Consider the following 144,179-nt stretch of genomic DNA (forward strand, 5'->3'; position numbering starts at 1 on the left):
GTAGGGTAAGTCACCATAACTTTGATAGAATAGGTGCTTGGTCTCATTATCCCAACGAGCCCATATATCTCTCAATTCCTAGAACTCGTTTTGGGTCCCATTGATGCGAGTGAAGCCTGACAACCCCGATGTATACCCCTCAACTAGGCTATCCCCTTTCTCAAGTTGCATCTTCTCTGACCACATACGGACAACCGCATTATCCTCTACTTTATCAAGGAATTCGCTCTCCATAACAAGCTTTCTAATTTAGCAACCAAACAGAAATTGACACCTCTTTAATATGAAATGACATGCAAAACATAATCACAACAAAACACAGTAAGTTAGTATCGAAAAATAAAAATTTAAGCAAATAGAAAATAATTAAACACCTAACTAGGTAATAACTAAAGTTCAACATAGCTCTACCTAGGGCGAGCTCCTAGAGTTCACTATATGTAGCTCAGTTCTAAGAAAAGGGTACCTGAACCAGCAGATTCCTCAACCCTCACCCATTATAGGCTCATGTGGATCGATTTCAGTTCAGGGGAATATATTTCCCTATGGCCATGTGGAGGTGAAAATCTCACGAAGACATAGGTACGGATGTATCCTGGAAGCAGTCCACTAGCCCATGCGGAGGTGAAAACCTCACGAAGGCGTAGTTTCTCACTCCCACTTAAAAAGGTGCGACCACAACGGTCATACAAGATGATGCGAAGGGATATAAAAAACTCAAAAAATGCAAAACATGAATAAAATGACAAAAACAATAAAACCCATGAAATGCAATAAAAGGATCGTATGTTAAAATCCAAATTTTAAATTTTCGACAAAAGGATAGAAAATAATCAATTTTATGGCTTGACTGTCTTATTAGTCCCCAGTGGAGTCGCCAAGCTGTCGAAACCATTTTTAAAGGTTTGAAAAAATTGAGAATCAACTTTTAAAACGAAAGTTTGGAGTCGCCACTGACCTTTTTTGAGGTGTAATCGGATTACCTTAAAATTGATCATTTTAATAAAACATTTAATTTATTAAAACAATAATTTTAAGTCTACGAAAATTGAGAAAATGGTTTTGGAAGTCGGTTATGCCCGAGGAAGGGTTAGCACCCTCGTAACGCCCAAAATTGGTACTAATTGATTATTTAATGTCCTATCGTTGAAAATTTCGAAAAAATCCAAAATACGATTCCTTTAAAAATGTATGAACAATTCGAAAAGGATTTTAAGGTTCTCTCGCATTTTATAATTGCTCGTGTGACTCACATGGCCTGGGTACATGCTCGTGTCCCTGCCGTATGGTTTTTATACCACAAACAGTGGGTTACACGGCCTGGGCGCACGCTCGTGTCCCTGGCTGTGTGGTCTTATCTCACAAATAGTGAGTTACACGGCCTGGGCACACTTCCATGTCCCTGGCCCGTGTGAACCCTGTACTAACATAGCCACACATGCCTGTGTGGGTCCAATTCAGTAAATAGTGAGTTACAGGGCTAATCACAGGGATAGCCACACACCTGTGTGTTCCACACGACCTAGACACACACTCGTGTGCCTGGCAGTGTGGCGTTGACAGTCACCATTTTCAGCGATCCAAAACTTGTAAAATTTATGTTTTCGGTACGCACCTAATTTTGTTTTGAGGGGGAAACAATAAGGAAACTACCTGAAACCTAATTAATCATTCCACAATCAATTACATTATCAATTTCAACACTTAGCAAATTCAACCTACCGCTAAAATCATGTCGATAGATTCGACGCAGTTATATTCCAATTCACAAACTCACCTCATGCGAAATAGGAGGAATCAAACTAAAATGGCAGATTAACGTCTCTTTCACTATCCTTGCCAAAACAAAGTAACCTATCGAGCGTTTAACAGAACCTCAAATAAATGAGCAAAATCACGTGTCGGCAGAAAAAATGTGTCAACACAACTTAAATCACAAATGAAAGGGAGTCACAACGAAACTTACACGCTATCGACCTCACAGGCAACAAGACTTCCCAATTCACATAAAAATCAATTGCCGAAAGAAGAAAAATAAAAGAGGAAAGAATAGAAAAACAAAGAACTAAAATTTTAGAAGAAAGAACAAAAAAAATAGAAGAACAGTAGAATAATTAAGTTAACCACTTCCCCTTCCAACATTTTCAAAAATATATTTCCTAATGTACACAACGGGATTCGAACTCAGAACCAGATAGAATGCGACAATTTGTTAAACTAGTTAACCAATGAGGCTCATTCTTGATACCAATTTACCAAGAATTGCACTTAACCTCCTAGCACAAGGATAAGGTTTGTTTTAAAATAACAACACTTTTAGTAACGCAATTTCGAACACCAAACTTAAACACAAAAGCATAACACAGAACCAAAGATAAAGAATTCTAATTATTTCAAAATCTCAAAATTAAATTCTTAAAATTTTGGGACGTTACAACTCTCTTCCCCTAAAGAAATTTCAGCTTTGGAATTTTACCTGATTCGAACAGATATGGATATAGCCGTCGAATGGATTTTTCTGGCTCCCACGTGGCTTTCTCAGTACCATGGTTCCGTCATAGAACTTTCACTAGAGGGATAGTTTTGTTCCTCAACATTTTAACTTCACGATCTAAAATCTGGACAGGTTCCTCTTCAAATGTTAAAGCCAACCGTAATTCTATCTCATCGATAGTAACAATATGTGAAGGATCCGATCGATACGATCTCAGCATTGAGACATAAAACACATCGTGAATCTGGTCCATCTTTGGCGGTTACTCTAGCTGGGAAGATACGGGTCTGACACGTTTCAAGATACGTTAAGGTCCAATAAATCTCGGGCTTAGCTTGCCCTTGCGACCAAATTGGAGGACCTTTTTCCACGGTGATACGCTCAAGAAAACTTGATCGCCAACAGAAAACTCAATATCTTTCCTTTTCAAATTAGCATAAGACTTTTTCCAATCAGATACGGCTTTCAGTCGGTCTCTAATTACTTTCATAGTGTTCTCAGTTTCAGAAACCCGTTTAGGACCCAGCATCCAGTGTTCACCTAATTTTTTCCAACATAGCTGTCGAAACCATTTTTAAAGGTTTTAGAAAAACGAGAATCAACTTTTAAAATGAAAGTTTGGAGTCGCCACCGACCTTTTTTAAGGTGTAATCGGATCACCTTAAAATTGATCATTTTAATAAAACATTTAATTTATTAAAACAATAATTTTAGGTCTACGAAAATTGAGAAAATGGGTTCGGAAGTCGGTTACGCCCGAGGAAGGGTTAGCACCCTCGTAACGCCCAAAATTGGTACCAATTGATTATTTAATGTCCTATCATTGAAAATTTGGAAAAAATTGAAAATATGATTCCATTAAAAATGTATGAACAATTCGAAATGGATTTTAAGGTTCTCTCGCTCCAAAGAAATAAAATACCGCATCTAGTACGTTAGGACACGATACTTTAAGCCTCCAAAAACTGAGATCACCTCAAAATTTCCAAAACACACAAAGAACTTTTAAAAGGGTACTACGTTATTTGGCAAAATGGAAAAACGAAACCCAACACGTTAGGGCACGATTTCTCGAATTTCCAAACACGAACCATTGCCTTGTTTTGAGAAGTTTCCCAAATAAGCAATTATAAAATCGGCTCAAAATATATTCGCTTGGGTTACTTTAGGTTAAAAAGCAGTAATATGACATGGATAGATAATGAGAAAATACAAAGGATTAGGATACATGTAAAAGCGACATACCATATATTAAAAAATACCAATATTCACATTTGAAGGCTAATGAATTAAAAGCAAATTTAAAGAAGTTCCAAGCAAATTAACACAGACAATATGTGGCAAGTTTCAAAACTAACAAACAAATAAATGACATAGAAGAAATGCAATTTGGAATTATCAATATGCAAACAAACAAACATATATACAAATCTTAAAGTAGCATACATGAAAGTTCAAAATAGATAAAAAATAATTAAATAAAAATCATGTATGAAATAATAATATTTGAAAGAAATTTCAAAAGACATAATGTATATATAAAGAAAAGTAAGTAACATATAACATGGTATTTGTCAATCTAAATAAATAATATACATGAAATGAAAATTTTATATATAAAAACAAAGATACTAGTATATGAAAGTATTCAAAATAAATAAAATATACCATTTAAAATAGGGTCCTTGGAAGAAGATATACATACATAAAATAATATAAAATCAATAATATATATATGCATATAAAGAGAAAATAATAAAAAAGAAATTTAAAGGAAATATTTACATAAAATAATATGAAATCAATAATGTATACTTAAGAGTAAAAAAATGAGTATAAGTTATGTATATACATGTATAATGGTATTGAATTGGACATCTATAGATCATTAAATATAGGAATATATGAAATAAAGAGAACTTAATATAAATAAAATAATAAATACTAATAATATATGAAAGTGTTTGGGATAAACGTATGTATATATATTAAGGTAGAAAAATAAATGTCATATAAATCCCTAAGGTATAATAAATCAAAGTAAAAAAAAAAAACCTTCCCAAATTATAATTAATTAAAAATAGTACATAATAAAATAATATATGAAAAGATGAATAGTAAAATAAAAAAATGAATTAAACATAATTGAAAAAAAGTTAAAATCAAAGGATAATTAATAAATAAATAAACCATGGAAAATGAAATAAGGATCGTAGCGCAATGCGTGCAAATGCGCAGGGACCAAAAACGAAATTACTCCCAGCTTCAAAACGCAAAATTTCAACGCGGACTAAGGTGAACAGATGCGCCAATTTCAAGGGAAAATTTAAAAAAAAAACAAAAGAAATCTAAATGGGACTCAATCAAATAGCACCAAAACAAGGAGGGACCAAACGCACAAATCCCCCATTCAAAAGCAAAACGCTCGGACAAACCCCTCCACAGCTGTTTCATTTTCACTTGACATTAAAACTGCTTTAAAACCTTTTTTTTTTGCTTTAAAAAAATATTTTAGCTTTTTTTCTTTAAAAAAAAACTAAATGCTTTATTCCTCTCAATTCACGCACCCCAGCCGAAAGGCCAAGCCTCAACCGCCCCAAAATCCGACTATGGCACACGGAATCGAGCCCTCTGACGACGTGAGCATGATGCAACTCCGGTAAGTCTCCCCCTTTCTCTTGTATTGTTTACACAAAGTAGATAAAAATAAAAAGAACAAAAATGAAATCGAAAGAAAAACGAGACTTTAAATCACCTTTAACAAGTATCATTGCTATTGATTTCTACATGTGTTTGATATTGTCGTTATCTCAAAATCTGTACTCTCTTTCAAAAACAAGGGAAAAAAATACCCTTTTTACAAACAAAAATCAAAGCTTTTATAGCCAAATAAAAACTATTTTCTAGCCATTTTCTTGCTTCAATATCGTAGGTTGTGGAGTTGTGGAGGAGTGCATGATTGTGGGGCATGGACAAGCGAGCCAGGGGGTCGTGCTCGGTGTACCGACGCACGTGGTGGAGGGGAGCAGCAGCTATTTCCTTTTTTGCTGAAAAGTTAGTTTAGTTTTGGGCTGTTTGGGCTCTAGGGTTAGGTTTATTTTGGGCTTATAATTGGGTTTATTTTTTTTGTAATTTTTGGACTTTTTTTTTATTTTTATGTGGGTTTTATTTATTTTAGGTTTATTATTTAGTGTAATTGGGCTGTTATTTGTAAATGGACTTATTTAATATCTTGTTTTATTTTTTTGGTTTTTGTATGTGTATGGGCCCAGGCTAAAAATTGGGTCTACAATAGTGGAGTACGGAACTTACAGCCATATAAGGCCTCGTAGGGTGCCATCTGAATACTAGACTGAAAGCGGTTATTGTAGGAAAATTCTGCTAATGGCAAGTATTCTTTCCAATTACCTCTGAAGTCTATCACACAACCCCGAAGCATATCCTCTAGGATCTGAATAACCCGCTCCGACTATCCATCAGTTTAAGGGTGATACACAGTGCTGAAATTAAGTCGAGTACCTAAAGCCTCATGGAGCTTTTTCCAAAACTGAGACGTAAATCGTGGATCTCTGTTCGAGATGATCGAGACTGGAATTCCGTGTAACCTTACAATTTCGGTGATGTATAGTTTAGCTAACTTCTGTAAAGAGTAATCCGTTCGGATAGGAATGAAGTGAGCTGATTTGGTCAATCGATCAACAATGACCCAAACTGAATCTTTCTTAGTAGGGGTTAAAGGCAACCCGGTAACAAAATCCATTGTCACTTGTTCCCATTTCCACTGTGGAATCTTAACTAGTTGAAGTAGTTCGGAAGGTAGTTGATGTTCGGCCTTAACCTTTTGACATGTCAGATAGTAAGACACAAAAGTAACCACCTCCCGTTTTAGCTCAGGCTATCAATAAAGCTCTTGAAAATCCCGATACATTTTATTCCCACAAGGGTGCATAGCGTAAGGACTACTATGTGTCTCTTGTAGGATAGAATACCTTAGCTCTTTATCATTGCGTACACAAATCTGACCCTTGAAGCATAACACATTATTGCTATTCATGCTCAAATCAGAATTCTTGTTTGAACCAACTTGTTGCAAGCGCTGCATTGAAGACTCATCGCTCGATTATTTGGGCCAAATTTCTCCACCCAAACCAGTTTGACCTGTAATTTAGCCAACAATCCTCTATCACCAAACAAACTCAGATGAGCTAACATTACCCTCAGATCAGTTATCGCTCTACGGCTAAGGGCATCTGCGACCATATTAGCCTTACCCGTATGGTACAATATTGTGCAATCATAATCTTTGAGTAACTCAACCCATCGACACTGCCAAAGATTTAACTCTTTTTGGGTTAACAAATATTTAAGACTCTTGTGATCGGTATAAATAATACACCTTTTACCATACAAATAATGTCTCCAGATCTTTAGAGCAAACGCAACTGGAACTAACTCAAGATGATGCTTAGGGTAGTTACCCTCTTGTGTTTTAAGCTGCCACGACGCATAAGCAACCACATTTCATTCTTGCATAAGCACAAATCCTAATCCAACATGTAAAGTATCACTGTATACCACAAACTGCCACCCCAACTCCTGTTGAACTAATACAGGAGCTTCTGTTAGGACGGATTTGAGTTTATCAAAACTAAACTGTTGTGCCTCTGACCACACGAATGGAGCATTCTTACGCAATAGCTTCGTCAGAGGGGATGCAATCAAAGAAAACCCTTCGACGAACCTTCGGTAGTATCCAGCTAAACCCAAGAAGCTACAAAGTTCAGATAGATTTTTCTGTTGTTTCCACTCAACAACGGCTTCGATTTTCTTGGGATCAACTCGGATCCCCTCTGCCGTCACCACGTGACCCAAAAAGGCAACTTCTTATATATAACTATTTTTCTTGGATATCTAAAGTACAATGCAAAGGTGATCATCATATTTCGTCTCAGTTTTATTGTAAATCAAGATATCATCAATGAAAACCACTACAAATTGATCCAAGTAATGTTGAAACACCCAATTCATTAAATTCATAAATGCCGCCGGCGCATTCATTAAACTGAAGGTCATTACTAGGAATTTGTAATGTCTGTAACGAGTCCTAAAGCAGTTTTATACACATAAATCTCTTTGAATTTAAGCTAATAGTAGCCAGAGCATAGACCGATTTCAGAAAAGGCGGACATTCCAAGAAACTGGTCGAACAAGTCATCAATCCTCGGTAACGGGTACTTGTTCTTGATTGTAAACTTGTTCAACTGTCTATAATCAATGCACATTCTCATCAATCTATCTTTCTTCTTAACGGTGCCCCCTACAGAGATACACTCAGATGAATAAATCTTCTATTAAGGAGTTCCTAAAGTTGCGCCTTTAATTTGGTCAGTTTTGTCGTTACCATGCATAGGGCGCAATGGACACTAGAGAAGTATCTAGTAGCAAATCAATTCGAAGCTCTACCTCTCTATCCGAGGGTACTCCAGGAAATTCCTCAAGAAAGACATCCAACAATTCCATCACAGTGCAGATATCTTCCACTGAAAGATTTTTGAAAATAGAATCAGATACGTAAGCAAGGTATGCTTCGCACCCCTTTCAAACCAACTTATCTGCTACAAGAGTGGAGATTACATTAGAAAGGAAATCCCAATGCTTACCAATCATAATCACCTCGTCATTCTCAGTCAGTCTCAAAGTAACCTCCTGGTTGCACAGTCTAGACTAACCCGATATTCAACGAGCCAATCCATTCCCAGAATTAAATCAAACTCATTAGAGGGTAATTCCATTAGGTCAGATGGAAATATCATACCTTAGAGCTCGAGGGGTACTCGCTTGATACTCTATCAACTCGAATTAACTGACCCAAAGGACTAATCACGAAAAATTCTCTAGTAGTATTCTCAGTGGTTAAACCTAGATTTGCAGAAACAACACTAGCTATGTCAGAGAACACAGATCAGTTCAGACATCCAGTAGGATGAGTTCACCAGTTCACATCAAAACAGTTTACCCACAATAGTTTAAGTATAATAATCTGTATAATAGAACAAAAATACATACATGGTCAGTGTCAGATGCTCGATCATTCACTAAAGTTTTAGTGTTTCTCCATTAGTTTAGATGCGAATTATCGCTAACTACTGTTCTCACCCGCTATGAGTGTAACATCCTGAATTAGGGCCTAGTCGAAATAGTGGTTTCAAGATCACAAGTCCGAAATGGAAATATTTATTTTGCAATTCTTGTAAAGTCTATGATATGTTTTCATGCCTGTGTGAAAATTTCATTTGGAAATTTTATGTGAAAAGTGCTTAATTGAACTTTAGGGACTAAATCGAATAATTTGTAAAATTTGAGTTCTAGAAGTAATTTGCATGAAATTGAATTGGATTATTAATTATAGGTCCTTAATGAGTAATTTTACCAAGTTCTAAATATTTGGACAAAAATGGGCTTGAAAGGGTAAAAATTTAAAGAATAGTAAAAAGGGCATTTTGGTCATTTAGGGGTAAAATGAGCTAAAAGACAAAATAAAAGCCAAAAATCACTGTCCATCTTCTTCCTTGGCTGAATTCTTCATGGAGAAACCATGGCTAGGGTTTTTTCATCTTCCAAGCTCAATAATAAGTGTTTTCGAACCCCGTTTTTAATGTTTTCTTTTTTACATTTTTGAAGTCCCGATAACTCGATTTAGCTATTTCCACCATTATTTTGGGCTAGGTTTTGTGTTTAAAAATTTAATGTATTTTGATGTTTAATGGTAGAATATGAATGCTCGATGTGTAACAAATGACTTTTGCTTAGTGATTTTTGGTGAAAATGCTTAAAAGGACTAAATCGTAATTTAGTGGAAATTTGGGGCTTCCATAATTATGAAAATGATTCGGTTAGGCTTGAAATGAAAGGAAATTGAATAAAAATCATTTTACAAGCCTTGGGGTAAAAGTGCAAATAAGTGAAAATTTAGGGGTCAAAATGAAAATTTGTAAAAGTATGATTTTATGGACCCATTTGAATAATTTGAGTAATAAATGAGCTATATTTGTAATGTTAGATCAAGGAGATCAAGATTCGGGCTTAAATTTGGAAAATACAAGTTTAAGGGCTCAAATGGTAAAAATGGTCGTTTTCGTATTCAAGGTAAGTTCATGTGATTTTAATAATGCAATATTGTATTTAAATATTAATGCTTCAATATTACATGAGTTGTAAGTATATATATATGTGAATAATTTGATATTATGTAAATAATGTGACATTATTATATGTTGTTGTTGTCTTGGTAATTGTATGATTAAAATGCTTATGTGATTATTTTGATGATATAATATGTTCTTGATTCTTTGCTGTTATGATGAAAATGTTGCAATGCCATGTGATTATGAGATGTTGGCTATGTGAATGAAGCCATAATTCGAGTACATCCAGCAAAGGTTTGGAAGTCTAAAATCCCGTTTGAACCTTAGGAATAGTTGAGGATACAAGTGACATGTCACTAGGATAGCTACGTGTGTTATGAGCTAGTTTGATACGTGAAACATGCTAGGGCCCGGGCACTGGGTATCTTGAGTTGTGTTTGGATACTCTTTAACTCTTTGAGTAGCCCCCGTTGAGATCTGCATGTAATTCTATATTATGAGGCACTTCAGTGCATATTCTTTCAGGTAGCCAAGACTACATTTAGGCGCTTCGATGCATTTCTTCCGTGTGTCCGAATCATATTCCAAGTGTTCAACGTTGTGAATTTCAAAAGTAATCTAAGTAAACCATGTGTGTACAAGAGGGCACAGGTATGTACTCAAACCTTATGAGTACTTCGTATATGATGATTTTATTAAAAGGTATGTGTTTGTGTGAGCATGTGCCAATAAATATGAACAGTAAGCTTATATGATTTGATGAAAGTATGATGGATTATGCCAAGAATGCATATGTGATAGTAAATCATGCCTATGAGATTATTGTATAATGACTTTGTGATTATGGGATTACGTCATGATATATATAATAAACATTTTACTATGATAATTGAAATAGTTGTAAAGGTGATATAACATTAATACCATTATTTTACATTAAAGCAGTTTTGGATAGCAGCAGCAAACCGACTTTGAAAATCCACCAAAAATTGTGGAAATTAAATTAGAAGCTTAATAATATATGAAACTAAAGCTTATTTAGTCTAGTTTCACATAAAAGAAACGGTGTAAGCAAAATAATTTTGTATTATGAGATATTTACGTTCTTGTGAGACAGTGTCGGAGTGATTTTGGACTCCCCTGTCTTAAATTTGAAAACTTGATAGAAATTGTACAAAAATAATTATGAGTTATAATTTACATGCCTGAAATTCTTAGTGAGTATACTTTCAATAGAAAGATACGGAAACATTATCCGAGTCCCGTACTATGAGATATCTGATTTTTAGTAGATAAAGGTCGAAGCTATCGGATAGCGAAATAGGGGAGAGTTTAAAGAATAAACTGTACTCTATTGGCTAGACCAAAAATTCTAGAAATTTTATGGTAAAAAGATATATGAGTCTAGTTTCAGGTAAAATTTATGGATCTTAATTTTGAGTCCCGTAGCTCCAGATATAAATAAATAGTAACTATGACTCGAGAAAATAGTATAACTAGAAAATTAGCAAAGGTGTATTTATGATTATATTTCCATGAAATCATGTTGATAATTTTCTTATTATTTTCATATGGACTTGCTAAGCATAAAGTTTACTCCCCCCTTTCCATTTTTTTTAGTGTTGTCAGGTCAGCTCGGGGTTGGAGAACGTTGGAGGCAACATCACACTACCAAGCTATCACCTTGGGATATTGATACATGGGTTGAGAAGTTTCAAGTGAGTGGCATGTATATGAGCTTAGTTATTGATATGTGTTCTTATGACTTAGCCAAACGTAATGGCTTATATGAGATATGGCTTATAATGATTTTAGCTTGTAAGCCTATTTATCCATGGTATGTATTAATGTCTTGTGATGAGGTTATGTGATTATGCTTGTTCAATAGGTATGAGAAGTATATGGCACATGTACATGATGAATGCCCCAGGACCATTCAAAATGGTCGTGGCCATGGAGTGAAAGTGTGGCATGGTAGTAAGATGATAATGATTGAACATGGACAATTGTATAATGTGTAGAGATCAAGTGTTAGGTAATAAACACATGTTTGACAACATGCAAACTATTTAATTGAATTTCACTAAAGGTTGATTAAACATTAAATGGATGTTATAATTTGAGTCTATGACATGTATAAGTATGGGAGAGAATTAAGGTCAACATAAGGCTTGGAAAAAAGCCTAAGTGTTGGTTACACGGGCATATGGCTTGACCGTGTGGATCAATTTGTTTTACTGACGTCATAGTCAGAGAGTTACACGGCCTGAAGACACGAGCGTGTCCTAGTTACCACACAGGCGTGTGACTCTGTTTCTTGGAAAAATTTTCTAAGTTTTCCTAAAAATTTCCAAAGTTCTCGGTTTAGTCCCGAACCCTCTCTAAAGTATGTTTTGGGCTTCATAGATCCAAATAAGGGACGATGTGTATGTGTATAAAAAGTTTTGAATTAAAAGAAATTTTATGGCCCGATTTTGCATGTTTGTTTATACTTAAGTCCAGTAATGTCTCCTATCCTATCCTGGCGTCGAGCTCGGGTAAGAGGTGTTACAATGAGCCCAAACACAATCTAAGTGTTGACAAACTTAGCTCTGATACCACTAAATATAATACCCTAGACCTGGCCTAGACGTCCAACCAAGCTTAGAGAGTCACTTCCAAAAATCAAGTACTACCCAAGACACCATAAAACCAAACCATGATTTACATAAAGTTCAACCCAAAAACTAGTTAAGTATATAATCTGCTACAGTCATTTTACTATAGTTTAACAAGGCTCTTACTGAAATAGTATATAGAGAATAAATAGTTTGACCAAGCTCCTGTGGCACCGACCCTTTCAAGACTGCAAACCACTTGAAATCTAAGCACTAACAGAGTGAGTTGTGAACTCAGTGCGTAAAATAAATTATTCAATTAAAATTCATTATAACGTAGTCCCAAATTCAGAGATTCAATTGATATAGAATTAAATTCAGTTCAAATGTAGAGCAGACCAATTACATGTGTACATATATACAATTTTATTTCATATACGATACACGCCCTTGTGACTCACACAACCTGGGTACACGCTCGTGTCCCTGGCCGTATGGTTTTTATACCACAAACAGTGGGCTACATGGCCTGGGCACACGCCTGTGTGCCTTTCCCGTGTGGTTCCAAAGCATAAACAGTGGGTTACAAGGCTTAGACAAATGCCCGTGTACTTGCCCGTGTGACTCACATGGCCTGGGTACACACCCGTGTGACTCACATAGCCTAGGTTCAAGCCCGTGTCCCTGGCTGTGTAGTTTTTATACCACAAACAGTGGGTTACACGGCTTGGGCACATGCCCGTGTCCCTGTCCATGTGGTCTCATATCGCAAACAGTGAGTTACACGTCCTGGGCACATGTCCTTGTCCCTGGCTCATGTGAACCTTGCACTAACATGGCCACACACAGCCTAGACACACGCCCATGTGCCTTGCCCGTTTGGCCCTAATTCATTAAACAGTGAGTTACACGGCTGATCACACGGCCAGCCACAGGCTCATGTGGTCCACATGACCTAGACACATGCCCATGTGCCTGGCCATATGGCATCGACAGCCACCATTTTTGGCGATCCGATACTTGCAAAATTTAAGTTTTCGGTATGCACCTGATTTTGCTTTGATTGGGAAACATTAAGGCGACTACCCAGAACCTAAATAATCATTCCACAATTAATTACATTATCAATTTCATCACTTAGCAAAATCAACATACCGCTAAAATGATGTCGATAGATTCAACGCAGTTTTATTCCAATTCACACACTCACTTTGTGCAGAATAGAAGGAATCAAACTAATACAGCAAATTAACGTCTCTTACACTATCATTGCCTAAGCAAAGTAACCAATCGAGCATTTAACAGAACACCAAACAAACGAGCAAAATCTCGTTTCAATAGAAAAACAATGTCAACACAATGAAAATCACAAACAAAAAGAAGTCACAACGGAACTTACACACTATCGACCTCATAGGCAACAAGACTTCCCAATTCACATAAAAGTCAATTGCCGAAAGAAGAAAAATAAAAGAGGAAAGATCAGAAAAATAAAGAACTAAAATTTTAGAAGAAAGAAAAGAAAAATAATAGAAGAATGATAGAATAATTACGATAACCACACCCCTTCCGGCATTTGCAAAAATATATTATTAAAGTGCACAATGGGATTCAAACTCGAAACTAGACAGATTACAGATTGATGTTAAACCAGTGAACCAGCAGGCTCATTCTTGACACTAATTTACCTAGAATTGCACTTAACCACCTATCACATGGTTAATGGTTATTTTAAAATAACAACACTTTTAGTAACGCAACTCGAACACCAGACTAAAACAAAAAACCAGAACACAGAACTAGAGATACAGAATTCTAATTACAGTAGAATCTCACAGTTAAATTCTTAAAATTTTGAGGGGTTATATTCTAACACATTTTTGTTTCTTTTGTTAATAGGTACGAAAAGAGTTGCCTCTTCTTTTTCCGTGCAACTTACTTCCTTTGGAGACTAGTTTTTCTTTAGCTTCTTAGAGCCAAAGTTTGGTTACTTTTTAAAAGTTACAAGCGAGAAAATTTTAATTTCTTTTCTTTGTCTCTTAGAGTTTTTTTGTATTGCGAGTGTATAACGGTGAGGTTTAATTTTCTTTGATCAATTTTTTTGAGTGTTTTTCATTTCAACCTCTAATAATGGTACGCACACGTATTAAGGATGAGGAGCATAATCTATCCATGGGTACCATAGACCAACTTACAGTAATGCTCGACAAACTTTGACTAGAATTTAAAGAGGCGCAACAACGTTTAGAAAATAAGTTTGCCACATTGCAAGCTCAAGTCCTTCATCACGAAGCGATCTAACAAAATCTCAATCAAACTTTAGCTCTAATGGAAACTAATAAGGATAATGATGATAATGAGTAGCCTCTTCACCATGATGATAAGACGGATGATTTTGATGATGGTTATGAGCTGCAACATTCTTCTAGACATATTAAACGTGCTTCACGTCCTCATGATGCAACCTCTGGTACTAGTTCTCGTAGCTACTTTTCTATGAATAAACCAAAATTTAGTGTTCTACCATTTAACAACAAGCATGATCCTAATGCCTATTGTGATTGGAAGAATAAAATTAAGCTGCTATTTGAATATTGAAAAATTTTTAAAGGAAGGGAATGTCCTATTAGCTACCTTGGAATTCTCTGATTATGCTTTAAGTTGGTGAACTCAATTATTACGGTCCTAACGAATGAATCATGAAAGATCCATTCACTCATGGGATGATTTAAAGTGAATCATGCGAAAACAGTATATACCACCCCATTACTCTAGGGACAACAAAAAGAAGCTTCAAAATCTTGTTCAAGGTAAAAAATCTGTGATGGAATGTTTTCATGTGATGGAGATTATGATGCAACAAGCTAATTAGGATAAGGAGGAGGAAGATATTATAGCTCGATTTGTGAATGGGTTGAATGAAAATATCACTAAGATTTTAGATCTTCAAACTTTTCTTGATTTGGACGAAGTAGTTCAAAAAACTTGTACGGTTGAATAAAAATTGAAATAAAAATCTAAGAATCGTTCATAGGCTCGTGCAGATAATTGGAGTACATTGACCTCTACCTTTCAGGTCTCGAAATTTATTTCACCACAAATGAATCATCTACCTCCATCTAAAGACTAACCTAAGTGACTTAGTTGGAAAGATGGGGCGCCACCTAAAGGTACTTCTTCTAAACCTACTTTGAATCATTCTCGTGATGTTAAATGCTACAAATGTAATGGAAATGAACATTATGCTTGTGATTGTCCCAATAAAAGTGTAATGTTGATAAGTAATGATAGTACCCTTATTTCTGATTCTGAGAATGATAATTTAAATGCTACTAAAGTTGTTTGCGACTATGATGATGATGAAGAATATGAAGAGGTTTTGGAACCTATAACAGCCCGTTTTCAGTGAAATTGGAACAGTGGTTTTGGGACCACAAATTTGAGACAAAAAGAAAATTTATTTTAATAATATTGCATGGTTGCATTACGATAGGAAAGCCGTATAAAAATTTCGATAAGAAAATTTTACTGATTTCATGTTTAATTATAGAAAGGACCAAATTGCATAAAATGCAAGAGTTGAGTTCTAGTAGCTATAAGTATCAAATAGCTATGTAATTCAAAACTTGAGGTCCTTATATGGTAATTAGACCATTAAGAAAAGTTAGTAGAAATTTTTGATGATTAATCCATGGAAAATTAGAAAAAGAAAAAGGCTAAATTGGAAATTGAAATCAATAAAAGATGATAAATAAAATAAATATCAAATAACATTATTTTATATCATCTTCTTCCCCAAATTCTATGAAAACCCTAGGAAAGAGAAAGAAAATCAAGCAAGCCTAATTGGGTAAGTAATCTTGTCCCGTTTTTAGTAATTTTTATATTTTTGAAATCAGAATAACCTAATCTATCTATTTTGGGGATTAATTTGAAAAGTTATCAAAGTATTAAAATTTTTCCATGGATGAATATGCTGAAATGTTGAAATTTATGGTAGGAAATGACAGGTTTTTGATAGATAGACAACTTTTGTAAAGAAAATTTCCATGAAATTGTAATTTAGGGATTAAATTGTAAAGATGTAAAATTCATGGAAAGTTTCTTATTTTTATGAAATATGTGCTGTAAATGTTATATATAAAAATCAGTTAGGCTTGTAACAAGGATTAAATTGCACGAATTTCATTTTCCGAGCCTAGGGACGAAATCATCATTTATGAAAAGTATAGGGGAAAATGGTAATTTTGCCTAGGATGTGAATTGAATTAAATTGAGTATGAAATGGATTAAATTGATGTCAAATTCATTTATATAGATCCAAAAAGACCTAATACTAAGTTGGATCGAGAAAAACAAAAAGTATTGGATTAGTAGATTCTTGAAACGAACAAGTATCGAGGAAAGTTCGTGTAACTTAATTTGTACATTTATACACTTGAATTTAATGTTGTGTATGAGAATTATATAGTTTTCATGCATATGAAAATTGAATACATATCCAATAATGCCCGATAAATGATAAGTCCCGTTTTGAATAAATGAAATTCGATGGATACAAATTTCTCGATTGGTTGTAATCTTGCATATGTTGCAAACACACCATAACTCTTACGAGCTTCCTGTTACATGGTTCCTGCAACTTCAGATCAGTAGTGATCCTGCATGTGTTGCTGACTACCGCAGCTCTTTGCAAGCGTCCTGCTATACAATCTGTTGTGATCCTGCATATATTGCAGACACAAACGCAGCTCTTTATGAGCTTCCTGACATGGCTCACTTGAACATCCTATTATATGAAAATCTGGAGCTCCCTGATAATAGATCTTCAGAGTTACTTGTTAAGCTCAATGAGCTTCCTGTTTTAAATTCTTATGAGTTTCCTATTATAGCTCAGATAAGCTTCCTGTTACATGGCACACATTAGCATCCTATTATATGGCTCGAGAGAGTGCATTCTGATTATGTGCCCTATTTGGGTACCTCTAGATATGAATTGACGGATTTCAGTTTTGTGCACTTTAAGTGTGCTACATGAGCGTATCCATCGATATTTCAAATAAATTCAATGGGTATAGTTCTAACATGGCAAAACTGAACTTGAAATGATTTCTCATGGAAATGTACATGTAATATGGAATAATGATATGGAAAGCATATGCATATTAAAGTCATTAAATGATGAGCTCATCCATGTTTTTGGTATTCTTTTGAATTACTTGACTAACATGATTGGTGAAGTTGTGTGTTTTAGGCTATTAGCCAAATTGCGTGGATGCATTTTTGTATACTTATCTTAAATGTAAATATATGGTAAGTTAAATTCCTATTATACAAACTTACTAAGAATTTGAAATGCTTACTCAGTTTTCTTTTCTCTGTTTTATAGTGCTTAGAAGCTCTTAAAGTTTGGAATCGGTCGGAGCATCATCACACTATCATTTAGCACATTTTGGCATAAATAGCAAACTTAGTTTGGTATAATGGCATGTATAGGCTAACTTGGTCAATATGGGCATGTAAATAGTTTTTGTAATCTAGCTATCGGAATGGCTAGTAATGGTATATTTAGTGAATATATACTAAAGATTTTAATATGGTTAATATATGTGTGCTTAGTATGGTTAGATTGAAATATGGTAAACATATATTGCTTTCAAAACATAAGTTTGAGTACATGTGATAATATATCAATTATAATGTTAATGTTTGCTTGGTTTTAACATCTTAAATTGGTTGGTATATGTATGCAAGTATTAATGTAGGTACAAGGAAGAATTTGGGTGAGAAATAAGGCTTGGAAATGACCTTATTTTGTCCACAAGGGTAGGCACACGGGTGTGTGTCTCAACCGTGTTTGACACACAGCCATACGCACGGGCATATGGTTTGGTCGTGTGTCCCCTGTATCTTCAAAATTGATAAAAAGAATGCTTAAAATTGGTCACACGAGCAGAGACACGGGCGTGTGTCTCAGCTTGCGAAACCCATGCTCAACACACGAGCATGTGTTTTGGCCGTGTGAATCTTGATCTTAATTTTTGAAATTAAATTGTCCATATGACCCCAGTATACGGGAGTGTGGTTGGCCGTTTGACTTAAGTCAGAGAGTTACACAGGTATGAACACGGGCTGGGACACGACCATGTGCCCCACATCAAACGCTGACATGACCTGGAACACGGGCATGTCACTTGGCTGTGTGAGCCAAATGGCCTGACCACACGGGCGTGTGTCCCCTGCACCTAAGAAAAATTTTAAAATTTTGTGAAAAATTCTTTGAGTTCCCTATTTAGTCCCTACTTGTTTCTAATGTATAAATAGGACCTCGAAGGTCCTTTAAGGGACAACATGATTGAATTATGATTTTTTTTATATGAATAAATTGTATTTGTTCTGTAAACTCCAGTAATGGTCTGTAACCCTATTCCAACGATGGCTGTGGGTTAAGGGTGTTATATTTATTGGCATCAGAGCTACGATTTAGTCAATTCTCAGACTAACATAGCAAGTATGAGTTTAGCTATACATGCCATTATATAATTTGTGATAGTGTGATACCTCCTGACCATTGTTACATGTGTTTTTCATATAGTAATTTCGTCCAACCGAGCTAGAGCTGAATCTGAGGAAGCTAAGAGCAATACTCCAGCTTCAGTTCAAAGAACTGTATTTACTAGTAGTAGAAGACCTGAATCTGAGGGCTGAGGTAAGGAGGCAAAAGAAGCCTTCTTTCAAATGATGAATGAGTGGTTCACAGAATTCTTGAGAACAAATCCAGCTATACAACAACCTTCCCCTCCTGCTTCTCAACTGGTTGCCGATATGCGACAAGGTGTTAAATCTGTTAGAATTGCTAAGCCTCCGGTAGATAAAATTCAGAAATATGGGTAGAAGAATTCAGGGCTATTGCCGATAATGATCCGGAAAGGGTTAAATTTTGGCTAGAAAATACAATCAAGGTTTTAGATGAATTGTCTTGCACACCTGAAGAATGTTTGAAACGTGTTGTATCTCTGCTAAAATACTTAACCTATCAGTGGTGGAATATCATCATTTCTGTTGTACCAAGGGAAAATGTTACCTGAGAATTTTTCCAAACAGAATTCCAAAAGAAATACATTAGCTAGAGATTTTTTAATCAAAAAAAGAAAGAATTTTTAGAGCTCAAACAGGGGAATATGACGGCATCCGAGTATGAACGAGAATTTTTAGATTAAGTAAATATGCCAGAGAATGTATCCCAACTGAAGTTGCTATGTGTAAATGGTTTGAAGAGGGATTAAATAAAGACATCAAGTTGTTAGTTGGGATTCTAGAATTAAAAGAATTTATTATACTGGTCGACCGAGCACATAAAGCAGAAGAATTAAATAAAGAAAAGAGGCAGGCAGAGATGGAAGCTCAAACTTCGAGTAAAAGATTTATGGGGAAATCAAAATCTTCGGCTTCCCCTAAGCCAGTATGTGATAGTGGATAAAGTTTGTAAAAATTGTCCGTTAATGGTAGGGGGTTATTATTTTTTGGCTAAGTTAATATTATTGCAATTTAATGAATTTGAAGTAATTATGGGTATGGACTGGCTAACTTAGCATGATGCAGTGGTAAATTGTAAACAAAAGTACATTGTGTTAAAATGTCAGCTATATCAGCACAGAATATCTTAGAAAAGTGTATGATGCTTATCTTGCATATGTGTAGGATACTAAAGTATTTGAGTCAAAGATTAAGTCAGTTCCAGGTTGTTTGTAAGTTTCCTGATGTGTTCCCGAAAGAATTACCTGAATTACCACCAGTCAGATAGGTGGAATTTTCTATAGATCTTGTTCCAGGGACAACTCCAATATCTCTAGCTCCTTACAGAATGACTCCTACAGAATTGAAAGAGTTGAAAGCACAATTGCAAGAATTGACTAACAGAGGTTTTGCTCGACCTAGTTCTTCACCTTGGGGTGCACTGGTTTTGTTTGTTAAAAAGAAAGATGGATCATTGAGGTTATGTATTGATTACAGATATCTCAATAAAGTTACAATCAAGAACAAGTATCCATTACCTCGTATTGATGACTTGTTTAACTAGTTGAAAGGTGCCACTATATTTTCAAAGATTGATATTCGTTCTGGCTATTACTAGTAACGAGTGAAAGACTCAGATGTACCGAAGATAGCCTTTAGAACCAGGTACAAGCATTATGAGTTTCTTGTGATGCCGTTCGGTTTGACTAATGCACCTACAGTATTTATGGATTTGATGAATAGAATTTTTAGACTGTATTTAGACAGATTTATGGTGGTATTTATTGATGATATCCTGGTATATTCTTGAGATAAAAATAAGCATGCTGATCATTTGAGAATTGTATTACAAACTCTACATGAGAAAAAAATTGTATGCTAAATTCTGTAAATGTGAATTTTTGGCTTCGAGAAGTTGGTTTTCTCGGACATATAGTATTTGCTGAAGGCATCAGGGTTGACCCGAATAAAATATCAACAATTGTTAATCGGAAGCCATCGAAAAATATGTCTGAAATCAGAAGTTTTTTAGGATTAGCCTATTATTATTGGAGATTTGTAAAAGGTTTCTCGATGATAGCCTCTCCGATGACCCGTTTGTTACAGAAGGATGTGAAATTTGAATGGACTGGTAAATGCTAGTAGAGTTTTGACAGGTTGAAAGCCTTGTTGACTGAAGCACCCGTACTAGTTCTGTGACAGCCCTAAAGTGACCCTAGTCGGAAAGCGGTTTCGGGACCGCTAAACCGAGTCACCAAATTATTTGAATGTGATATTTATTGTTTAAAATATGTGAATATGAATGCCCGAAAATTTTTAAGCCTCGATTTAGTTAATTGCATGTGAATGGAGTACATAGGACTTATGTGAGAAAAATTAGAAATGTGCTAGGCAAATGTAAAGTGGCTTAATAATGCATGTTATAGAAATGGTGGGTTTGCATGTCAAATTGCCCAATATTTGAGCTAATGGCCGGCCATGCTATGAGTGGAAACATGTCACAAACATGTTATGTAGTGATGTATGTTAGGAACAATTAAATAATGAGTATGGGTAATAAAGAAATGGAAAAAGGAAAAGAATAGAGAGATGGTTTCTCCCCCTCCCTATTGCCGTGAGTGTATGAAAGAAAACAAAAAAAAAGTGTCCATCTTTCTTCATAGCTCTTGGCCGAATGTTCTAAGGAAGGGAGAAAAAAAACAAGTTGTGTTCTTTGGTTTTCCTTGGCCGAATAGAGGAAAGAAAGGAAGGGGAGGAGCTTGAAACAATCGGCTATGGTGATTTGCTAGACTAAGGTATGTTTGATGTTGTCCATGAGATGCATGCATGTTTTAGTTGGTAGCTTGAGTTCTACCTAGCCCATGGTCTAAATCTTGCTAGGTGATGGAAATGACACTCGGCCATGGATGCATCATTCTTGCTTGGTGTTGATGTCATTTACATGCTAAAAATGAAGCTTTGTAATGATGCATGTGAAGGTGGATTGATGACTCTTAAATCTTCTTTTTAGCAATTTTTTTTAGTGAGATATTAAGTTCTTTGTTTAACCATGACCAAAATCGAAATGGTATGGTGTTGTGATGCATTCGGCCATGGTAGAAAGTAGAGGAAAAATATGGTTGTTGTTAGATGAAGTAGAGTCTAACAAATGAGCACATATGTGCATTAGTTGCTAGATGGAGAAGAATCGGCTAGCAAGTTGTGTGCTAAGGCCGAATATAATTTTGTATATTAATGGGTAATGCATGTGTTAAATTGATGGAAAGGGAGAGGATGCTTTAAAAGTGTATATATGTGTATTAGCCAAGTTTTGAACTTGAAACAAAATGGTGTTTAATCAATACAAGTGACCATACTTGTAGAATGTATTAAGTGTTGCAATCGGCCTTAGCATGGATGTGTATGTTCGGCCATAGGTAAGCATATTGATGGCTTTATCTTGACTTAGAAAATTCGGCTAAGGGGAATATTAGCAAATATGTTGAATTCGATTCGTGATTTCGTACATATGGGACTTTAATGTCTAATGTATATATGGGCTAATACCTTGAGCTTCTCTTTTGATGTTCGAATGAATTGTATTAAATTGCTTGATGTGATTAAAAATGCGTATGATCATTGTGTATTTGAGCTAAAAGGTGGCCATATGACCTATCAAACTCCTTGTCATATTCGGCCATAAGCTAGCAAAATGAGACTTTAATAAGTTAAATTTGTTTGAATTAGCTCAAGAGCTTAGAGGACCACAGTTGGATAAGGGAAAGGAAAAAGTGATCGAATAGCTGTTGAAATCACTCGACCACATCCGAGGTAAGTTTTCGAGTAATGGAACTTAGATTATGATTTGATTAGATCATGTTTTAAGCAAATCAAATTTATGCTCTTTGTGTGTGGCTATTGAGCCGAAATTGCAAGTGTGATAAGTGCCTTGTGTTTGAGTTTTGCTAATGAAAATGAAATACGAATGTGTCATGATTTAGTGATAAATGTGCATGGTTATTCGAATGATGTCCGGGCTAAGTCCCGAAGGCTTTGTGCTAAGTGACTATATCCGGACTAAGATCCGAAGGCATTTGTGCGAGTTACTAAATCCGGACTAAGATCCGAAGGCATTTGTGCGAGTTACTAATCCCGGGCTAAGCCCGAAGGCATTGGTGCGAGTTACTAAATCGAGTTAAGTCCGAAGGCATTTGTATGAGTTACTATAACGGGCTATGTCCCGAAGGCATTTGAACAGTAGCTATATCCGGTTAAATTCAAGGTACGTGATTCGGGAATGAATGATCTTGCTGTAAAATCCCAACAATGAGGTATGTTTCAGTATGTGCTTTGAATTAGTTGAGCCCTTACAAATAAGTATTATTTCGGTTGATAAATGAGCTACCGGCCTTTGGCTAAGTTGATCTTTGTGTATGAATATAAGGGTTGGTAATGTGAAGTAAGTATGATATTGAGATTTTGTGCATATGAAATTATCTGTTTAGCTACAAGAATGCTATACTTTGGTTGCGTCTAAATTCATGACTCAAATTTACTAAGCATTAAATCTTACTCCGTTTCTTTGATTCTCTGTTTTATAGATTTTGGTTCGTCAGCTATCGGACTCGGGAATTTTGAAGTCGAATTCGCCCACACTATCAAAGCCCCTTTCAGTATACATTTGGTTGAACTTTGAAATGGCATGTATAGGACTACCCTTTTTGGTTGTTGGTCATGTACCCCTTTCGGTTTTGTGTAAATTTGGATAGCCATGCGAAAATGGCTTAAGTATACTTTGGGCATGGTATTATAATCATTTGTATGTTGTTCATTAGGAGGTATGGAAATGTTTGGAAACGATTAGCCATTGGGATGGTTAATCATGATCATATTTTGTGCTATATATGTAAAAGGGCTAGTTGAATCATGGAAACTATGAAATAGGTAAAGCCTACCTTAAAGACAGATGCTGACAGCTGCAGTGACGTGGATGTGAAAAATCACTAAAAATAGTAGGAATGGAATTAAATAGTGAATAAATTATTTAAACGAACCTTGACGAGTCTATTTTCATAGGAAAATAACGAAACGATCATATGAACAGTATGTTAAGAGATATTTAAGTTTTCGTGAGATAGGGCCAGAACGGTTTCTGGAGTCCCTGTTTCGACTTTGGAAATTCATTATAAATTGACCAGAGATAATTAGAAGTCATGCCATATATGTACAGATTCCTTTTCGAGTCTAGTTTCTGTAGAAATAAACGGCATCAGTATTGAATCCCTGTACAGGGAGATATCCAAGTCGTGATGCGCAAAGGTCAGTGTAGTCGATCCCTGTAACATGGGGGACTTTAACTAATAAACTGTACTAATTGGCCTTACCAAAAATTCTAGAAAAAAATTTGTAGATGCATATATGAGTCTAGTTTCAGGGAAAAATCACGAAACTGATTTTCGAGTTGTGGAGCTCAAGATATGATTTTTAAGGTGACAGTGACACAGTTAGCCGGCTGTCTGGAAATTTTTACAATGAACTGTGCAAGTAAGTGGATTAAGCCCGTTAACCCCTCGTGTCCGACTCCGGCAACGGTCTCTGGTACGGGGTGTTACAAGTTCAGCCTAAATCAGGCAAGGGATTTGTAATTTACAGTGATGTAACATTAAATGGTTTAGGCTGTGTTTTAATGCAAGAAGGTAATGTAATAGTCTATGCTTCTAGACAGCTAAAACCACATGAAAAGAATTACCTGATACATGATTTAGAATTGGCAGCCATTGTATTGCTTTGAAAATTTGGCGACACTATTTGTTTGGTGAGAAATTCCATATATTTACTGATCATAAATGTTTGAAGTATCAGATGTCACAAAAAGACTTGAATTTGAGACAATGCATGTGGCTTGAATTATTGAAAGATTATAATCTAGTTATTGATTATCATCTGGGAAAAGCTAATGTGGTTGCAGATACTTTGAGCAAAAAATCCCTATTTGCCTTGTGAGCAATGAATACCCAGTTGTTTTTGTCTGATGATGGTTTAGTCATAGCTGAGTTAAAAACTAAACCAATATTCTTGCAAAAGATCTGTGAAGCTCAGAAGATTGATAATGAATTACAAGCTAAACGGGTACAATGTGAGTCAAATTCCAATTCAGAATTTCAGATTGGATCTGATGGTTGTCTGTTATTCAGATGCAGAATATGTGTACCGAAGAACTCAAAACTTGTACAGAAGATAGTGTACGAAGCTCACAATGGTATTATGTCTGTGCATCCGGTGAGTAACAAAATGTACAATGATTTGAAAAAGATGTAATGGTGGCCAGGAATGAAATGTGACATTTCTAAATTTGTATCAAAATGTTTGATATGTCAACAAGTAAAAGTTGAACATCAGGTACCTTCGGGATTATTACAACCAGTTACGATATTGGAATGGAAATGGGAAAGAATTACTATGGATTTTGTATCAAGATTACTCCTATCTCTGAAAAAGAAAGACTTCATTTGTGTAATCGTCGACCGATTAACAAAGGCTGCACACTTTATTCCGGCATGTATGGATTTCACTCTGGATAGGTTAGCAGAATTATATGTTTCTGAGATTGTTAGATTACATTGGGTACTAGTTTCCATTATTTCTGATAGAGATCCTTGATTTACATCTCGATTTTGGACCAAGTTGCAAAAACTTTGGGTACACAGTTACGTTTCAGTACCGCATTCCATCCTCAAACTGATGGACCATCTAAACGTGTGATACAGATTTTAGAAGATATGCTTCAGTGTTGTGTGTTGGAATTCAAAGTTAACTGGGAAAAATATTTGCCTTTAGTTGAATTTGCATACAATAAAGACTATCAGTCAAGTATTAAAATGGCACCGTATTATGGTCGTAAATGTAGAACTCTGTTGTACTAGACAAAGCTCAATGAGAAAAAGATACAAGGAGTTGATTTGATCCGTGAAACTGAAGAAAATGTAAAAGTGATTCGAGATAGTTTGAAAGCAGCGTCTGATCGTCAAAAGTCTTATGCTGATCTTAAACGAATTTCAAGTTGGTCATAAGGTATTCTTGAAAGTATCACCTTGGAAGAAAGTTCTCCGGTTTGGCCGTAATGGAAAACTAAGTCTACTGTTCATTGGACCATATGTGATCACAGAAAGAATCGAACCTACTGCATATCGATTAGCATTACCATCAGAGCTTGACAGAATTCATAATATTTTCCATGTGTCTATGTTACAACGATATCGACCAGATCCATCACATGAATCTCTCCGACAGAAGTGGAAATTCAATCTGACATGACTTACAGTGAAGAACAGATTAAAATCCTGGCACGCGAGACAAAAGAGTTAAGAAATAAAAAAATAGCTTTAGTAACATTTCTTTGGCAATGACATAGGATTGAAGAAGCTACCTGGGAACCGGAGGATACCATGAGAAAACAATATTCGAACCTCTTTACTGGTAAGATTTTTGAGGATGAAAATTGGACCAAATTTGAGACAAAAAGAAAATTTATTTTAATAATATTTCATGGTCTACATTAAGATAGGAAAGCAGTATAAAAATTTCGATAAGAAAATTTTACTGATTTCATGTTTAATTATAGAAAGGACCAAATTGCATAAAATGCAAAAGTTGAGTTCTAGTAGCTATAAGTATCAAATAGCTATAAGTATCAAATAGCTATGAAATTCAAAACTTGAGGCCCTTATATGGTAATTAGACCATTAAGAAAAGTTAGTAGATATTTTTGATGATCCATCCATGGAAAATTAGAAAAAGAAAAGGACTAAATTGGAAATTGAAATAAATAAAAGATGATAAATAAAATAAATATCAAATAACATCATTTTATAGCATCTTCGTTCCCAAATTCTATGGAAACCCGAGGAAAGAGAAAAAAAATCAAGCAAGCTTAATTGGGTCAGTAATCTTGTCCCGTTTTTAGTAATTTTTATATTTTTGAAATCGGAATAACCTAATCTATCTATTTTGGGGATTAATTTGTAAAGTTATCAAAGTATTAAAATTTTCCATGGATGAATATGCTAAAATTTTGAAATTTATAGTAGGAAATGAAAGGTTGTCGATAGATAAACAACTTTTGTAAAAGAAATTTCCATGAAATTGTGATTTAGGGATTAAATTGTAAAGATGTAAAATTCATGGAAAATTTTTTATTTTATGAAATATATGTGCTGTAAATGTCATATGTAAAAATTAGTTAGGCTTCGAATAAGGATTAAATTGCACGAATTTCATTTTCCGAGCCTAGGGATGAAATCGTCATTTATGGAAAGTAAAGGGGCAAAATGGTAATTTTGCCTAGGGTGTGAATTGAATTAAATTGAGTATGAAATGGATTAAATTGATGTTAAATTCTTTTATATAGATTTGGAAAGACCTAATACTGAGTTGGATCGAGTAAAACAAAAAGTATCAGATTAGTAGACTCTTGAAACGAACAAGTATCGAGGTAAATTCGTGTAACTAAATTTGTACATTTATACACTTGAATTTAATGTTGTGTATGAGAATTATGTAGTTTTCATGCATATGAAAATTGAATACATATCTGATAATGCTCGATAAATGATAAGTCCCATTTGAATAAATGAAATTTGATGGATACAGGTTTCCCGATTGGTTGTAATCTTGCATATGTTGCAGACACACCATAGCTCTTATGAGCTTTCTATTACATGGTTCTTGTGAGCATTCTGATCAGTAGTGATCTTGCATGTGTTTCAGACTACTAAAACTCTTTGTGAGCGTCCTATTATACGATCAGTTGTGATCCTGTATATATTGCAGACACAAACGTAGCTCTTTATGAACGTCCTGATATAGTCCCTTTATGAGCTTCCTGACATGGCTCACTTGTCCTATTATATGACTATCCGGAGCTCCCTGATAATAGCTCTTCGTAGTTACCTGTTAAGGTTAATGAGCTTCCTGTTTCAAAATCTTATCAGTTTCCTATTATAGCTCGGATAAACTTTATGTTACATGGCTCACATAAGCATCCTGTTATACGGCTCAAGAGAGTGCTTCTTGATTATGTGCCCTATTTGGGTACCTCTGGATATGAATTGACAGATTTCAGTTTTGTACACTTTAAGTGTACTACATAAGTGTATCTATCGACATTTCAAATAAATTCAACGGGTATAGTTCTGACATGGCTAAACTGAACTTGAAATGAATTGTCATGAAAATGCACATGTAATATGAAATAATGATATGGAAAGCATATGTATATGAAAGTCATTAAATGGTGAGTGCATCTATGTTCTTGGTATTATGTGAATTATTTGACTAACATGATTGGTGAAGTTGTGTGTTTTAGGCTATTATCCAAATTGCTTGGATGCATTTTTGTATGCTTATCTTAAATGTAAATATATGGTAAGTTAAATTCCTATTATACGAACTTACTAAGCATTTGAACTGCTTATTTGGTTTTCCTTTCTCTGTTTTGTAGTGTTCAAAAGCTCGTAAAGGTTGGAATCAGTCAGAGCATCATCACACTATCCTTCAGGATATTTTGGTATAAATAGAAAACGTATTTTGGTATAATGGCATGTATAGGCTAACTTGGCCAATATGGGCATGTAAATGGTTGGTTGTAATCTAGCCATTGGAATGGCTAGTAATGGTATATTTAGTGAATATATACTTGAGATTTTAATATGGTTAATATATGTGTGTTTGGTATGGTTAGATTGAAATATGGTAAACATATATGTCTTTTAAAAGGTAAATCTGAATACATGTGATGATATATCAATTATAATGTTAATGTTTGCGTGGTTTTTACATCTTGAATTGGTTGTCAAATGTATCCAAGTATTAATATAGGTACAAGGAAAAATTTGGGTGAGAAATAAGGCTTGGAAATGGCCTTATTTTGTCCACACAGATAGGCACACGGGTGTGTGTCTCAATCGTGTCTAACACACGACCATATGGACGGGCGTATGGTTTGATCATGTGTCCCCTGCATCTTCAAAATTGAGAAACAGAATGCTCAAAATTGGTCACACAGGCAGAGACACGGGCGTCTGGTTGGTCGTGTGACTCAAGTCAAAGAGTTACACGGGTATGAACACAGGTTAAGACACGGCCAGGTGCCTCACATCAAATGCCCACACAGCCTGGAACATGGGCATGTTACTTAGTTGTGTGAGCCACACGGCCTGACCACACAGGTGTGTGTCCTCTGCACCTAAGAAAAATTTTGAAATTTCACAAAAAATTCTCTAAGTTCCCAATTTAGTCCCGACTTCTTTCTAATGTATAAATAGAACCTCGAGGGTCCATTTAAGGGACAACATGATTGAATTATTATTTTTTTCAGATATGAATAGTAAAAGACATGAATTAATTGTATTTGTTCTATAAACTCCAGTAATGCTCTATAACCATATTCTGGTGACGGATATGGGTTAGGGATTTTATAGAACCTCCTACTGATGGGGAGGATTTGCTTAAGTCCTATTCTCTTGTAGTGTGACAATCCCTTAGGTATTTAAGTAAAGGACAATTCTGACGAAGTGCAACAGACTGACATATTCCACTCGTGGTGCTTGATTCAAGGAAAGTTGTGTTCTCTTATTGTTGATAGTGGTAGTTGTGCCAATGTGGTGAGTAGTTTTTTATTGGATATATCTTTACCTTGTCAAAGACACCCTAAGCCATATCACTTACAATGGGTTAATGAAGGTTCTAAAGTTAAGGTAGTTAAACAGTTCTTAATTACATTCAAGATTGGGAATTATTCAAACGAGATTTGGTGTGATGTAGTTCGCATGCATGCCGCCCATTTCCTTCTTGGTAGACCATGGCAATATGATCGTGATGTGGTGCACCATTAAAAATTGAACCATTACTCCTTTATGTTTAAAGGGAAGAAATTTACTCTAGCCCCTTTGGATCCAAAAGATGTACACAATGATCAACTCAAGATGAATAATTTTTGTGAGGGGGTTATAGGGAAGAAATATATAATTGAAAAGATAGAGAGAAAAGAGACCATTAGTGATAAAAGTCAAAATACAAATGACCCACTAGTGAGTGAACCCTCTAATGGTAAAACCAGAGTGTGAAATTTATTTGCAAGTAAAAAGATGTGAGGAGAGCCATATATCACAAACAACCTTGTATCCTTGTGAGGTTTAGGCAAAATTATTTATCTTTAGCTAACCTTAACAATTTTTTGTCTAGTGTTTTTACATTTCTTTTGCAAGATTATGAGGATGTTTCAATGAGGCACCTGAAGGTTTACAACCTCTACAAGGCATAGAGCACAAAATTGACTTAGTACCCGATGCAACCATTCCAAATCATCCAGCTTACTGAAGCAATTCAAAGGAGACAAAGCAGTTACTAAGACAAGTGGAAGAGCTATTACAAAAGGGGTACATTAGAGAAAGTTTGAGCCCTTGTGCAATCCCTGTCCTATTGGTGGCTTAGAAGGATGGTTCATTCTAAATGTGTGTTGATTGCCACCCTATCAATAAAATAACAGTAAAGTATAGACATCCAATCCCTAGACTTGATGACATGCTTGATGATTTATATGGTTCAACAATTTTTACTAAAATTGATTTAAAAAGTGGTTATAACCAAATTCGTATGAGGGAAGGGGACGAATGGAAAACAACCTTTAAAACTAAGTTTGGATTATAAGAGTGACTTGTTATGCCTTTCAGTCTAACTAATGCACCTAGTACTTTTATGAGATTAATGAATCATGTTTTAAGGCCTTATTTGGGTAAATTTATGGTAGTATATTTTGATGATATTCTGATTTACTCAACTTTTTTAGATGATCATGTTTTCCATATTAATTTTGTTTTGGACATTCTGAGAACTGAAAAGTTATTTGTCAACCTTGATAAATGCACTTTTTGTTGTGATAAACTAATATTTCTAGGTTTTATAATAAGTGCTCAAGGTATTCATGTCGATAAGGACAAAGTAAAGGCAATTAGGAAGTGGCCCACTCTTAAATCAATTATCGAGGTGAGATCTGTCCATAGTTTAGCAAGTTTTTATAGACATTTTGTGAAGGATTTCTCCACTATTGCCACCCCATTAATTGAGATTATTAAAAAGTCTGTGGGTTTTACGTGGGGAAAAGCTCAAGAAAAGGCTTTTCAAGCCTTAAAGGATAAATTATGTTCTGCTTCAGTTTTTAAATTACCTAGTTTTTCAAATACTTTTGAACTTGAATGTGATGCTTCAGGTATTGGAATTGGTGTCGTGTTGATGCAAGAAAAAAGATCAATCGCATATTTCAGTGAAAAACTGAATGGGACACAATTAAATTACTCAACTTACGACAATGAATTGCTTGCATTAGTTGAAGCTCTACAAGTTTGGCAACATTACTTTCTGCCACATGAATTCATTATCCATGCAGATCATGAATCCCTAAAATGGTTATAGGGGTAAGGTAAGATGAGCAAGAGACATGCTCGATAGGTAGAATTCATAGAGACATTTTCATATGTAATTAAATACAAAATAGGTAGAGAAAATGTAGTTGCTGATGCCTTATCTCGTAGATATTCTTTGATAACTACAGTAAATGCTAAAGCGTTAGGGTTTGATCATATAAAAGATTTATACTTAAATGATGTTGATTTTGCAAATATTTTTTTCCAATTGTAGGAATGGTGCCTTTAACAAGTTTTATCTTGTAGATGGATTTCTTTTTTGCCTAAACGGGTTATGTGTTCCACAATGTTCTATGAAAGAGTTATTAATTCATGAAGCACATAGTGAAGGCTTAGTGACACACTTTAGCTTCAGCAAAACACTAGATATTCTACAAGAACATTTTTATTGGCCACACATGAAGAAGGACGTTGAAAAGGTATGTTCTAAATGTATTACTTGTAAATAAGAAAAATCAAAGGTAATGCCTCATGGGTTCTATACTTTTTTGTCGATTCCTTCATCACCATGATAGACTTATCCATGGATTTCATTCTTAGTTTGCCTTGAACTAAAAAGGGTTGAGATAGTATATTTTTTGCTGTTGACAGTTTTTCAAAAGTGGTTCACTCCATTCCTTGTCACAAAACAGATGATGCTACACATGTGGTACACTTATTCTTTAAATAGGTGGTGCACCTACATGAGATACCTCGTACCATTGTATCTGATAGAGATGTAAAGTTCCTTAGCCACTTTTGGAAAGTGTTGTGGGGGTAAGCTTGGTACTAAATTATTATATTTTACTACATGTCACCCCAATATTGATGAACAAGCTGAGGTATTCAATCAAGTCTTAGGTGCTTTACTATGATAGGTTATGGGAAAGAACCTTAAAAATTGGGAAGAATGCTTGTCATTTGTTGAATTTACCTATAATTGATCTATTCACTCTACAATTGGCTATTCCTTATTTGAACTTGTTATGGTTTTAACCCACTAACTGTACTTGATCTTATGACATTGCCTATAGAAAACATTTCTAATTTAGATGGGGAAAAGAAAGTTGAATTGGTGAAATCCATGCATGAGAAAGCAAGACAACGAATCACCAAAATAAATGAAGCGAAAGCCAACAAAGCTAACAAGGGGCGCAAGCAAGTTATCTTTGAGCTCAGTGACTAGGTTTGGGTCCATATGAGAAAAGAACAATTTTTGATTAAACGCAAGAAGAAATTAAATCCACGTCGTGATGGACCTTTTCAAGTACTTAAGTGCATTAACAACAATGCATATCAAATCGATCTTCTCGGTGAGTATAATGTTAGTGCCATTTTTAATGTCGTTGACCTTTCTCCTTTTGATATTGCAAATTCAAGGAGGAATCCTTGTGTGGAAGGGGGGAATGAAACGAGCAACAAGACCCAATTGAAATGCCATAATAAATATGGGCCTAGTTTCCCTTAAGGCCTAATCATGAGATCCAAATCCAAGTAGTTAAAGTTAAACCTCAACTTATTCGTTCAAGATTTTATAAAAAAAAAAATTGAGAAGAAGAGTTGAAGCTTTAAGATGATGGATTTTGAAGCAATGATGAATTAGAAAGGATTAATTTTGTTCATGGGCCTAAACTATTAATCTATGATAACAAGCTCATGTGGAGAATGTTGACAAGCTTAGGCATTTCACTTCAAGGACCCTAATCAATCCCATAAGCTTAGGCGTTTCATATTGGGTTTGGGTTCTAGGCTTAATATTTATTATACATGAGCCCAATATTGTATTTATTATCTCTTATTATTTTGTTATTTTTTATTAAGTATTTTAAGTTATTTAGGAGTTTTATGTTAACAAGAAAGTTTTTTTTAAAACTACTTACTATTTAGATTAATTAGAGTTTTAGTATACTTTAGAGTTTTATTTGGATGTACTTAGCTAGCCTATATAAAGGCTTCTTCATTGTTCATTAAAGACACAATAATTTTTATTAATAAAGTTTTTAACTCTGGGAGTTTGTTTCTTTGAGCAAGATTTCTTTCTTGTGGTTTTTAGAAGTAGTTTTCTTCTCGATTTTCTTCAAGGAGTCATGAGAATTCATTCTTCACCCTTCAATTTGCCAAGGATTATTTATTGAAGGGTTGATTAGAGCTATTAATTGAGTTTGTTAGGAATTATATCTCAAAGGGTTCAATTGAACATTTATCCTTCCATCCATCATAGCCATCGGTTTATTGTTCCATCTTTCACTTTTAAATTTATTCTATTTATTCATTTATTATTATCATTATTTGTTTTTTATTCTCAAATTTCTTTTTTTTCTGTTTTCGACTTCTTTATTACTAAATTTATTTATGTCTTTTTTCCAAATCAGATCCAAATCTTTCCTTTTCGATTCAAGCAACTTGAATTCGACCCTTCTTCCTCTTCCTTCGTTTCATTCCATATTAGTGTACCAGAAAAATCAGCCTAAAAAAGATGAAAAAGAACATAGGATCATAGGATGATGAGTCTACCCTTAAGAAGGAGATATAAAAACCAAAAAAAAAACTGAAAAAGGGAGATTTTTTTATAGTGGACAATTAGAGAGATAATTGGCAAAAAAAAGATCCTTCGACGAGAATAGAGGATAATAATTAAGAACAAGGCAGAATCGAAAGGGAGAAGAAGAAGGCAGTCCCTCTTTACCACTATTAGATATTGTGACGCCAAAGCTGTGAGCTGGATAGATAGAAGTCATCTTCCTTAAGTTCTTTTACTTCTTTATTTATTGATTTATGAATTGAATCAAGAAAGAATGATGTTTAATGTTATTTTGAATTTGGATGTTGTTTACCAGCCCATGAGTTAATCTTATAGAGTTGGGATTGCTTGATGAAACCTTTATTTCCTTTAACGGTTAAAGCTTATATTAGTTTTAATTTACTGTTTCATTTAATGGTATTTATGAATTGCATGTGTATAATCTCTAAACATATATGAATGTGCAACATGTTTATGAAATTAATCTAATACTGATAAGGTTAGGTTAGTTAGATAAAAATTGAATGATATGAGCGAGTACTTGAAAGAATACTCGTAGAAGACTCTAGACATATAGCAACGTTGTAACACCCCTTACCTGTATCTGACGCTGGGACAGGGTTCGAGGTGTTACCGGACTTAAACATTCACAACATGCAAAACCAAGCCACAAAATTTTTGCCCAAAATTAAAACATCTCAAACACATGCATATCGTCCCTTATACAGGCCTTCGAAGCCTATAACATACATTAGGGTGGTTCGGGACTAAACCAAGAACTTTGAAAATCTTTGGGCAACTTAACCAATTTTCTTGCTTTGGAGAGTCACACACCCGTGTGGGTTGGGCCGTGTGGTCACAAACGTCCGTGTGGCTTAGGACACGTCCGTGTCCTCAGCCCATGTAACTTTCTGTTTATGACGTCAACCAAATAAATTGATCCACACGGTCAAGTCACACGTCCGTGTGCTAGACCGTGTCCTCTACACGGCTGAGACACATGGTCGTGTCTTTGCCCGTGTGGCCAACACTTAGGCTATTTTCCAAGCCTTATGTTGTCCTTAATTCTTTCCCATGCTTTACACATAATGGACCCAAATTATAGCATCAATTTAATGATTAATCGACCTTGAGAAAGATTCAATTAAATAATTTGCATTTTGTCTTACAAGTGTTTATTACCCAGCACTTAATCTCTACACATTCTAAAATTGTCCATGTTTAATCATTATCAACTTACTACCAGGCCACATATTCATTCCATGGCCACGACCACCTCAAATGTTTCTAAGGCATTCATCGTATACATGTGTTATACTAATTATTCATAGCAACCAATTATAATCACATGACATGCATTAACCCATAGCAGGAATAATTAGGCTTACAAGTCATAACCATAATAAGCCACATCTCATGGCTATATACAATAGATCAATATAAGCTGATACATTTGGCTAATCATAACAACATCTAATATAAAAACTATCCCTTATACATACCACTCACTTGAAAGTGTTTAATACACGTATGACAATACTCTGGAGTTGATAGCTTGATAGTGTGATGTTGCCTCCGACTATCTCCAAACCTGAGCCAACCTGAAAACACTAAATAAATGGAGAGGAGGGAGTAAGCTTAAAGTTTAGTAAGTCCATATGAAAATAATAAGCATTATAACAACATGTTTCCTTAGGCAATCAACCATAATGACACTTTTACTCATATTCTTGTTATGTTGTTTTCTCGAGTCATAGTTACCCATTTATTTATATCTGGAGATACAGAACTCCAAATTAAGATCCATTAATTTTCCCTGAAACTAGACTCATTTATATTCTTACAATAAAATTTTTGGAATTTTTGGTTTAGCCAATAAGTATATTTTATTATTCAAAGTCTCCCCTATTTCGCTGTTTGATAGCTTCGACCTTTCTTCACTAAAATTTATTTATATCATAGTACGAGACTCAGATAATTTTCTTGTCTCTTTATCCTAAAATTAAACTCATTAAGGATTTCATTCATATTATTCCTAACTCATAATTATTTTTTTACAATTCCTAGTGATTTTCCCAAGTTAAAATAGGGGATTCCAAACTCATTCTGACTCTGTCTCACAAGAATTCAAATATCTCATCATATGAGATTCCTTTAATAGCACCATTTCCTTTATCTGAGACTAGACTCAATAAGCTTTAATATCATATTTTATTCAGTCTCTAACTCATTTTCCATTATTTTTGGTGGATTTTCAAAATCAGGCTATTGCTGTTGTCCAAAACTATTTTAGTGTAAATTCATAGTAACTATCATAAGCTCATTGATCATGGACTCATCATTTCATGAAACCCATATCTCATTACACAAAGTAAGTTAACATGATATTACAACACAATTCATAATCATAAGCATAAGGATGGTTCATCTTTCAAACCTTTTTACTTGTTTATCATGTATACACATACATATGCATGAATTCGCTTACTCATCATTTATCACATTTCAATAAGGCATCACTTATGAGTATAATGTACGTACCTGTACATATCCATAGCATATCAATTAACTTTACCTTTATCACCATGCCCATCACGGGACTTTCATCGCATTATTCATTATAATACCGATTGAATTTCTCGAAAATCCCGATGGATAGCTCATTTAACTTCAAGTCATACAAGTGATCGTTTTCAAGCAAGCACTCCCGCGAACCTCACATCTTACGGCGGGATTACCAATCCAGGCTAAATCCCTTGTAGTGACAAACACTCTAGCTCGAATCTGAATTACTAGTTCAGGCTAAATTCAGACCCTAATCGGATTATCCATCTAGGCTAAATCCATAATGCATACATATTCTTCGGGATGCTCGATCACTCAAGGAACACCCGTCTGGGCTAGATCCTTTCTATACCGAGATCAACGAATTACCTGTCCGGGCTAAATCCTTTTCTGCAACACATGCAGGATCTCGTATCATGTAAGAATTGCGTATCCATCAGATATCCCTTTATTTTCAATCGATATTTTCTCTTTTCACCAAATATACCAATAAACATAGCTAATCATGCAATGTACATTCAATTCAACATATTTTCATGTTTATTTGGACATTAGGCCATGGAATAAACATGGTATTGCACATAATTAGATTTAGGCATTTGTCACAATATATATTCTTCATATCAACTATATAAATATTCATCACACAATGTTGACACATCAATTTGACTTCAAGCATGAACAATAATATCATTGCATTATCATTGACATATGAACTTACCTCGGTTTCTAATACGACTATTTATTTCAAGTTTGTGCTTAACCTTGTTTAACCTCATTCAAGCCCGAATCTTGTTTTCCTTGATCTATAATATCAAATTTAGCCTACTAATTAGTCACATTATTCATATGGGTCCCAAAATCATATTTTTACAAATTTGCATTTTTACCCCTAAACTTTCACATATTTGCAATTTTTCCCTAACACTCGTAAAATGATTTTTATTCAATTTCATTGCATTTAAAGACTATCTGAATCATTTTCCTAACTATGGAAGCCCCCAATTTCCACTAAATCAACCTTTTATGACTAATTTTATAACTTTTACAATTTAGTCCTTTTAAGCATTTTTACCTAAAATCACTTAGAAAAGTCATTTATTACACACCAAGCCTTTATATTATACCATTAAACATCAAAATACAAGCATATCATTCATGGTTAAATTTTTAAACACAAACCCTAGCTCAAATAAAGGGTAAAAATAGCTATATCTTGTTACGAGGATTTCAAAAACATAAAAATCATTAAAAACGGGGCAAGAACGGACTTACAATTGAGCTTGGAAGCTTGGAAAACCCTAGCCATGGTTTCTTCATGTCATATTCGGCCAAGGAAGAAGATGGACAAGAAATTTTGGCTTTTATTTTGTTTTTAATTCATTTTAATTACTAGATTACCAAAATGCCCCTAACTTAATAATATTCTATTTCACTCATTTCATGTCCATTTTTGTCCAAAAAATTATAAAATGGTCTAATTACCATTTAAGGACCTTCCATTTAAAATTTCATAACAATTAGATACCTCTAACATGTAGAACTCAACTTTTGCACACAATTTAGTCCTTTTGACCAAATTGAGTGCCCAAATGTCGAAATTTTCGAACGAAATTTTCACAAAATAATTCTGTGAAATTTTAGATCATAAAAATATAATAAAATACATTTCTTACGTCAGATTTGTGGTCCCAAAACCACTGTTCCAACTAGCCCTAATTCGGGATGTTACAAACGTTCTGTATGGAAGAAGAATAGACGTAGGAACAAGACTCAAATCATATAGCTATACAGTGCCCTAGGAGTGGTAACTCAAGGTTTAGCTCTCAAACGAATCAGGCCACAATAGAATTATTCCAAGCAGTAGAATAAGATTGATCTTGCCGAGACATTATTGGTTAATATGGGTAGAAACTTAATAATCCTAGCCTTACGAATCAACATCGTAGATCTTTTAATTTTTGTCATAGCATCTTTATTTTCAAACCTCTAATTGTTTACTTGATTGTTCCATACATTTTATACATCATTATTGTCCTTTCTTGGGTATACATTGGAGAGGGCTCACCCACAAGCTGTCAGAGATTGGGTATATAATACCAGCATCTATGTGACAGCCCTAAATTGACCCTAGTCGGAAAGTGGTTTCGGGACCACAAAACCGAGTTATAAAAATAAAGAACTGTTATTTTCCATGTTTATTGTGCATGAACATGCATGTGTGAAAATTTCAATCTTTAATTTATTCATTTGAATGTGAATCTTTTTAATAGGACTTATGTGAGACAAATGTGAAATGGGATAGGTAATCCTAGAAGTGGTTCAATAATGCATGTAATCAAAGGGTGGACTTGCATGTCAATTTCCCCACTTTGATAGTAGTGGCGGCCATGACAATGAGGATAAGCAATATGTGATGGGTAATAATAATAAAATAATGTATTAATGGCATAATTTATGAAAAAAAATAAAAAAGAAAAAGGGTGTTAAACTAATTAAGTGAATAAAACAAAGAAAGGAAATAAGTGTTCATCTTTTAACATCTTTGGCGAAAATTCTAAGAAGAAAGGGAAGCGAAACAAACATTACGCCACTCCTTCTAGTCTTGAATAAGGTATGTAATTCATGGTAGCTTTTGAAATTGTTGAATGTATTAAGCTAGTTACTAAGTCCCTTAGTTAGCCCATGTCCAAATTTTGAATCTTGTTGGTAACATGAGTAATCGGTTAAGAGAAAATGTTCAAGAAATGGTTGTTGTTCATGTTATTTGGATGAAAAAATGGTAGTTAGGTGAAGTAGAGTCTAACAAATGAGCACATATGTGCATTAGTTGCTAAATGGAGAAAAATCGGCTAACAAGTTACGTACTAAGGCGAAAATGATTTTGGATATTATTGGGTAATGTATGTGTTTTGAATTGATGGAGTGGAGAGGATGCTTTAATTGTGTTATGAACAATTATATGTTAAATTAAGGTTTGCTAAGTTAGCTATTAAGGTGAAATGCAAATGTTAGTATTTGATTGCTAGTGTATATATGTGTATTAGCCGAGTTTTGAACTTGAATAATGGTTTGAGCACCATGTGTTGTATTAAGATTGTTTGAGTGAATTTATAGATATTTATATGATGAATTCGATTGTTGATATACATGCTTAAATAAAATGTATACAAAGAATGTGTAAGAGAGTGATTTGGTAATAATCTGCTCGGGGACAGCAGCAGTAAGGTGATTTTGGAAAATCGGCATAATTTGTCGGAGTTGAGTTAGAAGCTAAATAAATTATGTCATTAAAGCCTGAAGAGTCTAGTTTCTTGCAAAAGAAACTATAAAAACAAAAGAGTTACCGATCTTGAGATGTTTGAAGTATTGTGGGGCTGAGTCAAAATGACTACTAGATTCCCTGTTCTGTTTTTATAAAATCAGTATAAATTGTACAAAGATGGCCCTAAGATAAAATTTATATGCTTAGACTCCTTAATGAGTCTAGTTTCAAATGAAATAAACGAGAACATATTTTGAATTCTGTACAATGAGAAATTTGATTCGTAGTGAAGAGTAGTCAGTTTAGTCAAACAGTGAAACAAGGTGAACTTTAAGAAAAATCTGGTATTGTTGGGCTAAACTAAAAATTTTGAAAAATTTATGGATAATAGATAAATGAGTCTTCTGTCAAGAAAAATTTACGGCAATTGATTTGGAGTTTCGTAACTCCAGTTATAAAAACTTTAGTGACTGTTGCTCAGGAAGTCAGCTTATAGGGAAATTCTAAATATATTGTAAACATTAATGAAAATTTGCTAATGAATTATTTATTGATTTTTTTATAAAGCTTACTATAATCTATATGTGTGAAAGTCGAATCCATATGTATTATATTCTGAAAGAAATACTTGAATAGTCGATTAATGACTAGTTAAAATTTGTTGAACTTAAGCTCAAGAGCATAGGGGCAATTTAGGATAAGGGAAAAGAGAAAGTAACCGAGTAGTCACTCCGCAACCTGTACCAAATATCCGAGGTAAGTCTTCGAGTAATGAAACTTAGTTTATGATTTGATTAAGTCATGACATATAAGCATAACAAATAAACGGTGATATAATGATTCTACTTGAATTATATATTGAGGTGATTAGTTTATACCTATGACGGGTAACCGAATGTGCATAGAGATCATGTTATAAAGTCAATCAAAATCATGCTCTTTGTATGTGGCTATTGAGCCGAAATTGGTAAGGTTTGATAAGTGTCTTGTGTTTGAGCTTTAGTAATGAAGATGAAATATGGATGTGTCATGATTTATTGATATATGTGCATGATTATTCGAATGATATCCGGGCTAAGTCCCGAAGGCATTTGTGCTAGTGACTATATCCGGGCTAAGTCCCGAAGGCATTTGTGCTATTGACTATATCCGGGCTAAGTCCCGAAGGCATTTGTACTAGTGACTATATCCGGGCTAAGTCCCGAAGGCTTTTGTGCTATTGACTATATCCGGGCTAAGACCCGAAGGCATTTGTGCGAGTTGCTATATCCGGCGAAATCCCGAAGGTACTTGGGTTTGGAAATGAGCGATCTTGCTGTAATAATTTCAATTAATACGCTCATAAAATCCAAACGATAAGGCATGTTTCGTATATGCATCGGAAAAGTTAATTCCTTTTTAGATAGTATGCGCTCTATTGATTAACAACTTCAGGCCTTTAGTTAGGTTTGATCCTCGTATGAATATACTGGTTGAGGTGTGAAGTAAGTGTGATTTTGGGAATATGCGTATATGCAACTATTCATTTAGTCATATGAACGCTGTACTTTAGTCGTAAGTAATTTCATTACTTGAACTTACTAAGCATTAAAATGCTTACTCATTACTTTGATTCTCTGTTTTATAGATTTTGTTCGTCAGCTATCGGACTCGGGAGTGTCAAAGTCGAAGTCATCCACACTATCTAAGCCACTTTTTGGTACTCTTTTAGTTCAATTTTGAAAATGGCATGTATAGGGCTAACCCTTGTTGTTAATTAAGTACCCTTTGGTAATGTGTATTCGTATAGCCATGCGAAAATGGCTCGTATATTTCGAAGTATAACATTATGGTCTTGTGATATGGTTATTAAGTGGTGTGGAAATGTTTGGTAATGACTAGCCATTGGAATGGCCAATCATGGTCCTATTGGTGATACGTACGTCATGGCTAATCGGGATTACCCTTGATAATAATGTATGTCAATTTGCTATTTGATTCATGGAAAATTATGAAATAGGTAAAATTTACCTTAAAATAGATGCTAATAGCAGCAGTGACGTAAGTTGGAAAAATCACTAAAAATAGTAGGAATGGAATTAAATAGTGAATAAATTATGTAATCTAATATTGATGAGTCTATTTTCATATGAAAGAAACGAAACAACCATATGAGCCGTATTTTATGAGATGTTTAAGTTTTCGTGAAACAGGGCCAGAGCATTTTCTGGATCCCCTATTCTGATTTTGAAAATTTACCATAAATTAACCAGAGACAATTAGAAGTCATGCTTTATATGTATAGATTCCTTTTTGAGTCTAGTTTCATTAGAAACAAATGGCATAAGTATTGAATCTCTGTACATGGAGATATCTAAGTCGTAATGCATGAAGGTCAGAGTAGTCGAACCCTGAAACAGGGGAGACTTTAACTAATAAACTGTACTAATTGGCTCGACCAAAAAATTCTAGAAAAAAATTTGTAGATGGACATATGAGTCTAGTTTCAGGAAAAATTTATGGAATCGGTTTTCGAGTTTTGGAACTCGAGATATGATTTTTAAAGTAACTGTGATGCAGTTAGCCAGCTTGTCTGGAAATTTTAAAATGAACTGTGTAAGTAAATGAATTAAGTCCATTAACACCTCGTGTTCGACTCCGGCAACGGTCTCGGGTACGGGGCGTTACAATCTAGCCACTTGATAATATCTTTTTTGAACAACTTCCTACATGATTGGATTCTACCTCCTCTACTATTCGATAGAATTGCTATGGCTATCCTCTAGTAAAAAAATTATGCATATAGATAGCAGGGTTGATTCCCTTGATGTCGGCAATTGTCCATCCCAATGCCTTATTAGATCGTCGGAGTACTTCCAACAACCCCACCTCTTGATTAGGTGTCAACTCAGTAGAAATAACTACTAGCAAGGTGTTGTTTTCTCCCAAATAAGCATATTTTAATTGCTATGGCAAAGGCTTTAACTCTAATGTGGGAGGTTCCTCTATAGAAGGTTTAGGAGGCTTGAAAGAGCGATCTGATAAATCCAAAGTTTCAAACTTCTTCCTTAGTCTATCCACAAGTTTCTTGGCCTCCTGAAGTTCACCAAGGTCCTCAAAAATTATTGTGCCACTTCTTTTGTAACACCTCATACCCGTATCCAAGCCGGAAAAAGGTACGAGGTATTACCGGACTTAAACACAAGCAAACACACATTTTCAAGCCACAAATTTTTGTCCAAATTAAAACTTTTTGAAATTAATCGCATCGTCCCTAAAATGAGCCTATGAGGCCTAAAACATACTTTGGAAGTGGTTTAGGACTAAATCGAGAAATTTAGAAAATTTTACAACATTTAGAAAATTTTTTGCTAAATCATAAGTCACACGCCTGTGTGGCTTGGGACACGCCCGTGTGGGTAGGCCGTGTGGTCCCTAACCCGTGTAACTCTCAGTTTGTCACCCAAGAACAAATTGAAGTCACATGGCCTAGATACACTCCCGTGTCCAGAGCCCGTGTCCTTCACACGGCTGAGACACATGCCCGTGTCTCTGCCCGTGTGCTCGATATTGAGCATTCTGTTTTGAAACAATTTAGGTGCAGGGGACACATGGTCGAATCACACGCTTATGGGGCTGACTGTGTGTCACACACAGCCAAGAAACATGTTCGAGTGTCTACTCGTGTGGACAAAAACAAGGCTATTTACCAAGCCATTTTGCCACCCTCACTTGCACATATCTACTCAACATCACATGGCACAAACTCAAGCATGAAAAGCAACCAAATAATCACAACCAAGACAATAACATGTCATTCTCTTACCATTTTTAAACATGCTTAAAACATCAACCTTTCCACATCAAATTATGCAAGTTTCCACATTCACAAATGATATTAATACAAATATACTCATAACCAACATTAGCCAACTTCCAAGGCTATACACAAAAGGAACCATGAACCATTCACATACCAGTACCATATCAACATCTATCATACACACAACCTTTATCATGTTATAAATCATTCATGTCAATTTCACCTTCATTAGTCTTCATTTAACTACTTTCTAGTTACGTTATTGTACACATAAATTTATCATCTCATCAATAGACCACATTACCAAACATTCACATTCATGCCATAAATCACATTCACCAAGCATACCATGATCATATCACCAAAAACATTGGCACATATATAAATATACTTAGGTTTACAACCATGTTAGCAAAATAAGTCAACTTACATGGCCAAATAGCAAAACAAGCATTTGACAATTACAAGCCATTACATTGGCTAAAATCATAATGACACATATGACCAAAAGACCAAGTCCCTGTACATGCCATAACTCAAAATACTTTAATTCATCAATACCCAAATGATAGCTTGATAATTTGATAGGATCTCCGGCGATCTCCAACTTGAGCTACCTTGACGGCACTATAAAACATGGGAAAGGAAGGGGGTAAGCTATATAGCTTAGTAAGTAGGCATGAAAATAATAAGTAACTCTTATTAGGCATTTATCAAGTTCAACAATTTAAACACAAATTAATACCAATTGCTATAAATCTCATAGTTATAATTTTATTCAAACACGATGTTTACTCTATTAACTTATAAGCATAATTTAACATATCTTGGTATTAGCCTAACAACCGTAATCTCTCTTTTGTAACATATCATAACACTTAACAAGTCATTTCAAACCTCATAGTAAACATGAACATTAAATATGAGTATTCACATTTTAAGCATATATTTTAACATTTTCCAATTATTCCAAGTTCACATCTTCTCATACTCCCATAATCATTTTAATAGGAAATTATACCAATCTTTTATTTTTCTCATACCCGATAGATCGCAACTAAGGTGAATAAAACACGCTATATCATAACTCAATTTGGCCCGAAAGCCAATCACATGGACTTCAACCGAATTTATCAGGAATTTCATACAGCACAAGCATAGGCCAATAATCATAAGGTTTCGCAAAATCATTCTTGTGGAAATCATGAACTCATAATTTCATGAAGTCAATGCTTATAAACTTTACATACATACTTGTACCAATTCGTAATACTTACATACTATTTCTCTTCTTTGACATACCCGTTAGATTACCCGTTGAACCGCTTGGAATACTAAGGGTACTCGGGAGTCCTGTACACACGGTACTGTACCAATGCCATATCCCAGATATGGTCTTACATGTAATCTCGTATCGATGCCAATAGCCTAGCTATGGTCTTATACAAAATCTCATATCGGTGCCATATCCCAGATATGATTTTATACAAAGTCTCATACCAGTGCCATATCCCAGATATGGTCTTACATGTAATCTCAGTAACCCTAATTTCATGACATTTGTATCCTATCTATTCCTAAGGTTCAACTGGGACTTTCGCTGTATCAAATCTCTGTCAGTCATTTTCGTAGTATTATACTCAATAACATTCACATTTCATTTCAGTAATGTAGAATTTACCACAATTATATCAATTAAGTATTTATACATATATAATTTAATTCTTATTAATCATACGAACTTACCTCGACATAAAAATGGCGAAAAGGGCCTAATTGTCAAATACCTGTTTTCCCCCGTTTTAGTTTTGAATCTCGTTTTTTATTGATCTATAATATCACATTTAACTTATTTAATCATTATAATATTCAAATTAGCCCAAAATCATCTTATGGAAAAAATTACATTTTTTCCCCTAAAGTTTCACATTTTTACATTTTAGTCCCTAAGCTCGTAAAATGATTTTCATCAAATTTCTTCATTACCCAAGCCTAGAAAAATCTTTATTGTACTCATACCAACCCACATTTTTCATCAAATCACACTTTTACTACTTATTTTATAACTTTTAAAAATAGGTCCTTTTAGGCATTTTCATCAAAAATCACTTAGCAAAAGTCATTTATTTAACAACTAACATACATTTTCTACCATTAAACATCAAAATACACAAATATCCATCATGGTTAAAATTTTAGGCTTTGATTATGTCTGAAATTAGTGGTAGAAATAGATAGATCATGTTACAAGGATTTTAAAAACATAAAAATCATTAAAAACGGGGTTGGAACGGACTTACAATCGAGCTTAGAAGCTTGAAAAACCCTATCCATGGATTCTCCTTGTAAAATTCGGCCATGGGAAGAAGATGGACAAAATTTGGCTTTTAATTTGCTTTTTAATTAATTTTGATTACCAAATTACCAAAATGCCCATAATGAAAAACTTTAAAAACATACCTAACCATGTCCATTTTTTTCCATCAACATAACCAATGGTCTAATTACCATTTAAGGACCTCCAATTTAAAATTTCATAACAATTGGACACCTCTAGCATGTAGAACTCAACTTTTGCACTTTTTTATAATTTAGTTCTTTTGACTAAATTGAGTGCCCAAACATCAAAATTTTCGAACGAAATTTTCATGAAATCATTCCATAAAATTTTAGACCGTAAAAATATAATAAAAATAAATTTTTTTACGTTGAATTTGTGGTCTCAAAATCACTGTTTCGACTAGACCCAAAATCGGGCTGTTACACCTTTCAAGTGAGTCTTCATTACTATCAGAATTGTTGTGGCAAAATCTTGTGAACTCTTCCTCCACTGCTGTCCATATTAGGTCAAGGGTGTGACATTCTTCACTCTCATCAGTACATTTTAAGGCATCGAATACATTGAGTGTAATCTGTTATTCATTTACCCTCATGGTCAGTTCACCTTTCTACACATCAATTAAAGTCTTGCATGTAGCAAGAAAAGGTCTTCCAAGAATAACTGACACATATTTGTTAGCTTCACATTCTAAAATAAGGAAATTTACTGGAAAAATAAACTTATCTACTCTTACCAGTACGTATTCAATTTTACCTTCTAGATATGTGTTGGATCGACCAACCAGTTGTAACATAATCATAGTAGGTCTTGCTTTCCCAATTCCTAGTTTCCTAAAAATAGACATGGGAATTAGATTTTTCCTAAATCACATAATGCCTTACCAATATATTGATTTCCCATTGAACACGGGATAGTGCAACTCCTTATGTTCTTCAACTTTTGAGGTAACTTATTCGTAAACATCACTGTGCACCCTTCAGTGAGAGCAACAGTCTCAAACTCTCCCAATCTACTTTTCTTTGATAGTATATCTTTCATAAACTTCACGTAATTGAGCATCTGCTCAAAAGCTTCAACTAGTGGTATGTTGATGTGAAGTTGTTTAAAGACATCTAAAAATCTTTCGATCTGAGCCTCTTATTTACAATTGTGAAATCGTTGAGGAAATGGTGGAGGTGGCCATATTTCAGGTTGCTGACGTTAATTTACTGTAGTATTTTTTTGGCAACACAATCTGATTTTGCTATAATAATCTTTGTCTTAGCCTTTCCAGCTGCAGTGTACTTTTCATACATTTTTGAAATCTTTCCATTGTTGCAGCCTGATTTCCCCTCTTCTTCCATGGCATCTTTAACGATTTCATTCAACTGAGTCCCACTTCTGAGAGTAATTGCCTTACAATGCTCCTTCCTTTGTGATTTCAAAATTTCAGTATCACTTGGTAGAGCTCCTTGTGGTCTCGAACTCAAAACATTTGCTATCTGGCCCGGTTGTTTCTCAAGAGCTCGAAGGGATGCAGCTTAACTCTAAATTACAACATCATTCCTGGCCTATATTCTTTCAATAAGTCTTTAATAGATGATGATGATGATGAAGCCGATGCCTGACCTTACTGGACATTTTGCCTCGGCATAGGTTAAGTATAACCAGGCAGTGCATTGATGGCATTCTATCTTGCTGCATTGTTAAAATTCCTCGCACCTTAATTATTCCAACTAAATTTCAAATGTTGTTTCCACCCTAGATTATATAGGTTGGAATAGGGGTTGTTGTTCTGATTGAAATTACCCATGTAGCACACAGATGCTGGATTTGATGGGCATTCGTCAAACTCATGGTTTTCACTACAATAAACACACACTGGCTTGACTACATTCATCTCCTAAACTACAGTTGGTCTCTTCATAATTTTGATCATACTAGTTAAAGATGATACCTGGACAGTCAATGAAGTGATTGCACCAAGTTTCATGGTGCCAACAGCTCTTCTGCCAATCCTAAATCGCGTGGTAGGATATTGATAATCATTGTTGGCAATTCGCTCTAAAATCTAATATGATTCACTGTAAGATATATCCAACAAGGTACCATTGGCAGAAGCATCAACTACCATTCTCGTATGTGTATTCAACCCATTATAAAACATCTCCATCTGTGTTCGGTGTTGAAACCCATGCATCAGACATTTTCTGTAACATCTCGAATTAGGGTCTAGTCAGAATAATGGTTTTGAGACCACAAAATTTGAAATAGAAATAATTATTTTATGATTATTTAATGGTACATGATATGACTGCATGTTTGTGTGAAATTTTCATGAAGAAATTCTATGCCAAAAGTGTCTAATTTGACTTTAGGGACTAAATTCAATAAGTTGTAAAACTTGTGTTCTAGAAGCTTCAAGCATGAAATTGCATTGGATTATTAATTAGAGGTTCTTAAATAGCAATTTGACCAAGTTCTAAAATTTTGGGCAAAAATGGGCATGAATAGGAAACATTGGAAAGAAATGCCTTAAGGGCATTTTTATCTTTTGGTAAAGCAAAGAATAAAAAGGGAAAAATCAAGTAAAAATTGTGTCCATCTTCCTCCTTGTGTGCCGAAATTTGCAAGGGTTCCATGGCTAGGGTTTCAACTTTTCAAGCTTGATTGTAAGTGCTCCCTAGCCCCGTTTTTTATGTTTTTTGCATTTTTGAAGTCCTTGAAGCATGATCTATCCATTTCTAGCCATATTTTGAGCTAGGGTCCATGTATGGAATTTGACCCATGTGTGACATGTTTGTATTTTGATGTTTAATGAAAGAAAATGAAAGTTTGATGCGTGTTTAACATCTCATACTAAGTGATTTTTGATAGAAATGCATAAAAAGAACTTGTTTGTAAAAGGCATAAAAATGAGTAGTAAAAATGTAAAATAAAGGAAAACGTGGGCTAATATGGGCATGATATAGGTTCGGTCAGGCTTGGGTAACAAAGAAAATGAACAAATTTCATTTTATGAATCTAGGGACTAATTTGTAAATATGTGAAAGTTTAGGGGCAAAACTGTAATTTTTCCTAAATATAGTTTTTGGACTGATTTGAATAATGTGATGATTAAATGAGCTGAATTTGCTATTATAGATCAAGAAAAACGGAGTCCGGACATAGATTGGGGAAAGAGCAAGAGTTTGGACTAAATCAAATTAATTGTCCATATTTTGTACCTAGGTGAGTTCATGTGTAAATAATGCAATGTTGAATCATGTTTTAATGTTTTATTAATGTATGAGTTTCTATGTTTAATTATTATGACGAGTGCATGAATGACTTTATGGTCAATGAGAATGACAGTGTGAAGGAGTTCGACGAATACGAGTTATCGAGAAAATCCCGTTTGAACCTTAGGAATAATGTAGGATACAATGGGACATGTCATTAGGAACTATGTGATTATGAGATCATGAGATTATGTGTATATGTGACTATGTGAATCTAGGTACTGGTCTTGTACGTTCTAACGATGGCTGGGTTGCCCAGCATGTGTTGCGGGTACCTGTCAGCTTGTATGAGCAGCCCGTGTAGTTACGTCCTGACTATCAGCTTGTGTGAATAAGCCCGTGATTAGCTCGAGAGCAAGCAATGTGTGATTTTGACATGAGGTAGCATGTGGCTACGTTTAAAGCACTATGTGCAAGTCTTTCATGTATCCGATAGTATTCCGAGTGTTCAATGGGTAAACCTGTGAGTTATTCGACTAGTCAATGATGAGGAAATATGACAATGTGTTATGAGCCGGTACAGGTATGTACGAAAAACTCATATGAATGAGCTCGGTATGTGATGAACTTTTGTTAAGATTGAAAATGCATAAGTTATGTTTTCAAATTTAAGCTATGCCTATGAATTTATGATAACACAAAAGTAAACTATGCTATGTCAATGGTATTTATATATATGATTATGTTGCTATTTATTTGCATGTTAACTTACTAAGCTTTATGCTTACTCCCCTCTCTTTTTCATTTTCTTATAGTATCACCAAGCTAGCTCAGGAATCGATGGACGTTGGAGGCTTGATTACACTATCAACTGGACATTGGGTATAGTTAGTCTCAACATTTTAAGTATGGCATGTATAGGGACTTGGTCTTTTTGTTATATGTCATATTGGTCTAGCCAAATATGATGGCTTATGGTAATATTTGATTCATTTTGTATATAGCCATGTAATATGGTTCATATTGATTATTTGGGTTGTAACCCTAATCAACTATGCATGCATGCAATATATTATGCTCGACGAGATTGCTTGTGGAAGAGATGTGTGATGAATGGCACATATGCTAAATGAATGAATCATGGTTAATAATTATTACCAAAACTATGGTATAATTGAGTAAATTGAAAATAGGTTTAGCATGATGAATGAATATGAAATTGGTGTGGAATGCCATATGAAAGCATGATGGTTTGGATAGGAGGTATTTTGACATTACAAAAGCATGGGTTAATCAGGTTTATGAGTATTTGAGTAACTAATCATACTATGTTGCATGCCATCAAAGAGGAATGAGTGAATGAGCATTTAAGGGTGTCAAATGGCTTGGAAAATAGCCTTAAAGTTGTCCACACAGCTTGTGTGTCTAAGCCGTGTGGACACACAATTTGCCAATGGGCGTGTGAGCTGGCCATGTGTCCCCTGCACTTTAATTAATGCAAAAAAGATTGCCCAGTAGTAAACACACGGTCAAAGACACGGGTGTGTGTCTCTACCGTGTGAAGGGCACTGCCTTAGGATATGGGCGTGTGCCCAAGCCGTGTGAAGTTTACACCTGATTTTGGAATTTAATTCGCCACACGGTCTGAGCATACAGACGTGTGACTTGGCCATGTGACCTTATTTTGGTTGATGACGTCATAGTCAGAGAGTTACACAGACTGAGGACACGGGCGTGTCCCAAGCCACACAGGCATGTGTGATCACATAGCCTACCCACACGGGCGTGTGACTCTCTAAAATAAGAAAAATTTTCTACGTGTCAAAAAGGTTCTAAAAGTTCTCGATGTAGTCCCAAACCGCTCCCTGTGTATGTTTTGGGCCTTGTAGGCCCTTTTAAGGGAAAAATTGCATGTGATTGAAAGGTTTCAAATTGGATGAAGTTTTATGGTTTAGATTTGTATGCTTGTTTACGTTTAATTCCGGTAATTCATCAAACCCTATCCTGGCGTCAGATACGGGTAAGGGGTGTTACATTTTCAAAGTAGTTCTTTAAATCTTTCTCAAGCTTTAAATCTTTCTCAAGCTTCATATAACGTTTCATCCTCTATTTTTCGAAAAGACATGATGTTATGTCTAAGCTTGACATTCATGTTTGGCAGATTATACCATAACAAAAACCTTTGGCAAAGATCATTCTATGATGCCACTGTCCTCGATGGCAAAACATTCAACCATGCTCTTGCTCGGTCTCTCAAGGAATATGGAAACAATTTAAGTCTCTGGGCATCTTCAGGAACACCCTGTTGTCTAAACGAGTCATAGAATTCTAGGAAAAGTCTTAAATGCAATCGTGGATTTGCAGTAGGCAACCCACTAAACTGTCCCAGTGTTTGGAACATCTGAAACATCATCGATTTCAACTCAAAATGCTGAGCTTGAATGTGTGGTTTAACTATCCCTAAATTCAAATCACCCAAAATTAGCACAACATGTTCACTAATTGGCCTGTCTCGGTCGTCTATCACGTGATGAATAGAAAGATCAACATCCTGACCATTTGGATTTAATGGATCATTCAGACCAGGATCATTCCTGTCCCTAGCCATGCTACACACTTATCTTCTCATTTTTCTCAAAGTTCTTTCGATCTCAGGGTCAAAAGGATATTCTTCATTAGTAGGAATGCCTCTACTCATGCACTGATAACAAACCTATAAAAATTAAATACAACTGAATGGAAATAAATAAAATAACCAAACCAAATTTCACTAAATTGCCAATCCCCAGCAACAACGCCAAAAACTTATTGCGTGTGAATATGCTAAGCGAATTGTACAAGTGTACAAGTCGAATCAAGTAATAAAGTGATAAGTGAGATCGACTCCACATGGATTAGATAGGTTTAATTTGGTAAGCTATTATGGTAAAGCGAGATTGATGCTAAGGCAAAAGCAGTAATAAAACTGTAATGACAAATTAGGAGAATAATGATGAATAAAATGTACGAAACAATCAAAGAAACAATTAAAGTTGTGAAAATAAAGATGCTAAGGCAAAGATTAAAAGATCTATGATGTTGATCCGTAAGGCTGGGATTTCTAAGATTCCACCAGTATTAACCAATAATGTTATTGAAAAAGTAAAAATAATCTCAAGATTTAATTTTTATAACGATAATAATTTAAATTATAGTCAATACGAATAAGACCAAAAATTTAATATTTAAAATAAACTTGAATGGTTTGATATTACAAATTATAATTTTAGCTTTACTCTTAAAAAGGAGTTAGAATATATTTAAAGATTAAAAAAGGAAAAAACACTATGTAAATTAAGTTATTAAAAAATGCATAAAGAAAAGTTGTATAACAAAATATGATTTCAATAATATGTTTAATATCTTTCTAAAGAAATATCTAATATATATTATATATGAAATTCAAATTTCAATAATTAAAATGAGTGTACAAATGAATGTGTAAAATTTAAATTTTACGAACTTGAAGCACATATTTATATTTTCCAATATTGGATATTAAAAGCTGTATATAAGGACTTAATATTAAGAAAAAGTGAAACGAACTAAGTATATTTAAATTTATATTTTTTTCGTAATCTATGACATATTAATTATAGCAAAATTATTGATATATATGATCTTTGTTATATGAATGGTTTAATATTACATTTGGTACCTAAACTTGACACTTTTCCTAATTTGGTATCTAATCTTTTTTTTGAGCCCAATCTGGTACCTGAACTTGACATTTTTTTCTGTACCTAAACTTTTTTTAGGTTCAATTTGGTACCTAAATTTATTAAATTTTATACAAATTACGCAAAACACTAACAGTGTTTTTTTTTTTGTTATGCTACAAAAATATTGTTAGTATTAGAGGAAATTTATGTTAAAAAATAGGTATTGAGTTATGCTTAACTAATTAATATTAAATAAGAAAAAATTTTAAAACCCCAAATTAAAAGAAATTTATTATTTTCAATTAATAAAATAATTAATTAAATAAGAAAACTAAAAGTAACTGAACATATATAATACAAAAGAAAATCATATCATCTATCACATTTCGGTCATACATTGATTATTTTTGCTACCTCATAAAAAAATAACACTGTTAGTGTATTGGAGTCATTTGTAAAACATTTGAAAAGTACCAAATCAAAAAAAAAAAAGATTAGATACCAAATTAGAAAAAATAGTCAAGTTTAGGTACCAAATTAGACCCCAAAAAAGTTTAAGTACCAACTTAAGAAAAAGTGTCAAGTTTAGGTACTAAATTGGACCAAAAATAGTTTAGGTACCAAATTAGAAAAAATGTCAAATTCAGGTACCAAATGTTATATTAAACCTATATGAATTGATATTCAATTTTGATATATTTTTAAAAGGAAATTAGATTGAAAAAATATTCAATTTAAACTTTAGTCAATAAAAACACATGGGAAATAATTAACATGGCAAATGACAATTTTTTAACTATGCCACATTAGAATGCTTTCATTAATTGTAACTTTTTCTTTTTTTTTAAATGAACCTGGGTTGTATTATTAAAAGAAAAAACCAAACAAAATTCAAAACATTAAAACGGCCCAATGACCATAAGTGGCCCGCCAGTCCTTTGCAGAAAATAAATAAAATAAGAAATGAGATGAAGAGACAACCCAGTATTAATGAGCTGGTGTTTTCTAGAAATCTCTCTAAAATATCTCATTCATCATTAACAGCTTCTGGAGAAGAACAAAAGACTGGTAGCAATTAAGTTTTCTTCTCTAAATCATAAACCTTTTGGTATTCTTCATCCCCATCCCCGATCTATCTCTGCTTCTGTGATTCCTTCATCAACTGTTTTGTGAGCAAGGTAAGCATTTCCTACCATTTTTAAGCCTTTTGATGCCAGATCGTGCTCTTTCTCATTTGCTTTTCGTCTTATATAATGAAACTTGCTCTCAGAAAATCTTACTCAGTTTTTGAATGTCTTGAATGTATGCACCTATTATCGATTTATCCCTGCTTTTGTTTTGGGCTTTTTTTATCACTGTCAAGGAGTCCCCTTCAATATCGACAAATTTTAATCCCAAATCCCTGCCTAGTATAACCGTCTGTAAACATGCAACGGCTTTGGCTACAAACCCTAAAGGTATATTCTCATGAGTTATGGTTTTTGTGGCTAAGATTTCCCCACTCCAATCTCTGACTATGAGTCCCAAACATGATCTTTGCATTTTGAGGTCAACTGTTGCGTCAAAATTGATTTTGCAGAAACCCTTCTCCAGAGGCCTCCATTTTGCAACTATTGGACTAAAGGCAAGCTTTTTTCGATTAATGTTGTTTAGATCTTGTAAGTACTTTAAAGTAAATTTTGTTGTTTCTGCACCTGATATTTTTTGACCTTTGTGAATCTATTTGTTCCTAGCAGACCAGATAACCCAGATGGTGCAAATAAAAGTTTGGCAGATATCAGTATTACTGTTTAATACAATCCAGGTAAACCATTCCATGAATTCCATAGTAGATGTATCCTCAGGCCAGACAAATTTTAAGTTATCCCATGTTTCCTTTAAGACAACACATTCGCGGAAGACGTGTTCTCTATTCTCCACTCCTTGCAGACACCTCGGGCAGACGGATTCATTAATAATTAACCTTTTAGTTCTTAGATTTGCTAATGTAGGAAGGTAGTTTAGAGTGGCTCTCCAAGCTATAATTATTAATTTTGAGGGGAGATCACTATTCCACTATTTTTTTGTAGCATTTCCTATTTTCATTCGGGTTGTTTCTATTGTTATTGATAGAATTACCATGTAATAATAATTTATACCCACTCCTTACATGTACTCGCCTGTTGATTCACCTCTCCAAGCCAGAAAAATCATCCTGTGGAGAGTAAGCTATCGGGATTTGGAGAATTCTCTAAGCATCTTCTTCAGAAAAGGTATCTTTAATTAGCTTTGTTTTTCATGATCTAGTGTTGCCATCAATCAGGTCTGCTACCTTCAATATATTTTGGCTTCTGACTAATTGTTGAATATGCAAATTTTTTCCATTTGGAGCCCATACATCTTCTTCAACTCTAATATTCCATCCATTGCCCACCCTCCAGCATAGTCCTGTTTGCAAAAGACCTTTTGCAGCCCATATACTTTTTCAAGTATATAAAGGTAAATTCCCTAGCTCTGAGTTTAGAAAATCAGAATTCGGGTAATATTTGGCTTTTAACGTTTGTGCTAGAAAAGATTTAGGATTTTCAATCAATCTCCATCCTAGCTTTGCGAGGATGGCCAAATCAAACTTTGCAAAATTACGATAATTAAGACCACCAAACTCCTTTGATTCGTATAAGTTATTCCATGAGCACCAATGTATCCCCCATTTCCCATAACCTTTTTTTCCACGAAAACTTGGATATTATTTGTTCCATAACTTCACATATTGACTTCGGTAATAAAAAGCATCCCATTGTATAGGTTGGAATTGCTTGTAACACAGCTTTAATAAAAATTTCTTTTCCCCTTGCGATAGTAATCGAGAACTCCAATAGTCAATTTTTACTTTAATACGGTCTTTAAGGTGTTGGAATGCTAGCCTTTTCCTCCTACCTACCATATTTGGAAAGCCCACATATTTCTCTAAATTGTTTTTCCATTTGACCCCTAGCCTATCTGAAATAGCTGAATGAATTATTTCAGTTGTATTTGAGTTAAAGAAAACTATCGACTTTCCATAATTGATGCATTGCCCCGAGCATACTTCATATTCCTTTAAAACCTTTTCAAAAGTTTCTGTACCTTTTTTAGTTGCTTCCCCAAATAAAACACAATCATCCGTAAAAAGGAGGTGAATAATCTGTGAGCTTCTTTTACTCGCCTTTACTCTTCTCAATATTCCTTCTTCACTAGCAAGTCTTAATAATGTAGACAGCCCCTCATTGCATATGAGAAAATAGAAAAGGGCTCAAAGGATCCCCTTGACTTAGGTCTCTTCCTGAATTAAAAACCTTCCATGGCCTCTCGTTCAAAACGATCGAGTACGAAACAATGCTGATGCATTTCATAATAAGCTGAATCCAAGACTCATCAAATCTTATTTTAGCCATCATTTGCTTCAAGAAATCCTACTCCACCCGATTATAGGCTTTGGTCAAATCAATCTTAAGAGCCGTAAGACTTTTTTTCCCAATCTTTTATTCCTCATAGAATGTAGAATTTCGTATGCAAGAAGGGCATTATCGGTAATTAATCTACCGGTACAAAGACACTTTAAGTCAGATCAATACAATAATTGAGTAATTTTTGGAACCTGTTTGTTATAGATTTTGAGATTATTTTATAAAAAATCGAACAAAGGCTAATTGGTTTAAATTCTGATGGACTTTTCGGATGGGGGTTCTTTGGGATTAGCACAATATTCGTATGGTTTAAAAGATCTGAGGGTTTTCCTTTGTTAAGAACTTCCAAACAAACATCACCTACCTCCCTCTCTACGATATGCCAGAGTTTTTGAAAGATGGCAAAAAATCCATTAGGTCTAGAAGCTTTTGTCGGCCCTATACTATTTATTGCTTCAAGTATTTCCTCCTCTTTATAATTTCCTACCAACAGTTGATTCATGCTTTTAGTGATAGTGCAATTAACACCTGAAAGAAGGTAATTTGTATCGCCAACTCCTTCAGATTCAAAAAGCTTCACGAAGTAGTTTCTTATTATGTTTTCTAATCTTCTTCTTCTTCTATTTTGAGAATTCCTTCGTTAACTTCCATCCCTCTTATTCTATTCATTCTACATCTTTGAAATGCTTAACTATGAAAAAAAGTCGTATTTTTATCCTCTTAACTCAACCAATTCGATCTTGCTCTTTGTTCCCAATACATCTCCTCCTTCTCTATCTCTCAGTTTAATTCTAACTTCACATCAATGATCTCTACAAGGATATCATCATCCCTATCCTTTCTATCAAGTTCAGCCAATCTACCTCTCAGAAAATTTGATCTCCTTTTAGGATCTCCTTTGATGTTTTTCGCCTATTTCTATAAACCCAAACGGGTATACTCTAATTTTTCCAAAACATTACTAGAGTGCTTCTGTCACCAAGATGACTTCTTTGTATGATGGCTCAGTTACCCACCAAGATTCAAATATAAAAAAATTACCTCCAGTGCTTTTTACATTTGGCATCGTTTGGATGAAAATTGGGTAATGATCAGAGAAAAATGTTGAACCGAGTACTCAAGAAACAAGTTCAGCCGCTCTCGATTTGTAACTCCCTGGTCAAGTCGTTCTCTTATATTTGTATCTGCAAAGTTACCCCTATCCCAAGTAAACTTTTGTCTACTGAAACCCATGTCAGCCAGATCACAATCTTCCAAAGCTTTTCGAAATTCCTCCATTTGTCTCTCATTCTTTGTTATCCCTCTTATTTTTTCATGTGCATACATAATCTCATTAAAGTCTCCACATACACACTATGGTGATGACCCATTATTCCTTAATCTACGAAGAAGATTCCACGACTCCTGTTTGCTTGATTGAATTGGATTACTATAAAATCTAGTGAATCGCCACTTGTTTGGGATATCCTCTTCATTAATCTCCACATCAATGATTGTTCGAATAACTATAAAATTGAACTAAATTATTTCCATTCCATGCAAGACTTAATCCACCACATGAACCACTTGCTGAAATATCTATTCCATTTTGAAAGCCACATCGTTTTTGAAAATGTTCCATTCGAATGCTGTCCAATTTTGTCTCCATTAAGAAGACCATTTGGTGTTTATAAAGCTTCAACGAGTGTTGAAGCCTTCGTCTGAGGATTCCCTAATCCTCAGACATTCCAGCAAAGGATTTTCATTGTTCCCGGTTAGCTGGCCATTTGCCAGCCGCTGATATACTTTATGAAAATTTAGCATCGTCCTTCATGAAAACCTGAGACACTACTAATGTTGTACAACCTTTCATATTCCCATCGTCGTATTTTTCTTTTTTAGTTGTATCTTCAACATTTGATTCTGAAGCTATCTTTGCCTCTTGATCAAATTTTCGTTTTCCATTTATAAATTCACCGATATTTGAATCTCTTTTCCCCTGTTGGATAAACGACGCCTATTTTTTTTTCTTGTGGCCCAACTGGAGCAATTCTATTGGGCTATTGGGTCCCACAAGTTCAGAACTAATTTTAAAATGATCATCATCATTATACCAGCTTGTGTTAGATTCATCTACTTCTTCTGTAAGCCCCATTTGCATTGAGTTTACTTTTGGCCATCTTCAATATTGTGTCAATTGTTGTTTAATTGTGCCTCCCTTTTTATAGGCAAATTTTGAGGCGAGATTTTTCCATCATTCTCTCTTAAAGTTTCCTTCCCTTTTATAGGTGATATTGCAGCAAAATTCTTTCATCGTTATCTCTAGAGTGTTCTTGTAATTTTTCTGTAACACTCTAATTTTGGACTTAGTTGGAACAGTGGTTTCGAGACCACAAATTTGACGACAAAAAATTTATTTTTTATTATTTTTTTATGGTTTACGATTTTACGGGATAATTTCGTGAAAATTTCGTTCGAAAATTTTGACATTCGGGTATTTAATTTAGTCAAAAGGATTAAATCGTAAAAAGTGTAAAAGTTGAGTTCTCCATACTAGAGGTGTCCAATTATTATGAAATTTTAAATTGAGGGTTCTTAAATGGTAATTAGACCATTGGTTAATTTTTGGACAAAAATAGACATGAAATAAGTAATAAAATATTTTTAAGTTAAGGGTATTTTGGTAAACTAATAATTAAAAGAATTAAAAAGGAAAATAAGCCAAATTAGTTATCAACTTCTTCATTTAACCGTTTCTACCAGCAGCAGCCATGGTTAAGGTTTGTTCAAACTTCCAAGCTCGATTCTAAGTGCTCCTTAGCTCCGTTTTTAAATTTCTTTATATTTTTGAAATCCTGGTAACTTGGTTAAGCTTAATCTAGCAATAATTTAACTAAGGGTTTATATTTAGAAAAATACCCATAGGTGAAATGTGTTTATTTTTTATGTTTTATGGTAAAATATGAAGCTTAAAATTGTGTTAAACAACTTTTACTAAGCGATTTAACGTGAAAACGAGTAAAATGACATAATCGGTAAAAATACTTAATGTTCATAAGTACATGTTAGAGTGCGAATTTGATGTTGCTATAGAAGAGAAAAATGACCAGCATGTCATAAAACATAAGAAAATAGGATGAAGTTTAATTTATGAGCTTAGGGGTAAAAATGTAATTTTGACAAAGTTTAAGGGCAAAATTTTAATTTTATCAAAATATAATTTTGGGTCAATTTAAATAATGTGAGTCCTAATTAGGCTATATTTGTAATAATAGAGCAAGAAAAATTGAAATTTGAGCTAAAATCGATAAAATATCAAATTGTGGACAAAATGGTAAAAATGGCTATTTTCGTATACGAGGCAAGTTCGTGTGTTAATAATAATGCAATATCATACTTGAATTGTAATTTTTTATTGTTATGGCATAAATTGTATGATTTAATATGTTTAGGAGAAGTTCATGGATGGTGTGTATAATATGAAAAATGTGATGTTTGTTGTGTCATGTGAAATTGAATGGCAAATTATTGTTACATGAATTGAATGTTAAATTACTATTATATGGGTTGTACTTGATGAGAATTCGACAAGTTTGTACGTAAATAATTTATCGATTTTTTTTATTTTATTATATTTTGTTATCATATGAAATGTGACTGCTTATAGAATGATTATTTGTTATAAATTGCAAATTGAAAAAGGACTATGAATAAATTTGTAACATGTTGAAAAGTGAGGAATTTCTCGGTTGAGCCTTTGGAATAGAAACAATACGAATGATCTATTGTGAGGTCACATGTGTAGTACTAAGTGCAGGTTACTACGTGTACCGGATAACTGGTTGCATGTGTAGTACTAAGTGCAGGCTACTATGCGTACCCGATAACTTCGATTACGTGTGTAGTACTAAGTGCAGGCTATTATGTGTATCAGATGGTTAGGTCACGTGTGTAGTACTAAGTGCAGACTACTACGTGTACAGGATAATTGGTCGCATGTGTAGTACTAAGTGTAGGCTACTCTGCGTACCAGATAGCCTTGTCTACAAGTGTGAAAATATATGCAGGTAACTGAGTATCAGTTCTTATTCCAAAGAGTTTAACGGGAAAATCGATTAAGTAAAAATACATTTGAACATGATTATATGATGAATAATTGTAGGTATATGTTTATAAAAATTATGAGCAATGTGCTCGATATTTGAGTGAACTTCGATAAGGCAAAATGGATTAAGTGAAATTATGTAAGAGTGAATTTTAGTAGTAAAACAGTGTTGGACAGCAGCAGTTGTGTGACTTTAAAAATTCACAAAATATTATGTAAGTTGAATTGAATTTTAAAAAAATTATGGAATTAAAGATTAATGAGTTTATTTTCATATAAAAGAAATAGGGGGAGCAAAAGAGTTCTATATTATGTGATATTCTAATTTTTGTGAGACAGTGTCAAAATGAATTCGAGATCTCCTGTTTTGAAAATCGTTAAAAATTGTAAAAAAAATAATTATGAGTTATAATTTATATGAATAGAATCCTAAATGAGTCTACTTTCAGGAGGAATGGACGGGAACATCATCCGAGTATCGAAATATGAGATAAATAATTTTTAGTGAAGAGAGGTTAGAACTATTGGACAGCAAAATAGGGAAAAATTTTATGAATAAACTATACTAATTGGCTAAACTAAAAATTTTGGAAATTTTATGGGAGAAAGGTATGTGAGTCTAGTTTCAAGAAAATTAACAAAACTAAATTTAGAGTTTTGTAGCTCTATATATGAATGATTTAGTAACTATAACTCGATAAAACAGCTTAACTTGAACATGTGTAATTGTACAATTATAGTGTTTTATCTTGAAAAGCATGTTCGTAATTGCTTATTAATTTCATATGGACTTACTAAGCGTAAAGCTTATCCATCCTCTCCATTTATTTAGTATTGGAAGGTCGGCTCAGGGTTAGAGATCATCGGAGGCAAAATCACTCTATTAAAATATCATTTTTGGGAGAATTAATTTAAATATTAGAAATATCAGGTGAATGGCATGTATAGGAAGTTGGTTTGTGATATGTATTATTATTATGACTTTGATCATATGTATCAGTCTGCATTGAGTTATCGTATATTATCATGAGATGTGGTCCTTATCCATTATGGTTTATAAGTTTAATTAATCATGCCATGTTTTATGTTTTGATGTGATGATATAGTTAATTTTGTTTGTTATGCATGATTGGTAATACATCCAGTAAGTTAAATGCAGGCCAATTGATCATGAATTAAATGAAAATGAGTAATGTTACCTTGAATATGGATGTTTAATGGACTAATTGGTAACTACATTATGATGGTATAAAATGAGAATAAGATTTAGCATGTCTAGTTCTAGTTAATGTAAGAATGTATATCATATACAGCATGGTAAGCAAATATGTTTAAAGTGAATGACATGTTATTGCATGATTATGGATGTGTAAGTGCTTATTTATGTCACGTTATATGTCTTTAAATATGAGTCTATGTATGTATTCGAAAAGTTTTGAATTAAATGAAATTTTATAGCTTGGTTTTCGTCTATGTATATGGTTAAGTCTGGTAATGCCTCGTACCCTGTTCTGGCCTTGGATACGGGTAAGGGGTGTTACTTTTTTCATTTCCTGAATCATAAAATCCTATTTCGAAACCACTTCCTTCTCCGGCCAGTGAGGCAAGTATGTCGCTCCTAGTAGTAGATCAGTCTCTTTGTTCGCCGCTTCTTCCCCTATGAAAAAAACACTACTACATTGATTTTTTCAGTAATGAGCCAAGTATTAAGCTTTCTTTCCCAATAATGGAAGATTCTGCCTTAAGTGCTAGCGAGAAAGGATATTCATCTTATGTCCTACTGCATTCTCTAAATTGTTTTTCCAAACATTCTTTAACCCCATGACCCATCCATCCACAACCAAAGCAAAAAGTTGGGAGATTTTCATAATTAAAGGATAACAAGATTTTCCCTCTTCCATTCGGAGAAACAAAGATACCTCTTCTCAGCTATTTTTGAATATTCAAATTAACTCTGATTCGGCAGAATTCCCCCTTTACCTCGGCTCGAATTACTCCCCTAAAGGTAGATCCAGTTGCATGTATCAAATGTTTCTTATCATACTCAGGTGGACATGGGGCAACCTTTAACTAGAAAGGAGAGAAAATCAATTGAATCTTATTACGCTCTACAGGTTTTGTCAATCTATCGAAGATGATTAATTGTTTTTGGAAAAACCATGGGTGGCCCTCCAAGATCTGTTCTAAATCTCCCTCATCTTCGAAAGAAATTGTAAATAAATTCTGACCAGTAATAAGAATCTCAAACTTCTTTTTTGTTTTCCATATACTCCTTAATTGCGCTATCAGATTATCTAGATTATACGATCTCCTTGTCCAAACCGAACAGATCAGCGTTGGATTCTCGGATGGAGTGACTAACGAACTTTTTGCTGTTAATTGAATTAATTCTTCTTCAAGGAGAGTAATCTCGTTCCTATTATACATCGTTTCAGAGTCACCGCTCGTCTTCTTCCCAACCACAATATTTACTATTTCTTCGGGAAACCTAAGAGGGCACTCTTGACTCTACATTAATTGTAACTTTAAATTGCTGTAGTATATATATTTTTATCTTGTGCGATGCACGAGTTTGTTATATATGTCTATTAAATTATATTAATTTCAAATAATTTTAAGATCGTAAAGTTTGAAAAATAATTTTAAAAAATAGAAATATTAATACTTTATTATTAATTTAGGATAAACTACAAAAATAGTTACTTTTGTTTGCTCAGATTATATTTTAGTCACTTACATTTGAAATTACATTTTAGTCACTTATGTTATCGTTTTATTACGAAGTGGCCACTCTATTATTAAACTCTGTTATCTCCTTAACGGCAGTCCTACATGGCAATCTAAATGAGTTCTAAATGTCAACTTGGATGTCTAGTTGTTGGAATAAAAATAGATTTTTAATTAAATAAATTTAATTTGGACTGTCACGTAGGACATCCAAGTTGGCATTTAAAACTCATTTGGACTGCCACGTAGGACCGTCGTTAGGGAGGTAATGAAGCTTAACGGTAAAGTGATAACTTCGTAACAAAACGATAACGTAAGTGACTAAAATGTATTATTTTAAATATAAGTGACAAAAATGTAATCTGAGACAAATAAAAGTGATTATTTTTATAGTTTACCCTTTAGTTTATGATATTATAGAAATTGTAAAACTCATATATGGTATTTTTTATGTATGTTATTAATTTTAAAAATAAATATTTAAGTACATGTTTAATTTAATATTTTTAATGTAATTTCATATAAATTAATGCTCATATATACCAAATCTGTATACATGTTAAAAATTATCGTTATTCGTTATTACATAAATCTGAACTATTGTAAAATTTTAAATAATTAAATTAATTAATATATAAATCAATATAGAAAAAAGAACATGCGTATTATGTGTCTATATATATATATATATATATATTATATTGATATATTGTTTAAGATATTGTGTCTTATATACTTTATGACTTTTTAAAAGAATAGTATTACCATGTTATAAGCATAAGGAATTATATTCATCTAAAAATGTTTAAATTAACTTAAAAATAAAATAAATTAAAAATTTTACTTTTTTCTTTAAAGTAAAACAAACTGAGAATTTCATTTGAATTATTAGTTTATGATTTGAGATAAAATTAATCAATTTTATTGAAAATATAAGTGGACAATATTCAATTAATAAATATTTAAAATAATTAGTCAAATTTATGGATAATTTTAAAAGGTTATTAAGTAAATTAATTTCTATACTATGTGGAAGATGTGTTAAATTGTGAAGCCCTCAATATTTTAAGAATTTAGGAGGAAATAAGTTAAAAGGATGTGTACATGTGTATATTTTCATTTTAACTAAAACCTTTTAATATATGTGATTTAATATGTATATATATATATATATATATATATGTGATACTAGCTAATTGTATGTATTAATTGAAATGCACTTATTAATTATGAATCTATTTTATTTTTTATAATGTTTCACTAATAATTTAATTATAAAATCAAACTATGTTGATATGTCAACATGTAATAGGTGACAAATGTCTTAGAATTGTTTTAGAACTAATTGTTACTAAAATTATTTTAAAATTATTTTTATTTTTTGAAAATACGGTCCGTTTTGCTTTAACTAGGCTTGGAAGTCCAAAACAAATTACAAATAAAACCCAAACACAACAAAAGTAGAACAAAACCCAAACCAAACAAAAGCAAAACAACACCCAACAAAAGTCAGATAAAAAACAAATCAGAAACAATAAAGTAACAAACGAAACACATCCAGAAGCTTCTTCCAAACCCTTCGATAACCAGCAACCCAAAACGGCCTGAAACGCTCCCAAGATTGGCAAACAGAGCCATCAACTAGAGGAAGAGAGTTGAGATTCGATGCATAGAGTTGCAAACATTCTCACCCAAGAACTGCAAACAGAATAGGGAGGCAACTACGACGGTTGGTGGAAACAATGATCTAGATCCCCAGTTCCAAGTCCCGAGGCTGAGCATCCTTTACCCGGAATGAATCTTACGAGTGTTTCATTGCTTCAGACGCCATTGCATGCACTAGTGTATTTCCTTCTCTCTTGAAGAATTCGAAACGACAAGACGCGAAGCCCCTCGCCAGAGTCTTCACATCCCAGGTAATTCGCATTGTCTCTGAATAATCCTCCTCCGATGCTTGGAGATTCCTAATAACCATTTTCGAATCGCTTTCCAGGATCACTCTCGAGAAACCCATATCCCTCGCAAACTGAAGACCATGCAGAACAGCCATTGCTTCGGCCAACACCACCATCCTAACCAGGTTATGCATTCTGAATCTCGAGCCCATTAAATTACCATAATTATTCCTAATTAGAAACCCTGAACTGCTCGATTATTTGCCTTAGAAAACCCAACGTCCACATTCACTTTGACCAAGTTCATAGGTGGAGGCTCCCAATTAATTAAGGCTCGGGGTATGGGATGCTTTAACATTCATGACATCTCTCTATAATCCCCTACCATATCCCCGAATAAAGGTAATAACCTCCTCACACTTTACATTTCTCTTTCATGCAGTTGCTTGTTAAGGGCAAACTAGATTGCCCATATTGTAATGGCAATTTCCTCTTTAGTATTACTGGCAGAATTAACGAATAGCTAGTTTAACCACTCGTTGAAATTCAAATCTGCAATATAACTTGGCCACCGATAATTTAACTTTGACCAGACCTGCATAGCAAACGTGCAGTCTCGCTCAACATGAACAGTCGATTCACTACAATCCCGATAACGCGGGCAATTATTATCGTGCATAATTATTCTAAAGTGCAAGTTTTGAAAAGTAGGAATGTAATTTTTATCAAATCTCCACAATAAAATGTGAATTTTGGCATTAAACTCCAAATTTGCTTAAAATTGAACTGCTCCAAATTACTCAACTAGGAAGGCTCTAAAAGGGCTTTATAACCACTTTTGACAGAATAAGTACCAATCAAATGTTCTCTAATCCAAGCTGTTTTATCAGATTGATTTGTAGTAGGGAGAGGGATACTTACTATCTTATTTTCTCTTTCCTCTAAAAAAGTTGAATAGATTTGTTGTCTATCCCATCGAGTTGGATTTGGGATAATCAAATCACTTACATACTCCAAGCCCTCTACTCTACTCATACTAACTCGTGCTTTACTCCTCCCCGGTAGCCAATAATCCTTCCATATTAAAATTGATAACCTTGATCCAATCCTTCACCCAATATCAGATTGAAGTAAAGCTTTGTAGCACTATATACTTCTCAAAATCAGAGATGGGTTAGAACCCAATAAGGTATCCAAAAAATTAGACCCATAATTATATTTTGCTCGAAGTAATCTGACTGTTAAAGAGTCTGGAGTTTCTATCAGTCGCCATCCCTGCATTGCTAGTAAAGCAATATTAAACTTATATAAATCTTTGAAACCCATACCTTCATTCCATTTTGGAATACAAAATGAGTTCCAAGAACACCAATGTAAACCTTTTCTTCCAGCTTTCTTTTGCTATCAAAATTTAGCAGTAATATATTCAAGTTCTTTACAAAAAGAATTGGGTAGCAAAAAAAAAAAAATTGCATACATGGGGATTGGCTATTACACTGCTTTAATTAAAACTTCCTTTCCCCCCACCGAAAGCATTCTTGGACTCCAACTAGATACATTTTTCAGTAGCCTTTCTTTTTTCCTCCCTAAATGCCTCCTTTTTGTTTTTCCTACAACCGAAGGAAGCCCCAAATACTTTTCTTTATTCATATTCAGATTAACACCTAGAATTTGATAAATCTCCTCTCTGTTTCTCCGCACAACATTGGAACTAAAGAACATACCAGACTTGTCGAAATTTATCAATTGTCCTGAACTCTAATCATAAGTCTCCATTTTTTCTTTAAGCGCCATGGCTCTTTCAGTTGTGGCCTTCCCAAAAATAAGACTGTCATCAGCAAAAAACGAATAGGTAATAAAAGGGCATGCTTGTTAATTCGAACACCTTTAAGATCCCTCTCCACAAATGAGAAACAAATAAGACCTAAGCGGATCCTTTTGTCTAAGGCCCTGAGAAGGAAGAAACAAATTTCCCACCTCATTGTTCATAACCACTGAATAAGATACCGTTTCAATACAACGCATAATTTTTTGAACCCACAACTCTAAAAAAGCATGGCCCTAATGAAAGCCCATTCAACCTTGTCATACGCTTTACTTATGTCAAGATTTAGAGCAAAAGACCCCTCCTTCCTAACTCTTTTCCTCCTCATGGAATGTAAAATTTCATATGCAATGATGATATTATCAATAATTAGTCGCCCCAAGACAAATGCACTTCGCCCCTCATTTATACAATAGTGGAAGACTTTTTGGAATCTGTTCACTAACATTTTTGCAATAATTTTGTAGAGGATATTACATAGACTAATGGGTCGAAAGTAAGTCATGAGCTTAGGATAGCTAACCTTAGGGATCAACACAATCCATGTTTGATTTATGTCGGCAATATTATGACCACCATTAAGACTCGTTGTACAGTAGTCTGCTACCTCCTTTCCAACAATGTGCCAAAACTGTTGATAAAATAGGGCACCTAAACCATCCTCTCCAAAAGCCTTCAATGGATTCAAAGATTTTAGAGCCACACAACTTCCTCATAAGAAAAGTCCTGTTCAAGATTCTTGTAACGCCCCAATTTTCGGGAATCCTGTGAATGTTGGCATAGGTTTAATTATGTTAGTGGGCCTCTAGAAAGCCCAAACTTAAGATAGAACCCGACAATTTTAGTTAATTTTTGTTCCATAAGAAAAAGAGGGTGAAATTATGAAATAGGATCTATGTGAAAATGTTTGAAAATGCTATAGATTAAATTAAAGTGGCCAAATAAATAGGAGTGCAAAATAGGAGGATTTGCATGACAAACCTCCCATTTTACATGAAGTGGCCAGCCATCATGTTGTTGTAGACAAAATGTACATTTGATATCCATAATTTATGGTACAAATTGATACAAATTGATAATAGGTTAGGTAAATGTTCCATGATAATAAGTTAGGTAAATGTTCCATTATAATAGGTTAGGTAAATGTTCCATGATAATGGGTTAGGTAAATGTTTCATGATAAGAATTTCATGTCTTTTGTATTAAAGAATTAAATGGATGAAATATGAAGTTTTATTAAAAGAAAAAGGGGTGAAAAGAACAAAGTTTTGTCCATCTTTGTTGATCATAGTTGAAAGTTAGAGAAGAGAAAGGAGAGGAGAAAGCTCTTGAGTATTCGGTCATTAGGAGGAGGAAAATTGAAGGTAAGTTCTTAGTACCTTGTTTCTATTTTGAGGTTCATGAGTTCTTCTTGATTCTACCTTAACTCTGGAAGTATATTTTGATTTTTAGTTGTGTTGTGAGCATTTAGTCATGAATTAAAATGAAGGAAATGGTTGTTTCATGTTCTTTTGATGAAAAATGGAAGATAGGTGAAGTTGAGCCAAACAAATGAGCATGCATGTGCCTTAGATGTTAAAGGGAAAAATCAGCTAACATGTGCTTTAAAATGATGAAATAAAGATTATACTTAAGTAAAATCATAGATATGTGATGATTGATTGGTGATATACATGTTTAAATAACATGCATGCAAGATAGGTGTGTGAAAGAGTGATTTGGTAATAAATCTGCTTGGGACACCAGCAGTAATGTGATTTTGGAAAATCACCATAAATTGTGGAAGAAGAATTAGAAGCTGAATAAATTATGTAATTAAAGCTTATTGAGTCTAGTTTCAAATGGAATAAACGAGAACATAGTTTGAATTCGTACAATGAGAAATTTGATTCAGTAATGAAGAGTGGTCGATTAGTCAAACAGTGAAACATGCGAAACTTTGAGAAAAATCTGGTATTGATTGGCGAAACCAAAATTTTGAAAATTTTATGGATGGAAGATATATGAGTCTATTTTGAGGAAAATTAACGGCACTTGATTTGGAGTCTCGTAGATCCGATTATAAATGATTTAGTATTTGTTGCTCAAGAAGACGACTTGCGGTGAAATTATGATTATGTGGTAAACATTGACAAAATTTGTTAATGAGTTGCTTATTGATTTCTTATAAGCTTACTATGATCCGTAGGTGTGGTTGGTAGAATATTGTAAGGGGTTAATCGTAGTTTGTATTTGAATAGTTAGATTAACGTGTTAGTAATCCAATTGTAAGCGGTTCGTGTGTGGATCTCGTCAAGATATCGTTGCAAGCAGTGTGTAACTAACACCCTCTTTATTAGTCTAGATCGGCAAAAGTCGAAAAGTCGAAATGCCGAAAATCGGTATTTTGTAGATTTACGAGTGCGAATGCTCGTGAGGTAAATCGATTAATGTTTTTGGTAAGCTGCAATGTTTGGACTGTAAAGTGCATGATTTCTGTGCCCTCGATATTTTTGGGCTTAATGGGCCAAAATTGGAATGATGGGACAACGGGTTCAATTCGGTAAGAACCCTCGGTAGTAATTCTGTTAGTACGTGAAAGGTAGGAATATGCATGAAAACCCTAAAATAGATAAATTACTGAAATACCTTTAGAAGTGAAAATTTTACAGTTTTACCCCTGGGAGATAAATTACCGAAATACCTTTAGGGTTAAATTGACCTAAATGCATGTTTGACTGTTGTTATTTACTACATGCCATGTTATTATCTGATGCATGGGACTGAATATTGATGGAGGAAGTATTGAAAGTGACTTGTCCACGTACTGGAGGCTTTGCCTTAATTCGTTAATCGAGCGAAAAAGTCAAGCAATGTGGAGTGTTAAATTTGGGTGGGTTGAGCTATTCCCACATGGAGTGTATGGTTGGTACGGTGGAGTGTAGTGGTTGGTGGGTTGAGTAGTCTCCCAAATGGGCTTGCATATGTTTCTTGATGTTGCATGTATTTTGAAATGGGCCTATGGGCCTATGGGCCATCTTGTTATCTGAATAAGGGCTAAGGCCTAGTTTATTGTAATCTGAAAAGGGCTCGGCCCAGACCCATTATTACTGAATGGGCTTAGGCCCAATAGGCTTGAGTGACTTGGGCTTTGAATGGGTTTTCCTTACATCTTGAGTTTCCCAAACTCACCCCTTTTATTTTCATCCACGAGGAAATCCCCAACCATAGTGGGCTTGGAGTCGTGAGGGAATTGAGTGGCCACCCGCTCGAAAGTTTGATTTTCTTCCGTGAACTGGACATCCTTTTAATTACGTTTGAGGTTTTGGGCTTTTAAATGTAATAAGGCCGCTTATTTATTTTGATGGTTTTAATATGTATTACTAAGATAGGTAATACTTATTTTAACTGTTGAAATTGGATAGCTTTAGGTAGCGTTTTCAAAAACAACAGATTGATTTCAAAATAACACGACAACAAGCAAAGCTTCCAATGAAAGTATTTTTCAAAATTAATCACTTTTCCTAAAAATGACTTAATCGAATCGGTTTCCTAGAAATATCCATGACGCTAAGGTGTGGCAATGGCGGTATGCATGTCTAGGATTGGATTCGAAGGGAGCTTGGTACTCAAGCAGTCCGATGGATTCACCACCTTTTCCGGTTTCTTACCTGGTGCACAGCTTTCATTCACTTTAACCCTTAATGAATTAATATTTTGAACATCAAGTACGATTTTCTAGACTTAGAATGGAATTTTTTTTTTAAGTTTTTGATGTGGCACGTTAGATCCGGCCATAACTTCTGGGCCGGGTTTGGGGTGCTACATTTAGTGGTATCAAAGCCCAATTACAACAACTCGGCTGTGGAATGGGTTTACAAAAACAAAGATTTTTTAAAGCGAAAATTTTTAAAGAATGCGAAAACTTGATTTTCAAAATTTAGATCTTTAGAAGGTGGCATTAGAATCTCCTACTCAAGTCTGTAAGTATTCTAAATTTTTCGAATATTTTTCCGAATTATCTGTTCATCTTGAAACCCTACTAGGACACTCTAGATAGGATGATCTGAAACCATAGGAAAATCGATAAGAGATTGAAGCGTAGCTAGACTTCGATTCTGCGAAAACAAGCTCGAACTCTTGTCGATTCATAAAACATCGTAATAAACTTTGGAATATTAATTGATGCATAAAATTCGTAATCAAGATAATACGATATGAGTACAAGAGGTAGTGGATCGGGCCGAGGAAGTGCTCGGCGAGATCTTGGTCTTTGAGACATCTTGGTGGTGGATGCATCGGTACCACGGCAATAGAGGTAGAGTCTCATGATCATGGTGCGAGGATCACAAGCAATGCTTCGTGTTCGGAAAGGGTTACCAAGGGCAAATACGGCAATGGAATTCGAGGATCTATTTCGAATGACTTGGGACTAACAGACGGAGAACTTTAAGGCGTGTCGGTATAGCCCGAATGTGGCGGAATATTGGTTGGAGGCCACGAGCGGATTATGGACGACTTGGACTGCTCTGAGGAGATTGTGAGTGGGGTATCTGTACTAAGTTCCTTGGGTCACTCGGTTAGGGTAGACAAACTGTATAGAAATGTACCCTTAGAAACTCAAGGTAATATTATCCCTGGAGATCTGATGGAGTTACCATTTAGAGAGTTTGATCTCATTTTGGGAATGGACTGGCTTGTTAAGCATAAGGCGACTCCGGATTGTGCTACTAAATGAAAGGTGTTAAGGACCATAAAGGATGAGGAGGTTATGCTGATAGGTGAGCAAAGGGATTATTTGTCCAATGTGGTGTCGGCATTAAGAGCCGAAAAGTGGATTCGGAAAGGTTGTGAGGTCTATTTGGCATTTGTAAGTCAGTCAGAAGAGGAGGGACTGACAGTGGATAAGGTTAGGACCGTAAAAGAGTTCTAAGATGTTTTTCCGGAGGAGCTTCCAAGATTGCCTCGGAACCGAGAAGTTGAGTTTGGAATAGATTTGTTGCCTAGAACGGCGCTCGTGTCCATCGCACCGTATAGGATGGCACCGAAGGAGTTAGTGGAGTTAAAGGCTCAAATTCAAGAGTTGTTGGATAGGGACTTCATTAGGTCAAGCGTGTCTTCATGGGGAGCACCGATGCTATTCATGAAGAAGAATGATGGTACAATGCGGATGTGCATTGATTATCGCCAATTGAACAAACTGATAATTAAGAATAAGTATCCACTGCCAAGGATTGACGATCTATTCGACTAGCTTAGAGGAGCTTCTGTATTTTTTAAGATTGACCTCCGATCTGGATATCATCAGCTAAGGGTCAAGGAGGCGGATATCCATAAGACGGCATTCAGGACTCGGTATGGTCATTACGAGTTTTTGGTTATGCCATTTGGACTGACGAACGCTCCTACAACATTTATGGATCTAATGAATCGGGTGTTCCAACCATTCTTGGATTGATTCGTAGTCGTCTTTATTGACGATATCTGGTATATTCGGCGAAGCGAAACATGATGAGCATCTCCGTATAGTGCTACAAGTGTTAAGGAGAAGGAACTCTTTGTGAAGTTCACAAGTCCGAACTTTGGTTGAGGAGGTAACCTTCTTAGGATATGCGGTCTCTGCCAGAAGGATTAAGGTGGACCTCGAAAGATTGAAGCAATTTTAGAGTGGAAGCCACCTAGGGCGGTGTCGAAATCTGAAGTTTCCTAGGGTGGCGAGGATACTACTGAAGGTTTGTGGAAGGTTTTTCGTGATGGCGGCACCTTTGACAAAACTAATAAGAAAAGAGTCTTGTTTGTATAGGCGAGAAGCGGCAGGAAGCTTTTGAGAAGTTGAAGAAAGTTCGACTAAAGCACCTGTGTTGATTTAGCCGGAGTTTGGGAATGATTTTACTGTGTACAGTGACGCATCATACGTGGGTTTGGGCTGCGTGTTAATGCAAGAGGGTAAGGTGGTTGCATATGAATCACGATAACTTAAGCCTCATGAGGGAAACTATTTGACTCATGATTTAGAGTTAGCGCGATGATATTTGCACTTAAGATTTGGAGACATTACTTGTGCGGAGAAAGGTGTATTATATACACCGACCATAAGAGTCTTAAGTATTTGTTGACTCGAAGGAGTGAACCTTAGGCAAATGAGATGGATTGAGTTGCTTAAAGATTATGACTATTCGATCGAGTATCACCCAAGCAAGGCTAATGTGGTAGCCGATGCTCTAAGTCGTAGAGCTATATATCGATCCGAGAGCAATGTTTACTCGTCGAGTCGTATGATGATAGAAGTCATTGGTTGAGTTGCAAGTGAGGCCAACTTTGGGTGGATCGATTAAGGAAAAACAGTTGAACGATGAGTCTTTGGTCGTTCGTTTTCAACAAGTTAAGGAAGGAAACTTCGAGTTTGGGAGCCGAAGAGACGATGCAACAAACAATACCCTCATCTGTTTGGATTAGGTAAATTTCGAGGACGAAATTTTTTAAGGAGGTTAGAGTTGTAACGCCTAATTTTCGGAATCTCGTGAATGTTGGCATAGGTTTAATTATGTTAGTGGGCCTCTAGAAAGCCCAAACTTAAGATAGAACCGACAATTTTAGTTAATTTTTGTTTCATAAGAAAAAGGGGGTGAAATTATGAAATAGGACTTATGTGAAAATGTTTGAAAATGCTATAGATTAAATTGAAGTGGCCAAATAAATAGGAGTGCAAAATAGGAGGATTTGCATGACAAACCTCCCATTTACATGAAGTGGCGATCATCATGTTGTTGTAGACAAAATGTACATTTGATATCCATAATTTATGGTACAAATTGATACAAATTGATAATAGGTTAGGTAAATGTTTCATGATAATGGGTTAGGTAAATGTTCCATGATAATGGGTTAGGTAAATGTTTCATGATAATGGGTTAGGTAAATGTTTCATGATAATGGGTTAGGTAAATGTTTCATGATAAGAATTTCATGTCTTTTGTATTAAAGAATTAAATGGATGAAATATGAAGTTTTATTAAAAGAAAAAGGGGTGAAAAGAATAAAATTTTGTCCATCTTTGTTGATCATAGTTGAAAGTTAGAGAAGAGAAAGGAGAGGAGAAAGCTCTTGAGTATTCGGTCATTAGGAGGAGGAAAATTGAAGGTAAGTTCTTGGTACCTTGTTTCTATTTTGAGGTTCATGAGTTCTTCTTGATTCTACCTTAACTCTTGAAGTATATTTTGATTTTTAGTTGTGTTGTGAGCATTTAGTCATGAATTAAAATGAAGGAAATGGTTGTTGTTTCATGTTCTTTTGATGAAAAATGGAAGATAGGTGAAGTTGAGCCAAACAAATGAGCATGCATGTGCCTTAGATGTTAAAGGGAAAAATCAGCTAACATGTTGTGCTTTAAAATGATGAAATGAAGATTATACTTAAGTAAAATCATAGATATGTGATGATTGATTGGTGATATACATGTTTAAATAACATGCATACAAGATAGGTGTGTGAAAGAGTGATTTGGTAATAAATCGCTTGGGACAATGACGATAATGTAACTTTGGAAAATCACCATAAATTGTGGAAGAAGAATTAGAAGTGAATAAATTATGTAATTAAAGCTTATTGAGTCTAGTTTCAAATGGAATAAACGAGAACATATTTTGAATTACGTACAATGAGAAATTTGATTAAGTAATGAAGAGTGGTCGATTAGTCAAGCAGTGAAACATGCGAAACTTTGAGAAAAATCTGGTATTGATTGGCCAAACCAAAAATTCGAAAATTTTATGAATAGAAGATATATGAGTCTATTTTCAGGAAAAATTAACGACACTTGATTTGGAGTCTCGTAGATCCGATTATAAATGATTTAGTGATTGTTGCTCGGAAGACGACTTGCGGTGAAATTATGATTATGTGGTAAACATTGACAAAATTTGTTAATCGATTTGCTTATTGATTTCTTATAAACTTACTATGATCTGTAGGTGTGGTTGGCGAATATTGTAAGGGGTTAATCGTAGTTTGTATTTGAATAGTTAGATTAACGTGTTAATAATCCAATTGTAGGCGGTTCGTGTGTGGATCTCGTCAGCATATCGTTGCAAACAGATGTGTAACTAACACCCTCTTTCTTAGTCTAGATCGGCAAAAGTCGAAAAATTTGAAATCTTAGAAAATCGGTATTTTGTAGATTTATGAGTGTGCGAATGCTCGTGAGGTAAATCGATTAATGTTTTTGGTAAGTCGCAATGTTTGGACGCAAAGTGCATGATTTACGTGCCCTCGATATTTTTGGGCTTAATGGGCCAAAATTGGAATGATGGGACAACGGGCCCAATTCAGTAAGAACCCTCGGTAGTGATTACATTAGTACGTGAAAGGTAGGAATATGCATGAAAACCCTAAAATAGATAAATTCTTGAAATACCTTTAAAAGTGGAAATTTTACGTTTTACCCTAGGAGATAAATTACCGAAATACCCTTAGGGTTAAATTGACCTAAATGCATGTTTGATGTTGTTATTTCTTGCATGCCATGTTGTTATTATCGATGCATGGAATGGATATTGACGGAGGAAGTATTGAAAGTGGCTTGTCCACGTCTTGGAGGCTTTGCCTCAATTCTTTGATAAGCGAGCAGCAAATTTGCAAGCTGTGGAGTGTAAATTTGGGTGGGTTGAGCTATTCCCCACATGGAGTGTATGGTGATACGGGTGGGGTGTAGTGGTTGGTGGGTTGAGTAGTCTCCCAAATGGGCTTGCATATGTTCTTGATGTTGCATGTATTTTGAAATGGGCCTATGGGCCTATGGGCCATCTTGTTATCTGAATAAGGGGCTAAGGCCTAGTTTATTGTAATCTGAAAAGGGCTCGGCCCGATACCATATTACTGAATGGGCTTAGGCCCAATAGGCTGAGTGACTTGGGCTTTGAATGGGTTTTCCTTACATCTTGAGTTTTCCCAAACTCACCCTTTTATTTTCATCCACGTAGGAAATCCCCAACCATAGTGGGCTTGAGTCGTGAGGGAATTGAGTGGCCACCCGTTCGAAAGTTTGATTTTCTTCGGTGAACTGGACATCCTTTTAATTACGTTTGAGGTTTTGGGCTTTTAAATGTAATAAGGTCGCTTATTTATTTTGATGGTTTTAATATGTATTACTAAGATAGGTAATACTTATTTTAACTGTTGAAATTGGATAGCTTTAGGGCGCGTTTTCAAAAACAACAGTTGATTTCAAAATAACACGACAAGCAAAGCTTCCGCAATGAAAGTATTTTCCAAAATTAATCACTTTTCCTAAAAATGACTTAATCGAATCGGTTTCCTAGAAATATCCATAACGTTAAGGTGTGGCAATGGCGGTATGCATGTTTAGGATTGGATTCGAAGGGAGCTTGGTACTCAAGCAGTCCGATGGACTCACCACCTCTTTTCCGGTTTCCTACCTGGTGTACAGCTTCCATTCACTTTAACCCTTAATGAATTAATCTTTTGAACATCAAGTACGATTTTCTGGACTTAAAATGGAATTTCTTTTTTAAGTTTTTGATGTGGTACGTTAGATCCGGTCATAACTTCTGGGCCGGGTTTGAGGTGCTTCAATTCTCATTCATCGTTCTGGATATACACGGAGTAACCCCTTCCAAGATAGCTTCGAGATTTCTAATTCCATTCAATGTGAAAGGGAGTCAAACTAATCAGTGGCGATCGACAACATCTCCTCATTACTCTTGTACTTCAAACTATTAGAATCTGAAAGACTATCAACCTTATTTCGTCGACATCTTTTTGTAGCAAACTTATGGAAAAAAGGATGTGTTGCTGTCACCATTTTTTAGCCAGTTAGCTCATGCACGCTGCTTGAAACAATGGAAATGTGCAAGTGTACACAATTGCAGCAAGTAATAAAGTAGCAAGTAAATGTCAAGTTATTGTACCTATAGGGATTATGTAAAGAAATATTTATGAAATGCAATTAAAAACACTTTGGTGAAGGAAAATCGTTTGCTTTGAAAAAGGGTTGAATAAAACTAGGTTTTAACTAAGTAAATTAACTAAGAACAATTAAAAGGTAAAAAATTCCAATGTACGATTTTTGAAAAGTAAGTTTAATCAATATGACATAATTGTGTTAGATCAATTACATTTCTTAACTTAATATTACTAAAACAATATTCACGTTGTTACGAATAAATTCACGGTAACTTGGTAATTTATTAACTATAGCACATACATACTTGCTAAATTAACTAGTCTCTTGAACATATTACTATGCCAATTTAAACAATTAATCAATTTTAATAAGTAAAAGATTAAGTGAGGTAACAATGTATTTCCATATTGAAACAGTTTAATCACAATAATATTGTAAGTTATGCAAGACTAATGTACCATTTAATATAGTTGCTAATTTAACCCTCAACTACCTTAGAAGACTAAACATGCACTGATTGAGTATTGTGTTAATGAATTACAATTTCAATACGATTAATAATTAATTCATTAGTTACCTTACAATCATAGTGCAAGTATAACATAATCATGGTTTTACATAATCAAACAATTTATTAAGACCTATAACAACACAAACATAATTTTAATAACTTAAGTAGATGAAATGCAGTCAACCTAACACAAATTAAATTTAAGTCATTTTAATTAAATTAAGAATAACAACATAACAAATATTCATAGATATGTTCATAACAACAACAATAAAAGTTAAAGGATAGAAAACTAGAATCAAATCCACTGTTTCTCTGAAGCCTAACTAGTTTGCTCTGCTCTTCCTTCTTCGTTCATTCTGTTAAATTGAGGCTTCTACAAGCACTTGAATGTTACTATCCAAGGTGGTTGAAGGGTTATCTTCCAATAGGGAAATTGGCAAAGGAAATTAGAAGAGAAAATGGGAAACAAATGAGAGAAAGTAAGTGAAAGAGAGAGAGATGTGTGAAATGAGAGGTGTGTTTAATGAATAGGTGAATGGGGTATTTATAGGTGGGATTGGTTGTTAAAAATAGAAAAAAATCAGCCGCCATATACCCCCCATTGGCCAGCCACACATGTAGCAAAGTTTGAATGTTTCAAACTTTGCTAAATTTAGCTTGGGGCAAATCTTTAAAAGCACAGAAAGTGGAAGGGTTTGAATGCGATTTCAAGGAAACATAAAGGGCTAATTCGCAAGTTAATAAATTAGCTATTTTGAGCTGATTGGGTCAGCATGTTGGACGGTATTGGGCAGACCGATTGCTCGGTTGGATCAGTCTTTTATATTAGCACAACTGGGACTCCTTTTCAAATATAATTAATAATAATTATTTAACCCAAAATAAATTGGATAAAAATAAAAATTAATTATATTATGTATTAATATTCATAATTTGGACCATTTTAGGCTGAAAAATCAATTCGCTTCAATGCTTCAAAAAACGCTTCTCGATTTTGAGCTTCTAGCAGTTTTTGTTGAGTCAATTTTCACTCTTTGTGCAAATTTGTTGAAAATAAATGAAAATTTATGAAAATTTATTATAAAATTAATTCAAAATTAATATGTTAATAATTTGAGTACAATTTAATTATTTTATAATTATATTATATTTTTCAACAAGAATTATTATGAAACTGCATGAATTTGAGTTAAAAATGACATGAAAAAGTCTATATTTTTGTGTTTCATTGCTTGCAATAAAGTTCCTCTCGGTCCGTTTCTAAATTAAGAGGTAATTTGGTATTAATAATTTCACTCAATACCTTATTGGACGATAAGATTCAGTCAACCGAGTGAATTGCATCTTAAGATCTTTTTATTATTATTATAAAACTCTCCCATTTTTAATACGACAAAACCACAAATCAAGACGCACACCAATCGCTTTTAGTCTATTAGGAACATCACCCACATTCTCATTCCATAATTTTAGCACCTCCAGCTCATACGTATCCTTTAATAACCAAGAAGCTTCGAATCTAAAATGTCACTATTTCCTACGATTATTTCCTCAATCAGACTATAATAATAAGGGACTCTGATAAGAAAAAGCATGAGGAAGAAGATTCAATTTGTAGTTCTAAAATAAATCACCCTAAGCTTTATTAATAACCTAACAATCTAGCCATTCCCGAATGTTATTTGCGTGAGTCCGTCCTCTCTCCCATGTAAAGCATTGACCAATATGCCCCAAGTCTATAAGAGAGCAATCAGAAAAAAGTTTCTTGAAATCTACTCATTTGTATCTACCTTTGAGGTAACCCTCCTTTCTTTTCTGACAAATAAACTATTTCACTGAAATCCTCAATAACCAACCAAGGGATATGGGAACAATCATCCACAGAGTGCATTAAATTCCATGATGCCTTCTTCTGACTCTCCTCTGGTGCTCCATAAAACCCCGTACATCTCCAAGTTTTACCATATATATCTTCATCAACCATCATATTAATCTGCCTCATCGAAAAAGACCGTGATACCTTGCAATCATTACGCCAACCCAATGATAAACCCCCACTTCTACCATTCGAGTCAACGTTAATCCCATTCAGGAATCCACATTTACGTCTTACCTCCACCATCGTAGAACCCTGTAGTTTTGTCTCTATTAAGAAAACTACAAAGGGATTGATATTTGTCAGCATATGCTGGAGACGACGAACTATCTGAAACCTCTCCAAGCCAAAAATGTTCCAACTAAGCAGCTTCATTGTGTTCGGAGCAGGCCTTCCAATCTATTAGTGTTAGGTACCTGTAGCAGAGTACCTAGTACTTCATTCGAATCTTCATGAAAAGAAACTCTTGAAGGAGTTGACCAAACCCAGGGTCGTTTTAACCCATCACTGTGTTTTATTGGGCTATGTTCCTCTTCGTAGTGAACCATATCTACGTCATAATCGTTGCCACAGTCTTTAGACGCTTGACCTAAATTGACTACTTTTAATTGGCCTAAAACTAAAGGTGCATTGACCACCTTATTTATAAGAAGAGAATAATTGGAAATAAATCCTGAATAAGCCCTCTGATTAACTTGCCCCGATTAAGGAATCCCATAATATATCATTTCTGCAAATTTTATGGAGTTACCGGATTTGGAGCCATCACCCCTTTTGTCCTCCACCAACCATTTGCTCTTCCAAGCCGAATTTCTCCTTAACTAGGCCTGTAGAGAGATAGTCCATCGAAACATATATTTCTATCGCGGACTGTGGGCTCTAATTGGACAAAAACTTTCACCATGCCCTAACTTACGATGGGGAAATCAAAATAAAATGAGCTTTTCATATTCAAATCGCACAAAAATTGACTCACTATTCGGGATAGTGAGTTTTTTTTTCCTTATTCTTAATGGTTTTCTAACATCAAGTCTCACCCTTACCCGCATTATTCTTTTATAACCCAATTGAATTATTGCTACATCATACTCAACAAAAGTGCCGATAAAATTGCCCAATTGGCGAGCTAAAGTTTCAAACATGGATCCAAGCGGTAGTTCATAAATTTACGTCCAAAATTCCACCCAAAATAACGGAATAGAAAGAGGGTCGTCCCCCTCCTTAAGTGGATGTAATACTAGAATATGAGAGTTAAAGGTCCAAGGACCATTTCTTTTGACTCTGACCACATCAACTTCGAAATAAAAATGGAATAGAAATCGCTCGTGCCCTAGATCCGAGATGGAAACACGTCCTATAGGACACCAAACATTAGCCAACGTCAATTTCATCGCTTGAAAATTAACAACACTAAATGTAAGAAATGTTCCTAGATAACAGTTTGCATATGATGTTTCACGTTCAGACACATCAACCCCCAAGTGAATGGTCTCTTCTTTCTCATCTTCAAGAGAAAGATATGCTATTGAGTCTTTCATAAACACCAAATCCAAAAAACAAAACAAAGAGAAGATCGACAAATAGAACAGAAAAGAAGAATAGTGCTAGCAATAGCAAAAGGCATGTCAAAAGACATAGAGAAAGCGTGTCAAAAGAGAAAGAAAAATGTAATATGATTGTTTTAAATTTGAACCATACAATAAAGTTATTTCAAAATTCTATTTTATTATATATATATATATATGATATATATGATATGTTATGATATGATGTGTATGTATGCTATCATATATAAAATAAAGAATATAAAAAAAGTAAGGTTACCTATTTTTCCTTATTTCTAGCTCGATAGGTTGGATAAAAATAAATGTTATATTTATATTTTATTTAATTTTTTTATTTTATGAAATTCTATTTTTAGTTTGTAATTTTAATAATCAACTATTTTATATAATTATATAAGTAAAAGAATAATTATGAAATTAAGATAAATTTTAATATAATTTTTATATAGTGCAAATTTTAGGAAAGCTAAAATTAAAGAAAATATAAAGTTCTGATTTGAAAAATTCAATGCATATGTTTAGTAAAAATCAAATGAATTGAAAAAAAATATTGTATGAGATGAATGAGGATAGGAGAATTTTTCAAAAAACAATTTCCATAATATATATTCAAAATTAAATCAATACACAATCAAACTATTTTTTTCCTGTAATTAACCATCTAGAAAATGAGATGAATGAGGAGATGACCGGTAATAAAGTTGGATTGTAATTACACTAAAATCAATGCAAGAATTTACCAATTGATGTGAGGATTAATTGATTTGCCAAATGTCATCAAAAAAACAATGCCAACAAAGTCAATTTTCCTATTTTGTTTTTTTGTATATGTATATTTGCATACTCACCGTACACAAATTAATAGTGTTTATCAATGTTTTTAAAAGAAATAAAAATAATGTAAATTTAATGTTAACATAAAAATAAAATACTATTACATCATGTTTGGTTCACCATAATGAAATAAAGCTGTTATGGAATAAAGTCATAATCGATAATTCAATTGTTTGATTAAATGGAATGGAATAAAACTGTAATAGCATTCTTGTATACGTTTGAATCAAATAGAGCTGTAATAGCATAAGAAAAAAAGTTGAAATGACTAGAGTACCTTGAGTAGAAATTTTTAAATAGATTATTATTGTTATTGTTATTGTTATTAAATTTTAATAGGATTATTATTAAACATAATTTAATAAAATAAATAATTTAATCATATTTTTTAAAGATGTGTTAAAATATCATTAGTGAAATAAATAATTTAATTATCCTCTAAAAAACAAAAGATTAGAAGTAATAAATAGCTTGAGAATTATATTTTACATCCAAACATAATGTTCATACATTAAGAAAAAGTTACATGATGTCATTAATTTATATGTCATAATATATATTACTTAAAGAATAATTTAAAAAATGGAAAATACATGTTTTCTCTTGTCTCAAATATTTTTACTTAGAGACAGATGTTGAAATGTAGCAAAAGAAATGATGAAATTGTTATATTGTATATATATTTTTTGACATATTTTCATTAATTACAAATTATTTTTGTGCCGTTAGACATGTATAATAAAAGGATCTCATGTAAAAGTAAAACAAATAATATAGATTTAATGTAATGTATTTTATTTATATTTAAAGATTTAACACATTTAATAAGTTTCAAGCCCTTCACAGTTCATTCCACTTTGACTCGAAACCTATACAATGTAGCATAAAGATACTATAAATCACTAGCTGAGTTACTTTCAGGAGCCAACAAATCTTTGTGATGTTGTTTTTCAATCGAAAACACCAAAAAAAAAGAAGAATTACTCGAATTTCAACAAGTTCCTGTCAGTGAAAATAACATAAAAAGTAATTAAACATTGTAGGCAAAGACTTTAAAAGGAACCTTACATGTAAAGAAACCTTAAACAGAAACCAACAGATCCTCTTGGAAAATCCTCGCTTAACAAGTTAGAAAACTCGATATGTGAGACCCTATACTCATATTATTATTCACAACACATTTCCAAGTAGTCAGATAATCAATAAATGAAAAAGTTTACTAGGTAAATGTAACACCCTGAACCCGAGACCATCGCCGGTGTCGGACACGAGGGGTTGACAAGCCAAGTTCACATGTTTTGCCCACCAATTTGACATTTCCAGTCAGGCTGGAAAACTGCGTCACCGTCGCCTTAAAAATCATATCTCGAGTTTCAAAACTCGGAAACTGGTTTCGTAAATTTTCCCTGAATATAGACTCATATATCCATCCATGGATTTATTTCTAGAATTTTTGGTTGGGCCAATTGGTACAGTTTATTAGTTAAAGTCACCCATGTTACAGGGATAGACTGCTCTGACCTTCGCGCATTATAACTTGAATATCTCTCTGTACAGGGCTTTAATACTGGTGCCGTTTGTTTCTAATGAAACTAGACTCAAAATGGAATCTGTACATATAAGGCATGACTCCTAATTCTTTCTGGATAATTTATAGTAAATTTTTAAAGTTACGACAGGGGACCCAGAAACCGTTCTGGCCCTGTCTCACAATAGCTTTGATATCTCTTAACATGTAACTCCTATGACCATTTCGTTTCTTCCATATGGAAATAGACTCATCAAGGTTCATTTACATAGCTTATTCACTATTTAATACCATTCCTACAAATTTTGGTGATTTTTCACATTCACGTCACTACAGCTGGCAGCATCTGTTTTTAAGGTAGGTCTTACCTATTTTGTAGTCTCCATGAACCAACTAGTCTTGCCATACATAGGTTCATATATGATCATTTTAACCATACCAATCGCTGATCATGTGACCAACACTCCCATTTCCAATCCATAATCACATCATGACACCATATATATACATACAAACCACAAATAGTCTAAGTTCATGCTTCCTTTTACGAGCCATTTTCGCATGGCCGTATACATATACATCACCACATTTTTAAACCAACAAGGGGTAGTCCTATACATGCCATTTCAAAGTTCAAACAAAATTTATACCAAAATAGAGGCGTTGATAGTGTGGATGACTTCGACTTTAATGATCCCGAATCCGATTGCTATCGAGCAAATCTATAAGACAGAGAGCCAAAGCAACGGGGTAAGCATTTTTATGCTTAGTAAGTCTCAAGGAACAAAATCAGCTTTAATTAAAGCATTACATTCACATAACCAAATACATCATTTCACTAATACACATTCACATAATCATACTTACTTCACCATCCCAACTCTTAGGTTCATACACAAATAACGGCCGTTAAGACCGATAACTCGTTCCATCATAGGAGCGGATATGCATACGCTCTTACTCCTAGCGCAAAGCACACACCACACTTACCTTGTTATTGGGAAATTTCACAAGTGTATTAGCTGAAATTTTCCAGCAAGCTTATAATTTTCAAATCACATACCTTGAGCTTAACCGGATATAGCTACTCGTTCAAACGCCGGGACATAGCCGGATATGGTAACCCGCACCAAGGCCTACGGGACTTAACCCGGATATCACGATTGCACAAATGCCTTGGTCTTAGCCGGATAGAATGACTTCGCACGAATGCCTTGGTCTTAGCCGGATATCACCACTAGCACCATTGCCTTGGTCTTAACCCGGTTATAATTTCCAGCATAATTGTCTTGGGGCTTAGCCGGATATCATTCAATTTCTCATGCACACATACATCAATAATCATTGGACATACATATTTCATTCTCGTTACTAAGGCTCAAACACAATTATAATCACTAGCATAACCGCCTTGGGACTTAGCCGGTATTATTCGAATACTCATACACACATAAATCAATAATCAATACATCCATATTTCATTCCACATAATTCAATTAAGGTCACTTCTTGAGGACTTACCTCGGATGTTGTCACACGGCTTTTACGGCTATTCGATCACTTTTCCTTCCCTTGTCCAATTGTGGCCCTCTTAGCTCTTGAGCTAATTCAAACAAATTCAATTTATTAAAACCTCATTGTGCTAGCTTATGGCGAATATGACAAGGAGTTTAAATGGTCATATGGCCACTCTTTAGCTTGAATACACAATGGTCATGCACATTTTATACTACATCAAGCAATTCAATACAATTTATTCGAGCATCAAGGAAAAGCTAAGGCCTTCAATAGGCTACCCAAGGCGAATATCCATGTTCATGTTGAGGCCAATTATGCACTTAATACCTCACAAAAACAGCATGCATTTTACTAGTTAATGCTTTGCATATTGTAGCTCAAAACTTATAATATAGCATCAAGCACTCATATGTGTGCTAGGCAGAATGTGCTTGCAATTTCACAATCATTCTTCAACATCTTCTTCTTTAAACAACCATATTCATCACTTAGTTCATAACCAAAACATCATGTGCAAACATATATATACATATATGAGCATGGCGAATTTCAAGGTGTCCATAGCCATCCAAAACACAAATTTTAACTAACATGCAAGAAGCATGAACCATGCTCATGAATGCATCATGGCGAATATGACAATCATGCCCTTTTCAACTTCAATCATGATTAAACAAAAGAAACTCAAAATCTTACTCAAAAGTAGACAATCCATCATTGCATGCATCATCATCAAGCTTCACACTTAGCATGCAATGGCTTTATCACCATAACAACTTTGGCCAAATACCATTTCCATGGCATAACAAAGATTTGAGCCATGGCTAACATGCACATCAAGTTAGCAACCAAAACATGCATGAAACTCCTAACACAACCTCATACATACCTTAATCTTGATGCAAACTTAGCCAAATCTCCTTCTAGATCTCTTCCAAACCAAGCATGAAGCAAAATCCTCCTTCTTCCTTAGTTTTGGCTCAAAGAAAGGATGAACAAAATTTTCTTTCTTTCTCTACAACTCACGGCAATGGGGGCATACCACACTCACACACATTTTTTTTCATTCTTTTCTTACCCATACACCTTTGTTTATTATTTCTCCCTAATGCACCAACAAAACATGTTTCATGACATGTTTTGCCCATCCTCTCTTGCCATGGCCGGCCACTTCATGTTGGGGGCGAAATTTGACATGCAAATCCCTTATTTTTGCATGCATGAGCAACTAGTCATCACACATTTCCCCATCATACTTTCAAAGTTCACTACTAGGTCCTTTCTAGTGAAATTAGCATTTATAACACTAAATCGAAACATCAAAATGTCACACACAAATTAACACATATCATAGGCATCAAAATAAATTTTAAATTATTTTTGTGCCTCGGTTTTGTGGTCCCGAAACCACATCCCGACTAGGGTCAATTTTGGGTGTCACAACTCTCCCCACTTAAGAAATTTTCGTCCTCGAAAATCTTACCGTAAATAGGTTTGGATATCGCTCTTTCATAGAGTTCTCGGTCTCCCAAGTAGCTTCTTCTATCCCGTGCTTGAGCCATAACACTTTCACCAATGGAACCCGCTTGTTTCGCAACACTTTCACTTCTCGTGACGGGATACGAATCGGTTCTTCCTCATAACTCATATTAGCTTGAATTTCAATTTCGATGGACTAATCACGTGCGATGGATCGGATCTATAGCGTCGAAGCATCGAAGCGTGAAAGACATCGTGAACCTTTTGAGTTCGGGGCAAAATCAAACGATATGCCACCGAACCGACTCGCTCGGATATCTCATATGGCCCAATGAACCTCGGGCTCAGCTTGCCCTTACGGCCGAATCTGAGTATCTTTTTCCAAGGCAATACCTTGAGAAACACTTTATCACCCATCTGATACTCGATATCCTTACGCTTCAGATCCGCGTACGACTTCTGACGATCGGAGGCTATCTTCAGACTTTCGCGGATTACTTTCACTTTCTGTTCAGCATCTCTAATCAAATCCACCCCGAAAATCTTGCTTTCACCGAGCTCAGTCCAAAACAATGGTGTACGATATTTACGACCGTACAAGGCCTCGTAGGGTGCCATCTTAATACTTGATTGAAAGCTGTTGTTGTAAGCGAATTCAATCAACGGCAAATACCGTTCCCATGAACCACTAAACTCGAGGACGCAACATCTTAACATATCCTCAAGTATCCGAATTATCCGCTCGGATTGACCATCGGTTTGGGGGTGAAAGGCGGTCTTGAAATGCAACTTGGTACCCAAAGCTTCTTGCAACTTTTTCCAAAATCGTGAGGTAAATCTCGGATCTCTATCCGACACGATGGAAATAGGCACCCGTGTAATCTCACAATCGAGAAACGTACAATTCGCTAATTTGTCCATTGAAAATCCGTGCGACGGGGACAAAGTGGGCCGACTTAGTCAATCTATCTACCACGACCCAAACCGCATCCTTCTTACTTGTCGACAATGGCGGTCCGGATACAAAGTCCATTGTGACTCGATCCCATTTCCACTCGGGTATCGTGATTGGCTGAAGTAATCCTGAAGGCACCTGATGTTCCGCTTTCACTTGTTGACATATTAAACATCTCGAAACAAAGTCGGAGATGTCTCGCTTCATACCATGCCACCAAAACCGACGTTTCAAATCATTGTACATCTTCGTACTCCCCGGGTGGATTGCCATTCGGCTACAATGGGCTTCATTCAGAATTATCGAAATGAGTTCCGAATTCTTTGGAACACACAGACGACTTTTGAACCTCAAACAATCGTCATCGTCGATTTGAAATTCCGAGTCCTTGTTCGGAACACACTCAGCCCGTTTTGCAGCCAACTCGTCGTCGACTTTTTGAGCTTCTCGAATTTGATGTATCAATAGTGGTTTGGCTTTCAATTCAGCTACTAACACACTATCGGATCGAACAGACAAGTGCACGTTCATCGCTCGTAAAGCGAATAATGATTTACGACTCAAGGCATCCGCAACCACATTCGCCTTTCCCGGGTGATAGTCAATGACCAGCTCATAATCCTTTAACAGCTCGAGCCAACGTCTTTGTCAGATTTAAGTCTCTTTGGGTCATCAAATATTTGAGACTTTTGTGATCCGAGTACACATGGCACCTTTCACCAAATAAGTAATGTCGCCAAATCTTTAAGGCGAATACGATGGCGGCCAATTCAAGATCATGGGTCGGATAATTTTTCTCGTGTGGCTTTAATTGCCTCGACGCATAGGCCACAACTCGACCTTCTTGCATCAATACACAACCTAACCCAAGTAGGGAGGCGTCGCTATAGATGACAAACTCTTTGCTTGGGACTCGGTTTACACTAAATTGGGGGCTTCATCAAATAAGTTTTCAGTTGATCGAAACTTTTTGGCATTTCTCCGTCCATTCGAACTTAACATCCTTTTGGAGTAGCCGTCATCGGCGTGGCTATCGTTGAGAAGCCTTTACAAATCGTCGGTAATAACAAGCAAGCCCCAAAAAGCTTGAACCTCGGTAATATTTCTCTGAGGCTTCCAATTAAGTATGGCTGAAATTTTATTCGGTCGACTCGAATACCGGATCAGATACCACATGACCCAAGAAGCTAACCTCTCTTAACGAACTCACACTTGTGAACTTAGCATATAATTGCTTATCCCGTAAAATTTACAAGACTAACCGCGGTGTTCAGCATGTTCGGTCTCATTTCTTGAATAGACCAAGATGTCATCAATGAACACGACTACGAATCGATCCAAATATGGTGCGAAGATCCGATTCATTAAATCCATAAATACCGTAGGGGCATTAGTGAGCCCAAACGGCATCACTAGGAACTCATAGTGACCATATCTCGCTCAAGGCGGTCTTGGGTGCGTCCGAATCTCGGATTCGCAATTGATAATAGCCCGATCTCAAATCTATTTTCGAGAACACCGAGGCTCCCTTGAGTTGATCGAACAAGTCATCAATACGTGGCAGCGGATATTTGTTCTTTATCGTCGCTTTATTAAGTCGACGATAGTCGATATACTGTACCGCATGGTTCCATCCTTCTTTTCACAAACAACACCGGCGCACCCCAAGGCGAACAACTCAGGCGAGCAAAACCTCTATCCACCAATTCTTGCAACCGAGCTTTCAACTCCTTTAATTCGTTGGTGCCATACGACACGGAGCTATCGAAATTGAGTGGTACCGGTACCAATTCGATGCCAAATTCTATTTCTCGAGCGGTGGTAAACCGGCAATTCTTGTGGAAAACATCCGGTATTCACAAACCACGGCGAGATTCGGGTTTCTTTTCGATTCCTTGTCATCGAGCACATACGCAAGGTACGCCGCACCCTTTTCTTACATATTTCCGGGCCAACATTGCGATATTACGGTGGCAACTCCTTTAAGTCCGTAGACTCAACCCGAATTATCTCGTTATTCGCGCACCTCAAATCGATAGTCTTGCTTTTGCAATTTACGACCGCATCGTGCATGGTCAACCCATCCAAACCAAGAATAACGTCGAATTCATCGAACGGCAAAAGCATCAAGTCCGCCGGGAAACAAGAACCTCGGAACACTAGGGGACTTTTCTTGCACACTTTGTTGACAAGCACGTAATGACCCAAGGGTTTGACACCGAATTACAAACTCAGAGACTCAATAGGCAAAGTCTTCTTGGATGCTAAGGTCTCACATATATAAGATTGAGTAGAACCAGGTCAATCAAAGCAATCACATTAGTATTGAAAAGAGTGAAAGCACCGTAATGACATCCGGAGAGGCGGCATCCTCGGCGTGCGGCGTATGGCATAAGTCCTCGCAGGAGCACGAGCCTCAGATCGATGGTAGCATCTCTAGATCCTCTCGACCGTCACCGACATTGCCCATATTTCTAGGTGGCCTACCTCGGCGGTGGTAGCACCGGGTTTCCACTCGACTCACATTCATTTCAAGCATCCTCGGGCAATCCTTCATAAAGTGGTCGGCCGATCCACACTTATAGCAGGAGCGATCACGAAACCAACAGCTCCCCGAATGTCATTTGCCACAATGTTGACACTCCGCCCTCTCTCGGCGATCATTTCCACCACTGGCGATTGAAGTGACTCGTGTGGTCACAGGGGGTCGATCGCGTCCTCGTCTAGAAAAGCCCAAAGCGCCTCTAGACCGGTTCACATCATCTCAAAATCTCTTCGATGCCTGTTGAAGAGACTTTCCCGAGGACCTCTTTCGGAATTCTCCAGTTCCCACATCAGCTTTTTGTTTCTCCTTTCTAAGCTCTTCGGCTTTACAAGCTCGCTCAACAAGTACTACGAACTCTCGTATTTCGAGAATGCCAACGAACATCCTTATATCATCATTCAGCCCATCCTCGAGCGTTTACATAATAGCTTCGGACGAAATGCATTCTCGCGATCGGCTAAGCCTCACAAATTTTCGTTCAGTAGTCGATGAATCGACATAGAACCTTGCTTAAGATCAAGAAATTCCCTTCGCTTTTGGTCGATGAATCTCGATCGATATACTTTTTTCGGAACTCGGTTTGAAAGAATTCCCAAGTCACTTGCTCTCTAGGCACCACAGAAGTCAGAGTACTCCACCAATAGTAGGCGGAATCACGTAGCAAGGAGATGGTACACTTTAAGCACTCATCGGGTGTACAAGATAGCTCATCGAGCACCCGGATAGTGTTGTCCAACCAAAATTCAGCTCGTTCGGCATCATCATCATCCGTAGCTTTAAATTCAGTGGCCCCATGTTTTCGAATCCTATCGACTGGGGGCTTACTTGACCTTATTTGGTCGATTCACGGAGGTATTGTAGGTCTTGGGGTTGCATTTGTCGGGAATGGAGGTTGTGGAACAGCCGTGTTAGTTCGAATGTATTGGTTAAACCATTCGTTCATCACACTATAAAAGGCTTGCCTAGCCTCATCATTCGGATTGCTGGCCATAGGTTGAGAGTCCGCCAGCGCTGTCCCTTGTGCGGGAGAAGGCGCCACACTCTCCCCATCATCAGCTATTGCTCGGCTGGGATCGGGATCCATTGCTATAAACAAACTCAAAGTCAAATTGTCAGAAATCACCACACTATCGATTCATCATTTAATGGCATGTATAGCTAGACCCCAAACACCTCACGGTAGTCCTAGAATCGACTAAACCGTGGCTCTGATACCAATAAAATTGTAACACCCTGAACCCGAGACCATCGCCGGTGTCGGACACGAGGGGTTGACAAGCCAAGTTCACATGTTTTGCCCACCAATTTGACATTTCCAGTCAGGCTGGAAAACTGCATCACCGTCGCCTTAAAAATCATATCTCGAGTTTCAAAACTCGGAAACTGGTTTCGTAAATTTTCCCTGAATATAGACTCATATATCCATCCATGGATTTATTTCTAGAATTTTTGGTTGGGCCAATTGGTACAGTTTATTAGTTAAAGTCACCCATGTTACAGGGATAGACTGCTCTGACCTTCGCGCATTATAACTTGAATATCTCTCTGTACAGGGCTTTAATACTGGTGCCGTTTGTTTCTAATGAAACTAGACTCAAAATGGAATCTGTACATATAAGGCATGACTCCTAATTATTTCTGGATAATTTATAGTAAATTTTTAAAGTTACGACAGGGGACCCAGAAACCGTTCTGGCCCTGTCTCACAATAGCTTTGATATCTCTTAACATGTAACTCCTATGACCATTTCGTTTCTTCCATATGGAAATAGACTCATCAAGGTTCATTTACATAGCTTATTCACTATTTAATACCATTCCTACAAATTTTGGTGATTTTTCACATTCACGTCACTGCAGCTGGCAGCATCTGTTTTTAAGGTAGGTCTTACCTATTTTGTAGTCTCCATGAACCAACTAGTCTTGCCATACATAGGTTCATATATGATCATTTTAACCATACCAATCGCTGATCATGTGACCAACACTCTCATTTCCAATCCATAATCACATCATGACACCATATATATACATACAAACCACAAATAGTCTAAGTTCATGCTTCCTTTTACGAGCCATTTTTAGCATGGCCGTATACATATACATCACCACATTTTAAACCAACAAGGGGTAGTCCTATACATGCCATTTCAAAGTTCAAACAAAATTTATACCAAAATAGAGGCGTTGATAGTGTGGATGACTTGACTTTAATGATCCCGAATCCGATTGCTATCGAGCAAATCTATAAGACAGAGAGCCAAAGCAACGGGTAAGCATTTTTATGCTTAGTAAGTCTCAAGGAACAAAATCAGCTTTAATTAAAGCATTACATTCACATAACCAAATACATCATTTCACTAATACACATTCACATAATCATACTTACTTCACCATCCCAACTCTTAGGTTCATACACAAATAACGGCTTCGTTAAGACCGATAACTCGTTCCATCATAGGAGCGGATATGCATACGCTCTTACTCCTAGCGCGCAAAGCACACACCACACTTACCTTGTTATTGGGAAATTTCACAAGTGTATTAGCTGAAATTTTCCAGCAAGCTTATAATTTTCAAATCACATACCTTTGGAGCTTAACCGGATATAGCTACTCGTTCAAACGCCTTGGGACATAGCCGGATATGGTAACCCGCACCAAGGCCTCACGGGACTTAACCCGGATATCACGATTGCACAAATGCCTTAGGGTCTTAGCCGGATAGAATGACTCGCACGAATGCCTTGGTCTTAGCCGGATATCACCACTAGCACCATTGCCTTGGTCTTAACCCGGTTATAATTTCCAGCATAATTGTCTTGGGGCTTAGCCGGATATCATTCAATTTCTCATGCACACATACATCAATAATCATTGGACATACATATTTCATTCTCGTTACTAAGGCTCAAACACAATTATAATCACTAGCATAACCGCCCGGGACTTAGCCGGGTATTATTCGAATACTCATACACACATAAATCAATAATCAATACATCCATATTTCATTCCACATAATTCAATTAAGGTCACTTCTTGAGGACTTACCTCGGATGTTGTCGCACGGCTTTTTACGGCTATTCGATCACTTTTTCCTTCCCCTTGTCCAATTGTGGCCCTCTTAGCTCTTGAGCTAATTCAAACAAATTCAATTTATTAAAACCTCATTGTGCTAGCTTATGGCGAATATGACAAGGAGTTTAAATGGTCATATGGCCACTCTTTAGCTTGAATACACAATGGTCATGCACATTTTATACTACATCAAGCAATTCAATACAATTTATTCGAGCATCAAGGAAAAGCTAAGGCCTTCAATAGGCTACCCAAGGCCGAATATCCATGTTCATGTTGAGGCCAATTATGCACTTAATACCTCACAAAAACAGCATGCATTTTACTAGTTAATGCTTTGCATATTGTAGCTCAAAACTTATAATATAGCATCAAGCACTCATATGTGTGCTAGGCCGAATGTGCTTGCAATTTCACAATCATTCTTCAACATCTTCTTCTTTAAACAACCATATTCATCACTTAGTTCATAACCAAAACATCATGTGCAAACATATATATACATATATGAGCATGGCGAATTTCAAGGTGTCCATAGCCATCCAAAACACAAATTTTAACTAACATGCAAGAAGCATGAACCATGCTCATGAATGCATCATGGCGAATATGACAATCATGCCCTTTTCAACTTCAATCATGATTAAACAAAAGAAACTCAAAATCTTACTCAAAAGTAGACAATCCATCATTGCATGCATCATCATCAAGCTTCACACTTAGCATGCAATGGCTTTATCACCATAACAACTTTGGCCAAATACCATTTCCATGGCATAACAAAGATTTGAGCCATGGCTAACATGCACATCAAGTTAGCAACCAAAACATGCATGAAACTCCTAACACAACCTCATACATACCTTAATCTTGATGCAAACTTAGCCAAATCTCCTTCTAGATCTCTTCCAAACCAAGCATGAAGCAAAAATCCTCCTTCTTCCTTAGTTTTGGCTCAAAGAAAGGATGAACAAAATTTTTCTTTCTTTCTCTACAACTCACGACAATGGGGGGGGGGGAATACCACCCTCACACACATTTTTTTTTCATTCTTTTCTTACCCATACACCTTTGTTTATTATTTCTCCCTAATGCACCAACAGAACATGTTTCATGACATGTTTTGCCCATCCTCTCTTGCCATGGCGGCCACTTCATGTTGGGGGAAATTTGACATGCAAATCCTTATTTTTGCATGCATGAGCAACTAGTCATCACACATTTCCCCATCATACTTTCAAAGTTCACTACTAGGTCCTTTCTAGTGAAATTCGCATTTATAACACTAAATCGAAACATCAAAAATGTCACACACAAATTAACACATATCATAGGCATCAAAATAAATTTTAAATTATTTTTGTGCCTCAGTTTTGTGGTTCCGAAACCACATCCCGACTAGGGTCAATTTTGGGCTGTCACAGTAAATCACAATTGAAGAATCGATTTTAAAAATGCAAATTAAACAACTTAACATTAATACTCTATTACAATGACTACGTTCCAGTAAAATCCCTGTTGAAATTGATATTTCTTAACTTCTTGGAGTTTTAAAAAGAAACTATTCCTGAACAAATAAAGTGATTATAAATGAAACAAGTAGAAGAGGAAAATAGCATAAAAAAAAGCAAAGATTTTTGGCAAGCCACCACCTTCATAACTGTAGTTGGAGCTAGAAAAGCTAGAGTAATGGCCAAACCATTTGGTTTAAGTATAAGTTAAGCTATAAATGGACACATTTGTACAAATGTCTTTTGCCACACAGATTAAATTGTTTGCTATATTTTTCACCTATTATTAGCACCTTACTAAGGAATTAATTGGAAAGCAGGCGTTGCGTGTGAATATAATATGCGAATGTGCAAGTATACACGTCGAATAAAGTAATAAAATAGTAAATAAGATCATCTCCTCAAGGATAAAACAGGATTAATTCGGTTAAGCTATTACTATAAACTATATGAATCAGGCTGTGGCAAAATAGAATAATAATTTGTAGAGGAATAATCACGTATGCAATATTAAAATCAAATAACTAACTTCAAATTGTAACAGCTCATTTTTCAGTGAAATCGGAACAGTGGTTTCAATACCACAAATATGATTCAAAATATATTTATTTTTTTACCATATGGCCCATAATATGATAGAAATAACGTGTGAAAATTTTGATATGAAAATTTTATCGAATTAGTGCCTAATTACGAGGACTAAATCGTATAAAATGTGAAAGTTGAATTCTAGTAGCTATAAGGATCAAATAATTATGGAATTTAAAAGTTAAGGTTCTTATATGGTAATTAGACCATTAATAAAGGTATGTAGATTTTTATGGTGACTCATCCATGGAATTATAGAAATAGATAAGGGACTAAATTGGAAATACCAAAATACATGATTAATTAAAAGATGGAAAGGAATTATATCATCTTATTTTCATCATCTTCAACCTAAAAACACTTGAAAACCTTAGGAGAGAGAACAAAAGGTTTCAAAGGCTAACTGGGTAAGTTTATTTGTCTCGTTTTTAGTAATTTTGGTGTTTTTAGAATCGAGATAGCTTAATCTGTAACACCCCGTACCCGAGACCGTTTCCGGAGTCGAACACAAGGTGTTAACGGACTTAATTCATTAATTAAACAGCTCATACAATTCATTTTAAAAATTTCCAGACAAGCTGGCTAACTGCATCACAGTCGCTTTAAAAATCATATCTCGAGTTACGAAACTCGAAATCCAATTCCGTAAATTTTTCCTGAAACTAGACTCATATATATATCTACTAATTTTTTCTAGAATTTTGGTTGGGCCAATTAGTACAGTTTATTAGTTAAAGTCTCCCCTGTTTCAGGGTTCAACTACTCTGACCTCAGTGTATTACGAATCAGATATCTCCTGTACAGAGCTTCAATGACTATGCCGTTTATCTCTAATAAAACTAGACTCAATAAGGAATCTGTACATATAAAGCATGACTTCTAATTATCTTTGTAAAATTTATGGTGAATTTCCAAAGTCAGAACAGGGGATCCAGAAATCGCTCTGGCCCTGTTTCACAAAAATTTAAACATCTCATAAAATATAGCTCATATACCTGTTTCGCTTATTCCATATGAAAATAGACTCATCAAGCTTTGATTCCATAACTTATTCATTATTTAATTCCATTTCTACTATTTTAGTGATTTTTAAACTCACGTCACTGCTGCTGTCTGAATCTATTTTATGGTAAATTTTACCTATTTCATGGTTTCCATGGATTAGCTAGCAATTTGACATACATAATACCAAATATGATCATGATTAGCCATTCCAATGGCTAATCATTACCAAGCATTTCTATTTCCATACCACTCAATAACCATATCATAAGACCATATATACAAAATGATTATAATGCTATACATGCCATACTCAAAATATACAAGCCATTATGCCAAGATGGTATACGGATAGTGTGAGCGTGCCTCCGACCGTTTTCGATTTCCGAGCTGGCTTGTCAACACTACAAGGAATGAAAAAGAGGGAGTAAGCATAAATGCTTAGTAAGCTCACATGCAAATAGCAAGTAACATAACCATATAAGCAAACATAAAACATCATTTGCATAATCATCACCAAGACATTCATATCACCTTTTCATTTATCATCTTACCATATTGTTGTTATATCGAGTTTTCAACCCGAGGGTTAAGTACATACCTGTTCAAAGTATCCATTTCACAACACTTACCAATACGTCCCTTTCATCTTGAGTATTCCTCCATTTGAGTAGAACTTTACCCGTTGAACACATCGAATATAATTCGGATACATGGAAAGTTTGCACATAAGTGCCACATATGTAGCCAAGCTACCATGTAACCCGCCCATAAGTGAACTCGGACTCAACTCAACGAGCTCGGCGTTCGCATCCATAAGTGAACTCGGACTCAACTCAACGAGTTCGGATGCATAGTTACATCTCACGAACTCGGACTCAACTCAACGAGTTGGACGCTCGCATCCATAAGTGAACTCGGACTCAACTCAACGAGTTCGGATGCCCAAATATCCCAGTGACATGTCACTTGTATCCTAATCCATTCCTAAGGTTCAACGGACCTTTTCCCAATCATGTGTCTCAACCATCTTCTACGGAATGCCGATACCGATACTCGGTAGTATTTCATATTTTCCAAGTATATCACATAATTTGACATATTATCAAACAATTATCACAAGTATAATATTTCATAATAATTATCATATCATTTAAAAACATTAAAACATTTAAAATAATAACTATGTTACCAACATTTACATATGAACTTACCTCGTATATGAAAATGGCTATTTTACCATTTCGTCCACCACTTGGTATTTTCCCCATTTTAGCCCAATTTCAGTTTTCCTTGCTCTATCATTTAAAATATAGTCTAATTAGGACTCACATTATTCAAATTGACCCAAAATCATATTTTGGAAAAATTACAATTTGCCCCTAAACTTTTGCATATTTACACTTTTGCCCCAAAGCTCGTAAATTAAAATTCAGCCTATTTTCTTATGTTTTATGACATGCTGATCATTTTTCCTTCTATGGCAACATCAAATTCTCACTCTAACATGTACTTATGACTATTAGGTATTTTTACCGATTAAGCCCTTTTGCTCGTTTTCACTTAAAACCGAGTAGCATAAGTTGTCTAACATAATTTAAAACATCATATTCTATCATAAAACACCAAAATACACAAATTTCACCTATGGGTATTTTTCCAAATATAAACCCTAGGTTAAATTATTGCTAGCATAAGCTAAATCGAGCTAAGGGACTCCAAAAACGTAAAAATCATTAAAAACGAGGCTAGAACGGACTTACAATCGAGCTTGGAAGCTTGAAAACCCTAGCCATGGTTTCTCCTTGCTATATTCGGCCATGGGGTTGAAGATGAGCAAAATTGGCTTTTAATTTTGTATTTTAATTCATTTTACCCTAAATGACCAAAATGCCCTTACTACTAAACTTTCCAAAATTCCATCCATGTCCAATTTTTGTCCATAGACTTAGAAATTGGTAAAATTACTCTTTAAGGACCTCTAATTAATAATCTAATTCAATTTTATGCAAAATACTTCTAGAACACAAGTTTTGCAATTTATTCAATTTAGTCCCAAATTTCAAATTAAGCACTTTATGCATAAAATTTCTTCACGAAATTTTCACACAATCATGCAATCATATCATAGACCTTAAAATAATCATAAAATAATTATTTATATCTCGGATTTTGTGGTCACGAAACCACTATTCCGATTAGGCCCAAAATCAGGATATTACATAATCTCTCTATTTGAGGGATTAATTTGAAAAATAATCAAGGTATGAAAATGGGTCATGGATGTATTATGCTGGATGTAACACCCCGAACCCGAGACCGTCGCCGGAGTCGAACACGAGGTGTTAACAGACTTCAAACCACTTATTGAGAATTTCCTAGACAAGCTGCCAATCTGTGTACTAGTTGCTTCAAAAATCATATCTTGAGTTTTACAACTCGAAAATCAGTTTCGTAATTTTTTCCTGAAACTAGACTCATATGTCCATCTACAGATTTTTTTCTAGAATTTTTTTGTCGAGCCAATTAGTACAGTTTATTAGTTAAAGTCTCCCCTGTTGCAGGGATCGACTACACTGACCTTTGTACGTTACGAATTGGATATCTCCCTCTACAGGGCTTCAATACTGATGCCGTTTGTTTCTATAGAAACTAGACTCAGAGAGGAATCTACACATATATGGTATGACTCCTAATTATCTCTGGTTAATTTACAATGATTTTCCAAAGTCGGAACAGGGGATCCAGAAACCGTTCTGGCCCTGTTTCACGAGAACTTTAATATCTCTTAAAATACAGCTCATATGGTCGTTTTGTTTCGTCCATATGAAAATAGACCCATCAAGCTTCGAGTACGTAATTTTTTAGCTATTAATTCCACTTCTACTATTTTTAGTGATTTTTGATCTCATATCACTGCTGCTGTCCGCAACAGTTACTGCAGAGACTATGCCAATTTCATGAATCCTTCCTTAGTCTTACTACTCATCCATCATACGTGACACAAATTATGGCCACCTTATCAAAATTAAGGTTTCTAAGACTCGTGGCTATAGATTCTAGCATCCCACTCAAACGACCACATAGGCCATTTTCACATGGCTTAAAGTTTACAACCCAAAATTTAACAAAACAAAATAGCTCATACATGCCAAATGTTCTCCTAAGTCGACTAAGAAGATAATACCAAAGATTGCTCGCCGGTGTGATGACTTCGTTGTGATTCTGAACACCCAAAAGGAGACGAGCCCAAGGAACCTAAAATGGGTGACAAGAAAACACCGAGTGAGTTTATAACTTGGTAAGTCATAAGCATTCCACAACCATCCATTAATACAATTATCATAAAATGAAATGATGAAACAAGGCCAAATGTTCCAGCCATACCGAACTATACCATAATTCCTTAGATCTTTCGGATCAATCTCATACCAAGTCATACATTTACATTTCATATACTGTTCAATAGGATATTTGAAGCAATTTCCATACATCATTTCATTTCCGCAACAATCATGCAATCAAATGAACTTTCATCTATTCCACGATACCTTATTTACGGAATGCAATTGAAATCATCACATAAATTTAAATCTTACCAACTCCACCCGAGCATGAACATAGCATCTATTAGCCATGAACTCAAGATACTTACTCTTTTCGCTGTCCATACTCATCTCGATAAAATCACGCCTCCATATAAATGTTCAATCGGAGATATGTGTAGAGTTCGCACACATAGTGCTTAATACTCAATCACGCACACTTAGTGCCATATGATTCAAGCCCGCACACATAGTGCCATATAGTCCAAACTCGTACACTTAGTGCCGTACATTACAAGCTCGCACACTCGGTGCCAATCTAAATCACCGTACACATCTATTTCTCGCACACTTAGTGCCAAGCAAACTTCCTACACATTTCACTATCTTTTTACGCTCAACATTATCATCTTTTCATACACATACATTTGTATATATTTCATCTCATTAAACACAATTGCATAGATATTACAATCATTTAAGCAATATCAAATATATGCTTAATGACTTACCTTGTGTTGGGTAAAATAGTCCAAGTCGGCTACTCGATGACCTTCGCCTTTCCCTTGCTTGATTCTCCTTCTTTAACTCCTTGAGCTTAATCAATAAATCAACTAGTTTAACTATCTTGCTAAACATTCATAATTCAATTACACATGCATATGTATGTTTGTATATTCGGCAACCATCCTCACTTATTACCCATTTAGTCAACAATCTAAGCCAAGATAAGGCTTCAATATGGTTGCCTCTAACCGAATACATGCTCACCAATTTCCCTTCATGTGGCCGAATATACATGTCTATGTTGAGACCATTTATGCACTTATTACCACACAAAAACAGCATACATTACTAACTAATACCTTTCCATATTGTAACTCAATACACATCTATCATTTCCTTCATAACCAAAACATCATCATAAATAAGTATATACCTTAAGATAGTATATACGTCATACCAATACATCATGCTCAAACATATATACATATATGTATGCTAGAGCCGAATCTCAAGTTGATTGTAACTAAACATGAACATGATTTCGAAACACAAATCTTACTCTCCATGCAAAGAGCATAAATCACACTTGGGGATGTACCATGGCCAAATACATCACAACACCATAATTTTGGTCACGATTACACAAAGAACTTAGTATATCATTCAAAATGCTCAAAGAAAATCTAAGAGTCCTCAATCCACCATCACATGTATCATCATCAAGCTTCATATTTAACATGCAATGGCATTAACTCAAAATCCACCTTGGCCAAATACCATCCCCATGATATAACAAAGATTTGAACCATGGGCTAATAAGAACATCAAGTTAGCAACCAAAAACATGCATGAATCTCATGGCACAACATCAAACATACCTTAATCTTGATGCAAATATAGCCAAACCTCTTCCTAATCCTCTTCCAACCCAAGCATGAAGCAAAATTCCTCCCTTCCCTCTAGTATTTTCGGTCAAGAGAGAATGAAATGGATGAGCAAAATTTTTTCTTTTCTTTTCTTCCATGTACGGCAATGGGGGGTTTCACCACACACACGTTTTTTTCTTTCTTTACTACCTATGCTTATTTGTTTATTGTTCCCCTAATGCACCAACAAAACATGTTTCATGACATGTTTAGCCCATACTCCTTGTCATGGCCGGCCATCACTTGTAAAAGGGGTATTTGACATGCAAGGCCATTGTTTTGCATGCATGCTTTAATTAGTCATCATACATTTCCCATCATACTTTCAAAGTTTTCTACTAGGTCCTTTCTAGTGAAATTCACATTTATAACTCTAAATTAAAGCATCAAAATGTCACACATGAGTTAACACATATTATAGGCATCAAAATAAATATCAAATTATTTTTATGCCTCGGTTTTGTGGTCCCGAAACCACATTCCGACTAGGGTCGTTTAAAGTGTCACAACTCTCCCCACTTAAGAAATTTTCGTCCCCAAAATCTTACCGTAAATAGGTTTGGGTATCGCTCCTTCATAGAGTTCTCGGGTTCCCAAGTAGCTTCTTCCATCCCGTGTTTGAGCCATAACACTTTTACTAACGGAACCCTTTTGTTTCGCAACTCCTTCACTTCACGAGCTAGGATACGAATCGGTTCTTCTTCATAACTCATATCGGCTTGAATTTTAACCTCTGATGGACTAATTACGTGCGACGGATCAGACCTATAGCGTCGAAGCATCGAAACATGAAAGACGTCGTGAATCTTTTCAAGTTCAGGGGGCAAAATCAAACGATACGCAACTGGACCGACTCGTTCGGATATCTCATATGGCCCGATGAACCTCGGCTCAATTTGCCTTTACGGCCAAATCTGAGTATCTTTTTCCAAGGCGAAACTTTAAGAAACACTTTATCTCCCACTTGATACTCAATGTCTTTTCGTTTCAGATCCGCGTACGACTTCTGACGATCGGAGGCTATCTTCAGATTTTCACGGATTACTTTTACTTTCATTCGGCATCTTTAATCAAATCCACTCAAAAATTTTGTTCTCACCGAGCTCGGTCCAAAACAATGGTGTACGGCATTTACGCCCGTACAAGGCCTCGTAAGGCGCCATCTTAATACTTGATTGAAAACTATTGTTGTAAGCGAATTCAATCAAAGGTAAGTACCGTTCCCATGAACCATCGAACTCGAGGATGCAACATCTCAACATATCCTCAAGTATTTGAATTATCCGCTCGGATTGACCATCGGTTTGGGGGTGAAAGGCGGTGCTAAAATGCAACTTGGTACCTAAAGCTTCTTGCAATCTCTTCCAAAATCGCGAGGTGAACCTCGGATCTCTATCCGACACCACGTAAATCGGACCCGTGTAATCTCACAACTCGAGAAACATACAATTCAGCTAGTTTATTCAATGAAAAATCCGACGCACGGGGATAAAATGAGCCGACTTAGTCGGTCTATCAACAACCCAAATCGCATCCTTCTTGCTCATCGACAATGGCGGTCCGCACACAAAGTCCATTGTGACTCGATCCCATTTCCACTCGGGTATCGTAATCGGTGAAGTAATCTCAAGGCACTTGATGTTTCGCTTTCACTTGTTGACATATTAAACATCTCAAACAAAGTCGGAGATGTCTCGTTTCATACCATGCCACCAAAACCGCTGTTTCAAATCGTTGTACATCTTCGTACTCCCGGGTGGATTGCCATTCGGCTACAATGGGCTTCGTTCAGAATCATTGAAATAAGTTCAATTCTTTGGAACACACAGACGACTTCTTAACCTCAAACAATCGTCATCACCAATATGAAACTCGATTCTTTGTTCGAACACACTCACCCGTTTTGCAACCAACTCATCATCAACTTTCGAGCTTCACGAATTTGATGAGTCAACAATGGTTTGGCCTTTAATTCGCTACTAACACATTGTCGGGTAGAATAGACAAGTGTACATTCATTGCTCGTAAAGCAAGCAGTGATTTCCGCTTAAGGCGTCCGCAACCACATTAGCCTTTCGGGTGATAATCAATGACAAGCTCGTAATCTTTTAACAACTCGAGCCAACGTCTTTGTCATCGCAGATTTAAGTCTCTTTGAGTCATCAAATATTTGAGACTTTTGTGATCCGAATACACATGGCACTTCTCACCAAATAAGTAATGTCGCCATATCTTTAAGGCGAATACGATGGCAGCCAATTCGAGATCATGGGTCGGATAATTTTTCTCATGTAGCTTCAATTGTCTCGACGCGTAGGCCACAACTCGACCTTCTTGCATTAATACGCAACCTAACGTAAGTAGGGAGGCGTCACTATAAATGACAAACTCTTTGCCGATTCGGCCGCACTAAAGCGGAGCTTCCGTTAAATGAGTTTTCAATTGATCGAAACTTTTTCGACACTTTTCCGTCCATTCAAACTTGACATCCTTCCAAGCGGTTTCGTCATGAGTGTAGCTATCATCGAGAATCCTTTTACAAACCGTCGGTAGTAACCCAGTAAGTCCCAAAAGCTCGAACCTCGGTAATATTTCTGGAGGCTTCCAGTTAAGTATAGTTGAAATTTTACTCGGTCGACTCGAATACCGATGCAGATACCACATGACCCAAGAAGCTAACCTCTTAACCGTAACTCACACTTGCTGAACTTAGCATATAACCGCTTATCTCGTAAAATTTGCAACACTAATCTCGGTGCTCGCATGTTCGGTCTCATCTCTTGAATAGACCAAGATGTCGTCAATGAACACCACTACGAACCGATCCAAATATGATCCAAGATCCGATTCATCAAATCCATAAATACCGCAGGGCATTAGTGAGCCCAAACGGCATCACTAAGAATTCGTAGTGACCATATCTCGCTCAAGGCGTTTTGGGTATATTCGAATCTCGGATTCGAATCGATAATAGCCCGATCTCAAATCTATTTTTGAAAACACCGAGGCTCCTTCAGTTGATCGAACAAATCATCGATACGCTGATAACGGATATTTGTTCTTTATTGTCACTTTATTAAGTTGACGATAGTCGATGCACAACCTCATGGTTCCGTCCTTCTTTTCACAAACAACACTGGTGCACCCCAAGGTGAAAAACTCGGCGAGCAAAACCTCTATCCACCAACTCTTGCAACCGAGCTTTCAACTCCTTTAATTCCGTTGGTGCCATACGACACGGAGCTATCGAAATCGATGTGGTCCTGTGTACAAGCTCAATACCAAACTCTATCTCCGAACAGTGGCAAACCCAATAATTCTTAGAGAAAACATCCGGTATTCACAAACCACCGCACAGATTCGGTTTTATTTCTAACTCCTTATCATCAAGTACATACGCAAGGTATGCTTCGCACCCTTTTCTTACATATTTCGGGCCAACATTGATGATATTACAGTGGCAACCCTTCAAGTCCGTAGACTCAACTCGGATCATCTCGTTATTTGCGCATCTCAAATCAATAGTCTTGCTTTTGCAATTCACAACCGCATCATGCACGGTCAACCAATCCAACCCAAGAATAACATCAAATTTATCGAGCGGCAAAAGCATCAAGTCCGTAGGAAAAGCAGGAACCTCGAATGACTAGGGGCATTTCTTACACACTTTGTCGACCAAAGACGTAACGACCCAAGGATTTGACACCGAATTACGAACTCGAAGAGACTCAACAGTAGAGTCTTCTTGGATGCTAAGGTTTCACATACATATGAATGAGTAGAGCGAGGTCAATCAATGCAATCACACTAGTATCAAAGAGAGTGAAAGTACCGGTGATAACGTCGGGGAGGATGCCTCCTCTCGTCTTGCGGATAGCATATGCTCTAGCAGGAGCACGAGTCTCGGATCGAACAACTGTATCAGAGACCCCTCTCTAATTACCACCCCTACCTCCTGAAATCCTCGGGGGTCTACCTCTAGCCGTCGTCCCACTAGATCTTACACCTTGCATCTTATTCTTCTCATCTAGCTCCGTGCAATTTCTAATGAAGTGGTCCCTCGAACCGCATCCATAACAGGCCCTATTAACAGACTTACCCCAACATTCACCTATGTGTCGTCTTCCACATTGGGGGCATTCGGGCTTTTCTTGACGATTATTGCCCACACTAGCTACCGAGGTAGCTCGTGAGTCCATCGATGGTCGTGCTCTAATGGAAATCCCCGATGCGCCCTCGACTTATTTGTGTCCTCTCTCGAACTTCTTTACAGCCGAAAATGGAGCCTTGCCCGTCGATCTTTTATGATAATCTCTAGCTTCAAATTCAGCCTTCCTCTTCTCCCTTCCGAGCTCTTCCGCCTTGCAGGCTCGTTCAACTAGTGTTACAAATTCTTTTATCTCCAAAATACCCATCAGTAGCTTTAACTCTTCATTCAATCTCTCTTCAAATCTTTTGCACATAGCAACCTCATCAGCCACACACTCCGAGCATACCGACTAAGTCTTACGAACTCATGTTCAGATTCGAGATACTCATCATACGACCTTGCTTGAGCTCCAAGAATTCCTTACGCTTTTGATCGATGAACTGTTGACTAATGAATTTCTTTCGAAATTCGTTTGGAAGAAATCCCAAGTAACTTGTTCCTTTGGGACTATGGAAATTAAGGTCCTCCACCAATAGTAGGCTGAGTCTCGCAACAAGGATATAGCACACTTAAGACATTCATCGGGTGTGCATGATAGTTCATCAAACACTCTAATGGTGTTATCAAGCGTAACTCACCCTTTCGGCATCATCAGTAACTATGGCCTTAAACTCCTCGGCCCCACGCTTCCTAATCAAGTCCACAGGTGGTTTACTCAGCCTCACAGGATCAGCAACTGATGGCATTACGGGCTCTTGGGGTGGATTATTTATATTTGGGAATGGTTGGACAGCCGGATTGGTTCGGGCATAATACGCGACCCACTCGTTCATCATGGTGAAGAAGGCTTGTTTCGCCCCTTCATCTTGATTATTCGCGGATGACTGAGGCTCAACAGGCGGTGTCCCTTGCGCAGGAGCAGCCGCTACACTTTCAACGTCATCCGCCAAGGGTCTCTCTACCCCGGGTTCCATTTGCTAATCAAAACAAAAATTTCAACCGTCAAAAGTCATCACATTTTTAAGCACTAACACATTGGCATGTATAGCTAGACTCACACGCGCTACGGTAGTCCTAGAACCGACTAAACCGTAGCTCTGATACCAATAAAATTGTAACACCCGAACCCGAGACCGTCACGAGTCGAACACGAGGTGTTAACGGACTTCAAACCACTTATTGAGAATTTCCTAGACAAGCTGCCAATCTGTGTACTAGTCGCTTCAAAAATCATATCTTGAGTTTTACAACTCGAAAATCAGTTTTGTAATTTTTCCTGAAACTAGACTCATATGTCCATCTACAGATTTTTTTCTAGAATTTTTTGTCGAGCCAATTAGTACAGTTTATTAGTTAAAGTCTCCCCTGTTGCAGGGATCGACTACACTGACCTTTGTGCGTTACGAATTGGATATCTCCCTCTACAGGGCTTCAATACTGATGCCGTTTGTTTCTATAGAAACTAGACTCAGAGAGGAATCTACACATATATGGTATGACTCCTAATTATCTCTGGTTAATTTACAATGATTTTCCAAAGTCGGAACAGGGGATCCAGAAACCGTTCTGGCCCTGTTTCACGAGAACTTTAATATCTCTTAAAATACAGCTCATATGGTCGTTTTGTTTCGTCCATATGAAAATAGACCCATCAAGCTTCGAGTACGTAATTTTTTTAGCTATTAATTCCACTTCTACTATTTTTAGTGATTTTTTGATCTCATATCACTGCTGCTATCCGCAACAGTTACTGCGAGAGACTATGCCAATTTCATGAATCCTTCCTTAGTCTTACTACTCATCCATCATACGTGACACAAATTATGGCCACCTTATCAAAATTAAGGTTTCTAAGACTCGTGGCTATAGATTCTAGCATCCCACTCAAACGACCACATAGGCCATTTTCACATGGCTTAAAGTTTACAACCCAAAATTTAACAAAACAAAATAGCTCATACATGCCAAATGTTCTCCTAAGTCGACTAAGAAGATAATACCAAAGATTGCTCGCCGGTGTGATGACTTCGTTGTGATTCTGAACACCAAAAGGAGACGAGCCCAAGGAACCTAAAATGGGTGACAAGAAAACACCGAGTGAGTTTATAACTTGGTAAGTCATAAGCATTCCACAACCATCCATTAATACAATTATCATAAAATGAAATGATGAAACAAGGCCAAATGTTCCAGCCATACCGAACTATACCATAATTCCTTAGATCTTTCGGATCAATCTCATACCAAGTCATACATTTACATTTCATATACTGTTCAATAGGATATTTGAAGCAATTTCCATACATCATTTCATTTCCGCAACAATCATGCAATCAAATGAACTTTCATCTATTCCACGATACCTTATTTACGGGAATGCAATTGAAATCATCACATAAATTTAAATCTTACCAACTCCACCCCGAGCATGAACATAGCATCTATTAGCCATGAACTCAAGATACTTACTCTTTTCGCTGTCCATACTCATCTCGATAAAATCACGCCTCCATATAAATGTTCAATCGGAGATATGTGTAGAGTTCGCACACATAGTGCTTAATACTCAATCACGCACACTTAGTGCCATATGATTCAAGCCCGCACACATAGTGCCATATAGTCCAAACTCGTACACTTAGTGCCGTACATTACAAGCTCGCACACTCAGTGCCAATCTCGTCACCGTACACATCTATTTCTCGCACACTTAGTGCCGAAGCAAACTTCCTACACATTTCACTATCTTTTTTACGTTCAACATTATCATCTTTTCATACACATACATTTGTATATATTTCATCTCATTAAACACAATTGCATAGATATTACAATCATTTAAGCAATATCAAATATATGCTTAATGACTTACCTTGTGTTGGGTAAAAATAGTCCAAGTCGGCTACTCGATGACCTTCGCCTTTCCCTTGCTTGATTCTCCTTCTTTAACTCCTTGAGCTTAATCAATAAATCAACTAGTTTAACTATCTTGCTAAACATTCATAATTCAATTACACATGCATATGTATGTTTGTATATTCGGCAACCATCCTCACTTATTACCCATTTAGTCAACAATCTAAGCCAAGATAAGGCTTCAATATGGTTGCCTCTAACCGAATACATGCTCACCAATTTCCCTTCATGTGGCCGAATATACATGTCTATGTTGAGACCATTTATGCACTTATTACCACACAAAACAGCATACATTACTAACTAATACCTTTCCATATTGTAACTCAATACACATCTATCATTTCCTTCATAACCAAAACATCATCATAAATAAGTATATACCTTAAGATAGTATATACGTCATACCAATACATCATGCTCAAACATATATACATATATGTATGCTAGAGCCGAATCTCAAGTTGATTGTAACTAAACATGAACATGATTTCGAAACACAAATCTTACTCTCCATGCAAAGAGCATAAATCACACTTGGGGATGTACCATGGCCAAATACATCACAACACCATAATTTTGGTCACGATTACACAAAGAACTTAGTATATCATTCAAAAATGCTCAAAGAAAATCTAAGAGTCCTCAATCCACCATCACATGTATCATCATCAAGCTTCATATTTAACATGCAATGGCATTAACTCAAAATCCACCTTGGCCAAATACCATCCCCATGATATAACAAAGATTTGAACCATGGGCTAATAAGAACATCAAGTTAGCAACCAAAACATGCATGAATCTCATGGCACAACATCAAACATACCTTAATCTTGATGCAAATATAGCCAAACCTCTTCCTAATCCTCTTCCAACCCAAGCATGAAGCAAAATTCCTCCTTCCCTCTAGTATTTTCGGTCAAGAGAGAATGAAATGGATGAGCAAAATTTTTTCTTTTCTTTTCTTCCATGTACGGCAATGGGGGGTTTCACTCACACACTTTTTTTTCTTTCTTTACTACCCATGCTTATTTGTTTATTGTTTCCCTAATGCACCAACAAAACATGTTTCATGACATGTTTAGCCCATACTCCTTGTCATGGCGGCCATCACTTGTAAAAGGGGTATTTGACATGCAAGGCCATTGTTTTGCATGCATGCTTTAATTAGTCATCATACATTTCCCCATCATACTTTCAAAGTTTTCTACTAGGTCCTTTCTAGTGAAATTCACATTTATAACTCTAAATTAAAGCATCAAAATGTCACACATGAGTTAACACATATTATAGGCATCAAAATAAATATCAAATTATTTTTATGCCTCGGTTTTGTGGTCCCGAAACCACATTCCGACTAAGGTCGTTTTAAGGCTGTCACACTGGAAATTTGAAATTTATGGTAGAAAATGAAAGATTATTAATAGATAAAAAACTTTTACAAAGTGATTTTTGATGAAAACTTGATTTAGGGACTAAAATGTAAACTTGTAAAAATTGATGAAAAATTCTAAAATTTTATGTAAACATGTGCTGGAAATTTGTAATGGGGCTTTGGTTAAGCTTGGAATAGGGAGTAGTTTCTACAAGTTTCATTTTTCGGGCCTAAAATTGAGTTCGTCTAATTGTGAAATGTATGAAATTAACGATTAAATTCATTTATATAGATCCAGAAAACACAAACTTGAGGTTAGATAGAGGAAAGGAAAAGATTTTGGATTAGTAGATTATTACGCGAACAAGTGTCAAGGTAAGTTCATGTAACTTAACTGGATATTTGATTATGTAAATTGAATGTTGTATTGTATGTAATGTGATTTATGTTAATGTGCCCCACTTTTAAGTTATGATGGAAAATTTATACGTATTTAAAATGATGATAAAGGGGTTAAGTCCCAATTAAACATTGAATTCCGATGATTGTATATGCTTTCCCGAAATTAATGAGGTCCTACATTTGTTGCGGACGGGTTTTAGCTTGGACGAGTAATTCCAATGACCTTGTTATATAAAGGATTTAGCCTTAACGGGTAATCCTAATACAATGCCTCTTGAGTATGCGTTAAAATTAGGATTTAGCCTGGACTGGTAATTCTAATCAAGCTTTTTGAGCATCCGCTATATAAAGAATTTAGTCTGGACTGGTAATCCTATCATATGACATGTAGCTCGAGAGTGTGTTCCTTGGTTAAGTATCTTAAGGGTTACCCTTGATAAGAATTAATGGATTATTGAATCGTACACCTCGAGTGTACTGTTTGAGCCTTCATCGGGATTTTAATGATTCAAAGGACATATAACTCTTGACTTGACATGAAAATCTCGAGATAAATGATAATAACTTGAAAGAACATTGCTTGATGAGCTCATGTATGTTACTTGATTTTTATGAATAGTTGGTGACTAACGTGATTGATGAAATGTATGTGATTAGGCCATTTAGCCAAATGGATGGAAACATAACATTGTATGCCTAGATTTTAATAAACAAGATTGGCAAGTTTAGTTTCTGTTGTACGAACTTACTAAGCATGTAATGCTTACTCTTTTTATTTTTCCCCTATTTTATAGTGCTTAGAAGCTTGTGAAGGTTGGAAGGTCATTGGAGCATTGTCACACTATCAACTAGCATTTTGGGTATATTTAGTGAAATCATTTTGGTGTAATGACATGTATAGGGAAACTTGGCTAGTAGTGGCTTGAAATATCATTTTGTAACCTAGCCATTGGAATGGCTAGTGATGGTTCATTTTGGATATAATTTAGTAATCTATTATGGTATATTTATATATATATATATATATATTCAAATGTGTTATGCTAAGTTCATGTGATCAAATATTGTTAGTGTCTAAGTTAAGCTACAGTGAGTCAGTAACCGTGTATGCATGAAATGGTATGCCTTGATGAATGATGAATTTGTTCAATTGAAGTTCTAGAAATGGTTTGAATTAGTTGAGTGTTCTTTGTGCAGGTTTTGGGTGATTTTGGGTGATAAATGAAGCTAGGAAATGGCTTTATTTTCTCCCCACGGACAGACACACGGGCTTGTGTTTAGACCGTATGTGACACACGGCCTAGTAACATGAGCACGTGGTTAGGCCGTGTATCCCTTGCACCTTAATTTTGAAAAATAAAATGTTTAAAATTGGGCACACGGATAGAGACACGGGCGTGTGTCTTAGCCGTGTGTGTCACATGGCCTAGAATACGGGCGTGTGTTTTGGAAGTGTGAAACCTGAACCTAATTCGAATTAAATTAATAAACCACACGGCCTAGCACATTGGCGTGTGTGATGACCGTGTGTGCAAGTTAGATAGTTACACAAGGTTGAACATGGCCTTTAGCATGTTCATTTTCTACGATCACACGGGCGTGTCCCTTGAACCACATGGGCGTGTGAGCCTTGCAACTTGGAAAAAAATTTGAAATTTCATGAAAAATTCTTAGAGGTCCTGATTAAGTCCCGATTCGATTCTAAGGGTCGTATTGGACCTCGAGGGTCCAATTAAGAGACGTTATGAATAATCTCAGTTAATGAATAGTGACTTATATGAATTAATTGAAAAAATTTTGTATGTTCTGGTAATGTTTCGAAGCCCTAGTCTGGCGACGGATACGGGTTAGAGGTGTTACATTTAATGGTATCAGAGCTACAGTTTAGTCGATTCTTGAATTTGACGTAGTAGGCATGAATTTAGCTATAGATGTCATATAAATTGTGATAGTGTGACGACTCCTGATCATTTTAAACACATAGTAATATCATCCAACCGAGTTAGAGTTGAATCTGAAGAAGGTAAAAGTAATACTTCAGCTTCATTTCAAAGAGTCCCCTCTGCGTCTGGTAGTGAAAGGCCCGTGTCTGAGGGTCGAAGTGAAGGGGTAAAACAAGTCTTGTTTCAAATGATGAATGAATGGTTTACAGAATACTTAAGAACAAACCTCGCTGTACAACGACCTTCCCCTCTTGCTCTTCAACCGGTTCTTAAGGTACCACAGGGTGCTGAACCTGTTAGAATTGGTAAGCCTCCGAGAGATAAAATCCACAAACATGGGGGGAAGAATTTAGGGCTACTGCAGATGATGATCAGGAAAGGGTCAAGTTCTGGCTTAAAAATACTATTTGAGTTTTTGATAAACTATCCTGCACACTTGCCGAGTACCTGAAATATGCAGTGTCTTTACTGAAAGATACAGCTTACCATTGGTGGAATACCATAATTTCAGTTGTACCGAGAGAATATTACGTAAGAATTCTGCCACACTGAATTCAGAAAGAAATATGTTAGTCAGAGGTTCATGGATCAGAAAAAAAGAATTTCTAGAACTCAAGTTGGGAAGCATGATCGTATCTGAATATGAACGAGAATTTTTTCGATTGAGCAAGTATGCTAGAGAATAAGTTTTTACCGAGGCTGAAATCTGTAAACGTTTTGAAGAAGACCTGAATGAAGATATCAAGTTATTGATTGGGATTCTTGAGATAAGAGAATTTTTTGCGTTAACCGACCGAGTACACAAAACTGAAAAATTGAGTAAAGAAAAGAAACAAGCCGAAAGAGATGCTCAGGGTTTTTGAAAAAGAGCTATGAGCAAGTCACAATCAATTACTTCTAAGAAATTAAAGAAGTACTATGGTCATGTGACCACTTTTACGGGATACTCTGGAAGAGAGTGAGGCTCTCAACGATCTAATCTTAGGTTTTCAACTCCATTTGACTAGTGTGGGTAGTGTCAGAAATCCCAAATCGAAATGTAAACATTGCAACAAGTTTCATCATGGGGAATGTCGGTTTAGAAGTAGAGCTTGTTTTGGATGTGGTTCACTTGACCATTTTCTCAGGAATTGTCCCCAAAGAGTTGAAAATGAGATAGAACCAGTTCCAAGGCCAAACAATCCTGTTACGAGAGGCAGACCACCCCGTCACCTCGGTAATGTTAGTGGTGGTTGAGGTACCACCAAGGATACGACAGTTAGATCTGAGGCATGAGCACCTGCAAGAACATATGCTATTCGTGCTAAAGAAGATGCCTCTACACAAGACGTCATTAGTGGTACATTTTCTCTACTTGATACTGATATTACTGTATTGATTGACTGTGGTTCCACATATTCATATATATGCACGAACCTAGTGTCTGTTAAAAATTTACCTGTTGAATTTACTGAATTTGTTGTTAAAGTTTCAAACCCCCTAGGCCAGTGTGTTATGGTGGATAAGGTATGTAAGAATTGTCCGTTGATGATAAAAGGTTATTGCTTTTCGGCTAACTTGATGTTATTGTCATTTGATGAATTTGATGTGATCTTGGGAATGGATTGGTTAACCCGATATGATGTAGTGGTAAGCTGTAAATAAAAATATATTGTATTGAAATGTCAGAATGGTGAATTGCTTCGTGTTGAATATGATAAATTGGATGGATTACCTAATGTGATTTCAACAATATTAGCACAAAAATCTGTCAGAAAAGGGTATGAGACTTATCTTGCATATGTGATGGATACTAAAGTATTGGAGTCAAAGATTCAGTCAATGTCGGTAGTAAGTGAATTTCCTAATATATTCCCAGAAGAACTACCTGGTTTGCCATCGAAAAGAGAAGTGGAATTCTCTACAAACCTTGTTCCGGGAATGACACCAATATCCATAGCACCTTACAGAATGACTCCAACTGAGTTGAAAGAGTTGAAAGAACAGTTGTAAGAATTGATTGACAGAGGTTTTACTCAACCTAGTTACTCACCTTAGGGTGCGCCGGTTGTATTTGTAAAGAAGAAGGATGGATCGTTAAGGCTGTGTATTGATTATAGATAGCTCAACAAAGTTACAATAAAGAACAAGTATCCATTGCCTCAGATTGATGACTTGTTTGATTAGTTAAAGTGTGCTACTGTATTTTCAAAGATTGATCTCCGTTCTGGTTACTACCAATTACGGGTAGATGAATCAGATGTGCCAAAGACAACTTTTAGAACCAAGTATAGACACTATAAGTTTCTTATGATGCCATTCGGTTTGACAAATGCACCTGCAGTGTTTATGGACTTGATGAATAAAATTTTTAGCCTGTATTTGGACAAGTTTGTAGTGGTAATTATTACTTTCGAGATGAAAGTGAACATGCTGAACATTTGAGAATAGTGTTGCAAACCCTATTATAGCTTCCTTTGCCAAATTCAGTAAATGTGAATTTTAGTTACGAGAAGTTAGTTTCCTTTGGCATGTAGTATCTACTGATGGTTTTCGAGTAGACACAAATAAAATTTCAGCCATTGTAAATTGGAAACCATCGAAGAATGTGTCTGAAGTCTGAAGTTTTTTGGGACTAGCTGGTTATTATTGGAGGTTTGTAAAAAGTTTTTCTATGATAGCTTCTCCGATGACTCGGTTGATACAGAAAGATGTAAAATTTGATTGGATTGATAAATGTCAGCAAAGCTTTGACAGATTAAACGCCTTATTGACAGAAGCACCTGTGGTAGTTCAGCCTGAATTGGGTAAGGAATTTACAGTATACACTAATGTGTCATTAAATGGTTTAGGCTGTGTTTTGATGCAATATGGTAAAATGGTAGCTTATGCTTCACGACAGCTAAAGCCACATGAAAAGAATTACCCGACACATGATCTTAAATTGGCAGCCATAGTGTTTGCATTAAAGATTTGACGGCATTACGTGTTCGGTGAAAAATGTCATTTATACACTGATCATAAAAGCTTGAAATATTTGATGTCATAGAGAGATTTGAATTTGGGACAGTGCAGATGGCTGGAATTACTAAAAGATTACGATCTTGTTATTGACTATCACCTGGGGAAAGCCAATGTAGTGGCAAATGCTTTAAGCAGAAAATCCCTGTATGCTCTCTAAGCAATGAACACTCGATTGTCGTTGTTTGATGATGGTTTAATCATAGCTAAGTTAAAAGCTAGACTGACATTTTTACAGCAAATTTTTGAAACTCAAAAAAGTGATAGTAAGTTGCAAGCAAAACGAATACAGAGTGAATCGACTACTGATTTAGAGTTTTAGATTGGGATTGATGCTTGTTTGTATTCAGAGGTAGAGTGTGTACCTAAAGATTCTAAACAAGTACAGAAAATCTTGAATGAAGCTTATAATGGTAACATGTCTATTCATCCTAGTAGTAATAAAATGTATAGCGATCTGAAAAAGATGTACTGGTGGTCGAGAATGAAACGAGAAATTTCTGAGTTCGTATCTAAATGCTTGATATGTTAGCAAGTAAAAGCTGAAGATCAGTTTCCTTTTGGACTATTACAGCCAGTTATGATACCGGAATGGAAATGGGAAAGAATTACTATGGACTTTGTATCGGGGCTACCCCTGTCTCCAAAGAAGAAAGATGTCATTTGGTAGTTGTTGACCGGTTGACTAAGTCTGCACACTTTATTCCGGTACGTATGGATTTTTCCTTGGATAAATTGGTTGAGTTATATGTTTTTTAGTAGTCAGACTGTATGGAGTGCTTGTCTCTATTATTTCAGACAGAGATCCTCGGTTTACTTCTTGATTCTAGAGCAAATTACAAGAAGCTTTGGGTATTCAGTTACACTTTAGTACTGCTTTACACCCCCAAGCAGATGGTCAATCTAAACTGGTTGTAACACCCTTTACCCATATTTAAAGCTGGGACAGGGTTCGAGGCATTATCAGACTTAAACATAATTAATTATACAAAATCGGGCCATAAAATTTTTGTTCAAATCAAATTCATCCATACATGTGCAAAATGTCCATTATATGGGCCTACGAGGCCCAAAAAAAATATTAGGAGTAGTTCGGGACTAAACCGAGAACTTTGGAAACTTTTGGGAAACTTCTCGACTTTTTTGTGAGAGATGTATATGTCTTCATTTTCCCTTTTTATTCTCTGATTAACCAAATGACCAAAATGTCATTTTTACTAAACTTTGAATTTTTATCCATACATGCCCATTTTGTCCAAAATTTTAGAACTTGGTCAAATTACTATTTAAGAATCTCCAATTAATAATCCAACTCAATTCCATGTTAAAAGCTTCTAGAACTCAAGTTTTGCAACTTATTCAATTTAGTCCCTAAAAATAAATTGGGTATCTTAGGCATAGAATTTCTTCATGAAATTTTCTCACCAGCATGCATTCACATCCTATACCTCACAATAATCATAAAATTATTATTTTTTCTTCAAATTTGTGATCTCGAAACCACTGTTCCACTAGGCCCTAAGTTAGGATGTTACAACTCTCCCCCCTTTAGGGATTTTTGTCCCTAAAAATCATACCAGTAAAAAAGTTAGGGTATTAATTTCTCATAGTCTCCTCAGGTTCCCATGTAGCCTCTTCACCTTCATGTCTTTGCCACAATACTTTCACGAGAGCAATATTCTTTTTTCTTAACTGTTTGACTTCCCAAGCTAGAATATTAATCGGTTCCTCGCCGTAAGTCATATCCGAATGAATCTCAACCTCTATTGGTGAAATCACATGTGAGAGATCAGATCGGTAACGACGCAACATAGATACATGGAATACATTATGAATCCTTTCCAACTCTGATGGTAAGGCCAACCGGTATGCTATCAGTCCTATCCTTTCAGTAATCTCATACGGCCCTATATATCGAGGACTTAATTTGCCCTTATTACCGAATCTCAGAACCTTTTCCCACGGAGACACTTTTAAAAATGCCTTATCACCAACTTGATATTTAATTTCCTTTTGTTTCAAATCCGCGTAGGATTTCTGTCTATCGGAAGCAGCTTTCAAGCTATCGCGAATAATCTTTACATTTTCCTCTGTCTCTTTAATTAAGTCGACCACATGAATCTTATTTCCTTTGAGTTCAGTCCAATATAAGGGTGTTCGGCACTTACGCCCATATAATGCATCATAAGGTGCCATTTTCAAACTTCATTGATAACTGTTGTTATAGGCAAATTCTATCAACGGTAAGTACTTTTCCAATGCCTTGGAATTCAAGAATACAACATCTAAGCATATCTTCCAAGGTCTAAATTATTCTCTCCGACTGACCGTCTATTTGTGGATGAAAAGCGGTACTAAAATTTAGCTTCGTACCTAAAGCTTCTTGTAACTTTCTCCAAAACTGAAAAGTAAATCTTGGATCTCTATCCAAAATAATTAACAAGGGTACTCGTGAAGTTTCACAATTTCAGTAATGTACAACTCGGGCAGCTTATCAAGCAAGAAATCAGTTTGTACCTGTATAAAATGAGCCGATTTGGTTAATCTGTCAATTATGACCCAAACAACATCTTTCTTTTTTGATATCAATGGCAACCCTGTTACAAAGTCCATATTAATATGGTCTCATTTCCACTCGATATGAATTTTGAGATATCCCTTTTCATGCCATTTCAACAATATATTTTCTTCAAGTCATTATACATCTTTGTACTACCCGAGTGAACTGAAAAACAACCACTATGCGGCTCATATAAAATATTTCAAATCAACTCGACGTTGTTCGGAGCAAAGATCCTACCTCGGAACCTTAAGCAACCATCAGAATCATTTTGAAAATCTGGTTCACTGCTAGACTCACATTGAACTCTTTTAGATTGTAACTCTTTATTAGCTTTTTAGCCATCATAAATCTTTTGAAGAAAAGTCGGTCTAGCTCTCAATTCCGCTAGGATCGAGCCATCATCAGAAAAAGCCAGCTGTGTACCCACGACCCTTAAGGCAAACAATGATTTTTTACTCAAAGCGTCGACGACCACATTCACCTTACCTGGATGGTAATCAATTACAAGATCGTAATCTTTGAGTAATTCAAGCCACTTACGTTGCCTTAGGTTCAAATCTTTTTGAGTCATCAAGTATTTTAAAATTTTATGATCAGTGAACACTCGACACTTCTCACCACAGATAGTGTCTCCAAATCTTTAAAGCAAATACAATGACGACCAACTCCAACTCCAAGTCATGTGTCGGGTAGTTCTTCTCGTGAGGTTTCAACTGTCTTGAAGCGTAGGCTACTACCTTACCCTCTTGCATGAGTACGCATCCCAAAACATTCAAGGATGCTTCACTATAAATCACGAATTTTTTACCTGACTCGGGTTGTATCAAAACTGCTGCTTCGGTTAGTAACGTCTTTAGCTTCTCGAAGCATTGCTGACACCTTTCTGACCACTCAAACTTGACATCCTTTTGGAGAAGCCTTGTCATCGGAGTGGCGATCATAGAAAACCATTTAACAAATCGTTTGTAGTAGCCAACTAAGTCTAAAAAGCTTCTAACCTCTGTCTCGTTTCTCGGTGGTTTTTATTCAACGATAGCCGAGATCTTACTCGGGTCAACTCTAATGCTATCACTCGAAACAATGTGTCCTAAAAATTTGACTTCTCTAAGACAAAATTCACTTTTGCTAAACTTAGTAAACAATTGTTTATCTCTCAGAGTTTGCAAAACCATCCTCAAGTGTTCAACATACCTGGATTTATTAGGTGAATAAATTAGTATGTCATCAATAAACACTACAACAAATTTATCCAAGTATGGTCAGAATATTCGGTTCATCAAGTCCATAAATACTGCAGGAGCATTTGTCAGCCCAAACGGCATAGCAAGGAATTCATAGTGACTATACCTTGTTTGGAAAGCAGTTTTGGGCACATTTGACTCTTTAACGCACAATTGGTAATAATCGGACCTCAAATTTATCTTTGAAAATACCATTACTCCTTTCAGCTGGTCAAATAAATCATCAATCCTCGAAAATAGGTATTTATTCTTAATTGGTACCTTGTTGAGTTAACGGTAATCGATGTAAAGTCTCATAGAACCATCATTCTTCTTCACGAATAATACTGGTTCACCCCAATGAGAGAAACTAGGTCTTGTAAAACCTTTATTCGTCAATTCTTGCAACTGAGACTTTAATTCTTTTAATTCCATCGAAGCCATCTGGTACGGAGCAATCAAAATAGGTGCTATTCCCAGGACCAGGTTAATAATAAATTCAACTTCTCTAATAGGAGTCAATCACGACAACTCCTCCGGAAACACATCTGGGTACTCACATGCTACTGGAACTAATTCAACTTTCAATTTAGATTCCTTAGTATTCAACATATAGTCCAGATAGGCTTCTCACCCCTTTCTCATGCATCTTTGAGCTAACATAGAGGAAATTACAATAGGTATTGTGTTTGACTCTTCTGGTTCAACCCGAAGAGTTTCTTTATTTTCTTATTTCAATTCAATGACCTTCTATCTACAATTTATTATTGCGTCATGTAGTGTCAACCAATCCATACCTAGTATAACATCGAACTCATCAAATGACAACAACATTAAATCAGTAGGAAAACAATGACCTCTAATCATCAAAGGACATTTCTTGCATACTTTTTCAACTAATACATGTTTACCTAACGAATTCGACACCTTAATCGCGTATTCAATAAACTCTATAAGTAACTTCTTCCTAAACACCAATTTCATACAAACATACGAATGAGTTGATCTCGGATCAATCAAAGCAACAATATGAATATCATAAAGAGAAAATTTACCCGTAATGACATCAGGAGCTACGACTTCTTCTCTAGCTCGTATGGCATAAGTTCTTACCGGGACTCAAGCCTCTGATTTTACGATGGAGTCCTTTGTAACACTACGACCACCACTGGCACTTTCGGGGTATTTTGGAGGCCTACTTCGAGAAATAGGAGTACTCGGTTTCGAGGTTAGCTCAACCTCTTTGTCAACTCCTTCTACGCAATCCTTAAGGAAGTGGTCAAGAGAACCACACATGAAGCATGCCCCGCTCCTTATCTGACACTCTCCAAAGTGAAACTTATTACAACTATCATATCGTAGTTTTTGGTTTCCCACACTCCTCACACTAGTTGCAATGAGAGATGAAGACCGCGGGTTAGGGTGCTTAGAGCTTCTTGCTTTACTCGAATGTTCCACTGATGAATTGGAGCGTTCCTGATGACTTCGCGACTTTTTTGTGGAAGATGTATATGTCTTGCCCATTAACCTCTTACTCAAAACCCGAGCTTTCCTCTCTACTTGTTTTTTTTCATTACTTACCTTTTCAACTTTCTTGGCTCTATCGGCTAACACGGCAAACTCTCTTATTTCTAGGATCGCAATCAATAGTTTAACATCCTTGTTTAGTCATTCCTCGAAGCGTTTGCACATTTTCACTTCATTCTGAACCCACTCTTGGGCATACTGTCTTAGTTTAACAAGCTTTCATTTGTATTCCGACACAGTCCATTCCCCTTATTTAAGCTCTAGAAATTTTTTTCTCTTCCGATGCAAGAATCTTTAACTGATATACTTCTTTTTAAATTCAGCTTAGAAGAACTCCCATGTAATATTCTCTCTCGATGCTACTGAAGATATAGTTTTCCACTAGTTGTATGCAGTGTTTTTCAGTAGAGATACCGCCACTTCAAGCATTCTTCAAGGGTACATGACAATTCATCAAGAACTCTCACGGTATTTTCAAGCCAGAACTTAGCCCATTCTGGATCACCGTCAATTATAGCCCTAAACTCTTCAACCCCATATTTTCTAAATTTATCTACTGGAGCTTTACCAATCCTTACCGGGTCAATGCCTTGTAGTACTTCTTCAGATCGTGTAAGAGGTAGGGGAGGTCGTGGTATAGCAAGGTTGGTTCTCAAGTACTCACCAAACTATTCATCCATTATTTAGAAAAAGGCTGTCTTTGCCTCTTCCTGACCCCTAGACATAGGCCTCTTACTACCACTAGACGTGGCTCGTTGTACGGAAGCTTGAGCATAACTCTCAGCTTCCTCGGACTCATCTCGGGCATGATTGGAAGACATTTACTATATACAAATACATTTAAAATGGTTAGGAGATGTCACACTATCATAACTTGTATAATGGCATGTATAGCTAGACTCGGTACATGTTACGTTAGTCTGAGAATCAACTAAACCGTAGCTCTAATACCACTAAATATAACACTTCTTACCAGTATCTGAGGCCGAGACAGGGCACAAGGAATTACTTGACATTTACATTAATACTCACGTAAAAACGGGCCATAAAGTTTCATCCAATTTAAAACTATTCATACATATACATATTGTCCCTTATATAGGCCTACGAGGCCCAAAATACGCATTGGAGATAGTTAGGGACTAAGTCAAAATCTTTGACAAACTTAGAAAATTTTTCATCAAAATAATGTCACACGCCCGTGTGATGAAGGGGACCCTGTGTGCCCTAGGCATGCCCGTGTCTTCAGGCTGTGTAACTCTCTGTTTATGATGTTAGCACCAAAGCAAGGTCACGCAGTCGTATCACACGCCCGTGTGGCTAGCCCATGTAGTCAATTAAAAATTAAATTTTTTTCATAAAATGGTGTAGACTTTACACGGCCAGAGTAGACAACCATGTGGGTAGGTCCTATCTCTCACACGACCAAGACACATGCCCGTGCCTTAGCCCGTGTGTTTATTATTGGGCATTATGGCTTGTAAAACTAGGGTGCAGGGGACAAACGGTTGAACAACACACCCATGGGGCGACTATGTGTCACACACAGCCTAGACACATGTTCGTGTGTCTACCCATGTGGACAATTTTGTGGCTATTTTCCAAGCCAATTGCCACCCTCCTTTGAATATGATCAATCACAGTTTCAAAGGCTTACAACATGGCTTGATTTTCACTCAAAATGTAGTTAATATATGACTATATAGAGTTCACTTAGCACATATTTAGTTTAGTAAGTGACTTAAGTCATTCAACACAAATTCCATAACAAATCTTTACCAATAACCTACTTCTATTTATACCATTTTATCAAGATTGTGGCCACACCTATTGATTATAATTCTTTCTCTAAACATGAATGACATTCATCACTCTAGTCAACAAAAGTAACTATCATGCATAAAATGAGTGTAACTCAATTCATACATGCATCATTAATTAGAGTTACAACCCAATAATCACATATTAGCCAAATTACATGGCTCTATACAAAATGAATTATCAATCATTAAAAGCCATCACACTTGGCCAAATTAAATGACACATATGACAAAATATAAGTTACCCTATACATGCCATTATATCAAAATGAATATTTCTTTTATATCCAAAACGAGATTGTTGATAGTGTGATCAAAGCTCCAACCGTCCTCCAGCCTTCACGAGTCCGCAAGCACTATAAGACAGGGAAAAGTAAATCGGGGTAAGCATTACATGCTTAGTAAGTTTGTATAACGGAAAGTAAACTTACCGGTCATTTAAAACACCTAATCTCAATAAGCCATACTATCCATCAATTTTAGATAATTTTCCCTAAACACATGCACTCAATCAATAAGTTAGTCTCAAATATTACAAGATGCATAGATGAGCTTATCATATTATGTACACATTCTATTTCATGTTTCTCATGTTTTATATATATATATATATTTTATCCATTGAATTACTGAATTCATGATGGATATTTCATCTGTCAATTCGTATCCATAGTACTTTTTGGTACACTCTCGAGCCACATATCCTACAGCAGAATTACCAATCCAGGCTAAATTCTATCTGTACCATATACTCTAAGGGCTTTGTCGGATTACCAGTCCAGGCTAAATCTTTTATATGATAAAGAATTCTCTATAAAGTCAAATCTGGATTACCAGTTTAGCCTAAATCCAGTCAATTAGGATTACCAGTCCAAGCTAAATCCTAATTGAAACATATATTTGACAGGCTCATTTCGGGATTACCGATCTGGGCTCAATCCTTTCTACAACACATACAGGATTCCATTTCGTATAAGAAATAACCTAACCATCAGAATTAAAAAATTCAAACGGATTACAATCCCTTTTCAATCAATTTTTAACTTATGAATAATTTCACATAATTAAATATTCTTACATTACACATTCAATTCCACACAACAATTATAATCAACATATTTACATATTCAATTAAGTTACATGAACTTATCTGGATGATGTTTCAATTTTGAATTCTGACTATTTCAAAACCTTTTTTTTCCACGATCTACTTTCAGGATTGGTCTTTCCGAGTCTATATAAGCAATTTAAATTATTAATGTACCACATTCATCAATTTCAGCCCAAAAATTCACTCTATGGCAAAATTACCTTTTTACCCCTAACTTTACACATTTTTACACTTTGGTCCCTAGTCTCGTAGAATGAAATGCATGCATTTTTCTTGGTTACCCAAGCCTAGCCGAATCATATAATAGCTCATAGTAGCCTACATTTTCTTTTAGTTCACATATTTACTACTTATTTTACACATTTTTACAAACAAGTCCTTTTTAGGTGTTTTCATGGGAAACCACTTAGCAAAAGATGTTTATCATACATCAAACTTTTATATTCCTCCATTAAACACCAAAATACATGCATGTCACACATTGGTAAGTTTTTGAACATGAACCCTAGCTCAAAATGATGGTAGAAATAGCTAAATCTTGCTTTAAGGACCTCAAAAACATAAAGAACATTAAAAACGGGGCTAGGACATACTTACAATCAAGCTTGAAAGTTGAAGAAAAACCCTAGCTATAGCCTTTCAAATTTTTGGCACTTGATGGAGAAGATGGACAAGATTTTTACTTCATTTTTCCGTTTTATTCTTTAATTAACCAAATGACCAAAATGCCCTTTTTACTAAACTTTGAATTTTTATCCATGCATGCCCATTTTTGTCAAGAATTTTAGAACTTGGTCAAATTACTATTTAAGGCCCTCTAATTAATAATCCAACTCAATTCCATGTTAAAAGCTTCTAAAACTCAAGTTTTGCAACTTATTAAATTGGGCATCTTAAACATATAATTTCTTCATGAAATTTTCACACCAGCATGTATTCACATCCTAGACCTCACAATAATCATAAAATAATTATTTCTACTTCATATTTGTTGTCTCAAAACCACTGTTTCGACTAGGCCCTAAGTCAGGATGTTACACAGATTTCACACGGCCTAGGCACACGCCTATGTCCTAAGGCTATGTCCTTCACATGGCTGAGACACATGACCGTGTCTCTGCCCATGTGTTTACTACTAGGCATTCTGTTTTGCATTATTAGGGTGCAGGGGACACACGGCCGGATTACACGTCCATGGTGCAGACTGTGTGTCATACACGGCCAAGACACATGCTCGTGTGTCTAACCGTGTAGACAATTTCTAGGCTATTTTCCAAGCCATTTGCCACCCTTAAACACTTACATACCTACACTCACTTCATGGAATACATCATGGCACATTTGGCTACTCAAGCATTCGCATTCATGGTTAAATTATGACTTGGTAATGTCAACATATTACCTATTCAAACTATCATGCTTTCATATGGCATTCCAAACCAATTTCATATTTGTCTAACATCCTTACTAACCTATTTTCAAGTTACACACTTACATCATTTTTATTGTCATGCACATTAATCATATTTCATAAACCAACATACATGCTGTCCATCACACTCATTAACCATAAGCAACCATGACCACATTAAAACATAAACATATTTGCATGCATGCACCAATAATTAGGGTTACAAACCAAATAATCATTATAAGCCAACCCACATGGCCATATACAAAATAATCACAATACTTTTATGAGCCAATTCATTTGGCTAATCAATATGACATATAACAAAAAGACCAAGTCCCTATACATGCCATACTCAAAATGATGAGACTAACTATACCCAAATATTCAATTGATAGTGTGATCGAGCCTTCGACGTCTTTCGATCCCCGAGCTAGCTTGGCGACACTATAAGAAATGAAAAGGAAAAGGGGTAAGCATTAAAGCTTAGTAAGTTCACATGCAAATAAAGTGCAACTTAAACAGGCATTAACCATAAATTAAACATAATGAACATGTCTTGCATTTTATCAGATCATATAAACTTATTCCTCATATATATATATATATATATTCTCACCACAAGTTCATCATAGCTCATGTCATTTTCATGATTTTGATAAACATACTTGTGCCCATTTGCACATAATAACTTACTTTCTCATCTTCGACGTAATCATTGAACTTCCTTTAAAACTACCTGTTGAACAATCGAAATACTATTGGATACATCGGAATCTCGCACCTAAGTGCCTCATATGTAGCCAACGTTACCTCATATCACATATCACATGTTGCTCGCTTTCGAGCTACTCACAGGTCAGGTCACATAGGCTGTCAGGGATTCGCAACACATGCCAGACTACCCAGCCACTGGTAGAATATGCGAGACCAGTACTCAGACGCAAAAACATGTGTCACATACATCATGAACTCAGACTACAACTCAATGAGTCCAGACCACATAGTTCCTAGTGACATGTCACTTATATCCTAAACTATTCCTAAGGTTCAAACGAGATTCTTCGATACCACATTTTTGTTGAGCTTGCTCGTAATGCCGATTTCAATATCCATAGCACTAATCACATACTCATAATAGTATTAAAGCATTAAAATTCACTTGATATCAAAACAATAGAAAAATGACATATCATCTCATATAAACTTAACATACATGCAATATTAAAGCATTCAAAGTATGACACATGTTGCAATATTTGCAAATGAACTTACCTTGGTACAAAATGATAGAAACGAGCCTAATCCTTATAAATCTTGTTTTTCCCTCGATCAAGACCCGAATCACGTTTTTCTTGATCTGTAATGCCAAATTTAACTTGTTCAATACATACATTGCTCATATCGACCCATAAAACATACTTTGGTAAAATTACCCTTTTTACCCCTAACTTTTCACTTATTTACACTTTAGTCTTTAGGCTCGTAAAATGAAATGAATGTATTTTCTTTGTTACCCAATCCTAGCCGATTCATATTCTAACTCATATCAGCCTATATTTCTACTACCCATTTCTTCATCTTTTACAAATAAGTCATTTTTAAGGGTTTTCACAAAAAAATCACTTAGTAAAAGATGTTTATCACACATCAAACATTCATATTCCTCTATTAAACATCAAAATAAAACCATTCCATACATGAAACCTAGCTCAAAATAATGGTAGAAATAGCTAGATCATGCTTCAAGGAATTCAAAAACATAAAGAACATAAAAAAGGGGGATTGGGAGCACTTACAATCAAGCTTGAAAAGATGAACAAAACCCTAGCTATGGCCCTTGGAAATTTTGGCTAGCACTTCGAGAAGATGAAAAAATTTTTGACTTATTTTCCCTTTTTATTCTTTTATTTACCAAATGACCAAAATGCCCTTAAGCCCTTTCTTTCAAATATCTATTCATACCCATTTTTGTCCAAAATTTTAAAACTTGGTCAAATTGCTATTTAAGGACCTCTAATTAATAATCTAATGCAATTTCATGCTTGAAGCTTCTAGAACACAATTTTACAACTTATTCAATTTAGTCTCTAAAGTCAAATTGGACATCTTAGGCATAGAATTTCTTCATAATAATTTCTCACAAACATGCAATCATATCATGGATCATCAAATAATTATAAAATAATTATTTGTATTTTGAATTTATGGTCTCGAAACCATTATTTTGACTAAACACTAGCTCGAGATGTTACACGAGTAATACAGATATTGGAAAATATGCTTCGGTGTTGTGTACTCGAGTTTGAAGGTAACTGGGAAAGGTATTTGCGTCTAGTTGAATTTGCTTATAATAACAGTTACCAGTCTAGTATAAAAATGACACCGTATGAAGCCCTGTATGGTCGTAAATGTAGAACTCTATTATACTTGACAGAACTCAGTGAGAAAATGTTAAAGGAGTTGACTTGGTCTGAGAGATTGAAGAAAAAGTGAAGGTAATTCAAGACAGCCTGAAAGCAGCCTCTGATCGACAAAAGTCTTATGCTGATTTGAAAAGAAAAGAAATAGAATTTCAGGTTAGTGACAAGGTATTCTTGAAAGTGTCGCCTTGGAAGAAAGTACTCCGGTTTGGGCATAAAGGAAAATTGAGTCCACGATTTATTGGACCATATGAGATTATAGAAAGAATTGGATCGGTTGCATATCAGTTAGCTTTAGCACCAAAGCTTGAACGGATTCATAATATTTTTCATGTGTCTATGTTGCGGCGGTATCGATCTGATCCTTCACATGTTATCTCACCGACAGAGGTAGAGATCCAGCTTGATATAACATACGGTGAGGAACCAATCAAAATTTTAGCTCGGGGAACAAAAGAGTTAAGAAATAAAAAGGTAGCTTTGGTAAAATTTCTTTGGCAAAGGCATGGTATTGAGGAGGGTACCTGGGAACCGGAGGAAACAACGAAGAAGCAATACCCGAATCTTTTTACTAGTAAGATTTTTAGGGACGAAAATCCCTGAAGGGGGGAGAGTTGTAATAGCCTATTTTTCAGTGAAATCGGATCAGTGGTTTCAGGAAAATAAATCCAGTCTAAAATATATTATTTTTATTTTACCATATGTCCCGTAAGATGATAAAAATAACGTGTGAAAATTTTGATATGAAAATTTTATCGATTTAGTGCCTAATTACGAGAAGGACTAAATCGCATAAAATGCGAAAGTTGAATTCTAGTAGCTATAAGGATCAAATAGCTATGAAATTCAAAACTTAAGGTCCTTATATGGTAATTAGACCATTAATAAAAGTATGTAGATTTTTATGGTAACTCATCTATACCATTAATAAAAGTATGTAGATTTTTATGGTAACTCATCTATGGAATTATAGAAAAAGACAAGGGACTAAATTGGAAATACCAAAATACATGATTAATTAAAAGATGAAAAGGAATTATATCATATTATTTTCATCATCTTCAACCTAAAAACACATGGAAACCTTAGGAGAGAGAAAAGAATCTTTCAAGGCCTAATTAGGTAAGTTTTCTTGTCCCGTTTTTAGTAATTTTGGTATTTTTGAAACCGAAATAGCTTAATCTCTCTATATGAGGTATTAATTTGAAAAGTTATCAAAGTATGAAAATGTTTCATGGATGTATTATGCCGGAAATTAGAAATTTATGGTAGAAAATGAAAGATTATTAATAGATAAACAACTTTTGCAAGGTGATTTTTGATAAAAAATTGATTTAGGGACTAAAATGTAAACTTGTAAAATTTGATGAAAAATTCTGAAATGTTATGTAATAATGTGATGGAAAATTTGTAATGGGGCTTTGGTTAGGCTTGGAATAAGGAGTAGTTTATACAAGTTTCATTTTTCGGGCCTAGGGATAGTCGAACTTTTTAGAAACGTTAGGGGCAAAATGGCAATTTTTCCTAGAATGTAAATTGAGTTTATCTAATTGTGAAGTGTATGAAATTAATGATTAAATTCATTTATATAGATCCGAAAAACACAAACTCGAGATTAGATTGAGAAAAGGAAAAGATTTCGGATTAGTAGATTATTACGCGAACAAGTGTCGAGGTAGGTTCGTGTAACTTAACTGGATATGTAATTATGTAAATTGAATGTTGTATTGTATGTAATATGATTTATGTTAATGTGCCTCACTTGTATGTTATGATGGGAAATTTAGACGTACTTGAAACGATGATAAAGGGGTTATGTCCCGATTGAACATTGAATTCCGATGATTTTATATGCTTTCCCGAAATTAATAAGGTCCTGCATTTGTTGCGGATGGGATTTAAATCGGATGAGTAATCCCAAAGACTTTGTTATACAAAGGATTTAGCCCGGACGGTTAATTCTAATACAATGCCTCTCGAGTATGCATTAAGATTAGGGTTTAGCCTAGACTGGTAATCCTAACCATGCTTTTTGAGATACACTATATAAAGGATTTAGCCTGGACTGGTAATCCTGTCATACGACATGTGGCTCGAGAGTGTGTTCCTTGGTTAAGTACTTTAAGGGTTACCCTCAATAAGAATTAATGGATTAATGAATCATACACCTCGAGTGTACTATTTGAGCCTTCATCGATTCAATGGTTCAATGGCCATATAATTCTTGACTTGGCATGAAAATCTTGAGATAAATGATAATGACTTGAAAAAACATTGCTTGATGAGCTCATGTATGTTACTTGATTTTTATGAATAGTTGGTCACTAACATGATTGATCAAATGTATGTGATTAGGCCATTTAGCCAAATGGATGGAAACATAACATTGTATGCCTAGATTTTAATAAATAAGATTGGTAAGTTTAGTTTATTTTATATGAACTTACTAAGCATGTAATGCTTACTCTTTTTATTTTTCTCTTGTTTTATAGTGCTCGGAAACTCGTGAAGGTTGGAAGGTCGTTGGAGCATCGTCACACTATCAACTAGCATTTTGGGTATATTTAGTGAAATTATTTTTATGTAATGGCATGTATAGGAAACTTAGTCGATAGTGGCTTGAAATGTCATTTTGTAACCTAACCATTGGAATGGATAGTGATGGTTCATTTGGGATATGATTTAGTAATCTATTATGGTATATATATATATCCATATGTGTTATTCTAAGTTCATGTGATCAAATGTTGTTAATGTTTAAGTTAAGCTAAGGTGAGTCAGTAACCGTGTATGCATGAAATGGTATGCCTTGATGAATGATGAATTTGTTCAATTGAAGTGCTTGAAATGGTTGGAATTAGTTGAGTATTCTTTGTGCAGGTTTTTAGGTGATTTTGGGTGAGGAATGAAGCTAGGAAATGGCTTTATTTTGTCCACACGGGTAGACACACAGGCGTGTGTCTAGACCATGTGTGACACACGGCTTAGTAACACGGACATGTGGTTAGGCCGTGTGTCCCCTGCACCTTAATTTGGAAAAACAAAATGCTCAAAATTGGGCGTGTGTCTCAGTTGTGTGTGCCACACGACCTAGAACACGGGCGTGTGTTTTGGCTGTGTGAAACCTGTCACCTAATTCAAATTAAATTAATAAACTACACTGTATAGCACACGGACGTATGGCATGGTCATATGTGCAAGTCAGAAAGTTACACAGGGTCAAACACGACCTCTAGCACGTGTAACACCCCGAACCCGAGACCATCGCCGGTGTCGGACACGAGGGGTTAACAAGCCAAGTTCACTTGTTTTGCCCATCCATTTGACATTTCCAGTCAGGCTGGAAAACTGCGTCACTGTCGCCTTAAAAATCATATCTCGAGTTTCAAAACTCGGAAACTGGTTTCGTAAATTTTCCCTGAATTTAGACTCATATATCCATCCATGGATTTATTTCTAGAATTTTTGGTCGGGCCAATTGGTACAGTTTATTAGTTAAAGTCACCCATGTTACAGGGATCGACTGCTCTGACCTTCGCGCGGTATAACTTGAATATATCTCTGTACAGGGCTTTAATGCTGGTGTCGTTTGTTTCTAATGAAACTAGACTCAAAATGGAATCTGTAAATATAAGGTATGTCTCCTAATTCGTTTTGGATAATTTATAGTAAATTTTTAAAGTTGCGACAGGGAACCCAGAAACCGTTCTGGCCCTGTCTCACAATAGCTTTAATATCTCTTAACATGTAACTCCTATGACCATTTCGTTTCTTCCATATGAAAATAAACTCATCAAGGTTCATTTACATAGCTTATTCACTATTTAATTCCATTCCTACGAATTTTGGTGATTTTTCACATTCACGTCACTGCAGCTGGCAGCATCTGTTTTAAGGTAGGTCTTACCTATTTGGTAGTCTCCATGAACCAACTAGTCTTGCCATACATAGGTTCATATATGATCATTTTAACCATGCCAATGGCTGATCATATGACCAACATTCCCATTTCCAAGCCATAGCCACATCATGACACCAAATATATACATACAAACCACAATTAGTCTAAGTCGATACTTCACTTTTACGAGCCATTTTCGCATGGCCGTATATATATACATCACAACATATTCAACCAACAAGGGTAGTCCTATACATGCCATTTCAAAGTTCAACCAAAATTTATACCAAAATAGAGGCGTGGATAGTGTGGATGACTTCGACTTTATTGATCCCGAATCCGATTGCTATCGAGCGAAATCTATAAGACAGAGAGCCAAAGTAACGGGTAACCATTTTTTATGCTTAGTAAGTCTCAAGGAATATAATCAACTCTAATTACAGCAATACATTCACATAGCCAAATGCATCATTTCATTAATACACATTCTTACTTCACACTTCATCATTATATACTTTCACAAAGTATCAATCAATTCAATAACTGAAATTCATTAGTCGATTGAGCGAATGTTGCTCAAACATGTCGACTTTCCAATGCACATATAACGTACCTTATCCTTTGGGCTTTTCGAGTGTACTAATTGAATTCATTACAGCAACCAACACTCACCTCCAGCCCAAGATTCTTGAATATAACCGGATATAATCACGTGCACAAATGCCTTCGGTCTTAGCCCGGATAGAATAACTCATACGAATGCCTTGGTCTTAGCAGGATATAGCCACTAGCACAATTGCCTTCGGGTCTTAACCCGGATATAATTTCCAGCATAATTGTCTTCGGGGCTTAGCCCGGATATCATTCAATTTCTCATGTACACATACATCAATAATCATTGGACATACATATTTCATTTTCGTTACTAAGGCTCAAACGCACATATATTCACAAGCATATTCGCCTTGGGACTTAGCCCGGGTATCATTCAATTTCTCATACACACATAAATCAATAATCATACACATCCATACTTCATCTCACATAATTCAAGTAAGGTCACTTCTTGAGGACTTACCTCGGATGTTGTCGAACGGCTTTTACGGCTATTCGATCACTTTTCCTTCCCTTGTCCAATTGTGGCCCTCTTAGCTCTTGAGCTAATTCAAACAAATTCAATTTATTAAAACCTCATTGTGCTTGCTTATGGCGAATATGACAAGGAGTTTAAATGGTCATATGGCCACTCTTTAGCTTGAATACACAATGGTCATGCACATTTTATACTACATCAAGCAATTCAATACAATTTATTTGAGCATCAAGGAAAAGCTAAGGCCTTCAATAGGCTACCCAAGGCCGAATATTCATGTACATGTTGAGGCCAATTTTGCACTTAATACCTCACAAAAACAGCATGCATTTTACTAGTTAATGCTTTGCACATTGTGGCCCAAAACTTATAATATAGCATCAAGCACTTATATGTGTGCTAGGTCAATTGTGCTTGCAATTTCACAAGCATTCTTCCACATCTTCTTCTTTAAACCAATATATTCATCACTTACTTCCTAGCCAAAACATCATGTGCAAACATATATATACATATATGAGCATGGCCGAATTTCAAGGTGTCCATAGCCATCCAAAATACAAATTTTAACTAACATGCAAGAAGCATGAACCATGCTCATGAATGCATCATGGCGAATATGACAATCATGCTCCTTTCAACTTCAATCATGGTTAAACACAAAAGAAAACTCAAAATCTTACTCAAGAGTAGACAATCCATCATTGCATGCATCATCATCAAGCTTCACACTTAGCATGCAATGGCTTTATCACCATAACAACTTTGGCCAAATACCATTTCCATGGCATAACAAAGATTTGAGCCATGGCTAACATGCACATCAAGTTAGCAACCAAAACATGCATGAAACTCCTAACACAACCTCATACATACCTTAATCTTGATGCCAATTTAGCCAAATCACCTTCTAGATCTCTTCTAAACCAAGCATGAAGCAAAAATCCTCTTTCTTCCCCTTATGATTTTCGGCCAAAAGGATGAGAAAGGATGAACACAACAAAATTTTTCTTCCTCTTTCTCAACTCACGGCAAGGGGGATTACCACACTCACACACATTTTTTTTCATTTTTTTATCACCCATACACCTTTGTTTATTATTTCACCCTAATGCACCAACAAAACATGTTTCATGACATGTTTAGCCCATCCTCCTTGTCATGGCCGGCCACCACCTATAAAGGGGAATTTAACATGCAAGTCCATTATTTTGCATGCATGCTTTAATTAGTCATCACACATTTCCCCATCATACTTTCAAAGTTCACTACTAGGTCCTTTCTAGTGAAATTCACCTTTATAACACTAAACCAATCATCAAAAATGTCATACATGAATACACACATATTATAGGCATCGAAATAAATTTTAAATTATTTTTATGCCTCGGTTTTGTGGTCCCGAGACCACCTTCCGACTAGGGTCAATTTTGGGTGTCACAACTCTCCCCACTTAAGAAATTTTCGTCCCCGAAAATCTTACCGTAAATAGGCTTGGATATCGCTCTTTCATAGAGTTCTCGGTCTCCCAAGTAGCTTCTTCTATCCGTGCTTGAGCCATAACACTTTCACTAGCGGAACCCGCTTGTTTCACAACTCTTTCACTTCTCGTGATAGGATACGAATCGGTTCTTCCTCATAACTCATATTAGCTTGAATTTCAATTTCGATGGACTAATCACGTGCGATGGATCGGATCTATAGCGTCGAAGCATCGAAACGTGAAAGACATCGTGAACCTTTTGAGTTCGGGGCAAAATCAAACGATATGCCACCGGACCGACTCGCTCGATATCTCATATGGCCCAATGAACCTCGGCTCAACTTGCCCTTACGGCCGAACTCGAGTATCTTTTTCCAAGGCGATACCTTGAGAAACACTTTATCACCCACCGATACTCGATATCCTTACGCTTCAGATCCGCGTCGACTTACGGCGATCGGAGGCTATCTTGAGACTTTCACGGATTACTTTCACTTTCTGCTCAGATCCCTAATCAAATCCACCGAAAATCTTGCTTTCACCGAGCTCGGTCCAAAACAATGGTGTACGGCATTTACGACCGTACAAGGCCTCGTAGGTGCCATCTTAATACTTGATTGAAAGTTGTTGTAAGCGAATTCAATCAACGGAAAATACCGCTCCCATGAACCACTAAACTCGAGGACGCAACATCTTAACATATCCTCAAGTATCGAATTATCCGCCGGATTGACCATCGGTTTGGGGTGAAAGGCGGTCTGAAATGCAACTTGGTACCCAAAGCTTCTTGCAACTTTTTCCAAAATCGCGAGGTAAATCTCGGATCTCTATCCCACACGATGGAAATAGGCACCCGTGTAATCTCACAACTGAGAAACGTACAATTCAGCTAATTTGTCCATTGAAAATCCGTGCGACGACGGGGACAAAGTGGGCCGACTTAGTCAATCGATCTACCACGACCCAATCCGCATCCTTCTTACTTGTCGACAATGGCGGTCCGGATACAAAGTCCATTGTGACTCGATCCCATTTCCACTCGGGTATCGTGATTGGTGAAGTAATCCTCAAGGCACCGATGTTCCGCTTTCACTTGTTGACATATTAAACATCTCAAACAAAGTCGGAGATGTCTCGCTTCATACCATGCCACCAAAACCGACGTTTCAAATCATTGTACATATTCGTACTCCCGGGTGGATTGCCATTCGGCTACAATGGGCTTCATTCGAATTATCGAAATGAGTTCAATTCTTTGGGACACATGACGACTTTTGAACCTCAAACAATCGTCATCGTCGATTTGAAACTCCGAGTCCTTGTTCGAACACACGCAGCCCGCTTTTGCAACCAACTCGTCGTCGACTTTCTCGAGCTTCTCGAATTTGGTGTGTCAATAATGGTTTGGCTTTCAATTCAGCCACTAACACACCGTCGGATCGGACGGACAAGTGCACATTCATCGTCGTAAAGTGAATAACGATTTACGACTCAAGGCATCCGCAACCACATTCGCCTTTCCGGGTGATAGTCAATGATCACTCATAATCCTTTAATACTCGAGCCAACGTCTTTGTCGCAGATTTAAGTCTCTTTGGGTCATCAAATATTTGAGACTTTTGTGATCCGAGTATACATGGCACCTTTCACCAAATAAGTAATGTCGCCAGTATCTTTAAGGCGAATACGATGGCGGCCAATTCGAGATCATGAGTCGGATAATTTTTCTCATGTGGCTTTAATTGCCTCGACGCGCAGGCCACAACTCGACCTTCTTGCATTAATACGCAACCTAACCCAAGTAGAGAGGCGTCACTATAGATGACAAACTCCTTGCCGGACTCGGGTTGCACTAGAATTGGGGCTTCATCAAATAAGTTTTCATTGATCGAAACTTTTTGGCATTTCTCAAATCCATTCGAACTTAACATCCTTTTGGAGTAAGCCGTCATTGGCGTGGCTATCGTTGAGAAGCCTTTTACAAATCGTCGGTAATAACCGGCAAGCCCCAAAAGCTTGAACCTCAAGAATATTTCTGAGGCTTCCAATTAAGTATGGCTGAAATTTTATTGGTCGACTCGAATACCCGATGCAGATACCACATGACCCAAGAAGCTAACTCTCTTAACCGAACTCACACTTGCGGAACTTAGCATATAATTGCTTATCCCGTAAAATTTGCAAAGACTAACCGCAGTGTTCAAAGATGTTCGGTCTCATTTCTTGAATAGACCAAGATGTCATCAATGAACACGACTACGAATCGATCCAAATATGGTCTAAAGATCCGATTCATTAAGTCCATAAATACCGTAGGGCATTAGTGAGCCCAAACGGCATCACTAGGAACTCATAGTGACCATATCTCGCTCAAGGCGGTCTTGGGTACGTCCGAATCTCGGATTCGCAATTGATAATAGCCCGATCTCAAATCTATTTTCGAGAACACCGAGGCTCCCTTGATTGATCGAACAAGTCATCAATACGTGGCAACGGATATTTGTTCTTTATCGTCGCTTTATTAAGTCGACGATAGTCGATGCACACCGCATGGTTCCATCCTTCTTCTTCACGAACAATCCGGGCGCACCCCAAGGCGAAAAACTCAGGCGAGCAAAACCTCTATCCACCAATTCTTGCAACCGAGCTTTCAACTCCTTTAATTCCGTTGGTGCCATACGATACGGAGCTATCGAAATTGGAGTGGTACCGGTACCAATTCGATGCCAAATTCTATTTCCGAACAGGTGGTAAACCCGCAATTCTTTGGGAAAACATCCGGTATTCACAAACCACGGCGCAGATTCGGGTTTCTTTTCCGATTCCTTGTCATCGAAAGCACGACGCAAGGTACGCCGCACCCTTTTCTTACATATTTCGGGCCAACATCGCGATATTACGGTGGCAACCCTTTAAGTCCGTAGACTCAACCGAATTATTTCATTATTCGCGCACCTCAAATCGATAGTCTTGCTCTTGCAATTTACAACCGCATCGTGCATGGTCAACCAATCCAAACCAAGAATAACGTCGAACTCATCGAATGGCAAAAGCATCAAGTCCGCCGAAAACAAGAACCTCGGAACACTAGGGGACTTTTCTTGCACACTTTGTTGACAAGCACGTAATGACCCAAGGGTTTGACACCGAATTACAAACTCGAAGAGACTCAATGGGCAAAGTCTTTTTGGATGCTAAGGTTTCACATATATATGAATGAGTAGAACCAGGTCAATCAAAGCAATCACATTTGTATTGAAAAGAGTGAAAGTACGGTAATAATATCCGGAGAGGCAAGATCCTCGGCGTGCGCAGATGGCATAAGTCCTAGCAGAGCACGAGCCTCGGATCCGATGGTAGCATCTCTAGATCCTCTCGACCGCCACCGACATTGCCCATATTTCTAGGTGGCCTACCTCGAGCGATGGTAGCACCGGGTTTGCACTCGACTTACATTCTGCTCATGCATCCTCGGGCAATCCTTCATAAAGTGGTCGGCCGATCCACACTTATAGCGGAGCGATCACGAAACCAACAGCTCCCGAATGCCATTTGCCACAATGTGGACACTCCGCCTCTCTCGGCGATCATTTCCACCACCGCGATCGAGGTGACTCGTGTGGTCACAGGGGTCGATCGCGTCCTCGTCTAGAAAAGCCCAAACGCCTCTAGACCGGCTCACATCATCTCAAATCTCTTCGATGCTTGTTGAAGAGACTTTCCGAGGACCTCTTCGAATTCTCCGGTTCCCACATCGACTTTTTGTTTCTCCTTTCTAAGCTCTTGACTTACAAGCTCGCTCAACAAGTACTACGAACTCGTATCTCGAGGATGCCAACAAACATCCTTATATCATCATTCAGCCCATCCTCGTTGCGTTTACATAATAGCCGGACGAAATGCATTCTCGCTGCGTCTGGCTAAGCCTCACAAATTTTCGTTCGTAGTCGGTAACTGACATCGAACCTTGCTTAAGATCAAGGAATTCCCTCCGCTTTTGGTCGATGAATCTCTGACTGATATACTTTTTTCGGAACTCGGTTTGAAAGAATTCCCAAGTCACTTGCTCTCTAGGCACCACAGAAGTCAGAGTACTCCACCAATAGTAGGCGGACTCGCGTAGCAAGGAGATGGTACACTTTAAGCACTCATCGGGTGTACAGGATAGCTCATCCAGCACCCGGATAGTGTTATCTAACCAAAATTCAGCTCGCTATAGCTCATCCAGCACCCGGATAGTGTTATCTAACCAAAATTCAGCTCGCTCGGCATCATCATCATCCGTAGCCTTAAATTCAGTGGCCCCATGTTTTTGAATCCTATCGACTGGGGGCTTACTTGACCTTATTTGGTCATCACGGAGGTATTGTAGGTCTTGGGGTTGCATTTGTCGGGAATGGAGGTTGTGGAACAGCCGTGTTGGTTCGAATGTATTGATTAAACCATTCGTTCATCACACTATAAAAGGCTTGCCTAGCCTCGTCATTAGGATTGCTGGCCATAGGTTGAGAGTCCGCGGCGCAAAACCCTAGCTATGGCCCTTGGAAATTTTGGCTAGCACTTCGAGAAGATGAACAAATTTTTGACTTATTTTCCCTTTTTATTCTTTTATTTACCAAATGACCAAAATGCCCTTAAGCCCTTTCTTTCAAATATCTATTCATACCCATTTTTGTCCAAAATTTTAAAACTTGGTCAAATTGCTATTTAAGGACCTCTAATTAATAATCTAATGCAATTTCATGCTTGAAGCTTCTAGAACACAATTTTACAACTTATTCAATTTAGTCTCTAAAGTCAAATTGGACATCTTAGGCATAGAATTTCTTCATAATAATTTCTCACAAACATGCAATCATATCATGGATCATCAAATAATTATAAAATAATTATTTGTATTTTGAATTTATGGTCTCGAAACCATTATTTTGACTAAACACTAGCTCGAGATGTTACACGAGTAATCTGAGATATTGGAAAATATGCTTCGGTGTTGTGTACTCGAGTTTGAAGGTAATGGAAAGGTATTTGCGTCTAGTTGAATTTGCTTATAATAACAGATTACTACCTAGTATAAAATGACACCGTATGAAGCCCTGTATGGTCGTAAATGTAGAACTCTATTATACTTGATGAACTCGGTGAGAAAATGTTAAAGGAGTTGACTTGGTCTGAGAGATTGAAGAAAAAGTGAAGGTAATTCAAGACTGCCTGAAAGCAGCCTTTGATCGACAAAAGTCTTATGCTGATTTGAAAAGAAAAGAAATAGAATTTCAGGTTAGTGACAAGGTATTCTTGAAAGTGTCGCCTTGGAAGAAAGTACTCCGGTTTGGGCATAAAGGAAAATTGAGTCCACGATTTATTGGACCATATGAGATTATAGAAAGAATTGGATCGGTTGCATATCAGTTAGCTTTAGCACCAAAGCTTGAACGGATTCATAATATTTTTCATGTGTCTATGTTTGCGGCGGTATCGATCTGATCCTTCACATGTTATCTCACCGACAGAGGTAGAGATCCGACTTGATATAACATACGGTGAGGAACCAATCAAAATTTTAGCTCGGGGAACAAAAGAGTTAAGAAATAAAAAGGTAGCTTTGGTAAAATTTCTTTGGCAAAGGCATGGTATTGAGGAGGGTACCTGGGAACCGGAGGAAACAACGAAGAAGCAATACCCGAATCTTTTTACTAGTAAGATTTTTAGGGACGAAAATCCCTGAAGGGGGGAGAGTTGTAATAGCCTATTTTTCAGTGAAATCGGATCAGTGGTTTCAGGAAAATAAATCCAGTCTAAAATATATTATTTTTATTTTACCATATGTCCCGTAAGATGATAAAAATAACGTGTGAAAATTTTGATATGAAAATTTTATCGATTTAGTGCCTAATTACGAGAAGGACTAAATCGCATAAAATGCGAAAGTTGAATTCTAGTAGCTATAAGGATCAAATAGCTATGAAATTCAAAACTTAAGGTCCTTATATGGTAATTAGACCATTAATAAAAGTATGTAGATTTTTATGGTAACTCATCTATACCATTAATAAAAGTATGTAGATTTTTATGGTAACTCATCTATGGAATTATAGAAAAAGGCAAGGGACTAAATTGGAAATACCAAAATACATGATTAATTAAAAGATGAAAAGGAATTATATCATATTATTTTCATCATCTTCAACCTAAAAACACATGGAAACCTTAGGAGAGAGAAAAGAATCTTTCAAGGCCTAATTAGGTAAGTTTTCTTGTCCCGTTTTTAGTAATTTTGGTATTTTTGAAACCGAAATAGCTTAATCTCTCTATATGAGGTATTAATTTGAAAAGTTATCAAAGTATGAAAATGTTTCATGGATGTATTATGCCGGAAATTAGAAATTTATGGTAGAAAATGAAAGATTATTAATAGATAAACAACTTTTGCAAGGTGATTTTTGATAAAAATTGATTTAGGGACTAAAATGTAAACTTGTAAAATTTGATGAAAAATTCTGAAATGTTATGTAATAATGTGATGGAAAATTTGTAATGGGGCTTTGGTTAGGCTTGGAATAAGGAGTAGTTTATACAAGTTTCATTTTTCGGGCCTAGGGATAGTCGAACTTTTAGAAACGTTAGGGCAAAATGGCAATTTTTCCTAGAATGTAAATTGAGTTTATCTAATTGTGAAGTGTATGAAATTAATGATTAAATTCATTTATATAGATCCGAAAAACACAAACTCGAGATTAGATTGAGAAAAGGAAAAGATTTCGGATTAGTAGATTATTACGCGAACAAGTGTCGAGGTAGGTTCGTGTAACTTAACTGGATATGTAATTATGTAAATTGAATGTTGTATTGTATGTAATATGATTTATGTTAATGTGCCTCACTTGTATGTTATGATGGGAAATTTAGACGTACTTGAAACGATGATAAAGGGGTTATGTCCCGATTGAACATTGAATTCCGATGATTTTATATGCTTTCCCGAAATTAATAAGGTCCTGCATTTGTTGCGGATGGGATTTAAATCGGATGAGTAATCCCAAAGACTTTGTTATACAAAGGATTTAGCCCGGACGGTTAATTCTAATACAATGCCTCTCGAGTATGCATTAAGATTAGGGTTTAGCCTAGACTGGTAATCCTAACCATGCTTTTTGAGATACACTATATAAAGGATTTAGCCTGGACTGGTAATCCTGTCATACGACATGTGGCTCGAGAGTGTGTTCCTTGGTTAAGTACTTTAAGGGTTACCCTCAATAAGAATTAATGGATTAATGAATCATACACCTCGAGTGTACTATTTGAGCCTTCATCGGGATTCAATGGTTCAATGGCCATATAATTCTTGACTTGGCATGAAAATCTTGAGATAAATGATAATGACTTGAAAAAACATTGCTTGATGAGCTCATGTATGTTACTTGATTTTTATGAATAGTTGGTCACTAACATGATTGATGAAATGTATGTGATTAGGCCATTTAGCCAAATGGATGGAAACATAACATTGTATGCCTAGATTTTAATAAATAAGATTGGTAAGTTTAGTTTATTTTATATGAACTTACTAAGCATGTAATGCTTACTCTTTTTATTTTTCTCTTGTTTTATAGTGCTCGGAAACTCGTGAAGGTTGGAAGGTCGTTGGAGCATCGTCACACTATCAACTAGCATTTTGGGTATATTTAGTGAAATTATTTTTATGTAATGGCATGTATAGGGAAACTTAGTCGATAGTGGCTTGAAATGTCATTTTGTAACCTAACCATTGGAATGGATAGTGATGGTTCATTTGGGATATGATTTAGTAATCTATTATGGTATATATATATATCCACATGTGTTATTCTAAGTTCATGTGATCAAATGTTGTTAATGTTTAAGTTAAGCTAAGGTGAGTCAGTAACCGTGTATGCATGAAATGGTATGCCTTGATGAATGATGAATTTGTTCAATTGAAGTGCTTGAAATGGTTGGAATTAGTTGAGTATTCTTTGTGCAGGTTTTTAGGTGATTTTGGGTGAGGAATGAAGCTAGGAAATGGCTTTATTTTGTCCACACGGGTAGACACACAAAGTGTGTCTAGACCATGTGTGACACACGGCTTAGTAACACGGACATGTGGTTAGGCCGTGTGTCCCTGCACCTTAATTTGGAAAACAAAATGCTCAAAATTGGGCGTGTGTCTCGGTTGTGTGTGCCACACGACCTAGAACACAAGCGTGTGTGTTTTGGCTATGTGAAACCTGTCACCTAATTCAAATTAAATTAATAAACTACACTGTATAGCACACGGACGTATGGCATGGTCATATGTGCAAGTCAGAAAGTTACACAGGGTCAAACACGACCTCTAGCACGTGTAACACCCCGAACCCGAGACCATCGCCGGTGTCGGACACGAGGGGTTAACAAGCCAAGTTCACTTGTTTTGCCCATCCATTTGACATTTCCAGTCAGGCTGGAAAACTGCGTCACTATCGCCTTAAAAATCATATCTCGAGTTTCAAAACTCGGAAACTGGTTTCGTAAATTTTCCCTGAATTTAGACTCATATATCCATCCATGGATTTATTTCTAGAATTTTTGGTCAGGCCAATTGGTACAGTTTATTAGTTAAAGTCACCCATGTTACAGGGATCGACTGCTCTGACCTTCGCGCGGTATAACTTGAATATATCTCTGTACAGGGCTTTAATGCTGGTGCCGTTTGTTTCTAATGAAACTAGACTCAAAATGGAATCTGTAAATATAAGGTATGTCTCCTAATTCGTTTTGGATAATTTATAGTAAATTTTTAAAGTTGCGACAGGGAACCCAGAAACCGTTCTGGCCCTGTCTCACAATAGCTTTAATATCTCTTAACATGTAACTCCTATGACCATTTCGTTTCTTCCATATGAAAATAAACTCATCAAGGTTCATTTACATAGCTTATTCACTATTTAATTCCATTCCTACGAATTTTGGTGATTTTTCACATTCACGTCACTGCAGCTGGCAGCATCTGTTTTAAGGTAGGTCTTACCTATTTGGTAGTCTCCATGAACCAACTAGTCTTGCCATACATAGGTTCATATACTAATTTCTAAGGTTTTCTTTTTTGGAATTATAAAAATTTATTAAGTAACCTAAATTTTCCCTTTCGTGATAATTTAATATTTTACTGCAAGGGTTTCGGTTCCTTTTTTGTCTCAAAGGAACTATTATAATATTCCATATTTTTTATTTTAAAATTATAGGGCATTTAATCTTCACCAAATTATTCATTCCAAATTTCCTACTTATTCATTCTTCATTTTTAAGCTAATTTCATTTCCTATTCAAATAACCACATGCCAAATTTTCTATTACCAAATTTTACCAAATGGCTTTTTTGATTTCTTTAATTTAATTCCAACACCAAATTTAATGGAACTAATATTAACCAATCATTTTAAGCCAATTAATCCACTTAATTACAAATAATTAAAACAATTATTAAATGAATTCAAATTCCAACCATTTTTAATAATTTAAAATAAATAATTAAAAGAATCTATTACATAAATTTAAAACATTTAAAAAATTTTATCTTGAAATATTATAATTCAAAATTTAAAAAATTTAAAGCCAAAATTGTAATATTAATTCCTTACATTTTTTTAAAATAATAATTCCAAACCAATCCTTTCTTAAGAAATTCCTTTTATTATATAATTACAAAGTCTTACTTAAATTAAATTCAATTTTATTAAATTCATCACATCATTTAGAATAACCATATTGTTTAAATTTGGGTTAGCAACTCAAAATTTCTTTAAAGGATATAATCACTCACAATGCCGCTTACCAATAATTACAGATAATCCGGGTTTGGGGAACAATTTCTCCTAATCATAATATTCCAACATATTTCATTGGGTTAAGTCAATTCTAACAACAAATTAATTTGCATTACATTTTCATTTCTTCTAACCAAATTATTCATAACTTCAACTTAAACAAATATTAATCCTATATTATAAATTAACAATTTTATAATCAAAACCCTTCTTGAACTTCTTGTTTTTAAATTCAAAACAATTTTTAATCAATTTTCCTTAATTAAAAAAAATTCATTAAATTTTGGTTTTGCAAATTACAATTTTTAATTTAATCAAATTTTTTTAAAACAAAAAGCTCAATATTTCCAAAAAATTTATGTACAAACAATTTCAATATCTACCAAAATATTACATTATTTTACATCCCAAAAATACATGTAGAATTAATTGCATTGATAAACTTAATTTCAATAAACCAATTTCACCAATTATGCATCATTTGCACATCTTAAACATTAATCAATTTACAAAAACTTAAATAATACATATAAATAAATTTAAGCCATCAAAAAATTAATACATCAAAGCAAACCATCCTAATCAATTGACAAAAAAACCAAATTATCAAAACAAAATCCAAAATCTCTCATCATCCTTATTTGCCAAATATAACTAACTTCCAAAAATTTATCAAACAAATTTCCAATCTCGCCAAAATTAAATTAACACAACAATTCCCTTTCAATATGCAAATTCCAAAAACCTTTTCATTTTAACCCATCATTTTAAAACACCCTATCCTTAAAAATTTCATGAAGATTTTCCTTCAAAAATTTTTCAAATTTCAAGTCCAATTTTTTCCTCTTAAATCACCATTTTACCACTAAAATTTTATTCCCTATACACAATAATTTTAAAATTTTACCCTTTTCCAGACCCATTTTAACATAATTTAATTCCATAGGAATTTAAAAGTCCCAATCTTAAATTAAATCCCTAATTTTGTCAATAACTTTTAAATAAACCTATAATTAAAATTTAAACAATAGTAAATATTTTGAAATTTTATTCTTTTTTACCTGTTACTTCGAACTTGGTCAATTTCTCTTAATAAATTTCAAAAATAATTTATTGGAAAATTTCCGGTCCCCCAAGTACTTCTTTCCTTGGTAAAAACTCCCTTTGAACCTTTCTTTTCCTAAGGGAACTGGTTCCTCCATAACCATATACTTATTTCAACGGGAACCAAACGGATCAATGGAATCAACGTGAAACCTAACCTTTGATGGGCAAAACAACTTTTCCGACTTCGCTCCAATTATTGGCCAAAACCTCGGGCTCTAAGGCCAATGGTTTTTCCAAGGAATATTGGACCTTAATACACGAAAATCGTATCCAGTTAATCCAAAAGTTCCTGCACAACTACCTTTACTTTCACTCAATCACCCCTTCCAGCCAAGGGGAAAACGGCCAAATCATCGTGGAACCTCTTGCTTTAAAAATTTTTTGGAACCTTATCAAATCCATGAAAATCCCTCGGCCAACAAAAGGCCATTTAAATCCGTTAATCCCTGGGTTAAGGGAATGGAAACATTGTACCCTTCTTGCCAATTTTCCA

At 35.7% G+C, this 144,179-nt stretch overlaps 2 protein-coding genes and 1 long non-coding RNA gene across 5 annotated transcripts; 2 read left to right on the forward strand and 1 right to left on the reverse strand.

Moving 5' to 3' along the window:
* Nucleotides 1-51,080: 51,080 nt before the first annotated feature.
* LOC108485046 (uncharacterized) lies at nt 51,081-51,491 on the reverse strand. The gene has a single exon (XM_017788906.1). The coding sequence runs from the start codon at nt 51,489-51,491 to the stop codon at nt 51,081-51,083; it is 411 nt and encodes a 136-aa protein (XP_017644395.1).
* A 2,035-nt stretch (nt 51,492-53,526) lies between these two features.
* Nucleotides 53,527-54,922, forward strand: LOC108486492 (uncharacterized). The gene is made up of 3 exons (XM_017790570.2): nt 53,527-54,041; nt 54,164-54,208; nt 54,321-54,922. Exons 1-3 carry the CDS (start codon nt 53,885-53,887, stop codon nt 54,581-54,583), a joined length of 465 nt encoding a protein of 154 aa, XP_017646059.1. The 5' UTR covers nt 53,527-53,884; the 3' UTR covers nt 54,584-54,922.
* Nucleotides 54,923-63,841: 8,919 nt separating this feature from the next.
* On the forward strand, nt 63,842-110,272 carry LOC108484475 (uncharacterized). 3 transcript variants are annotated; one of them, XR_008284151.1, is made up of 3 exons: nt 64,265-64,736; nt 64,814-65,117; nt 110,055-110,272. It is a non-coding gene; the product is annotated as an uncharacterized LOC108484475 (long non-coding RNA). The 3 variants fall into 3 exon arrangements; XR_008284150.1 differs by lacking the exon at nt 110,055-110,272 and adding an exon at nt 67,832-67,850; XR_001871255.2 differs by lacking the exon at nt 110,055-110,272 and having other exon boundaries at nt 63,842-64,736; nt 64,814-65,478.
* Nucleotides 110,273-144,179: the final 33,907 nt, after the last annotated feature.

Source organism: Gossypium arboreum, chromosome 6, assembly GCF_025698485.1.
Source record: "Gossypium arboreum isolate Shixiya-1 chromosome 6, ASM2569848v2, whole genome shotgun sequence".
NCBI lineage: Eukaryota > Viridiplantae > Streptophyta > Magnoliopsida > Malvales > Malvaceae > Gossypium > Gossypium arboreum.

Coding starts and splice junctions, on each gene's coding strand:
- LOC108485046 (XM_017788906.1), bottom strand. CDS start 51,491: ATGGCTAGGGACAGGAATGATCCTGGTCTGAATGATCCATTAAATCCA.
- LOC108486492 (XM_017790570.2), top strand. CDS start 53,885: ATGTATGCACCTATTATCGATTTATCCCTGCTTTTGTTTTGGGCTTTT. Junction 54,042..54,163: donor TTTGGCTACAAACCCTAAAG/GTATATTCTCAT, acceptor TTGATTTTGCAG/AAACCCTTCTCCAGAGGCCT. Junction 54,209..54,320: donor TTGCAACTATTGGACTAAAG/GCAAGCTTTTTT, acceptor TGTTCCTAGCAG/ACCAGATAACCCAGATGGTG.